Below are 123,246 nucleotides of genomic sequence, written 5' to 3'. Positions count from 1 at the left end.
CCTCTACCATCCTCAGACTCTCCAATACCCTTTCAGAGTTCTTTTTCAGCTGAGGAAGCCCACTGTGCCTCACACTGCCTGTATTTCATCCAGGTGCTGTTTTTAGTCTGCTGTTACCATGCACAGAGCTGGAACTATCAGCTAAGATTTTTAGCACAGGAAAGCAGAATCCTATAACCCAAGCTTCAAAGACATCCAGAAACATGCACTGCCTTCCAGCAGGTATTTCACTGCTCCTCCCCAAAGTGGGTATAGTCAACAGTGGGACTTTTTTAATCCCATAAACCAGGGCTGTGTTATAGCACCTGATATTAGCAGGATCTTCCTCTTAGATCTTGCCTGTAAGTTATGTATCATTAGGGGAAACCATTTGTACCCTGCCATCTCCTGAACTGGCCAAACATCCACAAGTCTATTGCTAATCTGCTCTCTCTAATGAGAGCATCAATTCCTAGAGGTGATAGTTGTCATTAAATCAATCAGACATGCAACCTGCTCCCCTGGTGTGTCACACAAGTGCCTGAGCAGCTTGTTAACAAGATCTGCAAGCACTGAGATCCCACAGCTCAGAAGTTTCCCACTACTCAGACATTCAGGCACATGCAGGCACTTGGCTTGGGGTGGAGGCAGTGCGTACTGGGTTTGGTTTGCCCAGCCATATATTTCTGACCAGGAAAGCACTAACTAACTCCTAGCCATCCCTATGGGCTTGTCCTCTTTCCTGTTCACTGGGATCAACCCTTATGTATCTATCTATCTGTTTATTTATACATTCATCTATCTATTTATTATTGCTTGAAAGTAACAAAGTTGTCACTTGCAGTCTCCCTAATGTTCTTTTAGCCAAACAAAACCCTGTACCTGGAAATCTGGGGGCTGACTGGTGTTTTAAGGGTGAAGAGATGCCTTCATGGCCCACAGCTTTGCCTCCAGGATACCTCTTGCTGTTAAGCTGCAGCTGGTACAGCTTTTCTCTCCAGCAGCCTGTTCTTGCAAAGGGGACAAATCTTTGGGTTGATGGAGTCTGAGCCACATTCCCAGAAGACTGCCATCCTTTCTTCCTGTGCGTGTGTGTTGACATGGCAGGATGGAGGGCTGCAACTTGCCTGTTGGAAATAGGAGGATAATTCCTCTGGCCCGTTGGCTCATGGTTTGTAATTAGTTTATGTCTGCAAAGCACGGCGACAGCGAGGTGGTCTGTGTGTGTCTGCTTATAGATACAAAGGCAGAGTTAAGGAGGGTGGTGATGCGGGAGGAAGAAGAGGAGAAATGTAAAAGGATGTAGAAGAGGAAGGCCAGAAGTGCTCAAAGCTGGAGACACCAGAAGTAAAGCTGACAGTGGGGAAGAAGAGGCTGTGCTTCAAAAGAGCTGAAAGGGGAGCACAACTGAGAGGCGAAAAGAGCAGCAGTGACAGGGAGATGGATTGAATGGGCAAGCCACAGAGTGAAGATGAAGGCACAAAAGGGCAAGGACAGATGCAGGCAGCTTTGTAATTAGCAGCTGTGATTTATGTTTGCTCCTTTGTCATATCATTCTTCCCTGGCAGATGTCCTGCAAGCAGCATCAGATGGGTATTTGGGGAGGGCAAGGAGGGGGTGGAAAACACCTTGAGTGGTCTTCAAACCCTACGCAGGGACTTTTCATTACAAGTGTATTCTTAGTTAAGTGAGAGCTGGCTCCTGTTGTCACTTGAACTTCTGCTTCTGGGACAGCAATAAACCTCCTTGCAGCTTTGCTGTCAGGGAGGGAGCTTGGGTGGAGGTCAAAGGATGAGAATCACCACTTGGTTTGATTTTCACTAGCCCAGGAAAACCAACATTACCCATTCCCTGTCCACCTGTGAATCTGCAAGCAGCGATGGAGAACAAACCGAGCCAGGTAAGATGCATTGGTCCCTATTTCCACCAGTGGCTTTTAAGTGAGTCTGTGTGCCCTAAAAGGGTTGGGAACAGCTTCAGAGGGAGCTTGACCTCCTCTCCTGTAATCAGAAAGGGCTTTTCCTCCCCATGTTCTCCTGCTTCCCCCTGGAGTCAGCAGCCTGCAGCAGTAACCAGCATGAGATACCTTATTCAATCAATGGGTATATAGAGAATAGAGCCAGGGTGGAGAGAGTCTCAGTGGATACCTGCATCAATAGCCATTGCTGCATTGTATAAAGGAGAAACAAAATATTTGGGTATGTGGTCACACTTCCAAAAACACACTGAAGAGAGCAAGGAGAGTGGAAAAATCCCTACAGGCTCTCCCTGGAGCAACAGGAAGCAGCAATGACTGCAACTGTGCAGCAATCACAATTGTTTGGCCCACCCAAAGCCTCAGAAACAAATACCCTACAGATTCCAGGAGACCTAAAATACCTCTGAGGACGTCTCCGTGATCAGAAAAGGGATTTTCTTGATGTTTGGGTTGTTGTAGGTTCAGCAGCTCGCAGAGGACTTCGAGGATTTTTATTTGCTAATCCAATGCTGTGTAATCCAGGCTCCTTGAATGAATCTCACAGAGTTTTGTTCGTAGACAGAACATGAACTGGGTTAAGCAGGGATTAAAGGAGATGCACCACATGCTTGCTTCACTCTGTGTGAGCGAGGCCGTTCACCTCAGAGCTGAGAAGAAAATGGTTTGGGTCATAAAAATGAAGGGGTTCTCCAAATTGAAGTAATCCTAAACAAGAACCTCAAAGGGTTGGGAAGGCTTTCTCAAAACAGCAGCACCGTGATGCTGGAATGTCTGCAGGAAAATCTATTGGGGAGGGAGTCGGCATCGGTGGGGTTTGATGGCCGTGCATGGAGTCATGGACAAGCATTGCTGAGCAAAGGGTCACAGTGAGCAGATGGCTTTCAACCCAAAGGATGGTGAGGATTTGGTGCTGGTTTGAGCACTGCAGTGGCAGGCATTGGGTGTTGGTGGCCCTGCAAATTGTCCTTGCCAGCCCCATGGTGCCAGAACTGGGCTTGCTGCTGCTTTTCTGGATTTTCTATTTTAAGCTGCTTCCGTCAGAGGTGCGGAGTAGGAAGTTGCCATGCCGACAAGGGAAATTTCAGGCCCTAAAATAGTCAAAACTCGCTCCTGTGGTGTGCTAGTGTGTGTGTGCTTCTGTCAGGGTGGCAAGGAGTGCACTGGTGGGACACATCTGCTGACATCCTTTCTTGGAAGCACCTACAGGGTCTGGTTCCCTGCAGACATCTGGGCAAAGAGATAGAAAAAAGGCAACAGAAAGCAGCGGCAATGGTGGGAGCCTAACAATCACACTGAAGCATTAAAAAGACCCTTGTTAATCTTGGCTTTATTATTCTTGTCTTGTGCTGTGCGTGGGAGGAAGTGCTGGTCCATAGTGATGGAAAGGTTTGCAACTGTGTGCTGGGATACCCAAGGAAATGGAGTAGTCTAGAGCATGGCTTGCATTTTTGGGTCCATTTTTCTTTCAAATAATTCCCTCCAGACTGACATGCACAGGCAACTGATGACTAAAGCACGTATTAAATCCAAACAGCAAATTAAGTGCCTTCATTGTAAAAACATACACTCAGGCCCATATATTTCTATATCTCTATATTTCCATCCCTCTGCCACAGGCTGGTCCCCTCACTCACCCTGTCTGTGTCTTCAGAGCACACAAGTGATGCATCTTCAGGGCCATTTACCCAGAGGTTTCCTACTGTGAGCACATGGGTTTTCTGTCCCTCATCCAGAGCTGAGTTATGTGGGAGCATAAAGCTGCACACCTCCAGCAGGAAAGCACAACCACGTTGCTCACCATAAGACGCATAGCTATGCGCATATCTCTCACTCGCTGCCTGAAAGGTATCTTAGCTGTCTTGGACATCTGATTGCAGATTAATACAGACATCTTATCTGTCTCAGGTAGCTGGTATCTGGGCGGTTCACCTTCCCTTGGTCTCAGCTCTCCCGGCAGCAAAGCTGCTGTCTGTCCCTCCGGCAGTGGGTGGCACTGTATTCCCAGAATAGCGTCGCTCAGGCTCTGTTCCACTCCGGATGAAACTTGGCATCTGCTGCTGTCATTTCCCCTTGTATTTCTGCTACATTTCTGCTTGGGTCTGCCTTTCATCTGCTTTCTCACAGGTGGACTCTCCCTAATTAGCTCCCACTACAAAACTTCTGCTGATGTGAACTGATGGTGAGTGAATCAGAGCACATAATCTCCCAGCATCTCGAAGCATCATTGTGTTTCAGAGCAGCCCGTGCAACAGAGCAAAAATGCACCATATTGGGGCCATCCCAAAGCAGTTTCCCAGTTCTGGTGAATCCTTTCCAAGTGGTGTGTTACTCTGGGAGGTGTCTGTGTCTTCTGCATCTGCTCCACATACACTGGCAAGAGGCTGAGGGTAGGGGTTGCTCATACTTTGCAGGTGACCCTGGTTAGACTTGCAGGTGGAAAGTTGTCTCTGCTTTAAGCAATGGGATCAGCTTTTAATAGTGGCACATTCCATGGAGCAAACCACGAGTATACTGAGTTGAGGAGGTGATTTACAACTCACATTTGCTACTTCAAATTGGGCAAGGTTCCATTGGTTAGTGCCAGTCCTAGTTTTGTCCTAAATGAAACAGATGGTGTGACCCTAGGAGCAAAACGCTTCATGCTCACACATTACTTGGGCAGTCTAAATAACGTGGTACCCTGCTGCTGAAGGGGCTGTAAAACAACATGTCTCTCTCTAGAGGGCTTTTATCCAATGGTCCTCCGCTCTCTGATGACTTGACCAGCTCAAGTTCCCTGAGGCACATGAAGACCCAAGCAGGGAAGTGGGGACAGAGCCAAATGTGCCGTGTGCCCCATGGCTGCAGTAAGGAAGGTGTGGTTTTGGGGACAAGCTGTACTCAGCCTGGCATGCGGGCTGTGGGGTCATGGCCATCAGTGAGGATATAAGTCATGCCTGGGGAATGAAAAGAAAAAAAAAAAAAAGCCAGACTGTGAGCTCCAGGTCACTGTCACTCAATGGGCTCAGGACTAATGTGGGCAACAAAAGCTTGTGGTAACCCTGCCTGCAGTGGTGATGTGGGACCTGGCTTCCCTCTGCAGAGAGAGCATCCCCAGGAGCACACAGACTTGTGGTTTACCTTGAAGTGATGCAGGAGCCAGTTCCTTGTTCATAAGGACAGTTCCTTGTTCCACTGCAAGATGTTTGGAAGAAGTTTATGGGGGAATGACCAAAGGATGGTCATTCCATGAGTGGGTTTATTCTTCTCTTAAAGACAATGACTCAGTGGATTTTATGCCAACTCTTTATATTCTCTAGCCTGTATAAATCAGTCCAGCTTCAGAGACCAGTGGGTTTGCATTTGCTCACTCTAGCTAGGGGCTGGCTCAGTCTACTTGCTGGCAGCAGCACCAGAGGTTTAAGCATCATTCCATCAGTGTCCATCTGACTGGAACCAGATGGCACAGCAAGGGGCTCTGGTCTCAGAGGAGGTTTCTGGGTGTGAGCAAACACGTTTCCCTGATACATGCTGCCTCTGTGCCCTTAGCAGCATCAGCTTCCACAGAGACAGGGTGCTGTGAGCTACACAGCCAGACCTTCACCTCTTCTATGCAGCCCTGGCCTGAAGGTTTCAACATCAATGCCCTTCATGGAATATTTTCTTCCAGGGTCATTTAATGCAAAGAGCTTTGCCTGGACTATGTGGGACATGTTTTGTCTTGGTGGGATGCCTTGGTGCCTTTTCTCAAATTAGGCTGCTTCTGACTCACCAGCCTGGGTCTTGCTTTCAGATGAGGGAGGAAGATAGAAGGAAGGTGGGTAAGGAGGGCATCAGGTGCAGGTTTCAGGAGGCATTAGTGCCCTTTTGCCACACAAATCTTGTATGCTCTTCACTTTAACCCTTCCTTGGGAGCAGAAAATGAGAGGATTTCATTTCCGCGCTGGGACCAAAGCACAGAGCTAGGAAGGTGAAGTTGCTTGCTCCAGGGGGATGGCTATGGGTCTTGGCTATCTTCCTGTTTTAGACTTGGAGCTGCATTCCCTATGTGTGTGTGCTCTCACATTAACCAACACATCCCACTGTGGCTCTGGTTAAGTCTCTAGTGAAACACTCCTACCAGATTCTGTGTATTTTCAGCCCAATTGCCCTGAATGCAGTTATCCAATCTTGCTAAAACTGTCAATGTGATTAGCCAATGTAATTACCCAATAATAGAGCTGCTCCAAAAATTAAATGTAGCAGAAAGAAAAAGAGGAGGCAAAAAAGAAAAAAAAAACAAAAAAAAAAACCAGAGGCATTTGCAACAGATTTTTTTTTTATTAGCTTTCTTACTTGATTATGGAGAAAACAAGCTACCTCTGAAGCTAGAAATAAAACCAACCTGTTTCTATATGCAAACAAAAAGACCCACCCCCAAACCAAAACACTTTTGCTTTATCGTCAGAATTAATTCCTTCAAAACATCCCATGGTCACTGCCTTGGTTTTCACTGAGAAGACATCTCAGTCCCGTGCTGTGAGATGGGTTCTCCACCATTTTCTCCATCAAGTGAGCAGAATATTCAGCCTCAGAGCCATCAAAGCAACACGGCTCTCCCAGCTCTTTAAAGGAGGTTATAAGCCAGCTGAACAAGTCAAGGCTTACTGCTGTGCATTGACTATTCATTACTCATTTGACTAATTAAGCAAGAAACTTAGGTAATAAATTAATGCGATTAAAACGAATGAAGTGTAGAGTCCACCCTTAACCATGCAGACCATAGGTCAGCCCATCTGGACTTGTTTGCTTAGCCCACTCTGGACAAAGTCCTGGCAGATTTTGAGTGACATTGTCGACTCTTCATGTTTTATGGTTCATTGCCTGCTCCTGATGGCACGGGCCTTGCACTGCACTTTGGATTGAGCAGAAGCAGGAGGTGTTTTCCTGTGGAGGAATGTCCTGCCCTGCAAGACCCATGTTACTGACTCCCCGTCCCCATCAGCTCTATGTCTGTAGCACAGGCTGGCTCCTGCTATTTGCCCTGAACCTTGCAATTTGCTCAGCTCTTGGCAAGAGGCAGCTGGTTGCCTTTCAGAGGACCTGCAGCATGCATGGCCCTATGATGGAGAACTGATAAGCCAAATGGTTTAATTCTGGGGAGGGAAAGCAAGGAGAGTAAAGTGACCTGCACTACCACACTACCATTGCCAACACATGCACATCCCCCATCCAGTCTGATTTGCATCATGAGGTCGATGTAGGCAGACCACAACACCCTCATTAGCTGGGCCTGGCTCCCACCCCCTGTCCTGCCTCATTCCGAGCCCTGTTCCCTGCTCAGGTGAGTCAGGAGTTGGGTAGATGCAAGGAAGGGCAACCTTCCAAACACCAGCATTTCTGTGTGGCCTAAGGGTGTGGGTGAGCCCATGTGTCTGCTTGAGGTAGATATTGTTTCTGGAATTCAGGATTCCTGTCGGATTAAGCATCACACAGTGCTCACAAGGCTCCACTTAGCTGGCATGTCTGAGCTCTGCCTGAAAATCTGATTTCTTGTTCAGTACTTCTAAAGTGGCATTTGCCTCTCCTTTCTTTTTCAATTCTTTTTATCCTGGCCGGTTGTAACATGCACATCCCTTTCATGTTCTTCAGATCTACTGCTCTGTTTTCACTTGAACTAAATATTTCTCTGTGCTCTTTTCTCTCCTTTTCCCAGTAATGGTCCTTTCCCCAAATTGCTGGCACAGGCAGTTTGTTTTCTGTGGTTTTGCTTCAGTGGAGTTTGGATATTGAATGTGCCTTTTGCTTTCCAGAGAGATTCTCAATCCAGACCCTTGGTTGTTTTTCCAGCACATTAAGTTTCCATGTCTTTCATCTCCTCCAGTTTGAGATCTCATTTTATCCTTCCAAAAAGTCACAGGAATCTTCTTTATCTCTACTTCCAGCCTATTTCTAAGGACTCAAGGCACATTAAGTGGTGCAGGGTGTGGATATATATGTCTTTCTCTCTGTCTGCTGCTCACTTCTTATCTTGAAGCCATAGACCCATCCCAACGGAGATGGACAGTGGATCGGAGGACTCTAAGATTTCAGGTTCTGTGAATATACAGACGAGGGAGCAGACAAAGAAGATGCTCTCTGGTCTCTAACTAAAGAGCAGGAAAGACACATTTCTAGGGTGCTGGGGGAAAAGCTCGAAAATATGGCCCAAGGGCACTCTGAAAATCCAAATGAAGGACATCTCTTAGTTTTCCTTTAAATCCCAAGCTTCATAACCATGAAGACTCTCGTTTTGGGACAAGACTCATGCCTTTGAAACCCTTGGGTATGAAAGAAGTGGTGCTGGCATCTCCTGTCAGCCAGCAGTCAGCCAGCCATTACCACACACAAGGGGACCTCCCCACCTCTTTATGTATCCCATTGCCTCAGGGGAGGACAGCATGTTGCAGAGCAAATCAGAGAGCTGTGTGTGATGTCTAACCTTGGGCAAGATGTTGTACCTCCCTGTGACTCCACTTCTCACCCTGCAGAAACTCCTGAAGGCAGGACTTTTCTCCACTGTGTTTATAGGGCACCTACCACGAGGGTTCCCACAAGGTTGTGCCTTAATGTTATAATAGCTATGGGCACAGCAATCAAATTCAAGGGCCAAGTCACCCCCTGTGACATGCAAAAGTTCAGGGAGAGCTTCTTCAGATTGTGCAGGGCTCTCCTTCCCAACCAAATCAGGCTTTGCCGGGAGTGTTTTAGGAACAGTTCCCACAGAAGAAGGAGCCTTTGCTGTAACCCAGCTTCTCCCTCCCTGCAGACAGCTATTGACAGGATTTCAATGAGAAGGCCTGAAACAGCTCTATGTCCAGAATCTCTGCTGCCAAAGGAAGGAGACAGGGGTCTTTGCAAAGGACTTAATAATTCCTGTTGCTCTGGCTGGCAGTTTTCGGCACCAGTCCCACATTCTTCAGTAGCCCGTTCCTTAGTAATGAATGGGCTTTTAGTGCTTTCTCACAATGGCTGCTTTTCCTGGGGCACTCAGGAAACACTAGCTGCAGCCCTTGCTGCCTCTCTGTGTTCACCAGCAAGATACCGAGGCTCTGCCTGGACATTCTCAGATGCTAACAGAGCTGTGCTTTCACCTCTGAAAAGAGTGGCACATGAGCAAGGGATGCAGGGTGGCTTTGCTTTGGTTTGCTTTTCTTAGAGATTCATTGCAAGCTTGGGTTACAAGGCTGAGTGAGGACCTCCACTCCCTGAGAAGCACAACTCTACAATGTGCCGTGAGTGGCTCTGATGCCACCACAGCGGTGCAGGGTTTGATCAGCATGGGTTTGCTGTTGGCTTTTTTCCCTCTGGATTTGCTAATGATGCTGCTTAACTGGGTAGACCCATTTGCTTTAGTGTGTGTTAGTGAAAGCCTCTTGTCATCCCAGCAGCTATCTCAGATGCCTACATTAGTAGTTTGCCTTGGCAGCTTTGAAAACTGAAAGATGGATGATGTAAGGTCAGATTCTCAAAAGCTTTCAGAACAGTGAGGATTGCAACCCATACTATGGTGCCCACATGTGGCTATGAATTGCTTCTGAGGCTTCTTCTCTCCTAGACCCTAGAAAACCAACCCAGAAGATAAATATCTGCAGGAAACCAGTTGCTTTGTTAGTTTTGCTCCTCTTCTGGAGAACACAGGGCTGAATTTCCCTGCTCAAAGGCAGCTGACGGGTGTACAAGATCTTCAGCTGAACCCTGGGGACCTCATGGGGAGGCAAAAGTAAGTTTTCAACCTGTTCATAGAATCATTCAATCATTAATGTTGGAAAAGGCTACTAAGACCATCTAGTCCAATCACCAGTCCATCCCCCCCTTGCCCAAGTGACCATGTTCTTCTTTGTCCCATATCCATGGTTCTTGAACACCCTCAGGGAAAGTGACTCTACCACCTACCTCCCTGGGCAGCCTGTGCTGCTGCCTAACTGCTCTTTCAGAGAAGCAATGTTCCCTAATATCCATCCTGAACCTCTCCTGCAGTAGCAGTCTTATGCTGGTATGTGGACACCAGGGCCGCCAGCTCAGGGACAGGCATCTGAGAGGTGGGGATGTCACACCCGAAGGGCACTGCAAGAAGTTCAAGATAGAACACATATAGGCCAGGTGCCATCTTCTGCAGTCCCAATAGCTACCCATCTCTCATCCTTTGGTCCTGCAGAGGTTTATAGTACCCTGGGAGCTTGCCATAATCGCTGATGAATTCTCTTCCACAATCTCTCCTTCTATCGACCAGGTGTACATCTGATTTTTCAGAGAGGAGAAGAAAGCTCTACACCAAGCACTCAAATAAGCACTGTTTCAGATGCCTACGATAAAGAGATGTAATTGTTATTAGCAGCATTACATCTGACAATCTCAGGCAGAGCGGTGCTGGGCTAAAGCAGTGGCCCGAAAAATGGAAGCGTTTGCCCTCTCCTCAGCACTTTTCCTCCTGTTACAGCATCAGAGCAACACAAACACCCAGCAAGAAATTGCTCTTTGCTCCTGCTGATGACTTTCCTGCTTAATCCATGCATAGCCATCAGGGGCCTTGTACCAGCTGGCGGTACTGAAGCCACAGGCTTGGCAGCAGCCTGCTCATGCAAAGCAATTGCTGCACAAGTGCAGCTGAGAGTGGGGAAACAACACTGTGGTTAGTGGGCTGCCCTCATTAGCTTCTGCCCTGGTAACCCAATGGGAGAGAGGAGCTTCCACCAATCATAAATCTATGCTGAGCTCTTGTGTGCTACTCTCACAGAGTACAGGAGAGCAGAGAAGGTGCACAGGGTGACAAAAGCATATAGAGATCTTTGCGTGGCTCTTCAGTCTGGAAAAGAGGCAACCTGGGGATCAAATAAACCCTGGTGGATGAATTCATAGGAGAAAAATGCATGGAAGGCTTTTAAATCCAAAGGGTTCCACATCTGCCATGGAAAACACACAAGCTGCAGGTTGCTGGATGCTTGGAAACTGTTCTCAGAAGATACAACACGGTCTTGCCTTGCTTTTGCATTCTACTTTTCCAGTTTGACTGTTCTTAGGATATTTTGCATAGGCCCAGGCATCTCTAAAGCTACATTGCCTCTCAAAGACCTGTCTGAACCTTGCTCTTGCTCACGCAACCCCTTAATGTGGTAGCAAGCTGGGTGCAATGGGAGATGTTCTGCAGTGGACAAAGGCAGCTGCATAGTGCCCAGTCCCTCATGCCAGCAGCACCGCTCCTCCTCACCATCATCCCAGTGCACTGCCACCCATAATCAGGAATACAGGATTCACTGTCATGCCAGAGTCAGGGAGAAAATGCGTAAGAATAGATATTCCATGTACTTCTTCGAGTCACTGAATCATGTTCAGCAATTACTCATGCCTTTTTCTTCCTGTAATGCAGCTTTTTATAACATATTCCTTGCAGCTAATGTAAACCAAGGCATGCTCTGCTTGTGCCTTAATGCTACACGCTGGGCAAAGCCTCAGCTGCCCAATAGCAGCCTCCTACCAGCCATTGCAGGAAGGAGCAGCAGCACTTCTGCTTTCACCGCTCACACGTTCTTCATTCAGTTGTGTTTCCACTTGCTGAATGCATACTGCTGTTCTTTTCCCTTTCTTCTCTGGTAGCAAATCTTCCCCCTGAGAGGAAGTCAGCCAGTTTGTTTACAGATCAGCCCCACTTGTTTTGAAAATCCCGACCCTGCTTTTCCCCATCAGCTGGAGGCAATGTCTCCTGCTATGACAGGATACCACAAGGCCAAGGCCTGCACATCTGCACTTATTCTTCTCTTTTTCTTCCCGCTCTTCTCCTTAAGGAACAGCCTAATGGAGACCCTACAGCTGTTATGATGAGTTGAGGCCTTTCTTTTTCAGCATGTATAGATTTGCTTCTCTTCATGTTCATACACTGTGTGACATCATACTTGGCCTCCACACCGTTCTGATATTGAAAAAGTGAGCAGCACACCCAGTATTAAGTTTACTCCTGGTTCAATACTTCTTTATTTCCAGACCATTCAAAAGAAGTCTTGTAATAAACAAGGTCATGTACATGTGAGGGTGCTATTCTATACTTTTCATCTTCTTGTTGGTAAAGCTGCATGTGCCTTTGGAAAATAAAGTTAAATATTTACCCTAGCTCAACCACCCCTATCTGCAGAGTTTATGCTTTGTTGGAGTTTAGGCAAGTAAGCAGTGTGTGCACAATTCTCTGCCTGCCCCCGCTATTGGAAGATGGACTCACAAAAGCCTGTTTCTTTTCCCACACAGAATATTTTCTATCAGGTCTGAGATCTTACCCAGCCTGGGAAGACAGTGAATCCGTATGTGATGGATAGGCTTACATCTGGGACTGGGTTATCTCAGTTGGTAGGCAGCAACCTAACCTATGTGCAGAGGGATCTGAGGAGCAGTCTCAGGACCTGGCATAACCAAGAGGTGGACTATAAATTGCTCAGCAGCCCTGGCTCAACAATGTCTTCTTGCCAAGCTGAAGTCTGCATATCAAGGCAGTGCTCAAGGCCTTCCTGCCTCAGCCAGCCGTAACAGCTCTACTGAGGACTCGTGGACAACATACTCTCTCCCACATGCTTTTAATGCGTGCTTCTAAGAAAAAGGCTGCTCTGTTACATGGCCCCTTGGGACACTGCGAACTGCCCAGAACATCTCAGCTGGGATGTTTCAGGGCACCTATATTCAAGCTTCAATCAAAAAACAAAAATATACCAGCAACTCCTTCCTGCCCTCTTCCCTTTCATCTCCCTCCTTCCTCCGCCCACCATGACTTCGAGGCATTGGTCTTCAAACTACTTCAAATCAAAGCAGTCTCAGGGACTGAACTGATGACACAGTTCTAATCCCATGGAGACATGTTTCTGTTAGGTCCCAGAAGGGCAGAGGTTAAACAGCAGCCACATCTGTGCAGCTAAAGATTTCTCCTACCCAGGAAAGATCTGAGGGCTGCCAACAATCTTGCTGGCCATACACGGAGGGAGATACCTGCCTGCAGGAGAAAAGAAGGAAGCGGAGGTGGCACGATTAGTGGATTAGTGTTCTTTGCACACAGCTGGCACACTGCATTGTAGGAAACATGGCCCAAGGGTGGCCGTGGGGTGCCAAGGAGGCATGTAGCAACCACAAGGCTCAAGATGCTGCAAACAACTCTTCCTCATCTTTCATTTGCTTCCTCTTCTAGCAAAGAAAATTCTTTCAGACTTTCTATCAGCCTTCCTCAGGTATGGAGAAGTTTCTCCTCCATGAAGCTTTCTCCTCAGTTTCTTACAGGCTTCTCCACCCTCTAAAACCAATGCCACTGAAGATTTTTTCTGCAAACGATTTGGAATATATTGATGTAACTCTATGAGATGGAAGAAGTATATCCACCAGGCCTTCTGTCACCATCAAAGGACATGAAGCCCTAAGGGTCTAGTAACCACTTCTTCACTCTGTGTACTTTGCTCTCTCAAAAGGATCTGTTACTTGTGGTGCAGTATGTGCGTGCTTTGTGGTAGCACGTGATAACACCTAACATATGCAAGACAGATAGATAATATATAGTAAATCCATGGAAAAAGCTCATGTTGGGTGTGTAAGGAGGGATGAATGTACAGAGGGGAGAAAAAAAAGTCTACAGTATTGATGTCAGTTGTGAGGGGCTGGCAAAAAATATCCTAAGGAGGAATCCTAAGCTCATCTTCTAGGACTTGTCTGTACTCAGATACCTCCATGGAAACTGTATCTCATCTGCCTCTTTCAGAAGGGACAGTTAACAGTGGAAAAAGCAAGATTTGCCTGGTGTAGGAATTGAACTTCTAGATCACATAAATCCCATCCTAAATGTCCATCCCACTGATGTGCAGCGAGACTGTGGGGAACATTAATACTGGGAGTGGATGAGAAGGAAGAAAAAGGAACTGGAAATCTTTTATCAGGGAGTTTCTGTACCAACTTCCTTATCAAGGGAGGATTTTATTTATTTATTTGTTTATTTATTTATTTATTTTTGAGGGAAAGGGTTCAAAATAAATCCTGTTCCCTGCTTGCTTGGAGCTAAAAAATGGAAGAGGAGGAGTTGATTCTCCTGCAGCCGCTGGGTTTTTGTTTGTTCCCTCTAGTGAGGCTGGGATTTGAAATAATCATCATCAAAAAATGTTATCAGGCAGAAACTGACTAAAGAACAGCAGGACTTCACTCCTGGGCCAGTGTTGAAAACTATGTTGGCTCTCCTCACTCATAGCAAAGGAAATTTGGTTTTGCTTAGAATGAACTGCTTGTTTGCCTATTTGTTTTTGCCTACTTACGATCCCTCTGATGCTTACAGGAGGAAGGGCTCTGGCCTGGTGCAGGTGAAAGCTTTCCAAGGCCAAAAAAATTCTCCTAGTCCCAATATGGGAAGTCAGAAATCCTAACTTAGAAGCACCAGGGAGGGTGGACACTGGACCCATGCAAACTCATTCACTGGAAAGCTACCAATACCTACAAGTGCTGAAATGAAAACATGACAAATCAGATCGGTCAGCACTTAACTACTGAATAAATCGCTGCAGCCATCCATGAACTCTCACAAGAAAGCAGAAATGCTGTTAGTTCTGCCTGGAACTTCTTTGGTTTGTTTTTCCTTGTGGGGAGGGATGATGTTGGTTCATATGTTGGGAGGATCAAATGCTGTCTTGTTTTCTGCCTGGCGAAAGTCTTGTCACCTGAAGAAATGTGAAGAGAAGCAGCACAATTGTTCAGAAAGAAAATGAAGAGGAAAAAAAAGAGAAGCTACTGATAACCTGAACTCTCATCATGTCATGAGCAGGAAGATTAACACATGCATCTCTAGGGTGAGTTGTTCTTCCCAAAAGGTTGCCTGTGACCAACTAGCCATAGGATAGGTTAAAAAACATAGAGAATCTAAGATTTTGGGGTGAGTACATGCTCTTACATGTTGTCTGTAGGTTCTCCCAGCACTGCTCTGAGCAGAGCCAACACCACAAGATCACAAAACTCCCCTGTAGGAGAGCAGCATCCTGCTATGGATTCACAACATAGAAAAGGCCCTCTTAACTCTTGTACTTGTCTCTTACCGTGTGCTACAACAGATGGGTTTTCCCATTTCATATGTTCTTCCTGCTTACACTTCTGCGAATTTCTCCTCCAGCTTTTCAGTTTGATAATAAAAATGAGTATTATTCAGATAATCAGTGAATATTATTAATCGTGGGCATTATGAAAGCCAACAGAACATTCTTTTTGCCTCAGCTGAAGGCAAAGAGCAGCACCATGTTGCTTTTTTTCCACCGGGCTTTACAAAGCAGCAAGGAGCAGGGCACACAAAGACGATTTTCAATGGTCTTTTGGGTAAGTCACACAGGGTTTGGTGCGGTGCTGGACTCGGTTGTGATGACAGATCCCAATAAGGATCTTCAGGTCTATCCGCGAGGCTGAAAAGCAGAAAAGACTCTCATTAAATAGGGATTACGGCTCTGTCAGCCTGTTTAATTAGTCCGGTCTACTCGAAAAGCAGATGAGCGGCCGGTTATTTTCACAGCGTGTTTTCTGCTCGGCTGCGCTTTGCTGGTGTTGGGGAAATTCACTGAAACAACGTCCACGCTGCGGGTAGAGACAGAGCGACCAGCGTGAGCCCTGGCACACCGAGGGGACATGCGACACTAATGAGCCCCCATCGAGCTCCTCCCGCCCCCCGCCTCACCGCACCGCCCCCCGCCCGAGCGCCGCCCTCGGAGGCCGGGCCTGGCTGCGAGCGGGCAGGTGGGGCCGGGCAGTAGGGGGTGGGCGGCTAGCGGGACGCACACGAGGAAGCGGCCGGCAGCATGGAGACGGCGGACAGCGTGGAGAAGGGGGACGGCGGGGAGAAGGCGGGCAACGGACACGCCGAGGGCGCGGCGGCGAGCGGCGGAGGGCGGCTGCGGGGCTGCCGGGGCTTCCTGCGGCGCAACGCGCTGGTGCTGCTCACCGTGTCTGGGGTGGTGGCCGGCGTGGCGCTGGGGGCCGCGGTGCGCGGCGCGGAGCTCGGCCCGGCGCAGGTGGCCTACCTGGCCTTCCCCGGGGAGCTGCTGCTGCGCATGCTGCGCATGGTCATCCTGCCGCTGGTGGTCTGCAGCCTGGTGTCCGGGGCCGCCAGCCTGGACACGCGCTCGCTCGGCCGCCTGGGCGGCATCGCCGTCGCCTACTTCCTAGGCACCACGCTTCTGGCCTCCGGCCTCGCCGTCGCTCTCGGCTTCATCATCCGACCCGGAGCCGGCGCCTCCGCCCTCAACGCGCCCGGCCTGGGGCTGCCGGGCTCGGTGCCGGCCACCAGCAAGAAGACGGTGGACTCCTTCCTCGACCTCGTCAGGTAGGGCCGCCTCCTGCCCTGCGAGGATGATGACAGAGCCGGCGGTGTTGCACGCTGCCGCGGGGGACACCCCCCCTCCCCACCACTTCCTTCCTGCTCCTCCCTCGCCGCTTGCCGGCTGCAGCGCTCTGTCCCCCGGGGTCGGTTCCTGCGACTCAGTCGGGGGTGTGGGGAGATGGATGGCTTTGGAGGTGGCAGTGTTAGGAGTGTAAGGCATCTGCGGTGTGCCAGCCCGGTGGGCAGGGTTGTGCTCAGCAGAGAGCCAAACTAAATGTTTTTTTTTTTTTTTTTTTTGCTTTGAAGCTTTGCTCTTTCAACTGAGAGACTCAGTGGTGCATCTGTGTAAACCGATGTGACGACGAGGGTAGAAAGTCTTTCTAAAGAAGAAAAAAGTCTGTATGCAGAAATCCAAGCTTATGTCCTTTTCACCCCATAGAGAAGATCCACGGACCCATCCAGTCACCTATTGGCAACACTGTATTTCATATCCATACCCTACCTCCCTTACAGCTGAGTCTTATGATTCTTGACTGACCACGCTAAGAAGTGATAGCAGGACAATGCGAGCAGGTGGCCTGCTGCAGAGCTGACCTGGAGCAGATAAGCAGTGTAGGCATGTGAATGAAAATGGCAAAAGGAGTCAGAGCAACGATGACAGCTGGGACAAAGGTGACTGTGGTGGTGGCTGTCCCTGGTGTATCCTAATACAGCTGCTGTAACTGGTGGCTCTTTTGCCATCCTGCACAGAGAAGGGTGGGAAATGGGACAGTGATGCTCCAGTGACCCTCTGGGTGTTGTCAGTTTGCTTCTTGTTCTGGTCTGTAAATGCAGATGGAGGGTTGAGAAGTGTTCTGCTGGAGGTGCAGTGGTGCCCCAAAGGAACACTCAAAGTGATGAGACTTGGGTAAAGTGTTCAGGTTGTTGAGTGATTTCCTCTGAAAAGCAAAGGGCCATGGGCCTTCCCCCAGTGCATGCATGGTGACCTTTGAATTCAGCTTTCTCTTGGAGCTTTAGGGATAGAGAGCCATCACTGTGTCATCAGCTCTAAAGCTTCTGTCTTAACACAAATCTCTATGGATCTGGGGATGGAATGAGCTATGTGTCTTCTGGAAATAATACCAACCTCTCCCTTTAAATTCCTGCTTTCTTTTTTCTTTTTTTTTTTTTTTTTCCTTTTTCTTTTTTTCTTTTTAACCTAACTGTTTTTGAAAAACGTGGGTAGTTTGGTTTGAGTGCTGATCTCGGTTCTTGAAGCCTTGTCTTCAATTAAGGGCACCTCAGCTCTGCAGGGCAGAAACATTGCTGTCTGCACACGTGGATCGTGCAGCACCCTGCTCTTTGCTTTTCTGTTTGGCTTTTGTTCCTCAAATTTCTTATCAGGTGCAAGGAAACTATTTTCGGTTGTGTCAGAGGCTCCCTGTGTCCTTTGAACCTTCACTGCTTGGATCCTTTCAGATAGAAGACAGAAGGAAGGCACAGGTGGGCAATCTGAGTCCCACAGCCACACTGAAAACACGCTAAGCTGGACTAAGTCACAGCTGTGGGTCAGAGAGTTACCTTGGCTTCTGTAGAGGTGACACAGGTTGTCCTTTTCGGGATGCAGATGCTTTCTGCTTTCAGGAAGTTCAATAATGAGCAACCAAAGCCATTGCTTTCCACTGTCACAACTATGTCTGGAGGTCATTTGGATACTTGGCTGCTGCTGAGGTACTGGCTAGGGCACACCACCAGTCACCAGCTAACACATCGCGCTTTATCAGAGGGCTGTGGAACAAGCAAGAGCAAATATTTTGCAAGAATCTGTATTGATTTGTCCACACTTCTGATGGGCACTTGTCAAGACTGTGTGTTTAAATAGGGTCAGAGTTTTGCTTTGGCTTCGATTTTTATTTGCTGATTCAATGAAATTGAACAGTTTTGGAGGAGCTTCTGATTCTGTCCAAATTTCCAGTGGATGAGCCTGGCATTTCATCTTAGTGAAGTCAATGTTTTGATGTAACTTTATACAAAGTCTCACTCATCAAAAAGGAACGTTTCAACAGACTATTTTACAACACTTTCAGTGGAAGAAAAGGTCTCAGACGGTGCCGTTCCTTTTGGGATGAAAGTATGTTTTGAAACCATGGGATTGGCTTTGGTTTGGGAATTCTGTTTTTGTTTTTAACCTGACCCTAGCGGTAACATTGTGAGCAGGATGGGTGTAGCATCATTTGCTTTTTATAGGTACACGGAGGTCCAGATGTGTGCCTCCTGCAGTAAGTCAGTGTTCCTCAGGATGAGGGATGAGTATGCAGCATTTCCTTTTTATTGCTCCTTTTATTGCTCCTTCTTGCCCTTTCTGTCTCCCTGCCAGAGGTTACCAGCTGGGCTGCCAAAGGGAGTACCCACAACGCTGTGAGCGAGCCTATGGATTACCTCCTAGTGCCGTCAGAGCCAGAGGGAAGGCAAACAGGAACTTTAGCGCAAGGAAAAGCAGAGGCTGTGTTTTGCTGGCTGGGCTGCAGAGCTGAGGGCCAGGATAGACTACAGGGAAGTTGGGCTCTTGTTCAGACACCAGTCACTCCAGTAGCACTTGCTGCTTCGAATCATGGTTTGTCAGTGACTCACCCAAAGCAGCATCTGTGAAGGCAGTCGCAGAGTATGCTCTGAAGTCCTGCTCTGGAAACAGAGCAAAACTATACTGTTAGGAAAGGAGGGGGAGATGTCACCTTTGTAGTGATAACTAGAATTAAGCAGTGGCTGGGAGCAGCTCCAGTTACAGAGACACACTGACCACAGTACTGTAGCTGGATGGCTGAAACTCAGGGGTGCTCTCAGAAAAAGGAGAAATAGTGAATGTCACTGCCTGCCTTTGCTTCTGCCATTTTCTGAGCCTGGTTCCTCACTCAAAGTGTAGGGATTGCTGACTCAGTTCTGTATATAGCACACACTTGGCTTTTTTGTTTGTGTGCCTACCCTGTGTATTTATCGAATATTATTTGTAGAAAGCTTCCGATCTTCTCTACTCCTTTCTTTAGTTCTTTGGTAGTTGCCTTTTACTACTGACTTGTCCCAGTCATGCTTTATCACCCAGGCAAAGTAGTTACAGACTGCGCCCTTAGGGCAGAGAAGTATCAAAAAGCTGCTGTAAGCGAGTAACACTCTCAAGTTTCTTTGAGTTAAAGCAGTGGCATGTACTCAAAAATAATGTATATGCCCAGGACAAGTGAAGTACATCCACAAAGGTATTATAATAAAGCAGACGAGAAAGAAATAAATCATGTGGTAGTGAATGAAAATCCTGAGAAAGAAGGAAAAAGGAAGCCACTAAGAAAGCCACTTAGCAGAGCAGTCCAAGCTGTGATGTGTTCTGGCAGATTTTCAGATGGCAGTGAACTTACTGTCTGTGGGCACTAAGAAGATTTCGTTGAAAAACAGGAGATAAAGCGGCTCAGAATATTTTCCTCATATTCACCTCATTTAGTCCAGACTTCATCAGAAAAATGTTTTCTGACAGAAGACTTTTGGCCTTAAAAGTGGAACCTTTGTGTAAGAAGCAATAGAAGAGGAACGGGTGTTATTGTAGGGTTTTGTTCTGCTTGCCTGGATTTCCCTTCATGGTTTTGCTTCCAGAGCAAAGCTGTTTGCAGAGCTCTAGCAAAAAAAACATTTAGAAACAGTGGTTAATAATAATCCCTTATACATGCAACAAAAGAATTCCTGTGCCAGCCACAAGGTAAGGAAGAGAGGAATTTAATTGTAACATCAAAGTTGGTAAGGATGGAAGCTGCACTTGCACATTTGGGATATATTGCGCTTTGTTGAAGAGCGATCACCCCATTTCCCCTCTGTAAGAGCTCTAGCATGGCAAAATGTATCTGTCTTTAGCGTTTATATGCTGCTCTTTACAGTAGCCAAACAAAATATGCAAACCCCAGCTGCAGCTGGTACTGTTGTATGTGGTTCCTATTTTAAGTGGATTTGAGATGGTGCTTTCCTGTACTGGGCAGTGTGCAGGTACATGGAGATCTCGTTGTTCAGCCCAGCTGCTGCTCCAGCCCCAGGATGCAGCTGTTTTGTATGACAGCTGTCTGGTGGTCTGTCTCTCTTTGTGGCTGTCTGCAGCTCAGAAAGAGGTGTGCAGTCTCCCTCTATCATGTACTTCAGCATTAGGCTATGAAGGCTGTTGGGTGTCTGCAGGGGGTGGGTAGAGCATTGGTGCACGCTGCCATGATGTCAAGTCTTGCTACATTGCATCATTCTGCTGCACTATTTGTGTCATAGCCCTGGGCTGCCTGATCACAGACCCTGTGCAAGGTTCCTTATCACACAGACTCAGGGTTGCTATGTGGGTGTGCTCTTGCAATAGCACAAGTCTGCTTTGGAGAGCTGACCGTGTTTTATAGCACGGGGCACTGTGGTGGCAGGACTGTGAGAAACAAGCAGCAGTAGTCAGCAATCTCGTGGTAGAACCATGCTGATTCCTTAAACTCCACATCCAAAGCGTGAAACCTTAAGATTTGGTCTGTGCAAGAACACTGACTGGCAGATACCCGTTTTTAATGTGCATGCACAGTTACACACCCTATCTGCTTGCTGGTTCACCTGGCCAGGAGGGTGTTTGCACTTCCCCATGCGACTCCTCAAGCTCACCTGTGGCTGCTGACTATAGGGACAGAAGTGTGGTTTCCTGCGGTCCTTGGCTGCACACACTTGGTGAAGCCTGTGGGCACAGACGAGCCCAGGCAGGTGAAGCCCGTGGCATCTTGGCCTCTGTTTTTAGGCACTGGGGTGGTGTTCTTGAACAAACCTGTCTTGGGCAATGAAGCTGAAAACCTGTGGTCTGACTCACCCGTAATTAAGGCTTAATTTAATTTGCACACTAAATGATCTTAGTGAGTGATGAGCATAGTCTGTGCAGGACTTGTGCCTCTGTGATAAGCTGTTTATTTGATGATTGCTTTTTATGACCTGGAGCACCTTCTTTGTTAAACTTCAGGGTTTGAAACAAAGAGGAGCAAACTGTTTCTTTACATGTCAAATTAGAAGTCAGGCGTGCTTAAAAGCTGGGCTGGACAGAACACACAATGCAAGGGAGACTTTGGGTCCTCCTGGGCCGCTGAACCAAAATCCAAATGTACAGCTTGATCAACTGTCAGAAATGCTATTTCAGTTCTCAGAAACAAGTGCAGTGAGCAATGCTCCAAGGATAAGGCAGAGTGACAGTGATATACTCATGTTTGTATAGCATTGTATGCTGCTCCATGTTGGAAGAAGCAAGAACCTGCCCCTTGCCTTCATGTAGCAGGGTTGCTGGCATCACTCAGTGTGTGCCATAAGTATATGCTTGCTGCTTAGTCAGTGTTTAATTACTGGGGCCCATGCCTGGCATGCAGTGTAAATTGTGGGCTTTTTGGTTCCTCGGCCGTATGGAAGCACTGGTGCAGCATATTGTTTAGCCTTTGGGGTTGCTTCTTGTGGTTTTGTTTTGTTGGGATGGAAATGCTGATTTTAAGAAAGTAATTTGATTTCTGCTAGTTTTCCCATCTCTTATTTTTTTGGTCATCTTTGCTCCTTCAAAAGCCAGATTGTTCTCAAAGAGAAAAGCTGAACAGCAGTATTCTGATTGCTTCCCTTCCCATTTTGCTTTCTGAACCAGCAAAACAAGATGCTGTTTGGCCAGGGGAACACATGCTCTTTACCCACTGCAGGGGGAGAAAGGAAGCGTAGCAGTAGAAAGAACTGCTGAACTATAAAATACAAGAAGCCAGCAACATTTTCCTTACATGCCCCAGTTAATCATTTTTTTCTGTCCACATTGCACCCAGTGTAAGCATTTGTCAGCTTGCACACTGTCCTCTGCACAGACCTGATGCTCCATTTGTGTTTGTATGATGGCACTGCTGAATTCAGATGTTGCAGCTTTCCATCTGAGCTGCCGCTGCTTCCATCCATGCCATTTAACTGCTTCAGTGCTTGCAGAAGGCTCTGGCCCCTGTTCTGCTTTGGCTTGGTGCTCAGGGAGGCTGACCTTGTTGCGTTGAGGGCTTACGCTGTTCTCTTAGTTGAATTGTGCTGATTGGATTGTCCTTTGTGGTCATGCTGTGGGCAAATGATAATCATGCGAGTACTGTTAAAAATCTGCCTGACCCTATAGTTCATAAGCTGTTGCTGCAGCTGGTGTGGCTAAGCCAGGTTGGGTAGCTGATGTGTTTAAATAGCACGGTGTCTGATTAGCTCCGATTTCCAACCTAAATGGGGTTTGGAGATGAGCAGGGACTTCTTGTATGAGCAAGAGGAAATGTGGAGATCTCATGCTGTTGGAGAAGTGACGAGCTCCACGCTGCCAGACTGTCTTCTGCAGTCCATACCTCACCAATGCCACTGTGTTTCTCTTTGCAAAAGGAGTTTTCTGAGAGTAAAGCACCTCAAGGAATTCATTTTAGAAGCTCTCTGAAAAAACATTTCATTCTCTTGTTTGTGTTTTACAGAAACCTGTTTCCTGCAAATCTTGTTGCTGCAGCTTTCCGAACGGTAAGGAATAATGTGTGTGAATTTTGGATGTGTTGAGGTACACTGCAGGCAGACCAAGTGACTTTTGCTGTTAAAAAGCCAAACCAAACAAAAATCATATAAATATGGTGTAGAAAATATCAAAAGTCATACTACATCTGATGGCTGGGACTGTTAGAAGCACCTGATGTAGTAATACATAGCAATTCCATAGTGAGTGGGGTGATTTTGAACAATGCTCCTCAAAAAGAGGCATATTCATGGCCTGCATTTTGTAGCTCCACCAGAAATGTTCTGTAGGCTGTTCCACTTTGAGCTCTGCTTGGGGCAATGATGGCAACTCTCTGCTTTGCACCCAGTAGCTTACACTGTGCCGTGGCTTGCTGGCAGAGCTGTACATGGCTGTGTTTTAGTGTCTCTCTCACCATTTCTAATAGTGGAATAGTGCAAACACCACTTGCCTTCCACAGGAGGCAATGCAACAGCATGATGCATGAGCAAGAACAGGGTAGAGGAAAGGGGAACCCCTTGTCTGCTCCCAAACCTGGGAGTTCACAGAGAAGTGTCACAGGGCACTTCTCTGTCCCCACCCAGTGAAGGAGCTTTATATGCCATCACTCTCCTTTCTTGAACAAAGCAGGTTCATTTTTTCCATGGTATGATCTCCAGCAGAAGTTCCTGATAGTAACCTCCTTTATGTGAAATGTAGGTGATGCAGTCATGTAATAATCTGATCGACAAACACTGAGCTGTTGTTTGTTTTTTTTCTTGCAGTATGCAACAGAGTATAAGATAGTGCTCAGAAACACTACCTCTGGAAATGTCACTCTGGAAAAGGTAAGGTCACTTCTTAGTGGTTTTTAGCCATAACAATTTACTACCTCATAATCTTTTACTTGTCTGGAACTGAGACACACCCACAAATCAGATGAGTTACCTGCAGTTGCACAGGGAAACAGTGATGGATAAGACAGTTGGACTGGACTGAGCTGGTGCTTAGAACCTGGTTTTTAGGCCATGTAGCCTGAAAATGAGATTCAGCCTTGCTTGATCTCAGTATTGATTAGTCCCTCTGCCTAGAATTTCATAATAACTTTCTTTAGCCTCGAAATTAAGTAGCAATTAGGCTGACTGAATGTCACCTCACCTTTACACCTTACCCTCCCTTAACAATTTGCAGAAAATGACCTTTTTATTTTCATTAAAGGCAAGGTAAGTTGAGAATTTTCTCTTGGTGTGTGTGATTTTTAATTAGTAACAAGTGGCCTGAAGGGATACGAGTTTTAGACAGAACATCCCAAGTAGGCTGCTATTGCAGTATAGTGAAAATTACACTGAATGGACAGGACAGGTGTTGCTGAGGCAGTGAGGACTTGTATTCTGTATGCAGCTCACAGGTCTTGCAGCAGTCTGTTAGTGGAATCTTTCCTGCAGCACAGGGCCATAAAGCATCTTTGTTATTGGCCAGAGCCAATATATTATAGATCCAGTAATAATTACATTCACTTTACAGACAGAGTGCTACAAAACTGACCCAGCATCTTGCCTGCAGTGTTTCACCTCACTCCAAACAGGCTTATGTAGGGTCTTGGGAAGACAGCTGTGACAGGAAATGGCTTTGAAGGCTATTTTATATCTCTTAGTTCACTCTGACTGTGTGAGACACCAGATATACTGCTTTATTTTTATTATGATTTATAAGTCTGTAGGGAATGTCCTCTGTAGTGTTTGTATTTGTCATGTAGGGGTTCAGATGGGGCTTGCTCTCTGGTTCTATCAGTCTATGTAAAAGGCAATCTATGCACATCCAGTGGGACTCTGGAGCCAGTCTGTTGGTGCAGGATGTGCTGGCCTCGTTACCTTCTCTCCACACATGGTGTGTGAGCAGGCAATGCAGAGCAGTTTGTTTCCAAACTCTGCTTTCAGTTCATGGTCTGAACTTCTCCCATCTCCGCAGCCAGGGTGGTAGGTGGCTTTGATGGCACAACAAGAGCTGTGCAGGGGAAAATCAGTCCTTGCTTATAAACCTATTACTGCATGGTGAGCAGTCTCAGTGGGGAAAAAGGCAGCTGCATCTGTCCAGGTTCTGCCCATGCCTGTAAAATCATATTAACCCAGATCTACACACACCCCCTCTGCCACGGGTATGTGGGAATGACTGCAGAGCAGCCATGTGACCCCAAAAGCACACTTTCTCTTCTCATGCCATTAAACCCTCAGGCAGTACATGCCCATGCAGCCTTGTGCTGCTAAAGCCAATTCTGACATGAAAGGCTGTAACAACATGCACTTAGGCCAAGTGTGGTTGCTTACAGAGTGGAGTTATTGTTCGTTTAAGCTGGAGCAAAGGAAAGGTGAATAAGACTCCTGTTCATCTTCAACGTCAACTGAAGATTAGGCAGAAGTTGTGCTCTTGCCAACCGCGCACAGACTGGGGCCAGCCATATCCATTGGGCACAGGCTCAGCTGTTGAGCATTTGTTAAATGCTTTGGAAAGTTGTAATTTTTGCTCAAGAGATAAGAACTTATTTTTTGGCAATTTAATAAAATGCAAGTGTTTTTTTTTTGTTTGTTTGTTTTCCAGTTTCTTTCATTTTTTCATTTACCTGACTAGTTTGATGCAATACTGCAAATGATGTTGTGACTTTCCCACAGGTGTCCACCTGTGGTTATGATGTAAATGTCATTTCCCCTATTACTTTTCCAGAACTTTTTTCAGTTCTTGGAGTGGAACCAGATCTGAACTTCAATTCCTGTCTCCAGGGAAGAAAAAGAAGCAGTATCTCAGTTCTGTTAGCTTCAGTACTGCTCTGACTGTGTTATTTATGGATAGAGGAGAATTAAGTTTGGAAGGGAGGAGGATGGTTCTTGGCTAATACATAGTTTAACTATCATAGCCATAGATTTTGCGTTGCAGAGAAGTGAGCTGGTGTTCCTATCTAATGTTTTCTTTCATCAGCAGTGTATTTGATCAAAGAGGGGAAATGTTTACCCTTTTCCATACCAACAATACTTAACGAAGTTTTCTATTGATTTTTCTTTTTTTTTCTGTCTAATAGGCACTGCCTTCTGTTGCTGATGATATGAGTAGAAGGGCACGTAGATGTCTGCTAAGCCACATTCTTTTTGTTTTTTCACATGCTCCCTCATGTTTACCTAGCTTTTATGGCTACATCCTCTCACCGGGAGGCCGTGAGAGACACTGAGTTCCTCCTGTGGCAGTAGTACACAAACTACTGGTTGCTCTTCTTCCTCACATCACATGGCTGCATTATCTTTTCAGCCACCTATTCCTGGGTTAGTTCAGTGTCAGCAGTTGTTTCCTTAATGTGCATTTTGTTTTAAGATCTAAAAAACAATCAACTCTTCAGAGGGATTCAAGGATCAGAAGAGGTCTGTCAATCTTTCTACCAGGACACATAATTTCAAGCAAACAATAGCGTGTTCTATAGTTTACCCAGCAACAAAGCTCTCATTAAAGCTGTTTTTGTTTGATGTCCACTATGCTGCTTGGTTTGGCAGCTCCTTTGGGGTGATGGACTCTTCTGTTAGAGTACAAAAAGGCTGTTCAGCATCTGCCAGTTTTAGAAGCTGGGATTGAGAGGATCTTCTGCTCAGGATTTACTGCTGGACTTCTTCCATATTTTGCTGCAAGGAGATGAAATTCCCTGAATACAGTAGATTGCTCCTGAAAATTATGGCAGGTGGTGGGAAGTACTATGTGTTTCAAAGAAATTGGCTCAAGAAGAAGAAAGCGACAGCACAACCTGAAGGTAGCTTGGACACAATGACAGTGGATAAAGTGAACCAGAGTTCTTTCTCTTGTCATCAAGAACTCCTTGGTCCCCAGATTGCAAGAAATTGGCTTAAAGGGCTCATAAGTGTGAGAGCCTGGAGAAAAGCAGTAGCAAAGATGGCAGTGCTGGATGGAGAGAGACATCTCTGAGGACAAGAGAGGAGTAATCTCTGTGTTCTCATTTTGGAGAGTGATGAGGTGAGGGAGTTTGAGATGGGTTGGCCAGTTTATGCACGGTAGGCCACTGTGAATGGTAAGATGAAAGGTGAGAAACCACATGTCCTGCCTGTATCTGACTGGAGATTCTACTATTCCTCGCCCTCTTCTAGCTTCCTGAGGCAAAATTTGGCAAGCCTTTGGCTCTGAAGAAGGCCAAGCGACCGATACTTGTGGGAACTGAATGAGCCGGAAGAGCTCTGAACTGCTCTAATGAGGGAAATGGTGTTCCAAGCTGGGCACATGGAGCTATAGCTCAGTCCTACTCTGTGTCCCTGTATGCCCTACACAGCTGGTGGGAAGCTGCCTGATCCTCTTGCAGATTCAGTTGCTATTTAGCCTTGTTCCTGAGACCAGAGCTTTGAGAAGCCCAAATGGTGGTGGGTTGCTAGGTTCCAGGCTCATGCTGCTGCATTTAATGAGCTGAGAAGAGCAGTTCTCCAGCAGAAGGAATTTAGAGGGCAGAGACGCTTTGCAAAACGTTTGTTGGTGTAAGTGGTGTTATGAAGTTCCCCGCTCCAGTAACATCCAGGTCAGGATACCTGGCACTTTCAACAGAAACATTGTGTTTGTGTTCCTTAGCACGGTTGGATACTGATTATTTTCTTTAAACTTCTCAATGGGAACCAAAGCAAAAAGACCATTTGGTGTTTTTTTTCTTTTGTAAAAACATTTTTTCTATTTTTTTTTTTTTTGAGGCGGAAAAAATTTGGACCTGCTATGGTGGCGTTTTATTTCTGGCTGGGGTTTTATTAGCCTTATATCAAGTGAGCCTGATATAGAACCAGTAAGGTTGGAAAAGACCACTAAGGTGGTTATATCTGACCCTAACCCATCCCCATGATGCCCACTCAGCAGCTGTTTAACCCTCACACTGGTATGTTTTTGTGTTTAACTTATGTTTTATTCCTTTCTGTGCAGTTCCTTGTTTCCACCTGTTGCTTAGAGACAGTTGAGTTCAGCATTATATTTCCAGGGAAAGAATAATCTCAGGCACGTTACTCTTATCTATAGCAGATCAGTGTCCTGAGTTCTTTACTCAGTGTTCATTTTAAGCTTTTAGCAGAGAATGTGGTCTTCATTCCTAGTGCTGAGTTGGTGTCTATTTTAACTACAGTACCAAAGCTTGTCCATAAGCCTCCTGTTTTAGGAACCCTTCCAAATACAACAAAACATTGACAGGTAGAGTTTGTACTGCCAAGCTGGGGGAAAAGAGTATTTGTCAAAGCTATTATATTTTTATGAAGCCATGAGAACGCTTGCTCAGTTCGCAAGATACTGCTTTGCCAAACGAGTCCCAGTCCTTAAGAAGCAGGCTGTGAGGAGCAGCAGAGCAGACTCGAGTAGGCTAAATTTTACAGATAGGTGGATTCTCTTTGTTTATTCCCTTGAATAGACCACTGAAAGCAGCTCTCGGGTACCATCTGTTCATGCAGTAGAATATCATAGTGTCTGCAACAAATGACAACTGGAATAAGCAGAGCTAGGAAGTCAGCACAGCCAATACCTGCCACCTGCACCCATAGTATCTCACAGACCTACTATCATAGGGAAACTAAAGAAAGTTTCAGTCTTTTAACCATTGTCCCACTTTTACCCTCTATGTGTGTGACTGGTACCTGTATTGTTTCACATCTGGAGTGGAACTTGTCCTGAGCAAAGTGTGAGGTTTCCTATTTGCCTTGCTGAGAACACATGCATTGTATTAGAGTATAAGGGAAGGTTGTGGCAGGCCCTTTTCTTCTTCAGTAAATCCATGCCAGCTGGAACCAGGGAAGTTTGTACTAGGGCTAAATCCAGATCTTGTTTTGTTCCCTTCAACTGTGTAATGCATTTTCGTTCTGCAGAGCAGAGCTGTCTCGGGTAAAATGCTGTCCTTCCCGAAATAGGTTCTGCATGTTGATTTTGGGTCAGCTCACAGAAACAAAACAAAGTGGCCCTTTTGTTGGGGTTTGTGCCAGTCTCACACCTAACAAGCCTTATTTTGCCTCTACAGATCCCCGTTGGTACTGAGATTGAAGGGATGAATATCCTGGGATTGGTGCTCTTTGCTCTGGTTTTAGGAGTGGCACTGAAAAAGCTTGGCAGGGAAGGAGAAGATCTCATTCGCTTCTTTAATTCATTCAACGAGGCAACTATGGTCTTGGTTACCTGGATTATGTGGTGAGTGCATGTACATCAGTTATGCTTAATTCAGGAATCTCACAGTTTATCCATCTCTCCAGCCTTTTCATATCAGATCCCTCACTACCACAACAGCAGAGGTTATGCTGTTGCTCTGTAGGGTATTTTCTACTTGTTTCTGACCTGTAATTAAATAATCATGCCTAGCCTAAGTATCAGATAGCTACTAAAAATTCTGTCCTGAACTCCATTTTTATTAATTAGAGCAAAGAAGACATTTTGTTTCAAAACAACATAAGCCTGTGGCTAGCTGCCATTGTGTGCCTAAAGACGTGGGGTTTTGGTGAGTAAATGAGGTGTGAGCAAGGGAGGAACGTAGCCCTGTAAAAGCCAGGGATGTGTGTGATTGGAGTGCATCTGCAGATGTGCAAAATGTGGTGCCAGACTGTACTTGTAGGTTCATGCCTTAATTTTTCTGTTGGTCAGATGGTTTCTTGTACTGACCCAAAACATGCCCAATGAGATCAGAAGATAGCCCCACTCACTGTTAAGTAGTTTGAGAAGATCTCTGCCTAATGCAACAGTACAGAGTGCCATGTGTCCACTTGGATCACAGACTGACTGAGAATCTAAGTCTCTTTGCATAGAAAGGGAAGCAGCCTCACATTGGTCTCCATCCTACTGAAACAGTAATGCTGAATATTGAGTGTCCATCATCAGACACCTCTGGGTCTTTAAGTCTCTGTTCCTGTTCTAAGATTTTGTTTGCTCTTCTGGATGAAGCAGGGACAAGAGATACTAGCAACCAACTGCTTGTTTCTTGCTTGTGCTTCTCTAAGGATGCTTCTCTCTTTCTCACTTCCAAGAGTAAGTCTTTACTAAGACTGTTTAATTTATTTTATTTTATTTTATTCCAGCAATTTTCCTCCCCCTGAGAAAGAAGCAGGAATGTTTTGAGGAAAAAAACAAACAAACTGATTTTGCACAGCCAGATCTGTGTTATTTGCAGTCCTAAGAGTCTGAGAAAATTGTAGTCTGAACGTAGTATATGTCTCTTACTCTTAAAAGTAATTCCTCGGACAGTGAATTCTGATAACTGTACTCAGCTGATTACAGTGCTAACACTTCAAGCCTATCAGTTGATGTGTAATCCTTTGCTTTGTGGATTACTGGGACCGCAGCTTCCTCTCAACGCTGTAGTGCACCATAGCCCTTACTACTCTTTCTATCCTCAAAGCTCTTGTGTCTTTCTAATATTGATCCAAAATATGTCAAGCTGCATGTACTTCCCAAAAGATCCTTTGGGATTGGTAAAATCATACCACCAAGAGGCGAAGCTGATTGTGCTCTTTTGTAGTCCCATTCAACAGCCTTTCTTATCCTTAGCAACACTTTGGTCTTAACTGTCATCTTCTTCTTCAGCCTCCCTTTTCAAAGATAGGGTCTACCCACAGGTCCAAGTTTAGTGTTAATGCTTATGGAGCTTGTGCAGGACTGGGGCTCAGTGGAAGCAAGGGCAAGGATGCTCACATTGATCTGGGACACAGTGGAAGCCAGGGCAAGGATGCTCACATTGATCTGGGACACAGTGAGGTGCAGAATAGAGGAGTTACAGACCTGCTGAGGTAGAGGCAGGCTAGGAAGTAGTAGTTGAACTCGGCTCAGACACAGACTTTCTAAGTATGGCTTTGAAGGAAATGAGGTTGGAGCTGGAGTGATTTCCATAGTTGGCTTAGTAGCTGTTCTGCTGCATATGCAAGGGCAGTTCCCAGCTGCACTGCTGGGACAGAGGTGTGGCTGTGGCAAATGTGGCCCTTCCCCCTGGAGCAGTTCCAAGCATTTCTGACAAAGGAAATGTCAAACAAATGCTGACGTCCTAAGACATTTCTAGATAGGAGAGGTGGAAAGGTGCATACGTGGCTGTTGACTTGAGGCAGGCACTGGAAGCCTGGTCATTGGGCTTAGTCTTGCAAATAGCCAAGTTACTTGCTTTCTTTGTCAAGTGCTTCAGCAGCCTTTAGCTGAGCTCTGCAGTATGGCTCACTATTATAAGCATAGCTTTTTCTTTCCTGCACAAAATGTATTGTTAGCCAGTATGCTCACAGTTTTAGTGACCTAACTTTGTACTTCTGCTGGTGATCACAGACTGCATAATACCCCACTCTTCCACTCCTTTCTTTGCTCCAGCCACATACTGCTTTTTCTTTTCTGACATCTGCATTCCCTTCAATAGCGACCTTAATTTTGGGTCTTTGACACCCTTCCTCTGCAGTGCACTAAAAGACCGCCAGAGTTTCTTGTTCCAGTAGTTTCATCCAGCACTTCTACCTCTTGTGTGGTTTCCTTGCTTCTTTTTCCCAGATGTCCCTTAGAGTGTCTGGGAGATTGTTTTTTCAGTTTGACCGCTTACCTTTCACTAAGTAAACAAGCCTTCCAAACGTGTATAATCTGAGTGTGTAGTAGGTGCTGACCCTCAGTAGGAGTGGCATATTCTTTAGTGTTATCTCTAGAAAGGAGAACATGTTTTTCAAGGTTTTTTTTTCTTTACACTTAATGACAGATCATATTTGTTTTTGCAGGTATGTACCTATTGGTATTATGTTCCTTGTTGGGAGCAAGATTGTGGAAATGGAAGATATTGTGCTTCTGGTGACCAGTCTGGGAAAATACATCTTCGCCTCTATTCTGGGCCACTTCATCCATGGAGGGATCATTCTGCCACTCATTTATTTTGCATCCACGCGTCAAAATCCGTATCGTTTTCTCTTAGGACTTATCACTCCATTTGCCACTGCTTTTGCCACTTGCTCCAGGTGGGTTTCTGTGTTTCTTTGGGGAATATACACATCTGGGGATATGCATTGTAATTATCATTGTGAACTGCTTATACCTTAGTGCCAGAGCGTGTTTAGTTTTAGGTGAAAATAATAGTCCTGAAACTGCAAAAAGAGGCTTCTGAGCATAGGGAGTCTCACTGCTCTCAGCAGCCTGCTACATGGAAAACGCTTCTAATTAGGTGTTGAAAACAGTTCCTTAAGGTATTGGTAATGTGTAGCATGATGCTAAGTTTGAAATTCGGGAAGGAAAAGGTGAAAGCATTTGTCATAAGAAGATCTTTGGAGCTTTCAGTTTTAAGTAAAGCGAGGTGTCAATAGCGAGGGACTTTGTCCTGAGAAGTTTAGTTATCCGAGTTCAGCAGAATCTGGAACAACTTTAGCCTGATTTTGTGGGAGCAAAGCAGTTTTTTTTTGCTAGCGTAAAGTGACTTAGCATTCTTGATTTCAAAGATCTGGCCTTATCAACTTTTATTTGTTATAAACAAAGACTGCCAAATTATCAAGCATGCCATTCAGCCTTTCCCCAAGAGGCTAACTCTGGACCAAAGATCACAAATATATAAAAGAATATATAAAAACATTTTGAGTCATTTCCAAAAGGAGCAGACGCTTGACTTTCCACCGGAGCAGAGTTCAACATGAAGTAGGAGAGGGTTTGTGAAGGAAGCCATGCAATTTATAATGCAGGAAATAAATCCAGCAGTGCCTGTCCATTTGAGAAGGTAATAGTGCAACACCAAGAGATTACTGTTGCAACAGCTGTATTTATATTTGCATTTATTGCTGTGTTTTTTGTGTTTTGAGAGCTTATCGTTCCACAGCTGTGTTACGCTGCATACTGTTAGGTCGTGAGTTCTTGCATCTTGGAGATTAGAGTCCTTACAAGCTTTTTCTGTTTACAAGGAGATCGTTGAATACTGCTGCTCGAAGACCAGCAGGGAGGGACATCGCTATCGTTAGAGAGAGGGACTACAAAGTGGCATCACCATCTTGACACGCTGTTGTGCAGCATGTTAGAGGCATGAGAGTCATGAGACAGCAACTTGCCACTCAGCACCCCTGCTGCTTTGTGTTTGACTTCTTCCTTGCTCTGTTTTTCTAGCTCAGCCACTCTCCCATCGATGATGAAGTGTATTGAGGAAAACAATGGAGTCGACAACAGGATCAGCAGGTTTATCCTTCCTATTGGTGCAACTGTGAACATGGACGGAGCTGCTATTTTTCAGTGCATGGCAGCTGTGTTTATTGCTCAGCTGAACAATGTCGACCTCAATGCTGGGCAAATCTTCACCATTCTGTAAGTTGCTTGTTATTGTAACCACATCCTTCTGGCCCCCAGATGCATTAAAGCCTGTGGTCTCCCTGTTAATAGCTAGCAGTTTGCATTCCACGTCTCTGACTTAAAGCTGGCAAACTGTTATGAAGCATAATTATAGGGTGATTAAAGAATGGAGTCTTTCAGGCTTTATAAGGTTGACCAGAATCTCTATTTAATAAAAGGTGGAACCTGGGAGGAGTAACTAAATTATGAAACAGACTTTGAACTGTTTAAAGCTGTTCCTCACATCAAATTCCTCTCCTTATTTAAGGATCTCCTCCCACTCCACTTGCCAGTAAGCTGGGTAATTGTGGCACATTGCACTACCCAGGAAACTTCCCTCTGGATGTCCTAAAGGTCCTCCTGCCAGCTCCCTTTTGTATCAGTTTCAGACTGAGATTCTGTTCCTGCACACCTCTCTGCCCTTACTACCACGTCATCACTGGTTTCCCAGGTCAGACCCATGACCGTCCCCCTTCTGATCATTGTGCTTTCCCCCATTATGCTCTGCACTTCCTTAGTCCTGCTTCTTTCTCTGGGACTCTCTCCTCTCTATGCCTGGAACATCTTTCCAGGTCCAGTGATACGTCATCCCCTTTGATTCACTGCCCAAAGTCCAGTGAGGATCTTATGAGGAGTTTTAATCCCGCACTGTGCCAACAAGTCGTGGTCTCTATCTACCATATACCTTCTCACATTTTCTACGTTCCCCGCCCAGGTTTTATTTCCTTCCTTACTACATTTCTTGGTGTATTGTTTGTCTATTTAAGGCAGGGCTGCAACATTATTTTCTTTACAGATGGCCAAATTAGCTTTTCATGTACTCATAGTGAATTGAGTTTACATAAGCCTGAGAATTATCCAGTGATAGCCCAAGGAAAAAACAGTTGCAGACATCTTCACACATTAAGGTGTGTGATTCGTGTCCATTGCTTGTGCACTGCTTGAGGGGCTGTTTGAATGCAGGTGAGACACAAAGAAGGGACAGTGCTATTAGTGTGCATCTGTGGACAGCATATGTGGACTTTCGAGACTAGATCTTAAAGCACATCAGTCCTGCTCAGCACACAGGCTTTCATGCCTTGGGCAGAGCTTTAGCAGAGTCCTTGCTTTGAAGTGGGGTTGTGCTTCTCCCTGCTGTGAAGCTAGTCTGGGGTACTCTGTCCTCTGTGCATGGCATGGTTCACATTTATACATTTGGGGAGAGAAGAAAACATGTATTCAGCATCTTTGAACCAATGCATGACCTGGAAATGGATGTGGTATTAACATAGCAAGAAATAATTTGGGGTTTTTTATTTTGTTTTTTCCCGTTCTGAAAGGGCAATCATGTTATTAAAGACAGAGCTGTTACCTTGGTAGCTGCTGTGGATTCCTGCTGAGCAACTGTACTCTGTATCCATTACTGTGCCTCAGCAGGCAGGAAAGGGTTTGCCTGGGAAGCAAATGATCTGTGCGCCCCTTGCTGTAGAGTTTGTTTACAGTTCCTGAAGTGGGGAAATGTGTGATGTAAATGTGGAAGAGAAGTGCTGCAGGGCTCATACTAACCAGAAACAATATTGATTCACAGTGTCACAGCAACTGCATCCAGTGTGGGTGCAGCTGGGGTTCCAGCCGGAGGAGTCCTCACCATCGCTATTATCTTGGAGGCCATTGGACTTCCAACCAACGATCTGTCCCTGATTCTAGCAGTGGACTGGATTGTGTAAGTACTTTAGACCACATGCATGTGCTGCTACATGGTATGTTCAGCTGGAAACATGATTCAGGGTAGTCAAAGTGTGGTATAAAATAAAACCTACTAGGTGTGGCTGTCTGCAAGATGGGAAACTCATGACAGGTGATGGAGAATGATGAATAAGATGGACCCTACTCAGTTAAGCATTTGGTGTGCTAAAATCCCTGTTCAGTATTTTTAGCTGAGCCTTTATTGAAACAGTTCTTTCTGGTTTCAGTTCCCTCCAGAGGATTGTTAAATTTGTTCAAAATATTGCTGGAAATTAGTTGGATACGAAGAAGGAAGGGAGAAAAGGAAAACTGAGCCTGAATAGTGATGGAAAACAGATGTGTGAAGCAACCTTCATCAGAAGCAGTTGCCAGCTGTTGTTTGAACTATAACAGCACAAGTGTCAGAGCAGGGCATTTTAGTTATGTCCTCATTAAAGCCTAAATTTACCTTCTTACCACCTAAATCAGACTAAGGAAAGCCTAGAAAAGCCTAGCCTTGCTTTGAGTACTGGGGACCCAGCCACTAGTACATGATGAGAGTAAATGCAACAGGCAGATGATTTCTTATTGCTTAAAGGTGCTCTGTGGAAAAGGGGCTCCTGGTTCTTCTCCAACAAGCGTATCTGTCTGTAGTCTTTAAGTTTGTAGAATACTGGAAAAAAAATCAAAGGAAGGGCTTCTCCGAGCATTCAACATACCTGCACTTTAAATAGTGGTGAATTAAGCTTGATGTGATCATTTAAAAGCATACACTGCTTTCAGGCACTCTCTCTCAAGAGGCACTTGGAGAAATTGTTCTTTGAGTCATAACCCTCCTCTGTTCAACCCTGAAGCACACTAGTATTGCACTGTAGGACTAAAGACAGGAACAGATGCTTGTAGCGAGAAACCCAGGGAATACAGCCATTCTCTGCTTTTGGAAGGACACCTTTAAATAGTTAAGGTACTAGTTAAAAATAATAATAAGAGTTGAGTGCTATGAATTAGTATTGGTGGAACTGCAGGGAAGAATTTGGCTTCACTTATTGTGTTGTAACTCTCTTAAACTAAAAGGCCACTTTGTTTTTTTGTTTTTAATGTTAACCAGGGACCGAACTACCACGGTTGTAAATGTGGAAGGGGATGCCCTAGGAGCAGGTATCCTCAATTACCTGAATGAAAAAGAAAAGAGAGAAAAGGAGCAGGAGCTAAAAGAAGTCAACGTAGAAGCAGTTGCTAACAGCAAGTCTGAAGAGGAAACGTCGCCTTTGGTAACCCACAAAAAACAAGTCTCCAACACAACCAGTACAGCAGACCCTGACTCCAAGGAATCAGTATTGTGAACTAGAAGCTGTTGGTCAAACACGTCTTAGAGGTGGAACAGGGACTTGTTAATGCACCTAGACGTTTGCAGTGCTAGCAAGAGCTGGGCAGCTCTTGAAAATTTTCAGTTCCAGTCTGTTTTGAAATTTGCTGGCTTGGGGAAGGGAGGGAGGTGGGCTGGGGAGAAAGAACACACACTTTGTAAAAGTATTTTGATAATTCATATGTATACGTGTAAGTATGTGTTGCACATACACACATATACATGTAGGTGAAAGCAATGCCAATTGGAACTTCTGGTTTTACAAGAGATCTGTTAGTAAAGGCTTATATGGGTTGGACATGGGGAAGCAGCCAACCCAGTACGTGCTTACGGTAGCGAGAAATTAGTAAGCTAGTTACTGCTGTTTGAATGGAGATACAGTTCAGAAACTCCACAGTGGGGGAGAATGTTTCTTAAGTTTAGTTCCTGCACTCGAAGCTCTTACTGACAATTACACACACAATATGAAGCAACATTTTTCTCCCATTCCCCTTCCTCTCCTGTTCTCTGATCACTTAAAAACATCAAACATAACCTGGGTAGTAGGGTGTGGGTTTTGGTTTTATTTTTTTTAGTGTCATATGTGAATAAGTCACAGGGAGTTCTTAATCTTGTTCCAGTCCTGTTCTGCATTGCAGCTTTCTTGCCTTTTGGTGAGTAATTCCCAAACTCTGGGACCAGACAAAGGAGATATTTGTGCAGATCAAGGGTTGGCTTTCTCCTCCCCTCTTAGCAAGCTGTTGAGAGGAAAAAATCCAGAGGAAACACAAATTTTGTTAAAGTAATTCCTCTGGGGCTAAAAAAAAAAAAAATATGTGGAGTCTGGTCCAGTATAAATAGCTTTAAAAGAAGTTTGTCTGTGACAACATCAAGAAGTCAGTTCCCTTCATGAAAACACACATGCACGTTTGCTAGCACGCCATGTCCTGCTTATGTTTGTGTAATGGGTCAGTCCAAACAAATGAAGTCATACCCCTTTTTCAAGCAAAATTGTACAGGGAGGGGAAAAAATGTGAACACACACATGGGAACTGACAACAGGCAAGTCTGTTAGCTTGAAAGGGGAAAAAAGGAGGTGAATTTCTAACCTGAGGTAGTTCAGTGATCTCTGAGTATTGGGACAGCTGTGCACCCATTCCTGCTAGGAATTTGGTCCTGCTATGAACATCCTTTTGGCAGCAGTTTACATTTAATTCTAGGTGGTGCTGGGCGATAGGTAGTGCTTAATGGCAGATGGTAACCTTTGTTTGGGGCTGATCCAGATGCTTCTGGATTCTGACTCCACCTTTTTCCTTTACCACATGTTTTTTGAATTTGCACCCCCAGACTTGATCAAAGTCCAGCAATCATTGCAAAACTCCTGTTGATTTCTCTTGGCGTTTTGGTCAGCAGGTAGTTTCAAAGTGATGGCTGTGCATATATGCTAAGATTTGCCCTGACTTTGTGGCACTTTCCCTTGGCTACTTCAACAAGGTGAGTGCAATATGGTCAGTCCTCCACACTGTTAACTCAGCAACATATATTTACACTTTGCTTTGGTATACACTACTGATAAGTCTCCCCTTGTTTTTCACCCCTGTTGCTTCAGAGGAAGCTATCATGAAAAGATATTCGGTTGCTGATGTTTCTGGTAATGGCACTAGGAAGAGGCAGCTCCAATTCTATAGCAGCAGCAGCAGCCTTCATTTGCAAAGCATCTTTCCTGCTAAAGGGACTCCACAGATTTTGCTAAAAGGTGCTCCAGAACAAGTTGTGGCCAACATCTGTCTGAGGGACAACACAGTGAGTGTGTTATTACTGGCTGTTCAATGATGTGCAGCAACCCTGCGCTAACAAAGTAGGCGAGGGTTGGTCAGCCCACCGCAAAACTGCAGGTGGAGTTTCTTTTTAACCAGTTTATTTATAATCATGTCCACAAAATTTGATTGTTCCTCATCATGTTTTAAAAATGGAAGGAGGCAGATGCTGTTCTTTAGGGCTGCCCTCTGCCTGTTATTTAGTATTTTAGTTTTAGCAGGTTGAGATCTGCTGAAACTTCACATTTCCTCCCATTAGAGTCATCCCAACTCCTTTCAACTCAGGAAGCCAGAAGCAGGCTTTGTAGCTGGCAATGAGAATCCTCAGATTAAAGGTATTTTGGGAAAAGAAAATATGTTGGAGGTTTAAAAATAAGTAAATAAATAAATCAGGGTTCTCATCAACCCTCTTTTTTAAAACAAATATTTAGTGTTTCATGGAAAACTTTGACTGCACCAGAACGCCAGATACTGTGGTTTTAAAACAGTACGTGGATATCTGGGGAGAACTGAAAATCACAACTGTTCCCTGCGGGCTGGGTTCTGTAGTTGGATTATCATTTCCCATCAGACATTTAGCTCTTTTGATGCACTCCCTTGACATGACACATGCAGTTCAGTTGAGGACATGAGAGCAGGAAGCACCCGAGTGAAGAGTCACGGCAAGATTTGAGAAGAGAATGTTTCTCAGTTTTGATTTTTCACCCCAAAGATGATGTTGCCAACAGATAAAAGTACTCATAAAGGGTATGTCCAAAGGCTGGGCTTCCTCACAGGCACTGCCTGGCCACTGCTCAGCTGATATCCCTTCCCTGTGGGACTGCCAATTGATTGTACCTTGGCCCTTCAGCAGCATGCTGTAGGCTGTGGGATGTTCTTTCTGATGGTAGATCCTAGCAAATGGTTAAATTGAGGTCAGTTATCTCAAACTTGTCGTAGTGTTTTTCACTAGCAATGCAAAAAGTAAACATGTCTTCTTAAGAATGGCTCTCCCAGTCCCTGTTAGTGGATTGCCATGTTTTGCATCAGCATGAGCGTGTAGTCCCATGTAAGGCTTGTCAGAGCATTTGGGCCTAAGGTCAAGCATTCCCATAGCTGGAATTTCACAAAGGAATTGTAACACTCCTTCAGGAAACAGGTGCCATAGGGTCTATATGAGCCATTGAGTATTCAGGGCTAGTCTTTTTAACCTGCCACAAATCTTTAAGGTTACAAAAAGCTCTACTTTAGACTTAGAAAGGTGCCAATTCTTTTGTTGTTTGCATGCAGTGAGAGGGATCCCACAGTCCGTGGAAGCACAAATGCAGGGTAGTGACTGCTTTACACAATATCTTATTGCTCTTGTTTGTATCGTCTGTGTCAGAAATTACATTTCTTATTTTTCTATTATGTTACCGTTGCATTTGATAACCATGCCATGTCTTCTATGGCTCTCTGCTCGACTTCAGATTACAGATTATTCAGATTCAACTACAGCCTTGTAAAAAGAGGCTGTGGGTTGACCAAGAAGGTGCTGAGCAGCAGTACAGGTACAGCTAGTAACACGTGCTCTGTGCTTACCCTGGCATTCTGTGCATCTGGTGCCAGTATGGTACTGAACTCCAACATCTGTTGACTGGGTGTATGTTTGAGTTCTCCCAACTCAACTGTACAATGGAAATATTTAGTCAGTTGCTTTTGATTTCAGGAGGAGATAAATTCGATCTAAGTAACACTGGTTTTCTTGTTTTGGCTTTAGTCTTTCTTTTGGGAAACACAGATCCTTTTAATCCCTTCTGGTATTTTCCGTATGGTATCCACATCCCCTGGAGATAACGGGCTGCCATTACCCTTCGTGCTGCAATTGGCAGTCGTTTCACTTTTTGATTTCTGTTGGGTGTATGACTTGGGTCCAGGTGTTGTTTTTCCTTCTTGATAGCTGTTTCTCATCAGAGGAGCTCCAGTCACATTCTCTCAATGCAAGGGGACTACTGGAGGCATCTTTTTCTGTGTAATGTTGGTTACCGTCATAGAGACCTTTGTGCTGTGCTGGTGGAATGGGACCGGGAAAGAAAATTCTAGTGTTATTAGTCATTATTGGTGGATATGCATACACAGCAGACTGTGGTCAGAAAAACCTCTTCGTCTTAAGAAAGTAGGCTACAAACAGCTTGTGTCTTATCCTCTAACACTGTGATTGCATTTGGGGAGAAAATTACAGGAATATGGAAAAGAAGGGCTTTGTAAACCTTGGCCATGCCCAGTCCCATTTCGTCTCAGACCGTATTTCTTTTTTACCTTCTCTATTTCAGTGAAGTGTCTTTGACTGTTTGGGACCATCTCATCTTTCTTCTCTGGGACTGAATTTCCTCACTGTAATTTATCAGTTACTGACTCACCTCCTTGCATTTCCTGCAGTGCTCTAAGATGTTTTTATATGTTGATGCATCAGTGGACATAGTTTTGAGTTTCAGCTGATCCTCAGGAATGTACTTTGCCCTTAGCTCACCAAGGATTTGTGACACCTGGTAACTTAAAGAGTTGCTTTGAGAGTGCTGAGCAGCATCTGTCACTGTGAGAAAGGTGCTTGCTCTGTGCTGTGAGATGTGGCTGTCAAGGCCTGATCAGCTCTAGTGAGCAGTGAAGGTGTGTGCCATGTGTGCCAGCACAAGGCTACTGTTAGAATATTCTCAGTAGTCCTGTTATTCCCAGCTTTACAGGTACCACTCTCACAGACAATAATGTGGAGGGTAGTGAGCCACAGTGTTTGTAAAGCACTCTTAAGACACGGAGCACTAAATCTTGGATAATAATGAACTTATTGAAACCTGAAAGGAATCAAGTAATTGAAGTATTCATCATTAAGTCAGAGTTACATTGTGCTGGCATGGATGACTGGGTGACCAGAGGTCCAGTGTGTGCATTTGCAGGGAGAAAAGTGGGAGCTGATGTCACTCAGTTGCTCTGCTTTTGGGATGGCATAAAAGTCCAGGGGTAGGTAAAATAACAGACATCACTGTGGATTCTATACTTCAACGGGGAGCCTTATTAGTTTAGTTTCTTCCTAGTTTCAGTGGAGGAGCTTTTCAACTAACAAAACAAGTCATCTTGGTGGCAGTACAAGGAAAATGAGAATGGCAGGCAGATCAGACAGGATAGGCTAATTACATGGATAAAGCAGCTATGGCTTTGAAGGAAGCATCTTTCCCATGGTGTTTTGATACGGATATCATCAAAAAGACTGCAGGCACTTGTCCTGCATGGATTAGAGACTATGCAAATCCCCACCTGCTAACTGGCCAGTGGTTACAAGGAGAGGCAGAGATCAAGTGCAGGTGTTGCTGAAGTGCTGTCACTGAGCAACAAGTAAGCAGCAGCATGGGGCTCTGATAAGCTGCTCTTGGCTGCTGGCCACGAGCACAGAGAAATAAGCAGTGGAACTCTGGATCAGGATCTGACCCACATTCCTCCTTGCAGTGTAGCTCAGTGTATGCTCCATGGATAGCCATTATTCTGTGAGGACAAAGAAGACTTTGTTATCTAGATGGGCACATCAGCAAAAGCCATGTTCGCTTGCTGCTTCAGTTTCAGGGAGCAGGAAAAAGGATAAGGCAAATGGTCTTAAACGTTTTCCAAACGTTGGGCAATACACTGTGACAGTTGCCATTAAATATTGTAAGTCAGATGAAAAGTGATTAAGAGCCTTATTTGGATTTCATAGCTCCCTGTTGTCACATCTGAGGCTGTGTTTAAACTGTGTAGGCTATGTCAGTACAGCTTGATTTCTGTTACGCATTGCAGAAAGGAGTCTTTTCTGAAGGAAACCATTTCCATGTGCCTGAATCCCCTGGTGCTCCCACAGAAATAATTGTACTTAACCATTGAAGTACCCCAAGTATTAACTGTGGTATGCGTTGTAGCTCTTTAGGAACCCAATGGGATGCCACAAAATGGGACTGAGGACACAGACCATTTCACCTCCTTTTATGGGGGGGATGAAGACAATTTTATGACTGGCTCACTCGCTCTCTGTGAGGGTAACAATTCTGATGAGTCCTCTGGATTCAGGGCCAGCAGCACCACCTCTAAGACACAAGGCGTCTCCTGCTGCAGAGATACACGATCTGCCTTACTACCCTACAAGGTGCCTTGTTTGGCTTTTCAATATAACTATGCACCAAAGGCAAGAGACTCCGTTATCCCTGCAGACAGGAGGGAGAACAAGGATGACGTGGTGTGAAACGGAGACAGGGAAAGTGAGTTTCTTTTCTTTCTCCTCTAAGTTTTCTGTCAGCAGTCCTGCCTCTGATGCTCTTATGTGTATGTGCTTTTATTTCTACCAGAGCATAAATCACTCTAACTAGGGGGGAGGATTCTTGTATTTTTATATGCTGAGCCATTTGGTTGATTAATCAAAGTGACACACGGATGAACTCTGAAATTCACTGCCATCTGCTGCTCCAGTACAACGCAGTATTACTGATACAAAGGTACCTACCTTCAGATAAAACCTGGTGCTGAAAGCACTGAGAGTAACCACTCCATTGAATGAATCCTTACTGCCATGTGGCTGTGTTGATGCTTGTGAACTTCTGTAACTGTTCCTGCTTTAAAATGATGGGTCTGATCTGTGTGACTCTTATCAGCTTGTTTAATGTCTACAAAGACCAGAGGTGCGTGCATATATATGCAAAAAAGGACCATATTGCTGTGGCTGGGGCTCTGTGACCCTGGGGTGGATTCCTATTCCAGATGTTTACTGCATAGCACGCTGCTCTTTGGTGTAAAGTCCTCCCTGTCTGCCTGGGGAGAAGGCAGCCCTGTGGCTCAGGCTGAGCCTGTTTGTTGCATTAGGAAGGGTGAGAAAACAGGGAGCTCTCTCTCTTTTTCCCTTCTGTTGTGGACATGTTCATTTGTTCTTTCTTTGTGTAGCTTCTCAATCCGAAATAAAAATCACCCCCAAATAGAATTCATGTTTCGGCTTTTGTTTGGTGATCACCTGGGATTGTAGCTGCCCTGGGGTGGCCCTAAAGTCCTGTGATTCATGTCGAACCCTGCTGATGCTGTCAGGTGATACGTGGAGGAACATGGGACCATTTGCTACCAGAGAAGTGCTCTTGCACCTTGGTTCCAGCATCAGCTTTGGACACAGAGATGGCTGCTGCCTGAAACGAGCAGGTTTACTGAGGTAAGTGCTGCCAGACCTACGGTGCCACAGCATCCGAGAGACACCGTGCTTTACCAGACCTGTGGGAAGGTGTGGGTTGATGGCCTTATCTCTAATGAGAACTGTGTCAAGCACCAGGCCAAGTCTCTGTTGACTCAATCTAGACATCATTAGAGCTTGCTAGATATTGTTATTGACATCAAACAAGAGAGATGAAGTGTTGCATGGTACTGTCTGCCGGTCTGGGCACATCTATGCTTCTACATTTCAGGTAGACACAGGTAGGGAAGTACTTTGTAAGTCAGTTAATTGAAAGACAAAACCATGTTGTTCTGCTATCAGGTGGATGGCTTGGGTTGCATGGGATCGCTGTTTTGAGAGTCAGGTTATCTTACAGACACATAGACTGAAGTTGGGTTATTGAAAATCAAATCTCTGCTGTCTTCCCATTAGGAGCATTCAAATGGACATACGAGTACGCTGTGCCCCGTGGGAGCTCCGTGAGCTGTGATCTGCATTAATGCGGCTCACTGCTTTGGAGGAGGATGCCGACTGGGATCACCTGCCTTTGTGGCTGTGCAATCAGGCCGGGGTGTTTGTTGGTGGTGCGATGGGAACATCGTGTGGCCAGAAAGGAGAAGTGCAATTTCTATCTGATCTCTTTCCTGGGCTAAATCCCCCACCCGCCGGGGGAGGGCCAGGCCGAGCGGCACGCAGCGCTCCCATTGGATGCGAAGCACCGAGAGCTGCGGGGCTGCGGGGCAGGGCTGCGTAAGGAGCCGCTACTCGGTACGTGCGGGCCGGACAGGGAGGGGCTGAAGGGTTGTGCGGGTTTTCCGGGGGGAGCCGAGCAGAGTAACCGCGGGGATGACTGCGGGAACGGCGAGAGAACTGCAGGGCAAACGGGATAGGTGCTGGGAGCGGAGCTGGGCTTGGGGCGGCCGAAGGTGCCGGGAGCGGAGCTGGGTGCCGCTGAGTGCCGGTCCTGTGCCTCCCCGCTTCCTTAGGGCTGAGCCCCGCCGTGCTACGAGGCGCTCGGTGTGGGGAAGGGGAAGTGCTGCAATGAGGGGCTGCGGGGGGCTGGGAAGGCGGTCATTGAAGCCCGTGCGGGGGGAGGGCGGATGCTCGATGACGGCATGGGGAAGGCACGGCGAGCACGTGGGCTGAGACGGGGTCCGGAATGGAAGGCGTTGTACCGTCGGATTTGTCGCCTGGTGGTTTGCTTGTGCACGTGAGGTCACCTGGGGGTGGAGGAAGGAACCCAGCCACCCGTGTCACTCCTCCCCGCTGCGAACACGTTGATCTGAGCGGATAGGCTGGGCCTTTAAATCACCCGTAGGTCGGGTCTGACCTTCTGGCATTCGGCCTGACCTGCGATCCCACAAAGCCGACAGGTGTGGCCGTCTGGGCACAGCGCTGCCCCTCGGGGTCCGGCCCTTGTCACCCAAGGGGCAAACAGCAGAGGGTTAAGTAGGTCCAGGAAGAGCCAGTCACTGCCGTGCTGAATTTAGCTGCCTCACAGCCACAGCAGCGATCGTGTTCCCAGCCTGAAGGGGGGTGGAAACACAAAGCCCCCCCCCGGCCGGGCCTCTGTGCTTCCAAAGCACCTCCTTGTTCACTGCCACGGGTTTCCCCGGAGGGAGGAGTGTTGCTGCCTGAAGTTATGATCTTCCTGAATCTGCTCGGACCCAGCTGAACTCATTAGTGAGCAGTGAAAGTCTGCCACTATTTCAGTGTCAGCTCCTGGGAAGTCATAGAATCTTGGAATCCTTGGAGTTGGAAGGGACCTATGAAGGCCATCTAGTCCAGCTACTCCTCTGCAATGAACAGGGGCATCCACCTCTCCCTCTAATTTTCCTACATACTGCTCACTTTGATGCCCAGGTGTGATTAATCATAGAATCATTAAGGTTGGAAAAGACCTCCAAGCTCACCAAGCTCAACCCCCCCCCCATCCCTACCATGTCCCTCAGTGCCACCTGTGCACGGTTCTTAAACACCTCCAGGGATGGTGACCCCACCTGCTCCCTGGGCAGCCTGTGCTGATAGAAGCCCTTGGTTTTACTTGGCCCCCTGGGCATACTGCTGGCTTTGCTATAAAGCACACCCAGCTTTTTCACTTTGCTTGGAGGTGAGGGGAGGTGGAGAACATCTTTTGTTGTGTATTTCAGACAGACTGGGACTCAGCAGCATCACTCAGAAGCTGCTCTATGCTGATGGCCCTGGATGTGGCAAAGTCGCTCTCTGAAGCCTCGCTGAGCCAGAAGGCCAAATGCTACAGAAGGTGGGACTGCATGGACAGACAGACGGACCACCTGGAGCTGGTCAGCGATGTGCAGCAGCTTTCAGGTGCAGAAGAAGCCAAAGCTGCCCAGAACAGCACAGAGAGCCTGGCAGTGAGTGGACATGGTGGTTTGGCCACTGATGTTACAGCACCCGTACCCAGCTTGCCTGGAATGAAAACAGACTGCTTGAAGAGACGGCCGCTGACCTACGGAGCTGACCGCAGTGGCGATTCATCTTGTTACCTTGGCCACTGGTCCTTCCTGGAACAGCAGCAGGTGAGAGGGGTGTGCTGACCCATGTATTGCCAATGCGTCCTGGTGAGATGGGGGCCTGTGGGGTGGGAAGGAGCATCTGTCCTGGGGAGCTTTCACTGTTGCCTTGGTTCCTGTGTTGCTGTCCGTGGAGCTGGAAGCTGCTCAAAATGGAGCTCCTTAAGTAAGTGCCTCTGGCTGCCAAGTGACTCACGCAGCTTTCCAAGTCCTCCAGATGCCTTTCCTTAAAAACAAGCCCCGCTGAGGCCTGGCGTGCAGGCGCACTGCTGGAACAGAGCTCATGTCCGTGCCTCCTTTTGGGACGGAGCTGGGGCTGGGCTTTTATCTCGGTAGCCTGGCTGCACAAAGGGCCTTTCTGTCTGGGCACAAAGCACGAGTATTATGTACTGTTCCCTGAGCACCAGAAGTGTTTCTCCTGGTTCTTTTTACTGGGATTTCCTGGCAGTGTGGGAGGTTTGTAACATGGCCGGGGCTGTAAACTGAGCAAGCACGTGAATTAGATTCACCTTAAGCCTCTTTCTTTTTTTCCCTCCCTGGGTCCCTGCAGGACTCTATAGAGGAAAGCAGCACTGCTGCTATCCGTCACATCGCTTCCAGGCACTGGAGCCAGGCACCTTGGTCCCCATCCTCCTCCCCACCAGAATCTTTGCCTCAGCAAACCCAGCCAAGCCCCAAGAGCCCCACGCGGAGCCACTCCAGATCGAGCTTCTCCACTCTCTCTTTAGAGGAAAACAGCATCTCTGAGCAGCAGGAAGGGAGGCCGTCCCACAGCTCACCAGCCAGCCTGGACACACCTTCTGCAGCCACCTGGGAGCTGTGCCGCCAGCCAGGTGTGACGGGAGGCAGGACAACAGGAGGCAGGACAACAGGAGGTAGGGCAACAGGAGGTAGGACACCACGGGCACGCAAGGCCCTCAGCCCCCTGCTGCAGGACTGTGCTACCATGGAGCACGTCAGGAAGATGTCCTCCTATCAGGCTGATTACTGGGCATGCGCCATACCTGATTCATTGCCCCCATCCCCGGACCGTCAGTCCCCCCACTGGAACCCCAATAAGGAGTACGAGGACTTGCTGGACTATACATACCCGCTGAAGCCAAAGTACAAGCTTGGGAAGGCGCTGGAGCCTTTCTTCCACGACTCGGGAGTAGATCTGGACAGCTTTTCTCTGTCTCCAGAGGGCACTTTCAGATCAACCAGCATCTATGGTCTAAGTTGGCAGGATCAGGGAAGGAGAGAAAATCAGCATCATGGGGTTGTGGCCTCTGTCAGGAGATACTCCACCCCGGTGGCTGGACAAGCAGGCGGTGCAGGAGCTGCCTCTCACTATGAACCTTCTCCCATTGCAAAAGCATCCTTGGCAAGGAGCTCTTCCTCCGCTGGCACAGCAGGTCCTGCTGGAGGTTCTGCTAAGGGTTTAACATTATCCGGGTTAGCGGGGCTGAGTTCATTTGATTGCCCTGATGCGGATGGGGGAAGCTGGTGTACCAGGAATCCCTTTAGCAGTCACAAAGGAAAGGTGAGAAGCACTGAGAGGTTTCTGCCTACAACACGAGTACTCCCCTTGAGAAGGGAGTGGGACGCTGATGAAGAATTCCTTTCGCTGCCTCCTCGGCTCCGGGAGCTGGAAACGTTGTCTCAGATTTTATCTGATCTTTCCTTAACTATAAGGGACCCTCCGCCTCGCAGTGATCGGCTGGAGACCTTCTCATCTGAATGGGCTCCTGTTGGAGAAGTGGGAAGCAGGGACCAAAGAGAGAGAAATGGAGGCAGTGCTGGGCTATGTCACCCCTATGGTTGGGACAGCGCTCAGCCGAGCAGCAGAATCAACAGAGACCCCTTGCACAGACCCCATCTCCCTGCCAGCAGCAGGGCTGTGCTGCAGGGGACACGCACAGAGAGCGGACAGTGGAACGAGTCCCTCGCCCAGTGCGTTAAGGTAGGCTGCGACCAGGGGCTGAAGCATCTTGTGGGGAGGTTTTGCATACAGTGTTGAAATATAGGATCATTACTGTTGGAAACACCTCATAGCAAACCTGACCCTCCCCTGGTGCAACTTGAGGCCACGTCCCTTCTTGTGCTATACCTGTTACCTTGTCGTTCAGCAGGGCAGGTAATTTTCTTCAGAGCAAGAACCTCTGGCAGTGGGGAGTTCTGCGTCCTCACACCATTTCTGCTCTCTGGGTTATCCCTGGTGGTGGTCTGAGTTCACAACTTCTTGGTAGGGCTGGGAAGTCGGGGCAGCTGTTCTGCAAACCAGTGGTAACAAGGCCTTACCTGGGACTGTAACATGGCCTTGCCTGGGATGTATGAGGGCCGTACCTGGGGCATACGGGTCTGCCTGGGGAGCTCTCTGTACCCGGGGCAGCAGCACAGCTCTCAGACAGAGCCCAACTCCTGAGCAGGGCTGGAGGCTTTGGAGGGAGCAGAGGCCCCTGGGCTTTACACAGCATCCTACAGAAATAATCCCTCACTGAGACACTTTAAAGATAAATGAAGGTACTCAATGGAACAAGACGATCCCTTGGGGAGGAGCAGCTGCAGATGAACTCCATGGATCTGGGTCACTGTGAGGAGGAGGGCAGGGAGCTGTCAGAGCTGCAGCTGTGATTTGTTACGCAGGTGTTTTGCCACCAGCTGGAGGAGCTCATCTGTTGGCTGTATGATGTGGCGGACACGGCGGATGGCTGGGTGCCCCCCATGCCCGATGCTGCCAGCGTGAGGGCAGCGCTGCACCGTTACCTGGTGGGTATGGCCTGGTGCACACGGCCGTGCTGGGGTGGGTGCTGCCCAACACGCTGCTAAGTAGAGCTCCCCATCTCCCCCCAGGAGTTCAGGAAGGATATAGCTGACCACCGGAGCCTGACCGAGAGCGTGCTGCAGCGTGGAGCTGCTCTGCTCGACTGCATGGCCTCCAGTTCGCCAGGTGAGCAGGAGCTGCTGCATGTGGGTACAGCTGCCCCCCAAGATCCTTGGCAGCTGGTGGGCAGGTTGCTGTTGCTGTGAGAATGGAGGCGGCTGTAAGGAAAGGACTGATGTAGAGGTGTATCTGGCTGCCCCGTGCCTTGACCCTGCTCTGTGCCGTGCCGTCTATCACGGTGCTTGCTGCCTGCATGGCTGATGGATACGTGCATGTCTGTGGCCAAAAAGCCTTCATCTGCAGCCACCAAAGGGGTTTTAATGGTCGACTTTTGTGCTTTGCACAGAGGGTTCTTTTGGGAGCCCCTATTTCTGTACTTCCAGTCTTACTCTGCAGCCTCCTATGTCATATCCTGCCACCTTTGTAACATTGCATTGCAGTTTGGAAGGGGCAGACATGGACTTGCTGGGTGAGATCTGACAGTCTGTTTCCTTCAGAAGTCTGTGTGGGGCAGGTGGAGCTCTCTTTGTTCTTACAGCCCCACCCAGCGGCCACGTTAATAACTCCATTCACGACTTCTGTTTTCCAGCCTTAAAGGACACGCTGGGATTGATCGAGAAGCAGTCTGAGGAGCTGGAGAACCACGCAGAGCGCCTGTACCAGTCGGTCCTGGCTGCTGTGGGTCCTGTGCAGGGGGAGGGCGGCAGCAGTGCACAGCAGGCGGCAGCTCAGGCACCAGAAGCCCAGTGGGTGAGCAGGGTAAGGGGGAGGGAACATCGAACCCTTATTCAAGTGGCGAAGGGGAAATAAATATTGCTTTAGAAGAGGGTAACGCTGCAATACAAAGCTTTTTTGCTCTAATTCTTAAAGGCACACTGCATGCTCTCGAGAGTGTATATGGAGGCGATTGATGGAGGCACAGCGTGGGGTTGGTTTGGTTTGGGTTGCAGCCGGTGGCCAAGATGAAGCTTTCTGTTTCATTGCAGGTGCCGAGCTTTGTTAGCCAGGCTCAGGAGGGCTGAGCAGAGCAGCAGCGCTGACAGCTCTGCATGGACACCATCGCTGTATTGGCCAACGTGGGCCCATTCGGTTCGGTTTTGACTGTAGCTGCAGACGGACAAGCTGTACAGCTGCTGTTCGGCTCCTGGTATCGCTAAGCTGCGGAGCTCCGGCAGTGAGGAACATACAGCTCTCTGCCTCCTTTTCTTCTCTTATTGGAATGTAGCTTTCTCTTTTATTACAGTGCTCCGTTCCACGTGTCAGGAGCGCGTCTTTTGGACTGAGTGATCCACAGTGTGCAGTGCAACTCACACCCAAGTAAAGCTGTGTGATTCTAATAGCAGCGTTCTCAGCTTGTGTTTGTGCCCTTCAAAACTAGGTGCTGGAAGCCAACACTGGCAGCTCCTTCTGGTTCTTGGGAGCCAACCCTTCTTTATAGTCACCCATCAGCTCCCACTGAGCTGTTTTGTTATGCACAGATGCAAGGAGCCGATACTGGAGCTCATAAGCAAGAGCCGAGTTCAGCAGGGAGCTGTTAAACCTGTTCTACCCTCCACCTGGCCACTGAACAGTGCCACCACGTTAAGTCATGACTTAAACATAATCAATAAAACAACAAAAAACCACCAAACAACTGGTGTAGCCCAAGTTGGTTTTGCAATGCTTTTATTACTGTATATATTAACATTGTTTTGGATATCATGTAGCAGGCATCTCAACATTTAAGTTCATTTGTGCAGTTCTCTGAAGGGAAGATGTTTTGCCCTCAGTACACCTTCTGGGTCACTTCCTGATCACTACCCCCATGGCTCCTGCCCTCAAGGAGGAGCCACTTACATTATAATGAATTATACCAACAAGCACATCTCTAATAGAAAGCACATCACTTTATTGTGAAGGACTCAAGTGGAAGAGTTCAACTTAACCATGACAATACTTTATGTATTACAATTGCCTGTTGATTGATGCAACTATGTTGAAGAAAGCTGTTAGCCAAAGTTCCATCCTTCCCCCCCCCCCCCCCAAAAAAATGATCAGAGGATATTTGCACCAGTTTTAGTTTATACCTCACAACATACCTAGGCTATATTCTTACTACCACAAGGTGTATTTACTACTAGGGGAATGTTACATGGTCTTTCAAACATGAGACTATTTACAGAATAGGCCGAACGTTTTGAGTTTAGATAAAGCTGAACAATTGTACATGTATAGGAAGTGTTATAGGCTAGCTTCCCTGTGGCTTTTAGCTAGACATCAGGCACTAATGACTTGATTAGCTCTGTACAACGAATCACACGCTGCCAAACCTCCCAGCTGCTGGTTAGTTCCACATTGGGTGAAATAACTGGAGTGACAGCCTGGGGTGGGGCTGCCCCGTCCCCACTGCGTCCTCCTGCTGCCTCTACACATAACAGAAGAGAAACTATGCTGCTGCATGAAGAAGAGTATTAATTAAAGAGGATGGAATTAACAGTATATAGAAAAGACACAATATACTGGTAGAAAGTTACACCGCCTCAAGGTTATGCTGAAGTCACTCATGTTAGGGAAACACTGCTCCTCTCCCCTCACACACAGCAGACAGATGCCCTACGTGGAATCCTTGAGAAATAAGTTCTGAGACTAAGTCAGGGAGCTGCGGTACATTCAGAGTGCGCAATACCTCCACCAACACCAGGCTGTTCCTGCTACAGCGTGTGCACCTTCAGCACCACCACTGCTCAGGCTAATTGGGGCACAGCACTAATTGTTGCAGGGAAGGTCTCTGCTCGACTACAAGGTCTGAGAGCCATGGCTGCACCAAGATATGTTTTGTGCACAACGCAAGCCTGATCTCCCCTTTAGCCAATACAAATTAAGACAATATTTATCACCATACAGTTGGATATTACTTCCAATAAGTACAATATTTATTAAACATTTCTTCAGGTTTGTTACATATTGTGCAACAAATTACAATATTCCGCAGCCACAAATTATATGCAGAGAGTATGAAGAAACTATTAATCAGAGATAGTGTGTGATCTTTTCCATTTAGAATTCTACAAGAAGGAACTAGCAAATCAGGTCTTACATACAGCTTACTAAATTTTATGCATGGAAACCGACAGACACTGTTGTGCTGTTTGATACAAAATGGCTAAACTTCATCTTCAGAAGACTAAACCTGACATCTAAACATGCCAAGAGAAACATCGAAACAAAAATACATCCTAACCAACCACAGGAAAACAGTCTGGTATCAGGAAAAGCAACAAGGATTACACGTTTATAAACCAGCACACAAAAGGTTTAAAACAGTTCTGAAAATGAAGTTAGCTGTCTTGAGTCAAGGGAATAAAAAAAGTCAGTATTGACCATTTACAATCTCTGACCTTTGTGGAGACGGTAAGAATCTGTTGTAGTGCAGCTACATACAGTACAATTCAGGCAATATTTTTTTTTGTTTTGTTTTTTGTTTTATGGTTGTTTTTTTTTTTTACTTGGGTTCAGATTGCAAATTCATTGTTGTGAGACAAAAGGGGGGGAGGCAAGTTTTAGCAGCAACCTCCGCTAGACTGCTTGACTGGAGTGCTCTGAATTTTAACATTAGACTTCTCTGCACCACCAGCAGTCGCTCCGGGACCCATTCGTTTTTTAATCTCAGCAGCCATGGTCATGAAAGACTGTTCTACATTTGTGGCGTTCTTTGCGCTGGTTTCCAAAAAGGGAATTCCAAGAGAATCTGCAAATTCCTGCAAATCGAGAAACAGTGCACAGTGAGCTCATGTACAGATTCATACCTCACCTTGCTTCCCAGCAAATGAGCTAAAAGCTTCCAGACCACAACCCCACTCCCAAGCCCCAGCCTGCTGTGCACCTAAGCTCCCTGTGCTCATGGCACGCTGCCATCTTGGTACCGAGGTGCTTGCAGACACTACTCAGCTGCATTTGCAACACCCAGGGCAGTGCTCAGCCACGCAAGTATATTATCAACATACCTTTGCTGTTGTATAGTCTACTACTTTCTTTGTGGTCAGATCACATTTGTTCCCCACCAACAACTTGTTGACGTTTTCACTGGCATAACGGTCTATCTCCTGCAGCCACTGTTTTACATTATTGAAAGACTCCTAGGAGACAAGAGAACTGTAAGCAAGAGCCCTCACCGCGAGCACAGGCCAGCACTACTTGGTAATAACTGGAAAAAAGATGAAGATGAGCATACTTAACATCCACATCACAACCACAAGGGACAGAACAATAATGCTGCTGTATTTATCCACAACTTGGCACTCCCCTGATTATCTCAGGACAAGGAAGTCAACACCGGATCTAGAAACTCTAGAATTCATTGCTCCAAGCCCTGCACAATCACCCTTCCTCCACTGCTGCATTTCCCCCTCCACCCCTTTGTATTTCCCTGCTGAATGGCCAACATACACCATCAGGGACTCCTCCTCTTCCTCTAGCAGAGAGAAGAGGCATTCAGCTGAGAGCATAACCAACCCAGGTATTAAGAGCACTAGCTACAAGGTGCAAACCACATTGTCGTGGAGAAAATGGAACAGTCTTTGACTCCAGAAATACAGAACTGCCACACTGAAATGATGTTCAGGTTAGTACTAAACCCAACTGCTCCTTTCCTATTAGCTCAGGATGCTCAATGCTTCCAAAGAGCCCTTCAGGCAGCACAACAGCACCAGTAATCTTCAGAGATGCACAGAAAACACTGGCTCAGTTGTATGCTGCACACACTGTTTCAAATTCCAGTCTTCAGTGCAGTCCAAAGTTCAAGTACATTCAAGTACATCTTTCAGCAACTTCATCAGTAACTCAAAGCTCCTGCTGCCAAAGGCAGGCTGAGAAATATCCACACAACACAGTTACCTGCCCAGCAGATCTTAGCTTAAGCCCAGCGTACCACTGCTTTACAGCCACATATCCCAGAGCTCCTTTTATTTCCATGTTAAGCCCTGAACCAGACACTAACACACATTCAGCTTGATGAACATTAACACAGTCAGAAGAACATGCCACTTGTATACTTACAAAAGGCCAAGTTGTTAAAATCCTGGACAGTGCAAAAAGCATCAGATTGCATTTATTCACATACCAGCCTAGTGCAGTCCATGTGGGAAAACACCATGCACAGATTCACCCCTTACCTGATCTGTAACATCATACACAACTATGATGCCATGAGCTCCTCTATAGTAACTGGAAGTGATAGTTCGAAACCTCTCCTGTCCCGCTGTGTCCCACTGCAAGACAAACAGGACCAGTTACTGCACTGTAGCTGTACCAGTGTTACACAACCTTGTGGAAATGCAGCTTGGCTGAGCAGCCACCCAGCTGCAGGCATAGCCAAGACACAACTACAGAGACAGAAACAAACAGGATTGAAGATGATCAATGTTTTAACTGAGAAGCACACTTCAGTAGGTGCTTTTCTAGAACTACCAGTCTGTTTGGTTTTTGGACAAGTGCACTAAAAGTATCTCAATGAAGAAAACATTTCACATCATATGGACCTCAACAGAAGCTACAGTGCAGTGGTGAGGCGAACAAACATACAAGCCAGGGCTTTAAAACCTGATAATATTAGACAGGTGTGGGCATCTTTTAACATTACCAATCCCTTCAGCTTCCATGGTACAGGAGCTGCAAAGGCAACACCACCTTTGCTAAGGAAGGACTGTGGTTCTTGACTTCTTCCCCTGCCAGGGCAGGAACAGCACTCACCCAAACACCACTGTGCCCTGGGTCACATCATGAGCAGGGCTGAGCACATATTAAAAATAGCCAGACTCGGAGACAGATTTCAGTCCTGACAGCATTCCTGGCTCCGGAGGTCTGCAGGCTCAACCACAGAGGTTTCTGGCCGTGAACTGGACTGCTGCTCCACAACACAACCTGAAATCCCTGAGTCACTGCCTTCCCATCCCGAGTGCCTCCGCTTGAGCTGGAAGCAATGGCTGACAGGGATTGTGTGACCTTGTACAGATATTAGATTTCATTACACAAGTCACTGTTCTGGAGTGCTTCAAGATTAGAGGAAAAAGCTGCCAAGCCTCTTCCCTGCTTCCTCTAAGGGAAAGGCCAAACAACCACAAGGCAGCCAATGCTAAGTCAGACAAGTCAATTAACAAGCATTTGTGTCACCTTCTCCTTTCAGATGCATGAGAACACACTTCCAGCACTAAACAGTGCAGACAGCTGTTAACAGCTGCTGAGAAACTGGGCATCTGGGGAAGTAGCGTGATGTCCTTGTGCAAATCCTTGCTAACTACTGCAGAATGAGCACGGTTTTGATGAGAACACACCAGTACAGGATCCTACCCCCCACCCAGCTCATTGCCCACAGTGCCTTCTAACACTTCAGCTTTCTTTTCTTCCCAGAGGAAGAGAAAAATAACAGCTCATTTCCCCCTTTGGGCCAGCAGGCTTTATCAGCACCCTTCTTCAGAAACAGGCAATGGAAAGTCCCGTAACAATTGCCTATCCTCTGGGTACAGGGAAGACACCATTTTAATCATTAAAATATAATCAAATATAAGTACTGGTAATCACGAAGGTAACCATGTTTTAACAGACTGAGATAGCCAGGAGTTGAGAGATACTACTTACTATCTGAAGCTTGATTGTTTTCCCATCTAGTTCTATAGTTCTGATTTTGAAGTCCACACCAATTGTGCTGATGTAACTTTCTGTGTACGTGTCATCCTAGGAAAAAGTGAACAGAAGTCAAGCCAGCTGCCCTTCTGCAGTCACCTACATAATTATGCAACAGACAAACACCATGCAAACAAAGCTACTTAGCTCTCCAGCAAAAAGTGGTCTGACCATCCATTACAAAGTCCAATGGTTACCTGCACCTCTTCAATCAATATTTACTCTTCAGAAATTTATCAATAGTATAAAGCATGGCATAAAACAAGATTTGTGTGCCACATCTAGTCAGTAAAACTCATTTTGAAAACCACTACATTATGCCCTCTCAAACCATAGCTTAAAAGACAGCCTTTGTTCAAGTTGGCAAACTGAGGAGCTACTCAGAATAACTATGATGGTCATTAAAATGCCTCAAATTTTTATCTTCCTAGGAGATTTCTTTATCTGTTACACAGTAGCTATCTCCAAGAAGGTAAAGGCTTTGCCTCAGTCACACTCATCTGAATTTCAGATCCTTTGGTTGCTAAGGCAGTTTAGAGTTACAGCTCAGGCTCCCATGTTGAAGTCCCCTGCTGCAGTCTGAGTAAACACAGGAAGCCAATGGCAGCACTGGTTTAACAGCACGCACAGCTGCTCTGAGCTTCCAGCTGGCCTTAGGGAGCACAGGAACCTTGAGCTCACTGCTACGTTCTAGTGACCATGAGCCTACTGGCACAAAGGAGCTTACATCCCTGAAGTACCAGCAGGATGGGGTAAAATATGCCACAAAAGGCTCTATATAACCAGCAGCTGGCACAAAAGCATGGGATTTCCTTGCATTGTGAATGGAAAATACCTCAGCTAATACAACTGCCTGAAGGAGCAGAATGTAGAAATAAAGCATTAAACCTTTCAGAATGCGACATTTATGTCCTTAACATTTCAACACTCAGAAAGATGTGCTCGAAAAGCTTGCTGCTGCTTAACCTACAGCAGGAGCACGTGTAAGTGAATGCTGCAATGACTTCATATATCAAGTTAAAAAAAAAAACAACTCAGCTAGGAAGTCAAATTTCCACAGGAAAAAGCTACTTAAAGAAACATCATGTAAGTGAGCACAAACTCAAGCTGGTTACCAAAAATGAAATTTGGACAATTCACATGAAAACAAAATGTATTCGAAAGCATCTGCAGGAAGAACAGGCTAGACTGATGTGGGAGTACTCTCCAGCCCTCGTGTCATTTCCAATCCACCAACTCCAGCTCTAGGAGCAGAGAAGGTTACATCAAGTGTTCATGCTGCTTTACACATTACCCTGTCCTATAAAAGCAGCATGATTTGCCCTGATAGTTTCCACCTGTGTGATGCTGCTGGTGCACGGCACACCACCACTTCCTGCAGGTAACATGCAGCACAGCAGGCTCCTACCAGAGCAGCTGTTTGGGTAAGAACTGCCACCATCATCTGCTATAGTATTGAAACCGACTATTAGGATATTCTCCCTCATGTGAAAGTGTGACAATCAAACTTAACTGCACATCCTCTACATCTGTCCTTACTTGTTGAGGATATACCAGCTGGAAACAAGTGCAGAAGACAGGAGGGCTTTGGAATACTTTGATTATGGCTTGGTATTACCACTTAACAGACATCAGTCCTTTCAAGCAGTTCTTACAGCAGATAAAGTCTCCTTAAGTAACCAGCAGTTTTTTTTTGTTATTCAATAAATTTTAAGCACAATCACTTACTGCAAACCTAAGTAGAAGGCAAGATTTCCCAACACCGGAGTCTCCAATCAGAAGTAGCTTGAATAAATAGTCACTGCAAGAAGAAAAAACAGCACTTAATGAAAAATGCCACTGACAGACAAGTTTGTTAAAGCAACATATTATATTTGACTGGATAAATAAATTCACTGCTAGAGAACAGGCACCTTCGACTCCAAACTCCTCTTACCCAGTTCAGACACTTTCACAAGTCAATTTGCTTTGGAAGGGAAGTGTGAGGAGCATGTTCTGCATGCAGCATTTTTGGATTGAAGCATTTCTTCCTAGGAAGTTGCACTGAGGACACTGACCTATCAGCAAGGCAGGAGAGCCCTGCTTCAGCCCTTTGTGGTCTAGCTAAAGCTGAAACCACACTTCCCAGTTAAGTGCAAGCCTTGCTCTTTGATTGAGCAACTGCAGCAACAGATGGCAGAAGTCATAGTTCTGGTGGTCAGCAAGCTTTCTCCACACCATTTTTAAGTCATAGGCCCAATGCCACTGTGCAACTCCATCAACAGCTGGTAAAAGCAAACAGTTCTTCTCTCATTTTAAATTACTCAAACTTAATTTCAGCAGAAAACAACTGAATACACACCGTTAACAGCTAGTACACCTAAATTAAGTTTAACGACCTGCTAACAGGAAATGAACACTTGCCCTCTGCTGCAGACTTAACAGCAGAATGGCCACATACTCTACTGGTCTTCCAGAAAGGAAAGTAAAAGCCATCGCCAAATGGGAATGTATTTATGCTCAGGTGTGATACCAGCACACATCTGTGCTCTGGATGACAGTGGTATGATGTGAACCACCGCCTGCAGCAAGCAGGTAACCTGTGTTAGACTAACCCACGTTAGGCTTGTGTCTATAGCCTTGAGAGAAGTGGTAAATAACTAATAGCTAATCTTCCAAAGATTAAATAACTAATATTTAAATAACTAAATAACTAATAACTAATAACTAATAGCTAATCTTCCAAAGAAAATGTGTTTCCTACACAAAATGAAGTAAAAAGCACTCAACATATTCCAAGAATCAGTCATCTAAAACATATTTAGCAGTTAATGGCCACCAGAACTCACTACTGTCAAGTCACATACTAACACGAAGCAAGACTGTTTCAGTAAAATGACAGTTACTAACCCAAATAGTTCAGGAGAGATAAGTCTGATTGCACACACACAACCCACTTATCTCAACAGCTTCAAGACAGATCAAGAGCTACTACTTACCAGGGGGACTATTAGTGCCAGTGGCTCACACTGGTGATCACTGCCCAGGACAGCACTGACAGGCCGCTCACAAAGCTCAGGCCCATCTGTGAGCTTCACCTTTGTGAAGCAGTTCCATATGTCTTGTGGGCCAAAAACAGAAGCTGCCACAGCAATGAGGCATTCCATCATGATGGGCTCTAAGATGACGGCAAGCCAGCAGAACTGCATGGCCAGCCTTACAGCTACCTCAGTGCTTCCCCAGCCTGCCACTCCACCCGGACCTAAGGCAGGATCTACCCCCAAGCAACTGTACTGAAGTCTCCTTACTGACCACCAAGGATTTACTGCCCTGAGAACAAAAGAGAAGAGTGACATCGGCTGAAGGGTGAGGGGAAGGCACACAGCTCTCAGACCTGGCCTGCAGTTCAACCTATTCCTCCTCCCCCATGATCACAAACTGAAGCTACAGCTGCCTTAGCTTTCAAGTTTCACAGAACATTTTGGTTGTTAAGTTCCTGGCAAAGCTTAAGTTTCCTGCAAGACTAAATTATTACTTCTGGAAAGCATTAATACATTTGAAAGTATGAGAGCCTGCAGCACATTTGTAATCTCCTTAAGAACAGTATCACATGAATATTACCACTGTTCTCACTAAAACACTGCTGCTAATGTTGGGAGAAAAGCATTCATTCCTAGTGTAGATAAGGCTCAGTGTGGAGCTGCCATCAGGAAGGTGCAGGTGTCCTCAGCCCCCAGGCACCACGTGGCCTGTCCTCCCCTACTCCTGCTGCTCAAGGCAGCCACCTCTATCCTGCTATTATAGTCTTCCATTTCACATGCAAGCACTTACTGTCCAGAAGCAAAGAAGGGCTGTCTCAGCTTATAGAGCACTACTGCTAAATTAAAGCAACAGGAATCCAAAAGCCTTAAAGAAAACTGCTTTACCACTATGGCCTTCCTGACTTCACTCTATTTCAGAAGCAACCCAGAGCAGCTCCAGCTCTGCTCTGGCCCTGGTACAAGGCAGTGGCCTTTATCAAGTGGCTCCCACCCCAAAAAACAGGCACTGTGTCATAACCCTACTTTCACCAGCTGAGCATTACTGAACTTAGACCGGTGTGAACTCAAGGATAACTGAAAGTGGAACCTTGCTGCTTGGGCTCTCAAAAACAAAGGTTACTGCATGTATAATATCCAACTGCACGCTGCATTTCTAGGTACAGCTGCTTCAGGAGTCTTTAAAACACGAGGTGTCTATGTACAGACCTTGGGAACCAAATGAACAGTGCTACACAGAGCATGATGTTACGCTTCTAACAGTTTAAATCCTACAGAAATGAAAACAAACTACAAAGCTTTACCGAAGTCTATTTCCAGACTGAACTCAGCTGATGGAATAAACAGCTTCCACTGCTCTCATGTGTCCAAGTCACACAGGTTAATTTTGGTGTTGGCTCTGAAGCTCAACAACCATTTCTGAAGCTACTGAGTTTTGCTTCTCAGGGCCAAGGAGTTTGGTTGCTGGCTCTCAGAGCACAGAAAGCCTTGGTTACAGCTTCTCCACACCGCTCTGAGGTGGCACAAATTCACACTGACCATTCAGCCATTTCTCATTATGTATACACGCAGGCATACTTAGCACCCATACAAGACAGCACACTGGAGGAGGACACACAGCAATTGCAAGGCAAGTTCTTCCATCCTCCTTGTCAGAAGGGTTGGATAATACTAAGTTTGATTGATTGCCTCTTGCAACAGATGAGATACCAAAGAGCACCGTCACATCCGAGTGGGGAGTAGCACTATCACAGATCCTCCAAGCTACAGACAGGAAGAGCTCAGGACAGATGAGGCCAAAGCCACACAGAATGAGGGATCTGCGTGCATACAATGCTGTTGTTCACACAGGTGAAAGTGTCCTTTCTTTCCCAGTATCAGGAAGGCTTTATCCCAAGACAGACAAGACAAGGTAGACATCCATCCCCTACAGGGAGCTGCTGGAATCAGCTTTAATCACTCACGTCAGCTGCAGGGTTGTTGCAAACAGACACAGCAGCCTCTAATTTTCTGTCTTTGTTCTACCACCCAAGAAATTCTGAAGAGGGGCACAACTGCCACTGATTACACCCTGCTTGTGGAAGCCAACAGAATCAGAAGACAATGCCACCCTGCAATGCACACTGTGGTTTGGAAAGGTTAAAACACGTGACTCCAGATGTCCCCAGCAACCCAGAGCTGTCACTCAATCATCGTGCACTGAATTCCACCATACAGGATGAAAAGCCCGCACAGGTATTTGGTAACACCTCTGAATACTAGAAGCAAATGTATTCCAAAAACGTTTCCTCATTCCCCTTAGAGCTCCCCAGCATGAAACCCAGACATGACATAGCACTCAGCCTGATGAACTCCCAGCACTGCTGACCTGCTCACCCTGTGGCGTTGGCAGCAAGCAGCTGCTGCACACAGCTTGCACAACAGGTAGGAAGCACCAGACCTGGCAAGACCTTGACACCGAAGTCAAGATTGACGCTTTGCTTACTGAAACACCACAGCGGGGGAGGAACACAAAGGAACGCAACCCAGCACTGGCCAGACAGATGTTTTGAGAACGTGGCTTCACAAACACCACACCGACATCTCAGCCAGCCCTTCTTCACACAGAGGGAGCTGCACACTCATCACCCCACTGAGCTGTCATGAGCACTGAAATGCCATGGAATCTCTCAGAAGCACGCAGTCCCTACAAGCTCTGAAACCGTGCTTCTAATCCCGTGACTTTTTAAATAAACCAAATGAAGAATGCAAGTCTTTTTCTACTACAAAATTCACCTGACCCGCTGATGGAACCCAGGCATACCAGGGAAACAGGGTGTGGGGCTGTGGTAAGGATATATACATTACAGGCAAGGCACTGCTAGAATGACAAATGGACACCTGCACCTGTAACAGATGGACTATAAAGAAGGTGCCAGCCCTACCAGTCTTAACTTGTGGTTTAACATTGATCAAAATATACTACAGGGAAAGCAAATATCTGTCAATCTCACTGCACTCTTCCCATCTCTTATCCGGCAGAGTTGGCCCTGTCAGGAAGTGACACTTTAATATCACGAGTTAATCTTAAACTACAGCCTTTCCTTTTCAATCTGCTTTCGAGAGCCCAAAAGCTGTGGGAAGAACTCCTTCTTCCCCCAGCAACTCACAGCCTGGCCTCGCACACTGCAGGCAGCCTCCGGCTCCAAAATCTGCTCATGCACAGGATGAACTCAGGTGGGTCCTTGGGAGCTTCCACATCCATAAAGGCAACCAGCACTTGTTGGTCACTCACCCACTGGCTGCATCCCACTGCTGCTTTCATGTTTCCTGAACCCACACCAACATGCTGGTTATGTAACCTTGCCAAGATGTAATCTGAGTTGCTGGCTGTACCTCTTGGTTTTCACAAACTATCTCCAACCAGATGATGATTACTTCGCCTTCTGTTTCTGTTCGCTCTTCAGGTGATTTAATGAGCACAGAGTGCTCGCAGTCAGGCTGCCATGTGCCGGGAGCACAAAGGCACAGCTACGCAAGCCAGCACTGGGAGAAAGAATAAGCTCTAAGGACATAAGTTGGTTGAGCGTCATCTGGAGCAGCCATGCCATCCAATGCACGCAGCTCAACACCACAGCCACTCCGGTTACAGCAGAGGGCACAGCAGCTTTGTCATCCCAAACCGGAGTGCTGGCAAAACCAACATAAAGAACCCTATAAACACTCCAGCTGTTTTGGAAATGTTTTTTTAGCTCTTCCCAAGTCTCTCCTCCTATTCTTCATGTGAAGAACAAGGAGCAGAGCTACGCCGACCGTTCCTGACGGCCCTATGGGGATATGGGGGGGGGGGGGTCACAGAAGCCGTTCTCAGTGCTGCCAGGCTATGGCAGCCCCCGGCCCGGGGCTCAACCCCGCTCCCAGCGGCTGAGAGGGGAGACGGCACAGACACGGTGCGAGCTCCAGCAACCCCCCAAACAGCCGGGCCGCCCTCGGGCTCTGCGGAAAGGCTCGGGCCCCTCGGAGCGCTTCGTTACCGAGCCCCGGCGTTGCAAAACCCAGAGGCTCGAGGTGTTTTGCAAGAGCCATGTGACACACACATGACTCGCAGCTAAGCGAAGGGTGGACCTCCGCCTGCCGAGCCGCCGGCCCGGATCGGCTTTCACAAAGCGCGTCCCCTCGCGGCGCTCCGGAGCCGGGCCGTGAGCGCACAGCGGCCCGGATGGGGCCCGGGATGGCCAAGCGTTTCACCGCCGCCCTTCAGCCCCATGGCCGCGCCCCGTCACCCAGCCCCGCGGGGAGGCCGCCGCCCGGAAGGCCCCGCAGCCCGCAGCCGCCCCGCCGCGTTCCGCCATTCCCCGCCCGCCCCGCCGCCCCGCACTCACTATTCGGGGTTCATGCTGGACATGTCCGTGGGGCCCGCGGCCCGAGGGACGGCGAGCGCGCTGTGAGGGGTGGCGGTCGCGGCCTGGCACGTCCCGCCGCCGAGGCGGGCGCTCCGCGGATGCAGGCGTCCAACGGCTCCCGCCTTCTGTCGGCGCTCGGCTCGTCCTGCCCCTCCGCCGGCGCCCTGCCCGCTCCGCGGCCTCCGCGCTCGCTCCTCAGCCCAAAATGGCCGCCGGAGCCCAACCAGGAAACGGGGCGGCGTCTCGCCGAGCGGCGCTTACATGGCCGGGGGGCGGCCGCGAGGCACGCCGGGAAAGCGAGTCCGCGCCCCGCCCTCCGCCCCGCGCCCGCGGGCGGCCGCGCATGGGGCGGAAGACTCGCTTTCCCGGCGGCCCCCGCGGAGGCGGCGGTGCATGCGCGCGGGCAGGCCTTTCTTCCCTCGGCCCCGTCGGCGCGGCGCTGCGCATTGGGCGCGGAGCAGCCGGGCGGGGGGGGGCGGCGGGCAGACGTGGCAGCCGGGCGAGCCGGCGGGCGGGGCGCGATGGGGCGGGGCGCGGCCTGCTGGGCCTGAGTGCCGCTGTTGGGGTGTGTATGGGGCCGGATGGCGACGAAGCGATGTCACGGGGCTTCCCACCGAAGCTCTGCCCCTCCTGAATGAACTGACGTCGGTGCTGCTCAGCCCTGCGTGTCCCAGCAGCTCCCCGTAATCACCTGGGCAATGTCAGTCCCCACCGACACCTGATCTGGCGGCCCTTGGTTACAAAGGGCACTGTGTAACGCGCTGGGCAAAGTATCTTCCAAAGGATCAACCCGCAATGCCTTGTGCTGTTGTTCTCAGGAGTAATGCAGACAGGCCATAGGAAAGAGATCTGTGCCATACTCGGTGCACTACAGACACAGGAACAAACCAATTCTGGCACTAGCAAACTATGAAAGCTGCCAATTCAATTTGCTTTAACCCACACAGGTTAATAAGAATGTGGGATGCTGCTTCATCACAGAGAAAACATAGCTTCCGTGTCTCAGAAAAGCATGTTTAATCTGTATGACCACATGCGTGGTGACCTGTCACTGCAGGCTGTGTATCTGCTCTGGGAAGGCAGAACTAGAGGGTGTTTGTTGGGAGGTGCAGGCTGAGGTCATGTGCTGCTGTCACAGTTCTGTACCTGTTGGACTGGATGAGCAGGCTGTGACCACTGCTTGCTTCCCAGCTGGGATGGGAGCAATGATTTATTGTCTGTGTGTCACGGTGTATCCTGTTCCTCCTCCTTCATTAAGCGGGTATCACTGTATGTCCTGAACACCACGAACCACTGGATAGTCCAAGAGGCCCTCCTTGTCTCTTACTGAAAGGAGCACAACACGAGCAGCGATATCATGTGCTGGTTGGGGAGACATTATTCGTATACCTTCAGGGCTGAATTCTGCCTGTGCCGGTAGGGCTGACTTTATCCTGATGGTGAAATCAGCTGCAGAGTTTCCTTTGGCTCCAGCTACACTGTGCTACCAGAGCAGCCTAGGAAAAGACATGAGTATAGATTGCCTTGAATTGTAATCGCCCTCCCTGTTCCTGTGTGACTTGGGTCACTAATTTGACTCAGTAAAACTCCTGTTTTTGAGGTTGAACTCTGCTGGTTCTGACTGCTGTCCCAGCTTGGGTGACAAGCTGGGACCCGCCTTCCCCATTTCCTACCTCTCTCCTTCTTAGACCACAAAAAGTGCCCATGGCATCTGCTGTCAGAGGATGCTCTGGGAAATGGGGGTGGAAAAGGGACAGTGCACAGCTTGGAGGGTGGGAAGGAGAGAAAGAGCAATCTGTGATGGCTGCAGGCAGATGTAAGAGGGGAGAGGAAAGAGGCAAAGCACAAATGATGGTGGATGAAAGCTATAGCTGCATATCCACTTCTAACAAGGACCAGTTTCAGGTCTGCTGTCTACCAGCTTTTAAACAATTTTTACCCTTGCCTTGAACCAGAGGTAGGAAGAACCAGGCCTCTGACTCAAATACTGCCTTCCCACAAAGCTGCCATGTTAACACAGCAGTTTTCAGGTATCATTTGGCCTCTGCCAGTCTCCTTTTCCCTAGACCTTGTGTAAAATGAAAATAAAAAATAATATTATTCCTCCACCTGTCTTCCTCTGCTCTTCCTTCTCCCTCCCCTGCGTTGTGGGAAGGTCACGGGCTAACAGATGCATAACAACCAGACTGAGAAGGTCAGGTACCACGAATACACAGCAGCAAGCTGAGATGCTGCAAAATGGCTGTTTTGATACTGGGTGTCCTAGGGAACAAACAAACACTGATTTGGGCTTATCAATAGCAGCTCGTCTCTCCTGCACTGCTCACAATCCTCCCATGTGTCTAATCTCTCTGCAGTGCTTTTCAGATGCCAGTGTTTTCCTAACAATACAACCAGTCTGTTTCAGGTGTGCTAGCAGCACATTGGAAGTGGTGTCGGCCCATTCTCCTTCTCCTTGTGAATTCTTGATCAGCTTATAGCCGATGGACCCATGGGTGCCACTGAGAGGGAAGGAGTCAATGAACTCATACTCAGGTGTAGTGTGATGACAGAACACAACTGGGGAGGGAAACAGTATTCTGGAACCTTTCAAAAGAGCTGTTCCACTATCACACATTGCTTCTCAAAGGAGATAGGTAACTATATGGTGTGATGGAACTTACTGGTCTGTGAATCACCTGTCCAGCCAGCCCTACCTCTTGTTTCTGCCTGGTATGGCCTGTGCTTCTTCATCCTACAGCGAGGGGAACGGGGCCAGAGGTTTCACCTCGGTTCTGGTTGCAGTCAGAAGCGAAGTAGGTACAGGTAGGATCAAGTGTCAAGAGCAATTTGTGGGATGAGAGGGGCATTCTCCCAAGAGAGCAGACATTTATCTCTGCTGGGAAACTCCTGGAAGGAGTCCTAGCACCTTGTTCTGGCTCCTTTCTTCAGAATCCAGGCCTCATTTTGCTTCAGTACTATAGTGAGCACGTAGGAGTTTGGGGTGTAACTGCCATGTGGAGTTGAAATAGCAGGTTATTTTAAATTGGATACCTATTAACTTTTATACCTTTCTTTATGCTGTTCTTGAGTTTGCACTGTTGGCACAGTTTAGATCTCGATTTCCAAACCTTCTGCAAAAATGACATAACCACATTTTGTATTGCGTGAGCTGCCTCGGAGGAAGCCGTTTGGTCATCGGAGCTTGAGCTGCACAAGGCCTACTGGAAGCAGCTGAACACAGCCAGCTCAGGGCAGGAACTAAATGCACCTGCTATAATCGTAGAAAAAATAAGGTTGTAAGAGACACCAGGAGAAAACTGAGTTGTATCCTCTGCCTCAACTGTATTTATTTCAAACCAAATCTTCAGTGCCACAAAAGATAAAGAAGAAAGAGCTCAAGATGACATGTACAGTGTCTGTGACTCTGCGCCATCCAAGGATGGGTTCTGTATCTTGTGTTTGTCATGGCAGCTCAGCCTGTGGACCACAGCTGTGTGACAAGAGGTTGGACCCTGAGGCACACCATGCCCTGCACATAGCCCTGGTTCCCTTCCCGGAAATGGACTCTTTATTAGTAATGCGGACTTCAGCTGACTGCCACATAAACACTGGGGCAGAGTACTGCTAGAAAGCATGCTTGAAAAGGGCCCAGGAACATCAAGAAGTAAAACCATACTGGTTTGCTTAGTGGGGATCATAGTACTCTTCACAGATAATGCCAAGGGCTATCTCCTGCCTCTGACTCATGCGTTTTGCAGCCCAGTGGAGATAACAGGGTAGTGCACAATGGAATTTGGTCACTGTGCTCTTTGCCTAGGTATCTATTTGCATAAAAGTTTAATTCATCACACCAGTTATCATCTAAATGCTCTGGCATGTATTCATCCAACAGGACTAGCATCTCCCTGCTTGGCACGGATGTTATTTAACACTGACATTGATTTAATACCAAAGGTGGATTAATTGGGTTTTGATGCCAAGGCTCTGGAGGAGAGCTTCACCCTGTTAGGCTGACAGGCTGCAATTTTCTTATACATTTGTATGCATCCAGAAGTGGACAAAAAGATACATTTCTAGCAAACAATGACAAATCAAGTCAGAGTCTGTACTTTCTCTCATCTTCCACTGCTTCATCTCTTGTCTTCAATATCAGCTTTTTGGACCATCATTCTCCCCACTCATCAGTATCTGGTTTCACTTCACTTGGTTTGGGGCACCTGTAAGCAAGTTTGTGAAGCTGCTTGCATTAGCTGTGTGTTGGGAGAGAGCATCTCAGGCTTCTGTTACTACATGTGGAACTGCAGTTGACCGTCTCATGGAATTATCAGTTTTCACAGCAGCTACAGATGCGGGGAGGAAGGAGGAGCCACCTCCCACACTATGCATATCTTCAATAGGAAAGGACAAACAACTTCAGCCCAGCTCCACAGGCACTTTCCTCTCTCCAGACAGGATTGTTTTGGACTCCTGCTCATGTCAGTGATTGGATAGGCAGCTGGAGAAATAAGTTACAGCTCAAAGGCGCCACACTAATGAGATCCTCCCCCCCCACACCCCGAAAAAAAACCCACATTGCATGCCGTGCTTGGGCCCCCACAGTCTTCCAAACACAAAAACCTTCCCTACAACTCTGTGTTTCTCTTGCTTCTACTTCTTAAATGAATCCTGCTATATTTTGTGCCTAAAAGGGCGATAGGATGGAGATCATCTGAAAGGCAAAGGATCACTCAGCAAAGACATTTAGTCTATCCAAAGCTCTAAAGCACACCTCTCCTTGATGCTTAATTATTCTGTAAACAGGTGCATTTCACCTCAAGAGTTTTACTTTGTTAAGTATTATGGAATTTGGAGAGATCTGAAAATATGCTTACATAACAGGTTTGTCCTATCAGTACTGTTGATAATTGCATACCTTCCTTGGCTGGCAGACTAAACTGTGAGTAGTCATACACTGAACTGAACTAACAAACAACAGAAAACCAGATGGGTTTCATCTGTTATCATTGTTATTCAGCATTAATCCTCAAATGTAACAGAAACACAGTGAGAAAGCTTGGGCTCCGTGTCTGTTAAGAACCAAATGCCTTCATCCTAACACACAGACAATGGTAGCTTACAGATCTGTAACTGACAACCTTTACTCCAGTTCCTTCAGATTGAGGATTAAGTATCAACCCTATTATTTCAGACCAAATCTTGTAATTCCTATTATCTGTATCATATAAGGATACACACACTACAGTCCTGTGAGGAGGGTGGTATAGGTCAGTTTAATAAAGTCTTTGATGAAGCAAAGAACAGTTTTTGAACTGCAAAATACTCCGAATTTTGGAAACAGATTTCAAAAAAAGAAATAAAACAAACAGAGGCTTCATTCAGCTTAAAACTTCAATCAGTGAATTCAAGTGGTAAAGCTCACTATAGTAGAACAGCCAAGATGAGAATCAAGCACCGAACAGATTCTTTAGTCCACAGAAGGTGGATTCTATGTTCTGTCTTTAGAAACTTAAATAATAAGACTAATTTCCAGGCGTACCAAAAAGATTCTCGCAGGTCTCAAAAGACTGCTTACCACTGTGGATGGGGGATGGCCAGTGTAGCTCACAAGTCACCAGTGGATTTTCTTGTCAGATATAATCTTCTATGGCAGGTAGGGTTGTTGCACAAATTCATCCATGCTGTCCTTCTTCTGAGATCAGACACAATGTGGAAATGGCACCGATGAGGCAGATCAAGTTTCTCCCTAAAAGCAAACAAAAGGAGACAGAACAGATATATAATTTTAGGAGCTATAAATTAACCGCTAAGGATTAATATATATATATATTTACATTTCACTGGTAACAGTGGTGAAAAACAATTAGAAAGAATGTTATTCAAAATCAGGTACTAAAATTATTTATAGCTATTTAAAGATGAAGTAATAAACGATTAAACACAGTCAATTCCTACACACTGCACACACTGCCTATACTCATTAACTAATGAGATTCTTTTTGTACTGTGGAGAAAACGAGTCACGTTTTGAACACATGAGGTTATTCAGATCCAGCTGCTATCTAGCACCATACTGTCCCATTTAATATTCATTCCACACAAAACTTGCTAATGGTTCAGAAGATGTAGTAAAATCATCACTAAATCAGGAGCATCACAAAGTTGAGTGTGTCGGAAAGTCACTCGGACTTATTATCTGAGATAGCATTTGAACAGAAAATAAGAACAGCCACCCTTGTTTTGCTATTGGCCATCCAGCTGAGATCCACACGGAAGAGATACAGCAACAGCTTCCACCGAGCTGATTTTTAGCTGTTGTTAGTTCTAAGAGTAGAGTTCGGAAGGAGCAGTTGGACTATTGCTCTTTCCATCAAGACGTAATTAACATTATCAGAGATCACAGGATCCTTCATTAACTGAAAACATTGCACCTGCTCTTTTCTCATGCAAGCCCTTGTCCTAATGTGACACTTGCCAGATGTAGCAACCCCTGACTCAGCGTGGGGAGGCACCCACTTCTACACATCTACGAGGCCATGGTTCTCCTCCAACTCCTGTCTTGAGGTGTCAGTCAAAATTGTGCAAAGTAATATAAAATAATAACATTAAATGGCTACGTGTGTTAAGCTTCAAGTCATAAACATAAAAGACTGTTGAGGAGGATGCAGCCCATCTTAAGAAACCAAGGGAGAACTGCAGTGGAAGTATGTCCTGCTGCAATGCATGCTGCAGCCAGGGGGGCAGATAAAGCACTTTGCTACTGCTTTCTGTTCATGGATACAACAAGACCTTGGAAAAAAAAGAAGGTGATGCATCTTCACTTTCTTTCAGTGGGCAGTGATGTCCATGGCAAAAAAAGCTACATAAAGTAAGCTGTGGTTACAGCATTATTCTAGCTAGAGTTTACTCAGTCTCAATAAATGCACAAAACTGAAGCAGAAGTGACTCCTCCTTCTCAATAACATTGCTTCAAAGCAACTGACAGCAGAGAACCGAGATATTGGCCTGTGACAGCGAGAGAGAAAAGAGCAATCCAAGAAAGTTCCAGCCGTAACGTTATGTTTATTGCGGTTATGCCAAGCTCAGACACATTCCTTTTCCTACTCACTGCACTGTATCCCAAAGGGGCAGTGTGGCATGCACCCATGAGCCACAGACCCTGCAAGAAACACAGTGGGATATACACAATTAGCCTAATGGGAAATAGCTCTTAGACATTTAAGTCAAGGTTAATGCTAATTTGCACCACTTGCTTAATAACTGAGATCGATAAAAGTGAATAACAGGATAAAAATCCTGCCCTATGCCCTCCCCTGTATCTAACATGTATGAATGTCACCCAGTACTTTAGACTCCTTCCCACAGCTGAGCCAAAAGCTGTGTGGAAGGCAGAGCTGAACTGCAAGGAGTGATCCTCTGTTTTTATAGCACAGTTCCTACTTGTTTCCTTGTCCATCTCAGCTAGGCTCCGTGCATACACAGCTCTTTGGCAGCACTGTTCTTAATGAGCCATTTACATTTCTCATTAGTTTATGATACATGCAGAATTCTGTAAGTGAGCTAAAAAAAAAACACAAAAAACCTGCTATTGATGTGAAAATGGAGACTGGAGACTGAACCAACAGCACGACCATGTAAGTTTCACATTCAGTGGAAGAGTCAGGACTGACACACAATGACAACCTGCTTCTTTCAACACAATCACAACCAGCTCGGACAAAGATGCTCCCTCTTATTACAGCAGCGCATGTATGAGCACTGTCATGCTAACAGAAATGTTAGCTCAGCAGGAATTTGCTGAAGAGCAAAGCAAGGAAAAGGTGTTGATGAAAAGTAAGATCTGTAATAGCTTGGTTTCACTTTTGGTTCATGCTTTCAACACAGCAACTGTGAAGCTGCAGTCTGAAAAGGCTCCGTCTGCTTTCTTCTCTACAGAAGCCTCAGCAGACAAGCTTGCAAAATAGGTCTCTCAGGAATATATTCTGACTAAGAAAGGAAAGAAAAGCTTTACATATGTGTATATATATATGTATATGTGTGTATATATATATACACACACACGAGCTATTTATTGAACCAGATCTGCAAAAATATGCCACCTGGGAGGAATCCACTTCTTTTAAGTAGCAATTCATATACCAGAGACTGAAGAAGTGAGGCTGCTCAACTCCAAAATAAACCTTATACTGTATCATAGGAAAAGTGACCAGATGAAAAGGACATGTCTGAAGCCAGGCTTCTGAATGTGTGTAAATCAGATTTGTGAAGGGGTATAAAGACAGGAAGAGAACAGCTGCATTTTACAGGGCGGTCAGGATCTTTTGGAGGGATCTGCTAATCTGCTTCCCTTGAAATCTGAAAGGTTTGAGGCCTGAGGTCTGAAAATGTTGATCTGAAAGATCTGTGTTCTTTCTGTGGGCCTTTAAAGCAGAAAGCAACTTTCACTCCTTTCAGAAAGCAACACTGGGAGTCTTTGCAGACACAGTGTGACAGTTCCTGGCGAGCTGCAGTGACGTGCCACCTCTCCAACACTGCACCAGAAGACCTCATGCTGAGTACACCTTGTCACATGTGCTGGACATTTGGGATGAGTGACCTCCTGCATGCAAAGATTCCATCCTGTATCAGTTATCAGTGACTGGGGGGTAGGAGGATGGAAAAAAAAGGAGCTTTCAGTGTTTGATTTAAAGCATGTTGAAAAAAAATAGAACTTAGAATCATATCATAGAATCACAGAATGGCCTGGGTTGAAAAGGACCACAATGATCATCCAGTTCCAACCCCCCTGCTGTGTGCAGGGTCACCAACCAGCAGACCAGGCTGCCCAGAGCCACATCCAGCCTGGCCTTGAATGCCTGCAGGGATGGGGCATCCACAGCCTCCTTGGGCAACCTGTTCCAGGGCGTCACCACCCTCTGTGTGAAAAACTTGCTCCTAATATCTAACCTAAACCACCCCTGTCTCAGTTTAAAGCCATTTCCCCTTGTCCTATCACCATCTACCCTCACAAACGGCCGTTCTCACTCCCACTCCTGTTTATATGCTTAGCTTTCTATAGAATGTTGTTTTACTACAAGACAACAATAGATTGCTAGTTACTGAATGTAAAATGAAGTCATTGACTTGTATTATATGAACAATTTATGCTGCTTGATTGAAATAATTATAAATTGTACCCTTCTACTGATTTTTATACAGAATATTATCACATTCTGGCAGAACACAGTACATCTGCTGAGAAACTAGCTCACAGCGTGCGATACCTCCTATCTCTGCCAATATTAACTTTATGGATCTAGTACTAATATTATGCTAATAGCTGCTGATTGCTATTTGTGTACCAGACTGTTCCAATACCATGGTAATGAGCGTGCTGTCAGTGTCTGGAACAGATGGACAGAACACGAGAGATGTTTGCCTTGATTTTAAGACAAACAGGATTACCTATTTCATTAACAAGGCTACACGAAAGCATGGGCAACAACATGTGATCCTATCACCATCTTCAGTTGCTGACAGGAAGAAGACTGCACATTTATTAGGACACACATTTTATGCCATAAACAGCTTACCCTAACTTTCAGAGAGAGCAAATCTTTGAATGACATGCAAAGCCAATGCAGCTGTTTCATGCAGTTAAGAGTAAAAACTAAATTCACCACCTTCTGTCACTCCCTGACAGCTGCACAGCTCCAGCACAGCTCTCTGCAGAGGTGATCCTTGAGGCTGGAGATGGGGGGACTGCCCGCTTGCTGCTCAACAACAGCGGTTCCTTATCTGCTGATTTTAAGGACCATCATAAGGAAGAATTGCTACAGCTTCCATCTTCCCTGGAGAAGAGAATTAGAAGAGTAATGAACAATCCTAAACCTCACCTTTTTGATATGACAGAGAAACAAGGAGAGGTACAGCTCAGTCCTTCTATGTCATTTCTTTAGCCAGACCATGGAAGTCAAGATAGCAACTTTATTCTGCACTCTCTTCTTATAGGAATGAGAAAGAAAGGCCATGAGGCAGAAGGGAAACATTTTCACTGGAGGCTGTGCAGCTTTGTTCAGAATTAAGACCACAACAATGGGAAAAAAAACCAAAAATAACAAAGATCACAGGATTATACAATACAAGATATGATTCCATATACTAATTGTACTTAATGATTGAAAAAGCCGTTATGTAGGAAAGAAAGCTATAACTCAGAGCACTGGGGACATAACCATAACAACTCCTCTCCTATCTCAGTGAAAAGCCAAAAGAAGAAACTGGAACCTACTGCTTTCATAGAAGAGCTGCCAATTTCCCACTGGTATCAGAAGCCAGTCATGTTTGGGAAGGAAATGACCTATTGCTGCACGGCAATAGTAGCAGGTGGAGATGGCATGTGAGCAACTTTTCCAATCACTGATCTGCCAAGGTCACAAAACAGAAAGCACAACAGTACAAATGGTTTTAAGGATACTCATTCAGCTCCTGCCAGATCATCTACAGATTCTGAGAGCACTTCATTCCATTTAGCATGCAAAAAGGTATGAAATAAGGCCACCAACACAGATGAGGAGCCAGATCACCGCGGTGACGTATTTCCTCTTCCCACCACACACAAACCAAATTCTATAAACTACATGTGTCAACAAACACAAGCAATATGCTGATGCACCACAGTCATTCAAATGAATGGTGGCAATGCCTCATCTTTAAATTTAATCGTCTGTTCTTGCTGCCAGGAATGCTGTTTGGAAGTGTCTGCTTGTCCTGCAGCAGTGCCTGGCCCGCAGGCAGCTTCACAATGTCAGGCTGCAGCAGAGAGCTGTGAATGGAGATGCTCAAAGCCCCTGTCAATGCTACCAAAGAAAGTACTCGCTGCCTTGGTCTGCCAGTGTAACGTGTGTCTGAGGATGAAACAAATAACAACCATGTGAAGTGCCAAAGGTCTTACCAGGGGATGGGAGTTGGTGTGCAGCCTCTGCAGAGCAAGTCAGGCAACGTCAGCAATAGTGAAGGTGTTGCCATGGTTTACCATAGACAGTGAGGAGTGAATGCTCACAACTAAGCTGAGAAAACTTTCTGCCATGCTTTCATTTTCCACTCCTTTTTTTTTTTTTTTTTTTTTTTTTCTGGCATGAAACACCCATCTACATCTGTCCAAGGCATCTACAAGCAAAAAGAGATTCGGGGTTGGTCCTCATTCACATCTGAAATACACAGCTTGAGAAAATAACAGGAAATAGCAGAGCAAAGACAGTTTCCAAGAACCATAGAGCCAAATCAGCACTTTGTTCTCAGCGGGTAGGTGAAAAAAAACCTTCTCTGCCTCTCTGTGAAGCAGGGTAAAATATAGAACGATGAATCCTATTTCTGTAGAGCTTTGCATTTGCAAATACTGACTGAATTTTCATCTGATTCCAGTAGCAAAAACAGGTTAGGTAGGCCAGTTAGAGTAGAATTCATTTAGAATCTAAGCAAGACAGCTGCACATACGAGACAGAATGCTTTCCTCCTTCTGAGGGATGAGCTGCTCTATCCTGAAATGGATATCTAAGATAAATGGAACAAATCATTTTCTCAAGTTCCTTCTTCTCCTTATTGACTACTGACCATTTGCTGAGACAAGATGGCTGAAATACAGGGGGTGATTCATTTTATTTTGCCAATTACTTGCTAGTTCCCTTCAAAATGAAAAGCAAAGCGGTGTACAATACCATCATGAGACTCCATCTTTATTGTCTCAGTGATTCAGTCTATTCATTTTGACCACAAAAAAAGCACATATCCCCTGCATTGGCACTATATTTTCAGCCTGGCTTCTAGAAGTTAAATGACAAGCTTTTTGCTAACTTTGTTAACATCAGTATTTTGCAGAGGTATTGCTAAATGACTGCCACATATTGGTCTGGAATGATGAGGTTATACTGCAGGGCATGAGAGCGAAGAGTAAAAATCCCTACATGTGTGGCTTGGGCAACTTTAAGGAGAAAAAGTATGGGGACGAGGAAAGAAATGCAAATGGAATGAGAAATTGTCCTGTATGTGTGTTGTAACATTCAGATTTTCTTAGATATTCATCAATGAGACCTGAGAAATAATCTTGAACAGCACTTATTATGTTAAACTGACAATATTCATTATACTTTTTTGAAAGGTACATCATTTTTCCTTACTAAATTCATTCCCCCCCCGGATCTGACTGTGTTTTGAATATAGAGTAATTAATCAATTAAATGTTCTGTCATTCTGTTTCCTTCATAATAATGGACTCACCAACGTCTACACTGAAGAACAGACTTACCTAAAATAACTGTTGCATCTGCATATGAACAGTATAGTTGGTCACACTGAAAGACTGCTGGCTCAGAATCCCATCTCCAACAGCACGTATATTTTATTACATCTGAATGACCCAAAGAGATGCAGCAAGGTCAGAGTTGTTTAAGCACTGCTTTGCCACTACAAGTCCCATATGATTATGTTCAAAGCATTGCTAAGCTGGCAGTCCCTTGCTTGGCTTGCTGTAGTGATGTAAAGCTTACTTTTGGCTTGATCTATCTACAGGGAGACACAAGGAACGCCAAAAGTGATCTGAGATGCTGAGACTTACACTGAGCATGCTAAGAAGAACACTGTGGCTGCTATGGATGTGGTCTGCGGCACCAGGATCTGTGAATAAATCTTGTTTTCCATGATTCAGACAATGCTTCTAATATACTTAGCATCAAAGGAAGAGTGTTAAAGGTAGAATGAACATGTTGTGATACAACAACTAAGACCTCACCCAGTCTCCAGCTTCCATAATCATTTTCCTTCATCCATGAGCATCCTTATGCCCACTGCCAAGGTTACACACAAAAAAAGACTTCTTCCGTTCACAGAATCAAGAGGACCAGTTGGTTCATTCACAGTGCTAAGAACAAATACCCCAAAATACTCATTCACACACTATAAAAAGTGTTACTATATGCAGAAAAGGGGCATTTAATCCTCACGATATTTAAAGGAGGCCTCAAATTATATTCTCTTTTCTTCCCAGGCTTGTTTTTATTTAGAAGAACTTCTGGTCCTTACTGAAAGATAACTGCAATTATAAAGCAGTGGAATTACAAGAGTGTAACCTGACAGGTGAACTTTGGAATAAGGAACAATGTTTTATACTTATTAAATTAAAGAATATGAGCCCTCATAAAGGAGTTCATACTTGGGAATAAGGAATTTTTCTTATTGACTCAGTCATCCTGTATTTTCCAGCTCTGTGGTACAGCATCCAGCCACTGGTATCAGTTGAATGTTTTTACATGGAAAAAGGCAGAAGTACAGGCTGATACTTCCTTCTTTCACTTCAGAAATAAACTGTCAGGCCTTTTTCATATGCTGTAAAGGAAGGAGAATACCTTTCAGCTAAATGTAAGGATTTGCCTTTGAGAACTTGTAACTGAATTGGAGTTCTTTGGAAGACAGCTCTTCTTTACTGTACATACCCCACAAACTCACAGAATCATCACAGGGATTGGAACCGACCTCAAGAGATCATTGAGTCCAACCCCCTGCTAAGGCAGATCCCTACAGTAAGTCACACAGGTTGGTGTCCAGATAGGTACTGTATATCTCCATAGAAAGACACTCTACAACCTCCCTGGACAACCTGTTCCAGTGCTCTGTCATCCTTACCACAAAGAAGTTCTTCCACATATTTGTACAGAACTTCCTGTGTGCAAGTTTTATTCCATTACTCCTTATTTTATCACTACACATCAACAAGAGCCTGGCTGTGTTCTTTTTAATGCACCCCAGGATACCACTGGCCTTCTTGGCCACAAGGGCACACTGTTGGCTCATCACCAGCTCATTTATGATACCCAAGGTTCAGTTCTAATCTGCTAACAAACATTACATCCAGTACAGGAAAATGGCTTAACAAGCTCCAAAGAACCCCACCTCTGCTACCTTTGTTATCCCTGGAGCAGATTCTGACGTTGGCTAAGCCAATGCAAACAGGCAGGATACTGGATACACAGACTTCTTATTGGATTTTGTTTTCCCATACATACCAGTGCAACTTCCTCTTAGAAAAAATAATATATATTACTTTACGTTTAGACTAAATCTGGGATTTTAACTATACATTTTCTCACCCAATAAATAACTGAGTTGCAAAGTAAAAGAATAGATCAAAATTAACCAACGAACCTACCACACATGTACAGTGTTGAAGAATTATACGCCAGTTCTGTACGGAACAACTTCAAAGGTCACAAAGTAAAAGCAGGTTTTAATGATGCTTCCATTCACCCTTCCTATTCCAAACCTGCCCCCCTCCCCATCTCCCCGTCATCTGAAATGATATCACCAGTGCTGGAAACCACCATAAGTGAGGGAGGCCTTCTCTAACTCTTTTGATTTCCTGTACATTGTATATGTATGGCTTATGCCATTGTATTTTGTGTATGAGTGCATATTCTGCTGCTTTCACTTCCCCTTTAAATAACTTTTGAATCCAGTGTGTGCTTTTCAAATAAGTTTGTAAGTGAAGTAAAGAATTCAAGATACAAATTTGTTGCAACTTTAGCAGACAAAGGCAGCCAACTGGGAAGAAGAGATCCAAACAGCACCTTCAGCCATGGGAAAGGATGTACCAAATCCCTGTTCACTAAACGATGTCCGACGACAGACACAAAGATCATCCAGGCCTGGGAAAAAGCTTGGATCAGATCTTGCACTGGATTAGATGTGAAAGAGCCCAGAATGAGACACAAACCCATCGGAAATCAGGCTTTGCTAATTCTATTGCTCACGGATGTACTGCTCATTTCCCTTAAATTTTCCTTCCACACAGAGAGCTAGGGTTCCCTAAATGTCTGCTCATGCTGCTCACAGCTCAAGATTATCCCTTGCACTCCAACCATCCCTTCTTCTTAGAACCTCCAGTGCATACATGGTGAAGACTTTATTTCCACACTTGGAATAGATTCCTTAGTGCCCCCAACGACGACGTAGTACTTTAAACACACCATTTCAATCTACCTGCAGTTTTTTCTCAGTATAAGAAACCAACTTGGTTAAGTGGCTTAAAATGTGATTCTGCTCATTGATGCTGGCTTGTATGGGTCAGCCCTTTTTTTTCCGTTCATAGAGCTTGAGTAGTCAAGCCCTCCAAATAGAATTATCTTCTCTTTTGTAGCCATGTCCACAATACTACATGCTTGTGCATTGGCAACAGGGCTTCAGGTCACACGCAGATGATTTCTTTTACATCTAGTAATGCCAGTGGATAGGGTTAACACTCCTCAGATGTGCTAAGAGAAGAGCTAGTGGGAGTATTGCTAATTCAAGTGATGCAAAACCAGATGCTAACTGTCAGAACAGGATTTTAAACTGCTTAATAAAATCTACCTAACTGTGCTTAATATGAATTAGGGAGAACTTACAGAACCCCCTTTGTGACAGGTCAGTATGTAACAGCTAGAAGGACCCACAGAGCTGTGCAAGGAAAGCCTTCTTCCACTGCACACCTGGATCTGAAACACTTCTGTCGCCATTCTGTACAAGCCAATGCTGCTGCTGCTGTTATGCTGAGAAAACCAAGAAACAGAAATGAAGCTGCAGGATTCCAAACACTTTTGAAAAGGAAAGCATATTTCTTCAGCAGTGCAGACCCGATAAGGCTCAAATCTATCAGACTTTTTCACAAAGTAAAACATCTTCTGGCACATTCTCCTGTTCCAGTAATGTGGCTGTGAAGGAGTGAAAACTACACAGTTCTGGTCAAGCACTTACACAGGACAGCTGTTAGGCTCAGCCCTTCAGCTGAGAGTCCTGACAGCGCTGCTCAGCTGCATGAAACAGGGTGTGCACATCCTCGCACAGTTTCAGTGGCCTCATTTAAAAAATAAACACAAACAAACACACAAAGACAGATGCTCATCTTGACTACAAAGAACTCATTTTGATATCTGAAAAACTGCTTATATTCTAAAGGAAAAAATAAATGCCATTCTCTCTTGCTCCCAGCCATCTCCTTTCATAAAACTGCTGGGATGGCAGAGAACTGGAGTCTTCTCTTTTTCATATTGAATTGGCCAATGGAATTCCATGTCCTAGTGCTGGGTGTTGGGCCAGACAAAATCAGTGCACACAAGCCTTCTTTCTTTAGGGAATCTGGCTCAACAAATCATCCCTCACTCTTTTGCATTAGAAAGACCACTGTTACCTCACCCATTTATCTCCTGCAGGCGAAGGCTGAAGAAACAGAGCAAACAAATGATGTGAACTCAGGAATGAATTACTCTTTGGTAGTCAGATGGAAGGAAAGTCCCTGAGGAAATGTAATCACCACACCCTCCCAGTTACTGAGGCTGTGTGGAAGTCACAGCTGGGTGACTGCTTATGCAAACTTAGGAATATGTTTGTTTAATGAAAAGATTAAACAAAACCGTTTGTGACAATGTCTTCTGTATCTAAAGGATTAAACTATTACAGAAAACCCAGTCATGTATTCCAATCTGTCCAGGTAGACCATTTTCCCTGTGGGGAACAGATCTGTGCACACATCTTAACCAAAGGATCCCATTTGAAGGATGTCAGATGTAACACTTGCTACATGTAAACTTTTAAAGCAAGGATTTACATGTAAACTAAGATTTGGTCCAGAATATGTTGTTCTCAATGTGGGACTCCAGTAAAAAAAAAAACAGTCAAGGGATACACAGATCTTACAATAAAATGAACAAGGAAATTTTCTACCATGAACACCCACCCAGGGGGCAAAAAGCAACATTGCAGAACTCTGTTGGCTTCCATTTTGATGGCTGCAGTGAATGGCAGCCTTTGGGATTATTCAGAGATTCCAAGTGGGATGTTGCATGTGATTCACTTAATCTTTTTTTGTCTTCTTCCAACTAAGCATTTTCAAAGGGAAAAAAACAATGATGTCATCAAGTTCCTCTCTCTGCTGAGAGAGGATAATTGCAAGGTTTTGTTGATTAGAACAGTTCAGTCAGTGACGTTTTTAATCAAAGCAGGTTCATTTACCATTACTTCGTTGTAGCTCACGAGAGAGGCAGAATTCTCCTTGTGGGCTATAGCCAGGCCATGGAGGACCATCAGCTTTCCAGGATGGGGCTTGAGAATTAGACACACAAACAAAACAGTACAGTGTTTTGCGGGGGACTTATTCTTGTCTGCAACATAATTTTCCTCAGAAGAAGAAATGAAGCCAGATGAGAATGGGATGGATTAAATAAAGAGCCCTACGCTCCTTCCCTCAGCAGATATTGAACAAAATATTCAATATTCTAAGAAAACCTATACAACTCCAACACTGCAACTATATTGCAACGTAGTGACATTTTTAATTACTGGGCACGAGGGACAAAGTTTGGTTTCCATCTTCAAGCCGCAGTGCTTAAAGCAAGGACCAAAACCCTAAGCTACTTACACCCAGCTCCTGTTAGTATTCAGGTCTGAGTGTAACTGAGCAGAGAGCAGTGTGCTGCTACTCGAGGCTGCCACCTCCTGCCTGCAATCCCTACTCACTTCTGGCTGGCTACTGACCTGGTCTGGGTGCTGCTTCTAATGTTCTTTTGCTTGCAAGGCTAACTCCATACAGAAAGGATGCTTCTTCAAGAATAATTACTCACCAACATTTATGTGAGTTACAGGAAGCAGAGCAACTGTGCCATGTGCAGGATTCATCTTAGGAACAGTTATAATTCCATGGATGTCCAAAGCTGTCAGACCAATGAATAGTGCGAATCCAGAAAGGAGGTTTCCTCCTCCAGAAGCACCATGCTGTGTTCCAACAGTTGCACCTCTTCATTTTAGGATATGCATTGAACAACTGCCAGATAAAAATACATTGCTGACATCTGAACCATCTTATTGCACTTAGAAACTGTTGATTAAAGGAGGAAAGATCAAAGAGAGAAAGGTTGCGTTTCCCTCCCCCTACCCCAGTGATTAATATTAACTTTACCTTCAAGTGGCAAGAAAACTGCCAAAACAGAAATTAGAGGACAGCCTTATGCTTTGCACACTTCAGATGTCTGAGAGTTCTTTGCTTCTAACCAATTAGGCTGCAGCCTCACATCCTTCACTCACATCTGAGACTTTCTTTCCACGAGCCTGGCTATTGGGATCACTGTCAGTGTGCATTTCTGCATCATTATCCAGTCTGAGGCCTTGATATTCTCCTTGAGAGGATGCACGAGGAAATATGAGTCAGGTTGCATGCCTTTAACCAAGTTCTTATCCCTAAACAGAAGGACAGTAGGTTCTCCTGCATCCCACTGACTAGGAAATCAAGATACAGGAGCTTCTAATCTCCCCAGTGTCCCAGCACACAGACTACTTACTGAGCACCTGCCTGTCTGCCCTCACATCCTGCTTCCACGGGGCTTTCTACTCTGAAATTTCCGCTCGGACCTCCTCTTGCCTCGGCGACTCATTCATGTAGAAGTATTCTATATAAACTGAATTAAGGAGCACACAGAGGCTTACTGTGAGTGAGGTGTTCAGTGCCCAGGACACCTTGTCTGCATGTTTCAGTGCATCACTTGAGGCTGTCAGAAATGAAAGTGCTTCAAATAAGGAGCCACAGCTCAAAAGACAGATTTTCTCTACCACAGAGCTCACTGTGGCCCCTAACTTCCAGTGAAGCCAATGGAACTATGTGTCCTACAGGGATCTGGGCTGCTGTGACCGAGTAGCATCATATCCTGTGATCAAAATCCATTACGATTTACAACATCTGAATTCTATCATATAACTTTGTCTGTTATTTTGAATGGCAGAAGCCAAACACATTTGAAATTCTACACAGAATTTAAACAGAAAGAGGGGAGATTTAGGTTAAATGTTAGGAAGAAATTCTTTGCTCTGGGGATGGTGAAGCCCTGGCACCTCCCCAACAGTAACCTGGTTACCTCCCCAGCAGTCCAGTCCTGTGCTCAATGTATTTTAATTATACATCCAAACACGTCACTCAGCAATCCCGGTGTAGCCTACACCAGATAGCATGATCTAGGTGAGGAAGTTTGGCAACTGCTCTATGGCTTCCAGCTTGCATGACTCAGACTGGGTGGTGCTAACAGGGAGGAGAATCCAGTCCTTTCTCTCTGCAGAAATTCAGGCCTGCTGAGCACTCTCACCTGCCACAGTTTGAAATGAGTTGTCTTCTCTGAGCATCAAAATTACCTGCATGGGCTCCCAGTACAACACCGCTTATGGCATATGAGTGAGCTTGGGTTTGATAACCAAAGGTATTAAAGATATCAAAGGTTGGAATCCGTGAATGCTGGTGATGTAGTCATGCAATGCAGTGGGTGGGTGTGGGCTCATCTGCCCCCTAAGCCATTAACTACTTGAATGCATACTGACTTCCTGAACGTTTCTAACTTCCTGCTTCCCCTGTTTCATACATCTAACGACTAATACTCAGTGTTTAGCCTATTCTAAGGGAGGCTTTCTTCGAATCTCTATTTTCTTTTGATTTTGACTAAGAGTGAAATAATTTAGAGGCAAAGGTAAAATGCCTCAGCAGGAAACAAAACAGAATAACTAAGAGTAAAGAATTAAGACCAACACTTATGTAGGGTGTCCTCCTCTCAGTCTGACAAACAAATCTGGAAGCAACCTTAACAACGTAGGGGCTGGTCCCAGTTCTGCCAGCCTGTACAGAGCTGGCACAGGCAACTCCTACCCACCCACTGCTGAGAAAGAAGCAAAAGTGGGACTGGAAATGCATCATTTCCTGTGCTTTTATACTCCTCAAGGCTTCCACTTTGTCTTGTTAAGGACTTTTCTCAGGCTGACCAGACTCAGAACAGATATCTTCTGTTCCTCCTGGACCCTCCTTTGCCTGCTATACCAAGCAAAGCTCTGCATGCATCAGTAGCCCATTTTCCCTTTCTGTTCTGAGTGCTTCCTGCCTCTGTTCACACAGTCTCTACGCCTGCACATTAGGATGAAGGCAGGTCTCCTGACTGACAAGTTCCTAAGAGCCTATTCAACTCCATACAAGACAGATGCAGTAAAAGCTTCAGCTTTCACTTAGTCATCATACTTTGCTTACCTTCTACACAAAGCCTTGCCCTCTCGCTAAAGCCACAGCAAGTCAATGCATCATGTCCGCCTAAGAGAGGAGACATCCCCTTTAGTATGTCACCTTATATATTATGCCAGATGCAGCAAATTAACCGTTTGCTTTGCAGGGATTGACAGGCTTCAGTATCACTGTTTCCTGGGTGACTTTAATTACACTGTCATTTCTGACTGCAGCTATCAGATTAATCCCTTGGGTTTCCCTAACTAATAGACCAAATCCCTGGTAGATAAAGGCTTACGTAATAGAATCTGCGGGGACGTATATTAATGGGATACGATTAAACTAATAAACATATTTTTTGAGTTCTACTGAATGTTTCAGCTCAGAAAAAAATAGCAAATGCATCATTTGGTTGTTTTTTTTTTTCCCCCTTCAGGTCTCCTAAATAAAGGCCAGTTTATCTCAGAGTGGAGAACACCTCGCTACGTAAGGAAACACAGTGGAAGCGTTCTGTCTGCCTGATCAACAGAGGATTAGAACTGAAACACTTCTCATTCACAGAGCTCAAGTGCTTTATCCACGAGCATAAGCATCATATGGCATGGTACATATCCAGCTCATTACACTCAGATCTGGGAAGGTTAAGCAATGCATCCAGACTTACATGGCAAGTCAAAGAGTAGAGCAGGAGGCAGAGGGTACCTCCTCAATCTGAGCCTTGTACAGTGGGTTCAACAAGATGAGTCACTTCAGATACATGGATCAACTAACATTTCTGGGCAAAGAACTGTCGTTTAAGGCAACTGTTGTATGTATCTGTTACACGTGTCAAGCAACACCATAAGCCCTTCATTTGTATGAATATGAAAACACCACATATTGAAAAACTGAAAATATTAATGCGAAATGTATCTGTATCACAGTGTAGTTCATACCCAGGTACAGCTGCTGCTGCTCCAGAATAACCAGGAAGCTGCTCCATCCCACTGTGCTGGTTCCACCACCACTGTGCTGGTGAACTGCTGTATATTCAGACAGCCCAATGCTTTGCAGCACCCTGACTTGGAAGGGATACACAGCGATCACTGCTCCCAAGGCCGGGCTCCACACAGCACCACCCAACCCCTATGGCTGTGAGCGCTGTCCCTGAGCCCTGGCAGTGCTGCTGTGCCCACTGGGCCGCCTGTTCCATGCCCACCGCCCTGTGGGGCCGCTCCTTCCCCCTGGGGGGCTGCTCCTCCATCCTGTGGAGCTGCTCCTTCATGGCAACGGCGGTGGGCGGGGCGAAGGAGCGCTAGCGCCGCTCCGATTGGCTGGCGGCGGGGCGAAGGAGGTGCTAGCGCCGCTCCGATTGGCTGGCGACGGGGCGCTGACGGCTTCCGGCGGCAGAACGGGCGCGCGGCCCGGCGGCGGCGTCGTGAGGTGACGGTGCGGCGGGCGGGCAGGCGGTCGATCGATCGATCGGTCGGTGGCGGAGGAGGGATGGACACGCTGGGCAGAAAGGTGGTGGTGTGCGACAACGGCACCGGGGTGAGTCCCGCGGGTCGGTGGGAGGGAGAAAAGCCATTCCCCCGGCTCGGCTTCCTGCCGGCACGCCCGGTCCGCCCGCCGCGCCCTGTGCGGCCCAGCGGCGGGGCCTGCGCCAACGGGAGGCGGCCGGGAATGAATGGGCCGCGGGCGGCGCTGAGGTGGTCGGGGCTCGCTGCCACCTTCCTGCCCCTGCGATCCGCCACCTTCCTGCCCCCGCGATTCGTAACGTGGAGGCAGGAAGCGGCTGAGAGCAGCGCGGAGACGGCGGAGCCTGGTGTGTGCTGTGTGCCTCCCCCTGAGGAAAAATAGTTATATGTATATATATATTATATTTATAAAAAAGCGTTTTGAATAAAGAAAAAACCGTTCAAAGCCGAGGACGGAATGGCTGAGACAAAGGATGGCGTTGGTAAGGATCCGGCCTCTTGAATTGCGGAGCGTGCTGTCAAGTGTTTGAAGTGAGGAGAGCAGGGATCTGACAGCGCAGCTCTCACGGCCCCGGTGCCTCCTCGTGTTTCTCCCTACCAGGGAAAACGATCTTGAATAGGGCCGAGGGTCAGCAGGGCACTGCCCACTGTATCGATTAGGATAAGAAAAAGAAGGCCTTCCCCCCTCCCTCCACCCCTCACTCCTTTCCCCACCCCCGTTCTCAGTGCTTAATGCTCTCCTTGTCAGGCTTGGCCCAAGAGGCACATGCCCCAGGAGCCCCCTCCATCCTTCAGTGCTGCCCTCCTGCTGGCAGTGCAGCAGTGAGCTGTGCAGCACTTGGCTGGAGCTGGTGACACAGCGCTGTATTGCTGTACCAGCTGGGTGTAAGTAACACGGTGAGGTGCCTTTGTGCTGCTGTTGGGGGCCTGGAGGAGGGGCCAGTGTCACTTCGGCTTGTGCTGGGTTAGATTGCATTTCCCTCCGAGCAAACAGTGCATGTGTGCAGGTATCAGAGTCAGCTCTGTGCAAGAACGAGGTATCAGGACACGGCTGTTCAATCAGTCAGCTTGAAATATGGAGGTCAATTTAGGATAATTAAACCAGAAAAAAATTGTGTTCTTGGCATTGGAAGGTGTTTGAAACTTCAGCTGGGAATTGAATATGTCAAATTAGGCCTACTTTGTCAAAATGGGATTTTTCACGGTAACTGTTTTCATGTGTGACCTCCTTTATATCAAAAGGATTTCTGATATGCCGTGATATGTCATAATTAACGTGCGAAATTAAGTTTCTAGTCAGGTGCCAGAAATATCACATTAAAAACAGAGACTAGAAAACTCAGCTGCAGCTTTAACTTTAAACTTGTCTGGATGCTGCTTTGAGGAAGAGGCGACTAGAAGGAAGTTCTTCCAACATGTAGTGCAGAATGGAGGCAGGCAATGGCATCTGGGCTGCAGGAGTGTGAGAGGTGGGTGTTCTGTAGGACAAGCAGAAAGTAACTGAGTGGCCTGTAACGTTTCTCTAATAGTATTTAGAGGTTTTGTTTGAGAGTTGCATCAACTGAAGGAATCAAACACTGCTCCCCAGTAAGAATATGACTGTGTTCATTTTAAAGCCTGTCACGTGGTGTCTGGGAGCTTCCTCATTCTTTAGTTCGGAAGAACACTTATACGTTCAAGTTCTTGCTGCTCGATGACTCAGTAGGAAGTGAAAGAGCCCGTGCAAACCACAGTGCAATGGAGAAGAAACTATATATGGTAAAATGGTCACACGGGCAGGCAAATGAAGTAGCTGCTCTTAAAGCATTTTGCATGTGTAGCAGGCACTTGCAAAAAGGAATGATGGTGAACTTTGGCTTCCTTGCCAAGAGGTGTATAAATCCATTGAGTGTTGGTTTTGGTGTTTGAGCCCTGGTGTGCACTGAGTGTTGTACTGAAGTCATTGAGCCATGGTGTGCGCTGAGTGTTGTACTGAAGTCATTGCTCCAAGGGCTGCACAGAGGAGGGATGGCAGAGCAACAACAATGCTGTACTTCAGTTTTAATAGAGGGCTTCACATGACGGTAGAGAGAACACTGAGTATTTCATATTTGGCTCCAGAAGATGATTATATTCCAAACTAGCTTATAACATTCAATCAGATGTTTCAAGAGATCTTTTGAAAGAGAGGATGAGCATCATATGTTTCTTCTTCCAAGACAGTTCAGTTACGTGGATGTGTGTTTGTTGCTTAGGTGCATTTATCTCTTATCACTTATCTCTTGGTAGTTTGACCAAGTGTCCTTCTTCAGCCTTAGAATCTGACATTGCTTCATCACCAGCCTCCTAGCTGAGTGCTCACCGTGGTGGTGGGGGCAGTGCTGTACCCTGAGGACACTCAGCATCTCCCACCAGGGGATACTGGCTACAGGGCTGCCTTCAGTGCTCACTGATGATTCATGTGGCCTGGGGAAACAAGGTGGATTTGAAGGGGAGAAAGGTGGAATGAAAAACTTGCCCCTTCTGTTTGGTTAACCACGTAGAGTTTGTAAAAAAAGGTCATCCTTACAGATTCTTGGTTCTAACCTGAAAGGGAGAGACGGGGTTATTCAATGCAAAATAAAATGAGTGAGATTGAGGTGAATGGCTCAGCTATCAGATCTGTGAATTGCCAGTATCCTACTGTTGTGCAATGACCCAGCAAGGTGTGTCAAGGCCTTAGGGCTTAACTTAGGGACTGAAAGTTACATTTACAGCTGAGAGAGTCAGAACTTAGAACAGTATCTTTGTAGCTCAGCATTTTCTAGTTCAGTTTTCTTGTATGTCTGTGTGTGAATCTGTAAACCTTCACTTACACTCAGCTCAGTCCTTCAGAACGTCTCGAATGTTTCCTGTGGTGTAAAACATTTGGGATTTTGGCATGTCCAGGTAGGTGATCAAAAAACGTGGCCCTTTGCTTATCGTAGCAGCTGTGCATTCTTGAATACACAGATAAGATCTGTGTAACTCCCCAGTACTCTTTGTCCTAATGTCAGCAAGAGTCGGTAAGTAGTTGCCTTTACAGAGAACATAGATTGCAACAGAATGAGTGACATTAATGTTATACGTGGTAGTTCTGGTATTCAGAACAGCTCTGCCTCTGTAGAGAGCAAATTCTGAGCCAGGGAAAGAAACGAGGGGCACAAAAAAAGCTCATAATTCCCTCTCCACTCCTATTAGCCCAAATTGAACTGGAATGTTTCTTGCACCTTTCCATAACCAGCTTGAAACATTCCTCACAGATGAATAACGCAGAGCAACAGAAAGTGACTTTTCATGTTAGAGCTGTACATCATCACAGACAGGGGGTTTTTGTGCTCAGTTAGTCCTTAATGCTTTCTTAGCACGTATAGTGGATCTTTGGAGCTGGCACTGTGGAACTTCCCTTTGTATGTATTTGAGGAACAAACACTTTCAGAATGTCCTGCTTGCTATGAGCTGCCACTAACTGGGACTTCATTTGTGTCCTGAACATTTTACTGCAAACTCATTTTACATCATTTTACTCCCAAACAAATGACTGTTGGTAAAACTAAGTACTACATGCTCTAATCAAATCATTTCTTCTTTTCAGTTTGTGAAATGTGGCTATGCAGGCTCAAATTTTCCGGAGCACATATTTCCAGCTTTGGTTGGAAGACCTATTATAAGATCAACTGCTAAAGTGGGAAACATTGAAATCAAGGTAATTCTTTACATTATTCTTTTCTAACAGATTAATAATAATATTTAGGGCATCTTTTGACATACGCAGTGTTTGCAAATGCTTGTTTCTGTATTCTTCTTTATGCCATTTCTGTATTTCTTGATTAATTTCCATGCTGGATTTTACCTTGTCGTGTACTACAAGGAAATCAAGAGGGTGGTCCAAAGCTCCACAGAAGCCTTCAGCTACAATTGAGGAGACAGCAGATAGAGCACAAGTAGTTCTGGGCAAAAGGGGGACTTGAAATGCTAATATGTAAGTGCTGTCAACATTAGAAGGCAGAAAGTGAACAGGAGTGGTTGGTATTTATCACCAAGATGATGTGACAATGCTGAAGGGATTCTGAAAATTCAAGGTCTATTTGGTACTCTTTGCTTTCTGATCACAGTTTATCATCTGTGACATTGTATGAGATGTGTTAAGGTTGGTTGTGTTTGAGTTTCTGTTGGCTTTGTTTTTATTTTATTGTGGATAGATGTGTGATACTGGACCATCAGTTAGAGAGGGGGAGGCTGTATTTGAACTACTTCTTGGTGTTATTCTGGGCATGGGTTGGTGGGGGGAGCCACTGATCCCAAATCTTCTTCAGAAGTCTTGTGGGGGCTGTCATTTCTCTCTTTTGTAGTTAGAGAGTAATGCTTCAGTTATTAGTAATTGCTTCTGCAGTTGAGGCTCTCGTAATGTCTTGACCCTGCTGTGGTCACAGCCTCTTGGCTTGCTTCTAGCCACACATTCTTACCTTGTGCTGGCCCTAATGTGCTGCAGTAGCGTGCTGAGCCACTTTAGAGAGCAGATCCAGCTGATAAAGTGGAATTTCTTTGTCAGGTAAATTCTGACTGCCTCTTAACACAATTGTGAAAGCTAGTTTGAGGGCAAGGCAGAAGCAGGAACTTGAAGGAGAAGCAGAAGTGCATGCAGAACTGTAGAAACCCTCATTGCAGCCAGTGAAGGTCGAGTAGAACCTCACATGTACAGGCTTTCAATGTTGTTTCCCTGTTGCTTCTGAGTAGTAGCGTAATAAAAGGGGAAAATACATGCATCTTTGCAGCCTTGTTCCTTGTTTTCAGACTTCCAGGAGTAACTTGGTTTATCTGACTAACCCTGCCCGTGGCACGAGGTTGAAACTAGATGATCTTGACAGTCCCTTCCAACCCAAGCCATTCTGTCTTATACTTGAAATCATATTGATGAAGTCGTGTTTTCTTTCCAACTGATCTGACGTAGCCTGTCCTGCCACTTCTGGTGTCATGATTATCTGATAACTTAGTTTAATATCCTTACAAATGGCAGTGTTGAACTAGAAGGGTAGGAAGTACCAGCAAGGAATTGTTATGAGAGAGATGCAAAAGACCCCTGAAATTATAATTCTGTTTCTATTGCCCCTCTTACGCCAAAGCATGGATTATATTTAGAGAATGTAAACTGTGTCCTGATTTCTTCCTAGCTCTTTTAGAGCATCTGCCTGTAATACCTTACCTTAAGAAAACATTGCATTAAGAAATCTATGCCACAGATACTTGGAATATCCCCGTGGGATAATCCAGTGGGTTGACTTGTTAGGTGTGTATGTCGTTTTCCTTTGTGAGTTGCTTGCAGATTTCTCGACTGGAATGTATTTCAGCAGTTGAGTTTTATGCCAAAATTAATTCTATCCATTCACTGCAGGTTCTTATGTCGTAAGCTTAAAACTGGGTAAGGGAAGTGGCAAGATTTATCAGTTTAACTTTTGAGAAGTATTCAGACAAGCTGTCGTTCCTGTGCAGTTCTGAAACACACAGTTGAACAGTGGTTATCATCCATCTACTGAGTTTCCAATGTGAAGCTGCTTTGTCCCATGTTTTCTTTCTGGACTCTCATTTCACAGTAAGGTGAATTAATTCCTATTTTTTTGCTTACTGCCATAAAAGCATTTAAGCACAGTGGGGCAGATAGCCACGAGAAAGCTAGGAGAAGATTGTGCCCACCTTCCTTATACATCTGCTGCTGGCTCTGGAGTGACTGTGGAACTACAGCCTCAGTAGTTGGGGGTGCATCATTTTCTTGGACCTGCAGTCCACAGTTCAGGCCACAGATACAAAATCCAGGTATCACTGGTATCATTTGGCTTCAAGTTGCAACCTCAGAAATTGGAAACCAGACACATAGACACCACTTTGCTGTCTTTACTGATTCGCTGATCTCTGAAGCAAGTTTGGGAGTGAATAACCTTAGAAAAGGAAGGCAGGATCGTTGTGCACCTGTGACCAATCAAGACAGGATATTAGGGCATTACTCAGGGACCTGTTGAGCCATAGTCCATGTCTTACAGTTGTACTCAGTTTCTGCCAAAGGCGGCGTGGAGCTGATCTTCATCTGGGTTTGAGATGAGGAAGGGGGCTTTGCTTTGACCAGTCCTTGGTACTGCCTGTGCTAAAGCAGCTGCCACAAATTGCAAATACTTTTCCTCTGATGCAATTCACACCATAGGTAGACTTGCCTTAGTAGTGCTGATAGTTACCTTTATGGCTTTTGATAATTTACATGTAGGTTTAATTGGAGGAGAAAGAATCTCAGCAGTCATGAAAATGACCATAGTATAATTTCAGACAGCATTTGCATGTGTGCACTTTGTACTTCAGGTTACTTCCCAGCTGTTTTAATTCTCCTATCTTCCTACATCCATACCTTGCTATTGTGAAGAACTTTAGTTCCAAGATATCTGAACAATTAAGTCTCCTTATAGACAAATACTTTGACATTATTGCTTTGAATTCTTGAGTATTTAAGGCAGAACACTTAAAACAACCTAAACGTAGCATTAGCCAGAGCTGGCTGTAGTCAATCCTTTTCTGCAGAGTCTCATCTAGTTCAGATGAGCACATTGCTAGGGGTGAAATTCCAGTGTTACAGAACAGTTATGCACAGAACCCTACTAGAAAGGGACAGATTTTGTTTGCAACATAAGGTGCACAAACGCAACATGCCAGCAACTTGTTGCGGTAGCTTTAAATAGGGACATTTAAGCTAAAATCCCAAGGATGTGAACTTGGCCCTAACTACACTAACCTGGATATTTTTCAGCCGCGCGTGCATCTATTTGCAGCTTATTTCTACTGCGTACTTTAAATAACTGGAGAATTTCATTTAGGCTTTTTCTGACTTTCTTGCTTCTACCTTTTCTTCACCTTTTTTGACCGGTTGAAGTAGAATAACAAAAAAATGGTAAGTGAGGGTGCCTCGTGCTGCTTGTTTAGTGTTGATGCTTGGTGGGACCTAGAGCTCTTCTGCTGTTTTTTGCTATTCCTTGTTCTGTCTTGCCTTACATTTTGCCTTTGAATCCATACTTACTTTGGATGTGTTTCATTGCTTTGGTTTACTAGCAACTAATTGATGAGACTATTTTACGTATTGTGTTGAAGTATGACATAACCTGTGGTTTTGCAAGGTGCAAGAATAGCACTTGAAGACCAATGTGAGCTCAGTATCTCCAGCAGCGGAAATTACTTTACATAACGTTACAGACCAAGGGCATGAAAAAAGTTTCAATTTCCAGTTAGGCAAATATTGAGTCCCAGAGTGATGGGAACGTTGGATGTCACGACAGTGATGCTGTATGGGCTGCCTTCCTTATGAGTGTTGTTTGTTTGTGTGCCCTGGAGAACAATGAGTGCTTCTGCCCTTCAGCTTTGTTTTGTTAACAGGACGCAGAAGTTTGGTGTGACTTGATTGTGTGTTTCAGTACTGGCTTTTCCTGGGCTGCATCCTGTCCAGGAGCACAAAGCCTCCAAAGGCAGCACACAATAATACACTGCTGAGGGTTTCTGATGGCATAACCTGATGTGGAGGAGTTGTGTTATGCTTCCACTGAACTACCTTTGGTTTTAAAAAGGTAGAGCCTTGACTTCTGTCTTCTGTACAGTCTGGGTAGTGGAGGTGTGATCTATTGCACAAGGGAAAGCAAATGGAGCACTTTGTCAGGGAGGAGGAACAGATTATATGACACTGTTTTCAATAAGCTTCCTTTTTATTTTTATTGGTTGCTGGCAGCTCTTTAGGTTGCTTCTGAAATGGGCTTTGATGGACTTGATGCTGCATTTCTGTCCGTTGTTTTTTTTTTTACCCCTTGCATTGAATTGTAGGTTGAATAACCTTCTCTATAAAAGTTTTCTGCACCGTGGTAACTGCTGGCATGTTTTTGTGTGGAGCAGACAATTTTCTGCAGCGAAATGAAGGCAGCAGTAGAGTGAAAGCAGCGCTCTAGAAACATGTTCTTAGAGGCCAGGTGTGAGCAGATCAGTTAAGGCTTCCATAGGAAAATGTAAGATACAACAGGGAACAAACACAGTGTCATATTGTGCATACTTCCTCTGGGAAGTACGTGGGAAAGGAGAAGATACAGTGCTACTAATTTGAATGTGCAATGTTTGCATAACTAACTTTAAGAAACAGATTGCTTAATTAATGGGAAATGGTTGTACAAATTGCATTCGTTGGTTGTGTTTGTGTAAGAATGCATTGCCGTGGTTTTTGTCTTGGGACTTTCAGCATGGAACAGACCAGGGTATGTTTTACATTTAGATGTCTCTTCTCTTCACACCCTACTGGCATAGGCAATGTGTAAACCACAGGTACTTTTAAGGTATAGTGTGGAACTCATAAGCACTTATTTGCTGTTGCTACTGTTCTGTTTGCTAATGGACCACTCTATATTCCTTTCCTGGCATCGTGCAGCGTGCAGGGAAAATATTCTGCAGTCCACCTACCATCTTTACATGCTGTTCTGTATCTCAGCCTTCTGAAATCTGATGACAGAACTTCGGAGGTGTCAGTGGAGAAACATCTACCCTTACAAAAGCATCGTTTTGGGGAAGGTTTGGGATAGATAACAGTCCAATTTCAATATTACACGGGGTATATTCTACTTGTCTCCTAAGCTCCTAAAAACAATTCTGAAATGTGGGCATTGTTTGAAAGCACAGATAGATGTGGGTTAGCACAGCTTGCTGTCGTTGTTTGAGGATTTTGTTCTCTAGAGGACTTTGCAACAACTAACATACTTCTATGTTAACATTTTACAGGATCTCATGGTTGGAGACGAAGCAAGTGAATTACGTTCAATGCTGGAGGTTAATTATCCAATGGAGAATGGCATCGTTCGGAACTGGGATGATATGAAGCACCTCTGGGATTACACATTTGGACCAGAGAAACTTAACATTGACACAAAAAATTGTAAAATACTGCTTACAGAACCTCCCATGAACCCAACTAAAAACAGAGAGAAGATCGTGGAGGTACGTCCCTCTAGTAGGAGTTAAGATGTGCTGTTGTTCAAGTATGGATAAAAAGCTTGGATTTTCTTGGAATACCCAGAAGCTGCCTGAGGGAAGGCAGTTCTCCTGTCTTCTGAGCCAAATGTGCCATCAGCCATGGTTATAAAGGTTGCTGTGGTCAAATTCAAACAGTCCCTCTTATCCAAACGTTAGAAGCAGACTGGGTGTCTCAAGCCATTTCACCAACAAAACGGGGTTAGAAATGCACATTTTTCTTCAGGTATCTAAGATACTTTGATTACTAGATATTGGGTGATTGTTAATTAATTTAAATGACTTGAACTTCTGCAAGGCAGTAACATTTTGGAAGAGGCTGATGCTTGGACAAGCTGATGCTGACCAGATGGAGCAGCGTTGTTGGAAGTAGCTGAGACAAAGGTGTGATGACAACCAATTCATTGATCTTTGCTTAACACCCCCAGGGATTGTCAGTGAAAGCCTTCTTAGAAGGAAAGCTGGGTTCTTGGATCCTGTGCTGTCCAGGACAACCTAAGCTACCTCTGAATTCAGTTGGTTGGAGGAATAAGAACTTAATTTTATCTTGACCTACTAACTTTCCTTTAAAAACCATTAGTTGTCACAGCTATAGTAATACTTTCTGCTATGTGACCGTGGGTGTTTTTGCAGTAGTCTTTTATTTCAGTGTCCTGCTAAATAAATCTGAGGCAGAAAAACTCAAGGATTAATCAAACTGTACAATTTTGTTGTGTTTTTAAATTGAAAGTTTTCTAGCATGTATAGACATTAGTGGCCCGTTATCTAAGCGCTGTGTAACTGGACATTAGCAATGCTGTCTGCTGTGTATCAGGCAGCTGTGGTGTGATGAACGTAGTGGCCTATTCTGGGTTGCTTCCATATAGTAGGAATGGCTGAGTTTCCTGCTGAGGCTGCATTGCTTTCCAGCTGTCTACAATGGTGCACTCGTTTCTGTTTTCCTGCTAAGTGCACCAGGCTGGGTTTTAGTTATTCTGGTGCTGAGTAATTTTATCCTATAAATTGAGAAGCCTCCTATAGCTTCTGAAGTATGAGAAAACATTTGTGTTGCCCCATGTGCTTTTTAAAACCACTCCAGAGACTGTAGATACTTAACCACAATTCAGAGGATTAAGGAGAACCAGAATCCATTTTCATAAAGTCAAACTTGAGCTGAACAGGAGTTCACTGTCTCTATTAATATCTTTAATGGATCATAGCATTACGAGGACTGGGAATATTTAATTTACACTTGTCTGTCTTCCATTTTTGACACAGACTCTTCTTTTTCAGGGAGGCTAGACCAGAATGAAGCAGGGAATCAAATTAATATTTTCCTGAAGCCTGTAGTAAATGCCTCTATAGTTTGTGGTGCACTGCAGTAATAGTATTTCAAAAGGAAAAGCCTGGACCGTGTCAAGATAGTAGAAAATTACATGTGCTGTACTTGATGCTATTTCCATGGATTGTCTTTCCTCACCACATTTCTCGATCAAGCACAGCTACATAGTAACAGCAGTTCACATGACATGTACATTGTAACATACATACTTTCAAAGCGCTGTTTCTTTTGTAGCATGCAGGAGACACAGATTGCTATTCATTTTAAGGTAATGGCTGCTACTTGTCTCCAGTTGCTTGCTGTGTTCTCATTCTGAAATACCCTTAGGAGCAGCTTGACTTTCATGGCATGTCATTTAGCGTTAGAGATACACTCTAGCACAGACTCTTCTCCCAGTTCCCGTCTAGTTTTCTTTATCTCCTTATCCCAATTCTTAGTTCTTCTTCCTTAGATTCTATTAGAACATCACCAGCTAATCCAAAAGCAGCTGTCACTAGAAGGAAAATCTTCTTGGGATGCATTTACATCTTATGTTTTTTAACACAGTCATCCTGCGATGAGGCGTTTTCCTAGTCAAAGAGAACAGATGTAGATGTCTTGAAAGAATGAACAGCAAACCCCAGCTGTCCACGTGTGAGCTTCAGTAGGTTTTTGCAGTTCAGATTTGGGGTTGTAAAAACCCAAAGCAAGCTCTTCTCATGGCAAGGTGCTCCGCCATCACCCCCCTCTATGTTCCTCTAGCTCCTGTCATGCTGTGTGCTCACTGCAGATGTTCTTAGAAAGGGGGCATCTGTCTTCCCAGAGATTTTGCTATGTGCTCAATATAGCTATGGAATAATAAACTTGACTTTGCAAGGATCAGGGTTTTGATATGGAACAGCCACTTAAAAATGTGCTCCTCTAACAGAGGAGGGTCTTTAAATAGTACACAATTTTGAAATTGTCAGGCATCAGCATTTTTTTTTTCCTTTAAGATATTTAAGACCTTTAAGATATCTTTTACTTGAACTGTGGGAGTGCTTAGGATTTAATCACTTTCTAATCCTGGAAGTGGCAGAAGTGCTTGGGAGGCTGTAGAAGAGCAAAAACAGAACTTTGTGCTGGAGTGATCAGAGTTCATCATCTTTTTTTTTTTTTTTTTTTTCCATAGTAAAGCATTTGGAGGAGGAAGCTGCTGTGCATTACTTGTTTACTTGGCCTTCTTTGTATTTATAAAGAGGACAAGAGGACAAGATCCTATAAACTGGACATCCTTTACTTTTAAACCATTCCTTCACTGCAGCTAGTTTCAGTGCTTAGGGGAGCCTAGTCTATGAGATGGGCAATTACCTTTCATGCTTTAATAAGAGCTGGAGCAGGTTGCCCAAGGAGGTTGTGGATGCCCCTTCCCTGGAGGCGTTCAAGGATGTGGCTCTGGGCAGCCTGGTCTGGTGGTTGGCAGCACTGCACATAGCAGGGGGTTGAAACTGGATGAGCACTGTGGTCCTTTTCAACCCAGGCCATTCTGTGATTCTATGATTGTTCTGTAAGTAGTAACTGAGTCATTCTAGGTGTACTCCTTCCATTGTAGCAAGGTTTGCACTGAAGCTAATTCTAGAAGTTTGTCATTTCTTGCACTTCAAAGGAAGGAAGAAGGCCCAAATGAGAACAGAGAACAGTCTGTGACGCTGCACTGGTTCTGGACCAATATGAGTAGGTGTCTGTTTGCTCTGTTTGACAGTCTCCGGTTGTACGAAGACTGGTGACCCTGACAGGAAGAAGAAAAAGTCTGAACCTCGTTAGAGTCAGAACATACAGCTTTAACAAATGTTTGGTTTCCAAGTCACATTTAAATAATGAAGTAGCTGGCTGGCCTTGCAAGTATGTGCCTCCCACTCGGTGGGCACTTTAGAAAATGGCTTGGTAAAATGGCAGGAATTGGCATATAGGTTTCTTGAAAGTATTCAGTTGTTGTTGCTGAGTGGATGTGAAATGTTTGAGGTCCTTGAGATGACTCATCTCACATGAATGGACAGGTAAGCTATTAAACTGATGGTGCTAATTACTGCCATAAAGCAATAAAGCAAATGAGTTTTTAATGTTTGCGATGAAATTTCTTGGAAAGTGTTTTTGATCAGCAAAAATACAGAATGACATGAGGACCATTTTCAAACATTTATGATACTTCATTTAAGGATGGCCTTATTGGACATTAATTTTTGCCTTCATCTTGCAGGTTATGTTTGAGACATACCAGTTTTCTGGAGTGTATGTAGCCATTCAGGCTGTCCTTACTTTGTATGCTCAAGGTAGGCAAAGATAACTTAAAATATGTTTGATTTATGTGTTACTGAGGTAGAGCTCCAGTACACTATTAATGAGGCTTGGGTCTACTTCATTACTGCTGTAAGCAAGCTCAAATCTGTCTTAAAGGCATGCTTTATATTTTTGCTTATGATTACAATGATAAAACCAATCTGCTCTATTCATGGAGGTGCTAATAACAGTTGTACTTCCTCCCCCGTTCCGGTCTTCTTAGGTCTGTTGACTGGTGTTGTTGTGGACTCTGGAGATGGTGTGACTCATATTTGCCCAGTTTATGAAGGTTTCTCTCTCCCTCATCTCACCAGACGGTTAGATATTGCTGGGAGGGATATCACCAGGTACCTCATAAAGGTGAGCTGGAAAGTGTCTTTGAAACTGAGGCCGATGGCACACTGGTTCAAGTTAAAACCCCTTGGTAGCAAGAAATTGCTAAACACCTCCCCTTGATTATGTTAATGTTCGTATGTTAATGACATCAAGAACACCAGCATTCCCTGTATTGCTTTAGCCTCTCTGTGTTACGTTTCCTCATCTGAATCATGTGATAGCATTGATATTATTCAGACTGTACTCGCTTTCCTAGAAGCAGTCTAAGAAGGGGAGGGATTTCATTTTGTATTTGGGAAATAAAACCTCAAGTTTGGCTTTCTTGATAGGTAAAATAAAAGCAAGGCTGTATTCTTGCATTTTTTTTAGTGTGGAAAATAACATAATGATTCTTTCACTTCTGTAACAGTGATACTGGAAATTCTTAGGTAAAAGAAAATTTCCAACTTATCTGGTTTTTTTTTTCCCTTTTTCTTGTAATAATGGATACAGTTCCAGATATGACTTAATACTGAGTTTGCAGTTAGAAAAGCCAGGCAAACTTGACAAGTTTTTGACTGTGCACACTGGGGGTAAGGAGATCTGTACTGTTTCTCACATTCATTGCTCATCTGATCCGTTCACTGTAGCTCCTCTTACTGCGAGGGTACGCGTTCAACCACTCTGCTGATTTCGAGACTGTTCGCATGATCAAGGAGAAGCTGTGTTACGTGGGATACAACATCGAGCAGGAGCAGAAACTGGCGTTAGAGACTACAGTACTAGTTGAATCATACACGGTGAGTGTTTGAGACACGTTTTCTTGACCTAAACGTATTAGGTTTAAAATCAGGTAGCATTTAGCTTTGATTCCTTGTGAGTTTTTCTTGGCAGTCTCTCACTTCCCAGACATAGAAGTCTGTGGAATCACATTACTTGGTTCTGGGAAAACTTGAAAATCTCATTCTGTAACTATGGATGCTTGAAATTTGAATATCACAGCACAGAAACTTGTAGAGAAAGCAGAAAGCATGTCAGATTATTTCAGCTTCATCCCTTTAGCTGTGATACATTTGTGACTGGTAACTGGTAAGAATAGAGGAAAACTTGCTCTTAGGAGACTTGCTGTAATAGCACATGACACAAGTTCATCTTTAAAATCAAGATTAAGATCTGTTTTGCAGGGTAGCTTTGGTACTTCAGTATCAATATATCTGGTCCTTGGTCTCTGTAAGTAAATTGTGTAGCCATTGAAGAATGAGCGTCTTCTTTCAGTACTACTGACTTCTTGCAGTTACGACAATAAGCAACAATTGCCTGCTTTAAAACACTAAGTAACAATGTAAGTCATTTCCTCCTGCTCTCTGTATCTAAGTGGCTAAAAGCAGCCTGCTGAATGGTGCTCTCTCTTCCTTAGCTCCCAGATGGCAGGATTATCAAAGTCGGAGGAGAACGGTTTGAGGCACCAGAGGCGCTCTTCCAGCCTCACTTAATCAATGTGGAGGGGGTTGGTGTGGCTGAACTGCTGTTCAACACCATCCAGGCTGCTGACATTGATACCAGGTAAGAGAACACTTACTGCCGCACTCTGACAGTGAATTGTAGCACAGAGGCTGCTTTATAAGAGAATAACATCTTTTTGCTTTAGTCACCACTATGTGCACAGCTGTGTGAAGATACATACTGGAACTGGGGGTCGGTCTTAGAAGTTATGTAGCACACTAAAAACATTGTTCTCTTGCTTAGGTCTGAATTCTATAAGCACATTGTGTTGTCTGGAGGGTCCACTATGTACCCTGGGCTGCCTTCACGACTGGAGCGAGAACTTAAACAGCTCTACCTGGAACGAGTTCTGAAAGGAGATGTGGAAAAACTCTCAGTAAGTTCTTGAGTCACTGCTGTATTTGTGTGGGGTGGAGGTTTATTATCCTGAATCCCCACTAGAGGGAACCAAGTAGTTAGAAATGACTGAAGCTGCGAATCACCCTCCATGCAGCTTAAAAGCTTGGTGCATCCCTGTTCTTCACAGTCCTGTGCTGGCTTTTGCATACATATGCAATAAAGCTGCCTTCTGGTCATGCTGATAGAAAGTCATTCCTGAAGTCTTGGGTTAGTTTGAGCATAAAACATGCAGTTAAATGTTAGCGTACAACTCTAATGTAGAATGATGGGTGCTAGTGAGTTTTTGTGCTTTAGAAAACCATCACTGAGCAAAAATTATTTCTGTCTTTAAAAACTTGGGCTCGTGCTCTACATAGTAAATGAAATGCTCAAAAGTTCAAGGTTGGAGTTCATACATCTTCAAGTGGAACAATATTCCTTGTTCACCTGCAGACAAAAGCCAAACACATGATGGAGGCAGCATCGCCTTCTATCTGGTAACAATGCAGCGTGCTGTTCCAAAAGGAGATATTTATGGGAGAAATTGCTCAGAGTGAAGTTTCTAATGGTGAACTGAATTGAACTTCCTCAGCTTTGAGTACAGCATTCTCTGAAGATCTCTTACAGCTCTTTAGAATGACTCAGTCGCGCAGAATAGAATCACAGAATCACATGTAGCTTTGACTGTGCTCATTTTTGCTCTTGCAGTTGGAGCTTGGGCATCAAATAATGAAGAATATGAATTAGATAAGCTGGGTTAGGTTGTATAAATTTAAAAGCCGTTCCATCAGCCCTCCTCAGATTTGGTATAATTGTAAAGCGTTTTGTGATCCGGTAAACTTGTGATAATTTTAGCCAACAAAGCTTAGCAAGCGTTTAACTCTTCTTCTGTGTTCATAAAACGCAAAACTACGATCTTTAATTTTCTATTCTGACTTCTGGGCTTTTTGTGGATACATGGAAGGTATAATTTTGGGGACGTGTCAATAGCCCTCTCTAATTTCCAGTGCAAAGTAGTTATTTGACTTTGTTTGTGCGAGCTGGAAGCTCACACAAAGCGCCCTGTGCTAGCATTGCATTTTGGTTGTGTTTCTCACACTTAACCTACTTGTGTTTCCTTGTTGTAGCTGAAAGCACAGTTTCGTTTGAGAGGTCTTTGTTCTGAGAATCCAAGTACCAGTTTTGTTGTGTTGTTTTTTCCCTCAGAAATTTAAGATCCGAATTGAAGATCCCCCTCGCCGAAAGCACATGGTATTTTTGGGTGGCGCGGTTCTAGCAGACATCATGAAAGACAAAGACAACTTCTGGATGACCCGACAAGAATACCAAGAAAAGGGAGTGCGTGTGCTGGAGAAGCTTGGTGTGACTGTTCGATAAATCCCAAAGCTTGTTCCCATCACGTCTAAAGCTTTTTTTTCTTTCATTGCCAATCTCTGAACTCACTCAGCTACATGCTATGGAAAGGCCTGTCTGTGGCCTTTGACCCAAAGGTCAGGTTTTGTTCTGGTTTCTTGGGGTGGCTTTTGTTAAATGTTTCTTAATGTGGCTAAATTAGACTATTAAATTTGACCGCTTCCCCGCAAACAAAACAGAGCAGGAGCAGCCTGTCTACTTCATTGTTCCTTCCCAGTAGGCAATTGGGTAATTCTGGTGGGCTTTTTCTTCTGGGTTTATTGCTGTAGTACCGCTAGCTTTTGTCTCTAGTTCACAAGGGGTTGTGTGCCTTTTTTAGCATAAGAAAACCTTTAAACGGGAGCTTTTGCTATTGGGTCATTGTGGTGGTTATCTCTGCATCTTTTTGCCTCTCTCTACATTAAGACTTTTTTTTTTTTCCCCTCTCCTTTCCTGCAATAAGGAATTTTGATTAAGCATAGTTAGAAACTGGTTCAACTAGCTGCAATGGCTTTAACACACTTCGTCGATGTAACGTGGTTCTATATGCCCTGCTGCCTAAAACTGGCTTCTGAGGTGATGTATTAGAACCCTTAGAGGTGGTGGGGCTTCCATACTGTATTTCTCTAAGCGGGCATGTACACAGTTGCCACAAACCAGGGAACACCGGATATTCTGGCTAAAGTAAATTTGTGGCCTTAGATGTCTTTCTTTTTTTTTTTTACTTTGGAGGGAGGAGACAGGTTTGAGCCGTGTTGCTTTTCTGTTAAGGGATGGCTGGAGGTCAGTCCGACCAAAAATGCCTCTTTTTGTAGCTACGTTTTGGTACTGTGTTATCTCAGCACAGGGAGCAAGAATGTCGCGTTAGCTGTTCTGTAACTGTTGAGAAACTTATTTAGATGTGCTGAGAGGAGCCTCTGAACTTCTAAAGAGATTGAATACTTTCAGAAATGCTTGTGAAAACTGTAATTAAAGATATTAAAACTCCCCAAACGAAGTTTTAAAATGTTTTTAAGTGCTTGTATGTACATCAGAAGCACTTGTATTAAACTTTACAAGTATATTAACCTAGTGCCAAGTAGTTCTTGCGAATGAATATTTCAATGACCGGTGTTTATTGCAGCAAGCAGATGTTTATAAACAACCACTGGCGGTAGGTTATAAAGAATGAGCCGTGTTTGTTCTAGTTAAAAATAGCATTCAAAGAGGAGACATTGGTTGGTAAATATCCGCAACTCATTCTGATTTTTTGGATACTTTAGGTGGGATGGGGAAGGAAGTGAAAACCAATGACGAAAATGCTGTTTCCAGAAAGTACATTAAAGCTGAGTTGTACTGAAAACTAGCAGTTGTCACTAGTAATTATCAGCCATCTTCTCTGAGCAGAGTTGCCTGTATTTTCTTTCCCCCCAGCAAACCGGTAACTATCAGCACAATAAAATCTGCCTTACACAAAGCATAGCAAAAACTGCTCACATACGAATGCCGGTTAGATTTAGTTCTACTTGCTCTTCATGGAAATATTACATTGCTTCTTCCTTCGTTTTCCAAGCCTACCGTAACATTTAAACGTGAGGAAGCTAAGACCTGCTTTTGACTTCCAAACCTTGGAACGTACGAGATGTGCTTTCATACACTTGCCATTTGTCTACATCTTTACATGAATAATTGACCGCTGGAACGTGGAAATATTAAACTCCCTTGGATTCTTCAAAGTCGCTTTCTTTCTAAATGGAGCAGACAGCTTCCTTTTGGCCAAGGGAGCCAAACAGGCAGAGACCGTGTCTGCATTTCTTAAACAACAAGACAGATGCTACAGTATTGCTAGTAATGACCATTTAATTATAGGTGGGTGGGGTTTTTGCATCTATATTTACTCTTAACTTGAACAATATGGATTTGCAGGCATGCCGGCCATGCCTCAGTGCATGCACTCATGCAGTTAGTAGATTTTTGGGGACATGAATGTAAGGGGTGTTCTGAATTCCTCTAGTCTTCTGAGCATTTAATACATGAGATTTAAGAATGCTGCGCTTGCTTTAGAGTTCTGGTTTCTCATGTGACTGTCTCTGGGCTTTCTGGACAGCGTTGAGAATCATGTAAATAAACCAAAGAATGACTTAAAAAACATTTTTTTTAATTTTTTTTTTTTTTTTTTTTTTGAATGACAATCTGCCACCTGATCAGTTGTACAAATCCAGACCTGGACCCAAACCCCTTTTCTAAGCCACGTTCTCCCCTCTTCATCATTTGGTCAGGTACGTGCCTGTCATCTTGAATGAAGGCTTTGGAATTTGGCCCTTTCACAAGAGAACTTCACAGCACCGTTAGAAAGAAATGTCAGTTGATTATACGGTATCTTAGGATTTCATGAAGACCATGTATTTATTTGGGGTGGGGAGAGGAAAGACAAAGTGTATTAAATTACAGCTGTCCTGAATTCAGAAGAATGAATGCGATATCCACACGCTGAATGGGGTTGTTCCAGTTGGGCTCGGTGTTTGTGTATGTGTTAGCACACAGGAGCGTGTGTTTGTTCCCTTGTTCTCTCAGCTGACAGCTTCACTATTGAAGCACTATATGAAAGTGATCTGCTTTTAATGGTTTTTTGGTTTTGTGTGTGTTTTTTTTTAAAGACCAAATAACTTTGGTTATATCTGCAATGTGCTTCAGCTCCTATCAAATTAGACTAGAAGATGCTGCATCAGTTGTAAGTTTTTTTGGGACTATCCTATTTTTAATGTTAAGCCGCTTCAAACCCCTCCCGCAGTGTTCTAGGATGTTAAACCTATGTAACACAAATGGCTTTTTTATACAGCTCTGAACAGCATGTTAACACGCAGCGCTGGTTGAGACCATGAATGGAAATAAACATCTATTTAAATGGACAGGTCTTTGCAATATCAAAATAAAATCAGATTTTTTTTCGAAGTAGATGACGTTTGCTTTGTTTCCTTTGGGAAATCGCAGTTTTGTCAGGCTTTTTTCTAACATAACTTTCATCATGAAACTATCACCAGCTGCTTATGCTGAGGGAATGTGATGTGACAGAGTAACATGTTTCCTATTGATCGCTGTCACAGAGTGAGAAAAGCACCCCATCTCCATTCCCTAGCCAACATCTGCCTCCTCCTATCCAAGTTTAAATTAACGTGTATATATATATATGTGTGTGTGAGTATGTATATATATATTTATATTAATACGTAGCCTTGGAGAGGAATCTTGCCTAGTTCAAGCTATATGCCTGCTTGATTTCAGTGACCCTGGCTATGTGTGATAGCCACATAATGGCGTTCTGTTGTGGAAGAAATCCATTTATCTGGCTTTGAAGTGAGCTCATTCAGCTTCTACATCGTAGCACGTTTGTACCTGCTGTTCTGTATGGATATTGCCCAGGCACTGTGTCTCCAGCAGACAATGACTTTGGTTTTCATACAGTAACCCAACGTGTAGTTTGGCTCTGGGTGGATCCGTCTTGAGGGCTAGGCCAGCTGTGTGCCATCTTAGATACAGGTTGCAGACAGGGTTTCAAGAGACAGGGGAAGAAAAGATCCCACCTACAATTCTGATTTCATTTGTAGGTGAGGAGAAAGCCAGGCTTTGCCTCTGTGCAGCCATGATAACACACGCTCCCCACTCTCCCTGCTTTGGCTTGGTTTGCCTGACATGGCTTGGCTTTTGTGGGGAAAGCTCAGCCACTGTCTGCTTGTCAGTGTTTTCAATAGTGAATTCCTCCCTACAGTTTATGCGCTGTCCTTTTGGGATAAGTCATTGTCATCACAGAGCTCAAGGGAAAAAAAAATACTGCTTTTTTGAGTAGGTGCTACTGTAGCCTCTCACCTCTGCTTCATTACAGTATTGAGATAGATAGGCTTTAAATAACATCCCACAGGTGGGTACCTTACCTTTCTTTAACCTGTTGTTGCATCCCGTTGTTCCCAACTAAGTGCACAAACCAAGGTCATAACGCACATCTGCACATCCCCAACAGCTGGAGCAGGGCCTTCCTTGTGCCCACATGCAGGGTTCTGCTTTGGTGTTTTTGGTGCAAAGAGATGCTCAGGGCGGAGAGGAAGTGTAAGACTTTGCATCTTCGTTTGAAGGGGTTTTTCTGAAAGCAGTTCTTGATACTAAAGTCGAGGGAAACATGTTCTCTTCTAGGTGATGAATAAAGCACATCGTGCATCTCTAACAGCTTTAGGATGATGCTGAGGGGCACCTTCTAACTGCAGAACTTGTGCTCCTTCTCGTAACTTAAAAAAAACTGAGGTACAGCAATTAAATTGTAGCTGCAGGAATAATGATAGATACCAGCCCATTGCCTACACCTTTACATCACCGCACCCATCTCCCATCTGGTTTTTGTTTGCCCTAAAGCTGAAGTGGTTTCAGGATCCTCTCGCATGCATGTTTGCGCTGCGTGCCCATTTTAAATCTCTCCAAGTATTTTAATGAATTAATTAATTGACAGTTGCTGACCTCAACACAAGTACATCCTGTAAGTCCTGACTTGCATCAGGCGCTTTCGTTAGCAGAGCAGCCCTTCTGGGGGCTGTTCCAAATCTGAACTTCACTGTTGTCCAATAAATTCCCATTCCGAATCACACAGTGTGAGCTTGACGTTGGCTTTCCTGCCAAAGCGCGAAGGACAAGGGTGGCATTAAAGACATGAGAAGCGATATTTTGGGGAGTGCCCAGCCACTCAGCTCCCTTGGAACATTCCAGTTTTGCCTTTTCCCACTGTAGTGTGTGTCAGCACTACTTCAAACTGCCCTTTGGCAAGTCTGCTAAAAGCTGAGGCGATTTATGCAAGCACCTGTAATGCTGGCAGATAGTAAGAAGGTCTTGTAAAAGGGGAGGGAGAGGCCAGGGCTCCCTATAGCACTGCTGGGTGACAGCCTGGAGCTGTAACTGGAAATACCTATGAAACAATCTCAGTGATGGAACCCGTGTGCTATATGAGAACAAAATGTTGTATGATCATTACCCATCATCTAATTATACAAGAACTTACAGCCCTGGAGGGTGAAAAACTAATTAAATTGGTGCCACTTTTTTAAAGGTAGCAAAGAAGTGAGGAATACTTGGGTGTTTGGTTTTTTTTGGCTCTTGCTCCACTTCTTCTGTTCCTTGAGAAGCGAATGAGGCAGTCAGGTGGGGATACAGCACTCTGAGTACTGATCCTCTTAATGCTGCAGGGGGTTGTTGAGGCAAGGAACTTGCTTTTAGGAGTGGGCTGCTTACTTGAATACAGCTCAGCTTTGGAACTGCAACTCAGCAACCTGTCCACTTTCCAAACAGTACTGAGCAGCTTCTACCTGACATTGAGGTGCTCGCTTTCATTCAGAGCCTTCGTTCCTTCCTCTTGGGATGCACACACTATTGCTTTACTTGTGAAATTGCCAACCACTCACAGCTTAAATCAGCGTCCCCAGACACAAGGAACACACCAGCCTCTTGAGAGCAGAGTGAGCCCCACTGACCTGCTGTTTTTTGTTGTTGCAGGGTGCAGACAGGTCTCATCGTCCTGGGGTTAAGCTCAGCAAGGCAGCACACCTCTCCTTGTGTCACAGCAGCAAAGGATGGCTGAGAATGAATGATTCCTCTGCTCGCACCAGCAAAACTAGTAGGCATTCCCAAAGCAAGCTGTGGGACATAAAACACAACTGTGTGATTGTGATGCACCTTATAGCTCAACAGCTCACATCAGGGATGGGACAGACTATTACAGAGCAATCACTTTGAAGAAGTACTGTCTAAACCCAGAGGCTGATTATCTTAACCAGAAGGGCATAATTGCCTATAAGAGACAGGAATGAAATTTCAATGAGCACAGTGACCCCCGGCTGTTTCTGGGGAGCAGCTGGTGTGCCAGCCACATTCTCACAGCAACACGGGTGCGTCCGTTTCCAGGTTGCTGGTGATTAGAGCTCTTAGCGAGATGACTTGTACACTCAAGCTGGCTTTCTCCAACTATCCCCAAATACACAGCGTACATTTCTGCTGTAAAAGTTGGGTAACTAACTTGGGAGGAAGATGGGTCCCTTATAAATCAGCATGCATGCTATTCTGGGAGGTTTGCTTAAGGAGTGGGGCAGAAGGAAATGGCTCTTGTTTTTTTTTCCCTCCCCCATCCCCCCAACACTGTAACACAGTTGTTGCTTTCAAGAATATGCACAGTCTGTTTTCTTCAGACTATTGGCTGGTCTGGTAAAATAATTAGCTGTTAGGCAGACAGAGAGAAAGGATCACATCTGCACAAGACAGGAAGACTGGGACAGTAGAAAGGGGAAAAAAAAAAACCAGCTTGAATCACAGCTGCCCACCATGCATAGTAACAGAGCTTGCCAAGAATATTCAAATTGATTTAGGGAGAAAAGCTGAGGAAACCGTTTAACCCCAGCCTGCTTGGATCCGTGACAGCATCTCTACAGAGCTCCCATGTTGGGCCAAAAGAAGGGTTTTCAAGCTGTGTGTTTCACCAGCCATCTTCCTCTGCTCCCCTTCCCCTCATGCAGCAGGAACACAACACACAGACTCACTGACAGGCGCGAGGCTGCGTGCTGTAGAGCAGCTTTCCACACGGAGAAAATTACCAAAGGTGGGAACATTTATTTCATATTGATGGGATTAAGTTGTAATTGGATCGTGTGATTTAAACCAAGATCCAGGCAAATGATTTGGGACTGAGTTCAGGCAGTCAGAACCTTCCTACTGCCTGCAGTGCATCCTGCATTAGGCCTCCCCTCATGAAAAGGACCCTGTAAATAGCACTGCAAAGGCCAGAGCTTCTTACTTAGGGCACACCTCTTCTGCTGCAGGCTGCTCATAGGTCGTGAGGATTGCACATCAAAAAAGAGGAGCAGTAATTTGTTCGGACACATGACTCACACAGTGAATTCCCTATTTAAATAAATCTATTATCCACTATCTATAAGGTGATGCTCACTTCATGATTAAGAATGGTTTGTTGGCAGTATGTGTCTCAGAACCCGCTGACCCAAAGACCATCTTCCTACAGCAGTCCCAACAATCTCTCTGGGACAAATCCACAAAAGGAGAAATGCAGAAATGCACAGAACCGTACCCAAAACAGAGGTGCCATCACAAGTGGTTTCAATACTTGATTTGGTGCCCAGTTTGAGAGCTGGACCTGTAACTGCCCCCTGAGCTGCAGGTGGGCTGTCATCGCCAGCTGAAGCAGCAAAACCCAACATTCAGCTCCCCCTCCAAATTCCACTTTAGCTGCAGCCTCATTAAGATCATTAAGAGATCTTGGGCACATGAGCTCTTTTCCAGTTGAACCTCTAGTTCTTTGTGTACCTAAATATCTGCTGTAAGGCAAGTGTGGGGCTGCTGAGACCCTGACAGCACTCAGCAGCTATGTGCTCCATCCGTGCTGAAACCACAACAGGCCTTGCCAGCAAGGCAACGCGCTCCCCATCGAGCTCGCCTGCAGAGCCAGGCTGCAAGATGTGTGCACAAGATGTTTGGGGATCGGGTCTCACACAAAAACAGCTGTGGGAGGAAATGGGCCCAGTAGTCAGACCACATTCACCATTAATATTCATTTATGCACAAATACACAATCACGGATGACTTCTAAAGGAATGGGTCTAAGTGACTCCAGGAAGAAACAGTGCTGGGCTCTGGACAAACAATTTAGAGGCCACTGAACGGAAACCCAAACCCTCTGTTCTGTGAGAAGGATCTCTCATCTTAAGGGAAGGAGACAACCCCTTATCACAGGATTAAGCACCACCGGGGCATCCAAAGGCCACAGCAGCACCCTCAGCCTCTCCCAGCTATCAGGTTTGCACAAGGCTGGGCAGTTCCTGGGGATCCCCTGCCCCCCATCTCACATGCATCAGCACAAAGCAGCCCCTCAGCACAAGCCGCTCCCCTACTATGTGTCCTTGCACAGACACAGGCCTCCAGCTGCTCTGCAGCTCCTCCAGGAGAGCAGTGATCACCCTCCCCTCCTGCAGCACAGGGCCCTAAGCACAGGTTAAGCATGAGCTTACCTTGCAGGAGGCTCAGATGCAGGAGTAATGCAGGCCAAATCTGCAGACAGGTGGATATCTTTTCCAAGGTTTGAGAAAGCATGCTTGTAGTTTAGATCTAAAAGGACAAAAATAGAGTCAGCATCAGAGCAGAGTTCATTACTCACTTTTCATTTTGAATTTTACTTGGGAGCACTGAAATCACATCCCTGAAGCAGGCAAGATCAAGCCCAGCAACATCCTGGAGAAAAAGACAAATCTAGAGCCCCAAACTTAAAGCAGCAAACCTACAGCTCATGGCAAGAGACAGAAGAGTACAGTAAATGCAACTCAGGAAAAGAAATATGAGGCAGAAAGAGGGGGAGCATAGGAAAACAGAGAGCTCATGGTAGGTGGAAGGACAGTGTTGAGCCACGTGGTTATGGCCTAATGATCGTGGTCACAGGGTCAAGACCACCATATCTGCTGACCACTGTATCTGCTGGCCCTCCCTGCGGAGCAGGTGCTCAAGCACAGCCTGAAGGTGCTCTTCAGCTGTGGGCTGCCCTCCCCTCGTCTGTGAGAAGTGGCAGCAATCAGCCTGCAGCCATGAAGCACTTTTATTTTACTACTTGTAGAGTGCAACCACTGCTCAACCCCAGCCAAACTCCTGAAGGAAAGAAGTCCTGGGCAGGGCAGGGTGTCCAGCAGTGCTCCAGGGAACTAAGGAAAACTTTATTTTGCTTGTCCCAGCATTGCAATTTTATTTAAAGTAATGGATGCATCGTGGCTTTCAGCACAATGGAAGCAGCTGTTTGAAGGGGAGCAGAGCACAGATGGAGGTCTGGGTTTCCCTCAAGGACATAGCTTAACTTGGACAAACAAAGCTGAAAAAGTGCACAAGAGGGAGGAGGGAGGAAAGCCTTTCTCCCCAAGGTCTGTTTGAGTTCTCATGCTGGAGAAGTTGTTAAAGGGTAGGGAGTATAAATCCACTAATGCCCAAAATCCATTTTTCTTCAAACCGAGTTCCTCTCTGAACCACTGGGAAGGAGAAAAGACACAAGACCAAATCCAAAACTCACACTGCTGCCTCCTCAGGCACCCCAGATAGATGGCTGCTCATCACCTTACACTGCTGGTCCATCTGCCTTCCGGGATCCGCATGCACAAGCAGACGCCTGCCAACTTCAAGGGAGATACATCCATGTGCAGGACGAAGCCTGGAAACCGCGAGTAGTTGCACTTTTACTGCCAGAAGCAACGTTTTAATCTAAGCATTGGCTCCCGACAGAGGCTGTATTCTGAGGCACTGCAACATCTTTCCTCCATCTGAATAATTGCGAGTGGCTGCCTTTAATCTGTTCTCAAGAATCGTTGGGTTTGATTTTTATTGGTTTTTTTTCCCCCTCCTTAAGTACAAAAGAAAATGTTTCTCTGTATACATTCATGGCAACAGAGCGACACAGAGACATAAACTAATGGAAGGTCCATATGCCGAGAGAATATCGTATGTAATGAGAACTGCTGCATTTTTGGTCGAATGTAATGGGACAGATACGCAGCAGCTGTGGGTTACTCAAGAAGCAGCTAATTTAGCAAGCTGAATTCAAGGATATTTCCCAGATCTCCCAAACAATGAATAGCAGTGTTGTTTAAGATTACCATTATGCCTTACATCCTCCTTTGACTGGAAGCAGGGGGAGGAAGCCTCTATCTGTACTTCTGGGGCAGAAGTACATGATTAGTGCCTAGCTATCATAGGAAGCCCCAGGGGAGCAAAGGGGTCTGGACTTGAAGGAAGGAAGGAAATGGTGTAGGATAAACAAAAAAGAGCCACAGGAAAGCAGAGATGGTCAAGACTCGGTGAAAAATAGAAACGAAAAATTCAAAAGGAAATGTTGAAGGGATCTATTTGAGTTCCAGCTAATATTAAACCTTAATATCAACCCCATTCTAAAACATCATCAGAAACTTAGCAGGTCCTTATTTCTATACATTTGACTTTGTTCTAAAGCAGTGTAGCATTTTAAACATGTAAAGTGTAAAATACTTAAGGCTTGCATACCCTTCAATTTCACTTTCCCATGGATTTTACATCCAGTCTCCCCCATTAAAAAATAATAACATAGGTAGATAAGCTGAACACAGTAAACACAGTATCAAGACTCCATTTTGTCACTCACCACTACAAACAGCAAAGAAATGGCACCAAAGTGACCTGTTCTCCCAAGGTATTTCATGTGCTAGCAGCACAAGCACCCCACAGCTGCCCCAGAGAACATCAAACTCAGTGCAGCTGCGGCTGCCCTGACCCCAAGTGCTGCCCAGCAGGCCCAGCTGTGCTGGATTGCATTGCAGCTGAGGCTAAGGGCCTCGCCTCCTCAAGGGAGAGGCACCAGGGGACTCGCACCAGGGTCTGCTAACACAAAGACAAGACAGATACTACCTGCTTCAAAAGAAAGAAAAAATAAAATGAAAATGGGACTAGTTCAAGCCGTTGTGGTTTTGTTTTGGTGGGAAAGGTCTGTGCAGTGACAATGCCAGTGCTGCCAGGAGCAAACGGTTGCAGTTTGTAGTCGCCCCTCTGCAGCTGGGAGGCAGTTGGGGATTGGGACAGGCTAATCTGGAATCTAAATTTGTTGCAGGTTTTTGCACATATAAACAGAAGTGGCCGGGCCACGCAGACAGTCTGGGGCCTTGTTACATCAGCTTGAGGATGGTTTGTGGAGCGGAGCACAAAACAATCATCCCTTTGGGAACAGAAAATAAAAGAGAAAAAAAACCCACAAGAACAACCCTCTTCCTCAACAAATGAAGCTGAAGAGATTTGGTGAAGGGTTTTCAGACACTGTAGCCTGGTAACTGAAAGGGTTAAGACAGATTGCGCTTCTCTGGTTCTCAGATCATGATGTTAGAATTTCCTCTTGCTGTGAAAATACCCAAAGGCTTTATAGCTGTGTAGAAGAAGGGCACTTGATTTCCACACAAACAGAACGAGCTTACACAAGGGAAGTACCAGGAAAATCCATATCTCCTCACTAAGCTCTCCTCACAGCTCCATGGATAGAGAGCAGAGCCATTCCCTCAAGCCTGGCTTTAGAAAGGCATTATAACAGTCTCCCAAAGGCTCAAACCAAAACTTCTGCTTAATTACATAGAGAAGATTTTGCTCCTGCTACTAACATAGGTGTTAAAAATCCAAATGGCTTATGTAACGTTGCATTGGGCTTCCAAAGAGATCTACAGTGGAATTCATTTGTAATCAGCAAGTAGGATTTCTGTGTAGGCTGTCTGGGGCCAAGGACTTTGCTCTCTGTCATGTCTCACTGACACACACAAGCAAAGGGTGTAATTCTGCTCCTGGAGTCACAGCTGGAGGAAGATAACAGAGCTCGAAGTTTTGGAACTACCTGAAATAAACACGCATTAAAAGAGATGTTTTTCTTTCTTAAATCCTTCTGAGCTGCTCCCTCATGTTTCAGGGCAAACAAATCCCACCTTGCTGTACCAGAAAGGCACTCTCACCCATTCCTTTGCATAAGGACAAAAGGAATAAGAGGAGCCTGAATTTACTCATGAGTCCATAGGAAACAGCTGTTGCTTTCAGCCCAGCCTCTCCTTTATCTCTGCTGTTGTTTATTCACATCCCAGCTCACAGCGGGCACTGTGAGTGGGTCAGGGCTCTGTGCTGCCAGCAGCTCTCTGTGGTTGATGGAAGCCATCTCTGTGCCAGAAGGATAGAGGAGCAGGCTTTCACATTGCTCAGTTCCCAGATGGTGACCTGGACAACCAATAGTGCAGACAGGAGCCAGGCTTTTGCCCCAGATTTTTGCAGAGGGAGGCAAACACTCAGCAAGTTAAGTGAAGGAAGGTAAATCCAGCAGGCTGAAAATAGCGTGTACCTTTTCACATCTCCTCCTTCTTCTCTGAGTCCATTGCTACCTCCTTTGCATCAGAGGGTGTTTACACTCCCCATCTTCTGTAACGATATAGTGAACAGGATTATGCTCAAAAATCTTCAAAGATTAATCTGCAAAGAGAGTGCTGCGGTGTCATGGCACGCAGAAGTGGTCCAGAGTCCAAATAGCCCATGGATAGTTCTGCAGAGAAGCAGGGAAGAGGTGCAAGGTAGTGACCCAGCAGGTATTTGCTAGATACCTGCTACCCAGCAGGGAGGAAGACAACAGAAATGAGCCTGGTGAGAAGAACAGGAAAATGGAAGGCAGGTCTCCCATGTCCTACTTCTAGCTGCCTTCATTTGTCTCTGTTTCCCAGCCAAAACGTGGGTGTAATTCTTTAGGCATAGCATAAAGCTGTAAAGACTCACAGTGGATAGGACATAGCAGGAGGGCAGTGTGATGTCAGCAAGAAGTGAGTTGTTTTCCCCAGCACTGAGAGAATTAGTGAGCTACAACTCCAGGGATGTCGGGACTTCTGTCCAAATTGGAAAGAGCATTTCAGCTCACCAGATTGGCAGGGGAACAGCACGGTCTCCCCCCTTGCAAGAAAGGCTTGCTGCTTTATTTGGAGGTAGGAATCACTGAGAGCAATGCTCACATTCTTAAAGTGCTGGAAAACCCAAAGCAGAGTCCCTGCAGAGAGAGAGGCAACATGTTTGCCACAGGGAGGGGGAGAGGAAAGGTGGGTGCATGCTCACGGAGCAGACTTCTTTCCATTTAACAGCGGATGACAGCATCTCTTATTTTCACAGACAGCTATTTAACAGTCAACATAAGGAAGCATCATGAGTAGGGCGCAGCAGACAAGGCATAAATTACACAGCTAACCAAAGAATATGGTTCCTACTCAGCTTTGGAGCAGGCCAGATGCCTTCAGACACTGTTGACTGTTAGTCGGCGTAGAGAAACCCTTTCAAGCCCAGCTAACTGAAGTCACAATGTGTGCTTCATTGGCTCGGCCGCACAGGGATCTTCCCAGCTGAGATCAGGATCTACGCACAGCTGAAAATACGGTGGGAATGAGTCAGTTCCTTGGAGTTTGTGTGGGAGGCAAAGACAGAACTGTGGGTGGCTTCAAAGTGTTAAACAGCCTTTCAAATTCAAGCCCAGCTTCTCAGTGGAACAAGGAAATGGAGATATTCACCCTGTCTGGATTCAGTTCTATGCCTTAGGTCAGCCTTGAGAAAATTGCTCTCTGGTAGCCGCAGCCAGTTCCCAGGCATGCAGGTCCACTTACTCCTGAACCAGTTCAGCCTTGGACATAGTTAGATCCTCACCCAGAGCATGATGGTGCCTGGCTCTCCTGCTATCTGCAGGCTGCCTCCAAGCAAGGCAGGAGCTCACATGAGCTTCATTTTTCCTCCCTGTATTGTACCCCTGTTTCTCAAGCTGTTTCTCAACCTTGCTACCCACTTCCTGTGATATGGGATTGCTGCTCTGAGCTTTCCAGCTTGCCTGCTCCACTGTCTATCACCATCCCTCTGGGGCCAACATCACCGGGATGAAGTCCTGAGAGATGGGGGAAGAGGGACGCTATGGGTTAAATTACCTGGCACATTGGAAATTCAGGCTCCATCCAGTTACCTCCTGCCAACTGTTTGCAATTCAGCCCCGATCTCCTATAGTCTGGTCAGCTCTAAAGAGGATTTATTGCTTTTACTGGATCAGGCTCACCCTTCCATTTAAGTGGATTAATGCGGGTTAGATCCAACTTAGACCCACACAGCATTAGCCAAGTCAACATAAAGTTCTCTGCTACTGGCAATGTTGTTGTTTTTTCCTTGTCCTGATGAATTTTTAATGGTCTTTACGTGCAAAAGCAGCTTTGCAAAATCTTAGGCTCCTGCTTTCCAACTTAGATGATTTGGCATGTGAAGAATGCAATGAATATTTAAACCTGCAGTTTGGCACAGCTCACACGATGCGGCTAGGAACTCAGCCTTGGCTTTTCAGTGACTGGTCAGGAACCACGCAAAACCCCAGCCTGGAGGAACAGCACAGAGAGCTTGTGAGGATACATCAATCTTCAGCATTCGACCAAAGTCACCCTGAGCCCACCATTCCTTAGACTCTTTTTAATTAACCTCAGGATTCATATGGAGGAGCCGCACGCGGGTGGAGCTGTGGGTTATTTGATAGATGACTCAGATCACTCTGCCGGTTGTATTTTATTAACGTGAGAGTAGCTGTTGAAGGCTGTTATTTACTACTGGGACCAGGGTCCCCATCCCAGTAGATAACGTGCAACCAATGTGGTAACAGTCTCCACCTGGAAGCTCTTACAGCCACACCAGACCAGACAAAAGGGTCAAAAAGGAAGGGACCCTCATTGTACAGATGGGCAAAGCAAGGGCTCACACATGCACTCAGGCAGCCACCAATTAACAGTTTACTGTAAGTCCTTTGTACACACTGAGCCCACAGCAAAATGAAGGCATGCTGACTTAGCTTTATTGGCTGTAAAAGAGCACCCGGTTTGGGAGGCATCACAAGAAAACCTCCATCATCCGCTTGAACACACAAGGATAGATGCTGGAATTCAGCCAAGACAATGTGGCTTTCATCCTTTACACAAACGGGGACTCTCTCTGACATTTCCAGGGCCACTTCTTCAAGAGCTGTTCTGCCAACTTTGGTTCACATGAGCCTGAACAATGCAAAGAGGCATGTGGCTGAAGCTTCCCAAGTCAGCAGCAACGTTTCCATTAGCTAGACTCTACTTTGCAAAGGAGAACGTGGGAGCAGTCCCATCTACTTCAGCTGGACAACTCAAGCAGTACCAGCCTGCAGTCTTCAGCCAGAGGGAACAAGGATATCAACAGAGAAAGATGCACATTTCTTCAGAAATCACTCTTGCTCTTGGTCTCAGCGTGGCTTCCTGGAAACCCCAAGTCTAAGTATCGGCAGTTCTGTGCTATTAAGTTTCTGAAGTCGATCAAAGCTTTGGTAGCCAGTGGTTATTTTTACACGTGATCGTATTTATTTGGCTCTACATGCTGTGTCATTAGCTGAGTGTTAATTTATTAAGTTTGGCCTACATACAGTCAGTGGAACCATTCCCTTTGGGTTGTTATGAGCAAGACTCAGACATTATAAGCCATTTGGAGCCCTGGAATCTCTCTCATCATGCAAGTAAAAGCCATAGGTAATCTCTTGTAATCACTGACTTTCCAACTACAATAACTTAATTGCATAGATGGAAAGATAGTCATACTGAAAAACAGAAGGTGAAAGCAGACTTCAAGCTGGCAACTAAAAAAGAAGCAGCAAATCACCCACCTACAGCACCGCAGAGATACAGCCGATGCTCTCAGCAGAATAAACACATTGTAAAGCAGACCTTTTAGCTGCTAGAGCCAGACTGAAAAAAAAAAAAAAGAAACAGGGCATTACTTGACACATTTCTTTGCCCTGATTGGGAAAACATGTCACTTCCCTCATAGATATCACTGGTGTATGTTAAAACAAGTATTCTACAAGCGATGAAAACAACAAGGCTTGGTTTCCAAAGGATGTGTCTGAGCATGACCGGCTGTTTAAGAGAGAGATATGGCATACAAGCAATGCTGCTCTTGTGGAGTGGATCTCCAATGCCCAGTCAGGCACGACTGCCAGCTGAGGGCTTATCCACAGGTAGGGCATTCACAGAAAGTCTTTTCCCACACTGTTTTCCTAGTGTCTAATCAGGGATGAGCTCACACTTTGCTTTGCTTCAATGACAGTACTAACAGCTCTTCGTTTTGCCCAGCTGCCTACTTTTATGAAGCCCATAGGAAATTAATTTCTTCAGGACTTCAGTTTGCTTTTCACCAGCCACGAGCTTCAAGAACCATTACAAGAATAGGACAAGCAGAAGATTAATTGTGCAAATACAACTCCTTCAGAAAGCAAGCCAAGGCTGAATTTGTGTACCTCTTCTTAAACCAAGCTGTGATTAAACTCAGTGAGGCACAGATCCTGAGGACCCACGTTGTAAAAACCCTTTGTGACTCCTTTCAGCTGTCTACAGCCTGGGTCAGAGAGGCTGATCATCTGCATCATGTTAGACACAGCTAAGCAATCAAATCAGAAGGGTTAATATAGGATCTGAACATCAACCAATGAGCCTCTGCATCAGATCCACTTTTGGTGACGTGGTTGAACTGTGCTCCTGGCTAGGCCTTGTTTCACCCAGAGCAGCTCACCCACTTGTGTTCCTTGTGGCTGTGACTGAAAAGGTGACCTTTAAATAGACTGTGATGGCAACTAATGATGAAGAGTTTTCTAGTATTCCTTCACTGGAGATGGGAAAATGTATAGCAGAGCTTCACACAAAACTGTGACAAACACAGGAGGCATTTTGGTTCTGCTCTCTGCATTATCCAGACCCTTATTAAGACAGCTTCCAACAGTCTGCTGGCTGTGCTGGAGGCAGCTAAATGCTACTGAAGCTAGCAGGAAATTTGTCATTGACCTGAGCAGATACAGTATTTTACACCTAACCATCTAGGAAATCCGATGTGTTTCAGGGGAAAGCAAAGACATTCAGCACCTCTTAGAACAAGGACACCTTACTCAGGAGCTTAAATATGGACTTTACACCTTCAGCATGGACACACAATTTATCCTAGTTCGTATTCACAGTTACAGCATGGCCACCTTTGAAATTACCTGACAACAAATGGTACGAACCCACTTCCATGTCAGCAGCCTATGAAGTAAAGAAAACAACATACTTGTTTCCTTTCCACTATTCACATTATACCCTCAAATCTGTTCTTAGTCTTCTGACACACAGGAGGCTTCAGAGAAGCCAAACAACAATAGGAACACAATATCATCTCACCAATAATAAATAAAAATAATAACCTAAAGGACCCATAAAAGGGGATTAGAAACACTTGCCAAGAGGAGGCTTTGGAGGAGACATCATCGTCTGCAACATGGCTGCTACAGGGCCACAGCTCCTGAGCATCATCACATTTTTCGGGCTATCTGTAAAAAAACAGGCTGGGAAAAAAGCCCCAAACTGCCAGTCCAGCACTACAGGAATCTCCAGAGCAAACAGTAGAAGGTTTGCTATAGTATTTCAGAGAAACCAAATGCATCTCAAGTACAAATTTGTTGGGCTTAATGAATAAACTCACATCGCTCTTGCATTCAGTTGGATTTGTTTTTTTCAAAGAGGTGTATAAACTTCCCCGTTTGAGGGGATAAATCAATGACAAAGCGTCTGATGCTGGGAAGAAATTTCCCCTGCCAGCAGATGATTTCAATACAGAGTTTCTTGTATTCTCTGCCTTTGAAGTGTCTGGTACAGGCTGTGGTTAGAGACAGGATATCAGCCTGATGAACCCCAAAGACATTTTCTTGTAGCTCAAAGTTCAGATGGTTACAAACAGCAGTTGTTCTGGTTAGAAAAAAGCATCACGCATTTGCTGCAAGTTCAAAAGCTCTCTGCTCAGCACCTGGATTTTCTGCTCTTCACGCCACATCTTTACAACCACTTCCTTCAGGAACCGGCCATAAAGTGAGCTCTGATGGTGACAGCTCTTAAAATGTTATGTGTGCGAGTGGATTCTGAAAACACAGCCCTTCCAGTGACACTTCTTTGTTACAGGACCTTTTTCCTCTTGTATGTTATTACATAGGCACCCTTTCAGCCTTTTAATCTTTGGAAATTCAACTTAGTATCGGAAAGAACCACTGCCAGCTTGAAACCCAGTAAGCTGTCAAAAATGAATGAAATGTGGCTGAGGGAACGTCCTTGCCAATTTGTTATTTTTAAAGTCAGAACTGCTCACTCCTTCTAGATATCTGTTTTATTATTTTCCAAGCAAGTTTGCAAAGGTCAAAGTGACAGAAATGACTTGGCCGTCAGCCATAGGAAAGAAGGTTACGAGCTGAGGTCAGAACAAGCGATGCTGGGGTCCTCCTGCTGTCAGGAGGCAGTGGAAGTGGCACTCCTCAGGATGGGGATGAACAGACTATCTCTACACAGATATCCCAAGGAAGAGCTTCTAAATGGAACACCTTCTCAGCCAGGTTGCTGGCTGAAGCAGGGCATGCAAGGCCCCTATTACCTACATGTCCTGGCTGCCAGCAGGATGCTCTTGCTCCTCACTCACCCACTTGTGACTGTGCAGCACAGCTTCTGTTTCAAACACAGCCCTTTAAAGACAGATTTGGGGAGCTGGCGCACCATGTGGGATAATAAATCTCTTTTTACAGGCTGAAGCTGACATTATTGAGTCTGGTGTCTTGCTGATGGGGATGAGGGTGGAAGAAGCCACCAGGAAAGGGGGCACTTTGGGTGCCAGGAGCTGAGGTGCTGCCAGTTAAATCCTGCAAATCTCAGGAAACAAATTCTGCTTCTTCTTAAATGTAAGGTTTTGGGGTGGGTTTTCTTTTTGTTGTTATTTTTTTTGGCCATTGACTTAAGCAGAGCCTGGATTTTACACCAGGGACCTGGAGAATGGAAACTGCTGGCACCCAAAGGGCTGCTCCTCTCCAGTCTTCTCCTACCTGATTCCAAACAGACTCAAAGCCTGGAGAAGAACAACTGCAGTACTGCAGATGTGATGTGCGCTGGAGCTTTTAAATTAAATAGACATGATGTTTCTCACTACCTCCCCAACACACCACAGACCTGCAGAGCTCAGTGCAAAGAGAGGAGTAAGCGTGAAGACTTTGCTCACCCTGAGGACTTTGTTCTCGGGGTACTTTTGTACCCAGGTGGTACTTCTGGCCACAGGTGGCAGCATAGCTACATCTCAGCTCTATGGCAGATACCGCAGCTAAACAGTATGGCTGGTGTCCTTGCAAAGGGGCACTGGCCTTGCTAAATGGACTGTCCCAACCCCTCCACGTCACTCTCCCACTCACCAAAAGGCACATGGGTTACTCACAGCCCATTCACTGGCCCCAGAGAAGCAGCTTCACTGACAACTCAGCTGACGGCTCTCCAGTCACAGCACAGCAGACGCTCTGAGCTCCATCCTGCAGCTATTCCTGTTTCTGCTTTGGAAGTCTTCCCATGCCTGTGGCTGGCTCAACCACTTAATAGGGTCCTGGGGTTTTTCCCAAGATGAGGACACTCACTGAAGGCTATTCACTAAGTGAACAGAGAAATCCTGCAGTGATACCCAATACTTGGGGCTGCTGCACAGAAAACCCCATTCATTGTTGCCAAGCCACCAGGGGCAGCCACACAGCTGCAGTTTTACCTGTTTATTTGTTTACTTAATGAGTAACTGTCACTTTTTAGCTCGGTAATGTCAGATTTCTGCTCCAAAAGGATACAAACACACTCACACATGTGTATACATTTCCTGCTTGGCAGGCTGAGCCACAGCGCAGGTCTGAATGCCCCTCTCAGAAGCACAGAGCAGCACACAGACTCTGCTGGGGGCACCCCAGCTCAAACATCATGGCTTGTATCAATGCGCTGTGAGCCTGGCGGTGTCATTTAGGAACCCCTCACAAAAAATAAAGGCTGGTTGTATTTCCATTTGTATTTCATACCTGGGATGCACCACGTGTCCTGCATCTGCATTGGGTCGTAGCTTCTACTCAGTCTTTTTCAGCTACTCAGAGTTTTCTGAAGCAAATTTATTGGCATTTGAATTTTGCAGTACTGAGACTCACAAAGAAAAACAGCAGAGTGTTTCTTCTTTTGGCTGCGCACATAAAAATGCTCTCCGTTTTAAGTTTTGGCCAGAACGCCTGCAAAATGTGGTTGGAACTTCTACTTTTTAACCTGGCTTTTATCATCACTCTCAGGAAGCTGTAAAGAGTAAGCACTTTTAAAGTGATATCACTTGAGTCCAGTAGTTCTGGAACCTGGCTTTTAAGGTTGGAAATGGCCCTCAAGGGCGCATGGACATGAATGCTTCAGATTTTAGAAGTGTCTGAGCTTTTTGTTTCTCAATCAAGATGAAGCTAAACGTAACCTGAATACAGGAAATCTCAGATTCGGAGATGGTTTCCCAAACATACTCTATTAAACTGGACAGTTGAAGATCAACGCTCTCACTGTTTGCTATATTGTGCTCTCTGGCCCTGTTCTCTTTTCAGGACATTGATGTTTCACATCAGTATCAGCACAACACTGAAGCAAAGGAATTAAGAGTGTAAAAAATCAAACAGATGCTTGTTTCGGGTGGAAAGCCTGATGCCAGCCTTGTCACTGCCCTTAAAGCTGGCCAGTTCTGCAGCTTATCACAACATAACCTCAGATATGTGGAAAAAGAAGTGTCAGTTCACATTACACTCCCTAATTAAGAATTCTACACAAGCATTAAGCTTAATGCTGGGTATGACTCAATAATTCGTCAGCTATCCTGAAATTTGCATTAATTCTAGCTTCTCTGCGCAGCGATGAGCTCTTAACATCGGTGACTCCCTAAGTCACTATTAGATGCATCATGTCCCTGTTAGATGAATTATACTGACTATGTATACTTTCTCTGTTCTACGCCATCTCAAAGTATACATCAGCATATGTATGGAGAGGGAATTGCACATAAAGAGTCATAAAACAGCATAGGTTGGAGGGGACCTTAAAGGTCATTGAGCTCCAACCCCCTGCCACAGGCAGGATTGCCAGCCACTAGATGAGGCTGCCAGGGCCCCATCCAACTGGCCCTGAATGATATGGTGCATTACAGCCCTCAGAAACCTTCCTCTTTACACAGCTCACTGCTGTGAGATCCTGTCTCACACAACATTAGGCAGCAGGCTTGAAATCTCACAGTAGCCAAACCAAAGTCTATCAGCCCTTCCTAAGTGAGTTTACAAGCGGGGAATGGGAGAATGAGATGAATGGCATGGGATGGTTGTGTACGAGTGCAGGGAAGGAACTGAAAATATTTGTGGAGACCTAAGTACACCACCCCAAAAATACACGCATACTTTCCACTATTTAAATATCTTATCTCTGGGTGGAAGCCAAGCATTTCTCTATTTATTTCCACTTATGCCACTGAGATACTAAAGAATTTAATCCCCTCATTCAGTATGTTAAGAAAACAGCAGAAGGCTGAGCATCCTGGAAAAGGACAAGGTGTTAGGAGGATGCTAACTCATCCAGTTAGCGAGTGCTGAAGGAACGAAAGCATTTCCGGTTGCTGCAAGCTCTCTCTCAAGGGAGATGTGAAAAGGCTGCGTTTGGTCCTTGTAAGAAGCCAAATTCCGCCTGTGATAAGCATTAGGAACACATGCAGCGATACCTCTTGTTTCCAGCCCTCCTGACAGCTACTTCCAATTTGCATTTCTAAGCGGAATTAGCAGAGGAAGGAGATTTACACATTTCATGCTGGTGGGGACCGTTTGGCTTGAGCTTCTTGCAGAGAGGCTCCTGTAGAAGCCCAAACCTCGCAGTTAACCTTAAGACAGAGAGCGAGAGTAACAGCAGAGCTGACCCTCGGCTGAAGACCAAGGACTTGGGCTAAGGGCAGTCCTGCTCCAGGCCACCAGCTCCTCATGTGCCATCATTACACGAGTCATTCGGACTCTTGGCCTTACCCATCTTCACAGTGGGGTCGAATCCATTTGTCTGACTTAGATTATGGCTGTCTGAGAAGAAAAGATTAAAACAATCTTCATCATTAACTGACTGAAGGAGCTATAATCACTCCTGAGAAATACATGACAGTGCTATCGTTGTCTGCTGCAGGGAAACAGCTGTTGCAGCTGGAGAGACCAGCGCTGGCTATCCTCACAGCTACCCTCCACTCCCCATGTAATTCCTTCATCCATTGCCACCAACTTCCTGCTCATGGCTAGTGCCAAGCCAGGCATCCTTCATGATCTGAGACTGCTTTTATAAGGAGAGGCTTATCACAGTTACTTGCAGGTAACTCCTGACACCAGCAAGAGAAAAAGGAGAGGGCAGAAGGCCTGGTCTGACCAGGGTAAAGGAAGCAACACATTTGGTGTCAAGTCAGGGTGAAGTCGCTTTGATCTAAGATACCAAACCACCTTTGGCAACACCTGAAACTCAGCCTAGGAGAGAGATTATTCTGAAAATGTAATTTGTAGCTAAATGGATTTCTTTCAGAGCCATAAAACATTCACATTTGTTTCATGTGGTCACAAACTTGCAGGTCTGTGCTCTCTACATGTTCCATGCCATTGGCTGCCTCCAGGAGATTGTTGGCCTTCCCTAGCACCTCATATCTCACTGAAAATTATACTTTCCAGCAACCTCAGGGGTCCAAATGTACTGTTTACTGGTTCAGCTTAGAAATCCCCAGATCCATTTGAGCGTGAGAGGAGAAGACATCACAGACTGCAAACAGATACAGGGTCTACCCAGGCCTTCTGCAGGACAAGCTGAATGTGAAACACCAGAGAACAGATCTGTAACATGACATAATGGAAAATAGTGATAGAAGCAGGATGACTCAACACTAGAAAACAAAAACAAGCCCAAATACAGTAGCTGCAGTCACAAAGGAATACAAACAGCTTACCTTTGGAAGGTCTCCAATAGGTAGGGAACTCCAAAGACCTTCACCTCCACTACCAACCCTTAATGAAGTCTGAGAAGGGATAGATCCTAGCTCCACTCCTCATGGTCACCCAGGTGCACTGCATATACCAGAGCTCCCCTGGGTTGGCCCTGCCTTCTCACCAGGTGCTTAATCACTGCTTTGGGTTGTGACTCAACATTTTTGCTACTGGAGCCAAAGGCTTCTGGCCCTAATTTGTCAAGATACCATAATGAACTGTAAGAGTAAGCTGTCAGGGTCACTTTGCCATCCTTTTATCTGCAGACAGAGCTAATGCCAAGTCAGACTGCAGGGTTTTGTGTGCTGTGGAGGTCTTCCTAAGCCAAACACCAGGTCCACGCTACATGTTTCTCCACAGGGTTGCAAGGTTTAGATGCACGGCTAAAACTTGCTGTGTAAAAAAAATAAAAATGAAACAACAACAAAAAAATATATAGCAAATATAAATATCCTTACTTGTATTCTGAACAGGTTGCCCAAGGAGGTTGTGGATGCCTTGTCCCTGGAGGCATTCAAGGCCAGGCTGGTTAGTAACCTTGTACATAGCAGGTGGGTTGAACCTAGATGACCATTGTG

At 45.4% G+C, this 123,246-nt stretch overlaps 4 protein-coding genes and 5 long non-coding RNA genes across 11 annotated transcripts; 4 read left to right on the top strand and 5 right to left on the bottom strand.

Moving 5' to 3' along the window:
* Positions 1–11,894: 11,894 nt before the first annotated feature.
* LOC107310678 lies at positions 11,895–15,995 on the bottom strand. The gene is made up of 3 exons (XR_001553676.1): positions 15,882–15,995; positions 14,992–15,348; positions 11,895–14,619 (listed from the first exon to the last, which is right to left on the bottom strand). It is a non-coding gene; the product is annotated as an uncharacterized LOC107310678 (long non-coding RNA).
* SLC1A4 (solute carrier family 1 member 4) lies at positions 15,684–42,862 on the top strand. Its single transcript, XM_015856532.2, has 8 exons — positions 15,684–16,262; positions 22,733–22,775; positions 23,529–23,591; positions 28,763–28,929; positions 31,470–31,703; positions 32,830–33,024; positions 34,616–34,750; positions 35,861–42,862. The coding sequence occupies exons 1-8, from the start codon at positions 15,739–15,741 to the stop codon at positions 36,093–36,095; spliced, it is 1,596 nt and encodes a 531-aa protein (XP_015712018.1). The 5' UTR covers positions 15,684–15,738; the 3' UTR covers positions 36,096–42,862.
* An 868-nt stretch (positions 42,863–43,730) lies between these two features.
* On the top strand, positions 43,731–50,501 carry CEP68 (centrosomal protein 68). 3 transcript variants are annotated; one of them, XM_015856528.2, is made up of 7 exons: positions 43,731–43,849; positions 45,232–45,621; positions 46,166–47,557; positions 48,241–48,363; positions 48,448–48,544; positions 49,068–49,228; positions 49,465–50,501. In XM_015856528.2, exons 1-7 carry the CDS (start codon positions 43,790–43,792, stop codon positions 49,498–49,500), a joined length of 2,259 nt encoding a protein of 752 aa, XP_015712014.1. In that variant the 5' UTR covers positions 43,731–43,789; the 3' UTR covers positions 49,501–50,501. The 3 variants fall into 3 exon arrangements, with proteins under 3 accessions (XP_015712014.1, XP_015712013.1, XP_015712016.1); XM_015856527.2 differs by having other exon boundaries at positions 49,068–49,237; XM_015856530.2 differs by lacking the exon at positions 43,731–43,849 and adding an exon at positions 43,876–43,971 and having other exon boundaries at positions 45,236–45,621; positions 49,068–49,237.
* RAB1A (RAB1A, member RAS oncogene family) lies at positions 50,127–62,764 on the bottom strand. Its single transcript, XM_015856533.1, has 6 exons — positions 62,514–62,764; positions 56,864–56,936; positions 55,091–55,186; positions 53,629–53,724; positions 52,462–52,593; positions 50,127–52,215 (listed from the first exon to the last, which is right to left on the bottom strand). The coding sequence occupies exons 1-6, from the start codon at positions 62,534–62,536 to the stop codon at positions 52,018–52,020; spliced, it is 618 nt and encodes a 205-aa protein (XP_015712019.1). The 5' UTR covers positions 62,537–62,764; the 3' UTR covers positions 50,127–52,017.
* LOC107310679 lies at positions 59,085–61,859 on the top strand. The gene is made up of 2 exons (XR_001553678.2): positions 59,085–61,368; positions 61,599–61,859. It is a non-coding gene; the product is annotated as an uncharacterized LOC107310679 (long non-coding RNA).
* A 4,994-nt stretch (positions 62,765–67,758) lies between the features above and the next one.
* LOC107310683 lies at positions 67,759–83,894 on the bottom strand. Its single transcript, XR_001553680.2, has 2 exons — positions 83,478–83,894; positions 67,759–68,259 (listed from the first exon to the last, which is right to left on the bottom strand). It is a non-coding gene; the product is annotated as an uncharacterized LOC107310683 (long non-coding RNA).
* LOC116653140 lies at positions 72,356–80,130 on the bottom strand. The gene is made up of 3 exons (XR_004306532.1): positions 74,797–80,130; positions 73,447–73,661; positions 72,356–72,916 (listed from the first exon to the last, which is right to left on the bottom strand). It is a non-coding gene; the product is annotated as an uncharacterized LOC116653140 (long non-coding RNA).
* Positions 83,895–83,910: 16 nt separating the features above from the next.
* On the top strand, positions 83,911–100,434 carry ACTR2 (actin related protein 2). The gene is made up of 9 exons (XM_015856538.2): positions 83,911–84,072; positions 87,592–87,702; positions 92,781–92,996; positions 96,566–96,638; positions 96,869–97,005; positions 97,611–97,760; positions 98,378–98,523; positions 98,707–98,839; positions 100,048–100,434. Exons 1-9 carry the CDS (start codon positions 84,025–84,027, stop codon positions 100,216–100,218), a joined length of 1,185 nt encoding a protein of 394 aa, XP_015712024.1. The 5' UTR covers positions 83,911–84,024; the 3' UTR covers positions 100,219–100,434.
* A 220-nt stretch (positions 100,435–100,654) lies between these two features.
* LOC116653139 lies at positions 100,655–108,354 on the bottom strand. Its single transcript, XR_004306531.1, has 2 exons — positions 108,261–108,354; positions 100,655–105,882 (listed from the first exon to the last, which is right to left on the bottom strand). It is a non-coding gene; the product is annotated as an uncharacterized LOC116653139 (long non-coding RNA).
* Between the last annotated feature and the right edge of the window lie 14,892 nt (positions 108,355–123,246).

Source organism: Coturnix japonica, chromosome 3 (assembly GCF_001577835.2).
Source record: "Coturnix japonica isolate 7356 chromosome 3, Coturnix japonica 2.1, whole genome shotgun sequence".
In the NCBI taxonomy this organism is placed as follows: Eukaryota; Metazoa; Chordata; class Aves; order Galliformes; family Phasianidae; genus Coturnix; species Coturnix japonica.
Note: the sequence above shows the minus strand (reverse complement) of the source record. Positions and strands in the feature narration are given on the sequence as shown.

What these genes read in the sequence shown, in the direction of transcription:
- CEP68 (XM_015856527.2), top strand. Translation starts at nt 43,790, where the DNA reads ATGCGAAGCACCGAGAGCTGCGGGGCTGCGGGGCAGGGCTGCGTAAGG. An exon ending in CAGCGCTGCACCGTTACCTG is followed by an intron (nt 48,364 to 48,447) that starts GTGGGTATGGCC and finishes ATCTCCCCCCAG; the next exon opens with GAGTTCAGGAAGGATATAGC. An exon ending in CATGGCCTCCAGTTCGCCAG is followed by an intron (nt 48,545 to 49,067) that starts GTGAGCAGGAGC and finishes TCTGTTTTCCAG; the next exon opens with CCTTAAAGGACACGCTGGGA.
- RAB1A (XM_015856533.1), bottom strand. Translation starts at nt 62,536, where the DNA reads ATGTCCAGCATGAACCCCGAATA. An exon ending in AAACAATCAAGCTTCAGATA is followed by an intron (nt 53,725 to 55,090) that starts GTAAGTAGTATC and finishes TTTGTCTTGCAG; the next exon opens with TGGGACACAGCGGGACAGGA. An exon ending in TAGACTATACAACAGCAAAG is followed by an intron (nt 52,216 to 52,461) that starts GTATGTTGATAA and finishes CTCGATTTGCAG; the next exon opens with GAATTTGCAGATTCTCTTGG.
- SLC1A4 (XM_015856532.2), top strand. Translation starts at nt 15,739, where the DNA reads ATGGAGACGGCGGACAGCGTGGAGAAGGGGGACGGCGGGGAGAAGGCG. An exon ending in GCTTTTGCCACTTGCTCCAG is followed by an intron (nt 31,704 to 32,829) that starts GTGGGTTTCTGT and finishes CTGTTTTTCTAG; the next exon opens with CTCAGCCACTCTCCCATCGA. An exon ending in CTAGCAGTGGACTGGATTGT is followed by an intron (nt 34,751 to 35,860) that starts GTAAGTACTTTA and finishes AATGTTAACCAG; the next exon opens with GGACCGAACTACCACGGTTG.
- ACTR2 (XM_015856538.2), top strand. Translation starts at nt 84,025, where the DNA reads ATGGACACGCTGGGCAGAAAGGTGGTGGTGTGCGACAACGGCACCGGG. An exon ending in ACAGAGAGAAGATCGTGGAG is followed by an intron (nt 92,997 to 96,565) that starts GTACGTCCCTCT and finishes TTCATCTTGCAG; the next exon opens with GTTATGTTTGAGACATACCA. An exon ending in TACTAGTTGAATCATACACG is followed by an intron (nt 97,761 to 98,377) that starts GTGAGTGTTTGA and finishes TCTCTTCCTTAG; the next exon opens with CTCCCAGATGGCAGGATTAT.